The sequence below is a fragment of the Nyctereutes procyonoides genome, unplaced genomic scaffold (assembly GCF_905146905.1).
Source record: "Nyctereutes procyonoides isolate TBG_1078 unplaced genomic scaffold, NYPRO_anot_genome, whole genome shotgun sequence".
Taxonomy (NCBI): domain Eukaryota; kingdom Metazoa; phylum Chordata; class Mammalia; order Carnivora; family Canidae; genus Nyctereutes; species Nyctereutes procyonoides.
This window is the reverse complement of record NW_026575131.1, coordinates 45,126,708-45,240,555: the sequence shown is the minus strand read 5'-3', so window position 1 is coordinate 45,240,555 and position 113,848 is coordinate 45,126,708. Positions and strand designations below refer to the sequence as shown.

Genomic DNA, 113,848 nt, shown 5'->3' with positions numbered 1-113,848 from the left:
TTCCAGAGGAGTTCCAGATAGAATCTTTTACTCTTTCTTTTCTCTTTTTCTTTCCTTTGTGTGTGTGTGTGTCAGATAATCTTTTTCTTTTTTTTTCTAAAGATTTTATTTATTTATTCATGAGAGACACACACACACAGAGGCAGAGACACAGGCAGAGGGAGAAGCAGGCTCCATGCAGGTGAGCCCAATGTGGGACTCCATCCCAGGTCTCCAGGATCACACCCCGGGCTGAAGGTGGCGCTAAACCACTGGGCCACTGGGGCTGCTCTTGTTTATTTATTTTTTTTAAAGATTTATTTATTTATTCATGAGAGGCACAGACAGAGGCAGAGACACAGGCACAGGGAGAAGCAGGCTCCATGCAGGGAGCCCAATGCAAGACTCGATCCCAGGACCCTGGGGTCACACCCTAAGCCAAAGGCAGATGCCCAACTGCTGAGCCACCCAGGCGTCCCAAGATAATCTTTTCTAAAACAATTTTAGGGACACCTGGGTGGCTCAGAGGTTGAGCACTGCCTTGGGTTCAGGTCATGATCCGGGGTCCTGGGATTGAGTCCATCAGGTTTCCCGCAGGGAGCCTCCTTCTCCCTCTGCCTGTGTCTCTGCCTCTCTCTGTGTATCTCTTATGAATAAGTAAAATCTTTTAAAAATTAAAAGTATTTTCTTTAAAGATTTCATTTATTTATTCATGAGAGACAGAGAGAGAGAGAGATAGGGTCAGAGACACAGGCAGAGGGAGAAGCAGGTTCCATGCTGGGAACCCAGTGAGGGATTCATCCTTGGACTCCAGTACCACTCCCTGGGCCCAAGGGAGACGCTCAACCACCAAGCCACCCAGGAGTCCCTAAAATTAAAATTAAAACAATTTTAGCCACAGAAGAGATAGCAGCCTGTTTACAAAGGAAAGCTTTGGTCTGGTGAGAAATACACAAACCATGACTAAAATATATTTATAACCACGAGAGGGAAGCTATATGAAATCTATCTGTGCAAACAGGTGTCCCAGGATTGTACTTTGAACAGGTGAGATAAGCAAAGTAGGAACTTTTTGTATCCTTATTACTATTTCCCTTCCAACGTTGGTTCCCGGGCACTCTCATTTTATCAGCAGACAATGGTTTAATGCATATACAGTGATAAGTAGTGGGAATATAAGAACTTCTGGTAGGGCCGAATTGTTATTTGGTCGAAACCAGAGTTCTCTCTTTTTTATCAAACCAACAATTATTAGATTTCCAGGATAGTTTTTCCTTTACTGGGGCCAATTGTTAGATGTCTTCATTCAGTTTTTTTCCAAGTTATCATTTGGGAGAACATCCCTTTGTTTGTTTTTTTTGTTTTGTTTTGTTTTGTTTTTTGTTTTTTGTTTTTTGTTTTTTTTTTAGAACATCCCTTTGGATTTGGCTACTGGCTTCCTTGAGAGCAGCATTTGTTTTTGGTTTTTTGGTGTTTTTTTTTTTAAGATTTTTTTTAAAGATTTTATTTATTCATGAGAGACAGAGAGGCAGAGACACAGGCAGAGGGAGAAGCAGGTTCTCTGCAGGAGCCTGATGTGGGGCTGGATCCCAGACCCTGGGATCATGCCCTGAGTCAAAGGCAGATGCTCAACCATTGAGCCCCCCAGGGGTCCCAAGAGCAGCATTTGGGGCAAAAATATCACCAGCAAGGTGGTTTATTTGGCCTCCAGGAACTGGAGTCTGGAATACCCAGGAGTCTTAATTGCCAGAGCAACTGGCAAAAGAATAGCATCTAATCAATTTTGAACATAGTGGCCTTAACTCGAAGGGCAGTGGCAAAAATGGCTCTGAAGCCAGGCGGATGTCCCCACGCCACAGGGCCCAGTTGCTATGATACCCCTTGGGTAACAGTAGAAAGTGCGCTGAGGGCAAATCACAGGCCGACCCCCTGCAATGCCCTCCTTCCCAGGGCTGCTCTGTGGCTTTCCTCAGGCACTCCTGGCTGCCCTAAAACTAAGGGAAGGGAAAACAAATGGTTAACTAATATCTTCCTTGGAAAAGCTCCCCACCACCATCTTAAGGTTAATGCTTTACTAGAGGGAAAAACAACCGGAGCTTGACAATAGCCAGGCCTCTCGTATCCAGGGAGTCTACTTTAGCATATGAAAGTCCTTTGAAAACCTCCCTCCTTCCTTACTTCCCCCAGCTCCCAAGTATATAATCTGTCTCCCCTCATAAGCCCCATGCCTCAGGTCTTCCTACCCATCGGTCCTGTCCCTGTGCTTTTTTTAAATTTAATTAAAAAAATTTTTTTGTGTCCGGCTTTAATAAAGTCACCTTTTTTTGCACCAAAGATGTTTTGAGAATTCTTTCTTGGCCCTCGGCTCTGGACCTCGCCAGCCTTCTAAAACTGCATCACCGGGATCCCTGGGTGGCGCAGCGGTTTGGCGCCTGCCTTTGGCCCAGGGCGCGATCCTGGAGACCCGGGATCGAATCCCATATCAGGCTCCCGGTGCATGGAGCCTGCTTCTTCCTCTGCCTCTCTCTCTCTCTCTCTCTGACTATCATAAATAAATAAATTAAAAAAAATTTAAAAAACAAAAAAATAAAACTGCATCATCCGTATTGTTGGATGCCCCCTCCAAGGGCATTCCCTTCCCCCTCACATACAAAGAGGCAAACAATGAAGTAGATAATTAGGATGTCTGTCCTAAGGCAATGTGCTTTTATTAGGCTTTTCTATATATTTTTTTAAAGATTTTATTTATTCATTCATGAGAGAGAGAAGCAGAGACCCAGGCAGAGGGAGGAGCAGGCTCCATGCTGGGAGCCCAACGTTGGGACTCGACCCGGGGACTCTAGGATCACACCCTGAGCGGAAGGCACGCGCTAAACCGCTGAGCCACCCAGGGATTCCCCCTAGGTTTTTCTTTAAAGCCTCAAACACTATGTCACCTTCACCTTTCTAAACAATTGGGTTAGGGCTATGGTATTTTAGTAAAGCACAGAGAGATTGAGCCCTAAGCGAGAAGTCTGGAATCCAGTTTTGACAGTAGCCAGCCAGTCCTTGGAAGTCTTGTAACTGGCACCTAGTTTTAGGTTTTGGGAAAGTCAGGATGCCTTGAAATCTACCTGGATCCAAAGGTAGCCCTCTTTCCCAGAACAGGTGCCCTAAGTCCGGAACTTGAGTTTGGGTAAAGGGCAATTTTTCTCTGGAGATTTTATGTTCCCTTAAGCTGAAAAAAAAAATTTTTTTTGTTTTAAGCTCAAAAATTTTAACAGGCAGATGCAGTCTTCCTGTGAAGAGGTTTGATAAGGGGAGCAGAGAAGCAGATCAGGGGCATATTGTAACAAAGTAGAAACTACAACAGGTCATCCAAAGCAGCTTCCAAGGTTTGTGAAAATTATTGAACATTTCTGGGGCACCTGGGTGGCTCAGTGGTTGACCATCTGCCTTTGGCTCAGGTCGTGATCCCGGGATCCTGAGATCTAGTCCCCAGTCGGGCTCCCCTAAAGGAGCCTGCTTCTCCCTCTGCCTCTATCCGTTTTCAACTCCAGCAAACGAAGGCTCCCAACCCCATTATTTTCTATTATCACCAAGGGCTAGAACATGAGAAAAGACTGTTACCAATTTAAGTGTCCCAGGTGACTCCAGCCCCCCAGCCAGCCTCTCCGATGCCCTTCGAATTCCCAATAATAGCGTTCTTCCCCTCTTAACTGGCTCAGAGAAACCGCTGCCTGGTTTGGGAATGCATGGCTGTCCTTGACACCAGAGCTACACTCTCGGTCCTCAACCCCACTGCTGTCCAGCAGCCCCTGTCTTGGGTGATTAAAGCAGTTCCAGTAGTCGGGGGCTCTAACAGACCCCAATGGGTTCGTGGCTCTGAACCTAATTCCTCTGTCTAGGCCCTTTGAAAGATATGCACCTTATTCCTCTGCCTTTCTTCCCAGTTCCTCTGACCCTATTCATTTTTGGGGCCAAGATTTGTTAGAAAATATCACACTGGAATTTCTTTCTTCCGAAAGGGGGAACTAATTCTAGCAACTGATGGTAGTAATTAAAATACCCAGCCAGGTGAACTAAATGACCCTTTGACTTTTTTTAAAGATTTATTTGCTTTGGTGGGGAGGGAGAGGGAGAGGGAGAGAATCTAGAGCAGATTCCCCACTGAGTGTGGAACCCCACATGGGCCTTGATCTCAAGACCCTGAGATGACGATGACCTGAGCTGAAATCAAGAGTCGGACACTTAACCAACCACCCAGGCACCCGAACCTTTTCACATCTTTTATTTGCTCTGTGTCTGATCGCATGATAGCACCATAGCCAAGTCTGCAGACACTGATCATTTTTGTTCATGTGGGATCAGCTATCATCCTCTTTACAGGCAAAATCTTCAACTGATATCAGTGGAACTCACAAAGCATCTCCCATCAAGATTCAGATAAATCCCTTAAAACTTCTCCTGAGAGTTAATCAATATCCTATAAACAAAGAAGCCCTCGGGGCATCAGGCTTATGAAATAGAGGATTACAAGGTGACTTCATTATCCTGGGCACTTGTCCCTGTAATAATTTGGTTTTCCCTGTGACAAAACTGGGCAGGCTGAGGATGGAGTTTTGTCCTGGACCTCTGACCAATAAATAGCATTGTTATTGATGAGGAGAATTAAAGAAAAATGTTGCCTAAATTAAATCTCCCCACAACCTGCAGTCAGCTGATAAATCCCTGAGACATGCAGAGAGTGACACACCTCCAGGAACTCACGGCTGCCTTAATGTTGATGTGTTATTAGAGACTAAAAGCAACATTTTATTTATCTTTTATTATTATTATTTTTAAAGGATTTTATTTATTTATTCGTGAGAGACACAGAGAAAGAGGCAGAGACATAGGCAGAGGGAGAAGCAGGCTCCCTGTGGGGGGCCTGATGCAGGACTCAATCCCTGGACCCCCGGATCACAACTGAGCCAAAGGTAGGTAGCCGCTCAACCACTGAGCCACGCAGGTGCCCCCTGAAAACTGAGAATTGTTGGATTTTCCTTTAGGTGAGTGATCTAGGATGTGAGTGAGCTGGTTTGGCAAATTAACTAAATCTGGAGTACAGATAGTTTCCTATTCCCTCCTGGTCCTTTTAACTAAAAGGAGAAAGATCCTGGTTCAGCCCATTGATAAAGAGTTAAATGCTATCCAGGTGGATTCAGCATCTATAGGAAGACCAGATTTTTTTTTAAGATTTTATTTATTTATTCCAGAAAGACAGAGAGAGAGAGAGAGAGAGAGAGAGAGAGAGGCAGAAGCAGGCTCTCTGCAGGAGCCTGATGTGGGACTTGATCCCAGACCCTGGGATCACACGCTGAGTCAAAGAGAGACGTCTAACCATTGAGCCACCCAGGTGTCCCAAGACCAGAATTTTCTTTAAAGACAATTTGAGGGACGCTTGGGTGGCTCAATGGTTGAGTATCTCTCTTTGGCTCAGGCCATGATCCAGGAGGCCGCGGGATGGAGCCTGCTTCTCCCTCTGCCTGTGTCTCTGCCTCTCCCTCTGTGTCTCTCATGAATAAATAAATAAAATCTTAAAAAAAGATAAAGACAATTTGAAATTGATTCTAGTGGTCATGAACCAATTCACGAGGCTTTTGTGTGCAAGCCTGAATTTTGTTCCAAAAGCTACCAGAATTGCTCAGTGGAGATTTCCAGCAAGTGTTCTAGCATCTTGCCAAAAGTTAGGAGTCTGTTTCTCTAAACCCCTTTCAGGTTGCTCCCATCTGGCTAGTTTACCCATTGTTTGGCCTCATCCTCCCCAATAAGCATGTGGACTAATTGGTATAAATCTCAGAAGCCAGTTTGGTAAATTTGAAAAACTAGCTAAATTCTTCAGCAGACCTATGGGGGTCCTCAGCCTTAGTCAGGGAACTGTAAGAAATTTGGGGTTTCTTTGGCTCCTCAAAATACCTAACTTTAAAAGGGCAGGTTTTGAGGGGTTCAGGAAAGAAAGAAGCAGGGAGAGGTTTGGAGGAAAATGAGGAGAGAATTATGATCCCAAATAAATAAATAAAATCTTTTAAAAAATAAATAGTATTTTGCAAAAAGGCAATTTTTAGATTCCTTTTTTTTTTTTTTTTAATTTTTAGCTTCCTGATAACCTTTGAAAGCTTCAAAATACCATTAAATTAGGCATCCTGAGGCACCTGGATGGCTCAGTCGGTTAAACAACTGCCTTGGGCTCAGGTTGTGATTTCAGGGTCCTGGGATGGAGCCCCAGGTCTGGTGGGCTCCCTGCTCAGCGGGGAGTCTGCTTCTCCCTCTCCCTTTACCCACCTCCTCTGCCCCTACCCCTCAGCTGGTGCCCTCTCACTTTTTCTCAAATACATAAATAAAAGCTTAAAAACTAAACATAAAAATAAATTAGGCATCCCATTTCAGTTTTGCCGATTTTAGAGCCACTTGAGAAAAGTAAACTTGGGGAGATTTAGCTTCCCCATAATGGCCAGTTCTATTTTTTGTAAAGATTTTATTTATTCATGAGAGATATACAGAGAGGCAGAGACATAGGCAGAGGGAGAAGCAGGCTCCATGCAGGGAGCCCAATGCAGGACTTGATCTGGGATCAGGCCCTGAGCCAAAGGCAGAGGCTCAACTGCTGAGCCACCCAGGCATCCCAAGAAGGGCCAGTTCTAAATGACGTTTGCTTTAGAGGCCATTTAGTTGGAAATGTGCAAGAGGAGGAAGGGCAGTTTGAGAGAGAACGTGAGAGCACACAAGTAGAGGGGAGCAGCAAAGGGAGAGGGGGAAGCAGGCTCCCCGCTGAGCAGGGAGCCGGATGTGGGACTCAATGTCAGGACCCTGGGATCAAGACCCGAGCTAAACCTCCAACTGACTGAGCCCCCCAGGTGCCCCAGAACTGCAGGTTTTTTTAAAGATTTTATTTATTCATGAGAGACCCAGAGAGAGAGGGAGAGACACAGGCAGAGGGAGAAGCAGGCTCCATGTAGGGAGCCCGATGTGGGACTTAATCCTGGGACCCCAGGACCACACCCCAGGCCAAAGGCAGGCGCTAAACCGCTGAGCCACCCAGAGATTCCCAGAACTGCAGTTTTTAAACATAAAACTGGTTAGGGTCCCAGAAACGGGAGTGTGGGGGGGACTCAAGGCATTTTGATAACTAAGAGCCCATTTCTTAGAGGTTTTCCTCTAGAGTGAGAAGAAAAACTCCTAAACAGCACAGTTTCAACGGAAATAGTCCGGTTCCAACAAAGGTCAGGGCAGTTCCAATGGGAGCATCTCAGTTCCCAAAAGAAGAAAGCCCAAAGGAGTCAGTTCCAATAGGAACAGTCTGGTCCCGGAAAGGATCCAGACCAGAGGCCAAATGAGTACTCTGAGAAAGGACAAAGCCTTAAAACCGATCCTAAATAAAAACCTGGAGAGCTCAGAACGCAAAGAGAGTAGAGCTTGAAATCCAGGAGAGACTTATCCTTCCGTGGTGGAGAAGAAAGCACTGTGCTCATCTGGCTCTGTGGGTTCTGGGAACTGCTTTGCTCATCAGCCTCAGAGTTGTGGGGCGTCTTCTCTGGATCCCACTTCTGATCACCAAGCAATGCTCATCTTAAAAATAAAACAGTTATTTTACCAGCAAAATGGGTTTATTCGTGAATAGCAGAGGAACTCCAATTTGGGACACGCAGGCTATAGCAAAACCATCGGCAAGTCCCGTAAACAAAGGAGAGGTGCATTATTTTATGGAGAAGGAGGAAGTTGGAAGAGGTTGTTTTGAACTAAAGTCCACTGGAGAGAAATAGGAGTTTAGGGTGATGACAGTTTATTGGCTGAGTTGCAGGGGTCAATGACTTCTTGTGGGAGGTGCCACGTCCACCTTTTCCCATCTGGGGAAATGTCATTGATAATTCCTTCCTGGGACGCCTGCGTGGCTCAGCAGTTGAGCGTCTGCCTTCGGCCGGCCGGGCTGTGATCCTGGAGTCCCGGGGTTGAGTCCCACATCGGGCTCCCTGCGTGGAGCCTGCTTCTCCCTCTGCCTGTGTCTCTGCCTCTCTCTCTGTGTCTCTCATGAATAAATAAATAACATCTTAAAAAAAAAAAAGATGATTCTTTCCTGTTGGGGATTCTTCTGCTAGAGTCTGTAATTGATACTTTTCCTGTAATTGATGGGGAGTGGTAGGGCTCTCTCTTCCTGACTCGACTTTAGTGAGGTTTTCCTTTATTAATTTGCAGAATACATCACGTTTTGTTCATCCATTCATCGGTTGATGGGCACTCGGGTGATTTCCACCTTTTGGCTATGCTGAACAGTCCTCCTGTGAACGGGCATGTACAAGGATTTGTCTGAACACCTGTTTTCAATTCTCTTGGGTAGACAGCTAGGAGGAGAATTGCTGAGTCCTAAGATAATTCTAGACCAAATTCGAACCCAGGCCCTCTAATGCCATAATCTGCTCTGGAAGATTTCAGAGCCCCTTCTTCTGACCTGGCAGGCCTCAGTTTCCCCCTGTGAGTAGGAGTTGGTATGCCCCAGATCACTTCCTCCACCATTACTTTGAACACAGGATTACAGTAATGTACATTTCCAGGGCAAACGGGGGCACGAAATGTCTGTTGTGGAGGGGACGAGATGGGCCACTCCCTCCAAATCAGACATTTGGTTCCAGCTGCTTGTGCGGCCCCATAGGGCAGGTTCAGGTTAAGCTGAACCTGAGCAGTCGCCCCCTCCAAGTGGAGATCTGGACTCAACAGGCTCCAAAGTTTGTGGCAAGCAAGTGTGTAAGCCTGCGCCACTTTGGCTGAAATGCCCTTGTTGTTTGGTGCACTGACATTTGGTGTAATGGCCCTTCACTCCGCAGTGTAGATCGTGTGCTCGCTCTGTGTAGGCCCTGCTCCCCACACCTCTCCCAACTGGAAGAGTCAGGGCTTAGATCCTCCATTTTACACAGGAAGAAACTGAGGCACACTCAGGACCCTCCCCTTTTCCTCTCAAAGAAGTAAGGGTGGGGCAGGAGGCTAACCAGAACCAGCACCTGGCTCACACCTAGGGACCTGGATCTTCCCCACCCCAGACCTCCCGGCCCCAACACATCTAGACTAGAAATGGATCTGAATCTTCAACTACCTTTTTTTTTTTTTTTTTCAACTACCTTAACCTCAAAAAACCTTCAAACCTGACTTCCAACTTCTAGAACCTTTGCCATCCTGAGGGCTATGGGCTCAGGATAGGTTTCCTCGGTTCTGGAATCTTCGAACCCCTTGCAGAGATCTGAAGAGTCCCCCTGGATTCAACCAGCCTCCTTGTCCCCCTTCCAATCATTTCTCCATCAAACACACTTTAGGTCAGCCCTGCACGGGGCGCCGCGGCCGGGGCTGGGAAGGCGCTGCTTGCACATCTCCAGCCGCCTCTGGCCAGGCCCCAGGTGGGCTGGACACCCCGACAGGCGCCGGAGAGGGGGACGGGGAAGGTTGCGGTGGGGGCCGACCAACCGGGGGAAGGGGCGGGGTCGGGAGGGGAAGAGGGAGGCAGGAGGAGAGGCTGGGAGGAGGCAGGGAGGAGCCCGACCTGGATGGGGGTGGGGGGAGGCTCGGCGTCAGGTGAACGACTTTCCGGAGTTCACAGCCCGGAGGAGCTGAGATAAGAGGTTGGACTCTGGGCGGCCGGACTCTGGGTGAGTGTTGGGGGCCCCTGAGGATCCGGCGGCCGTCTGGGGTGGGGAGGAGGAGGACCGCGGCTCTAGGGGGCCCCAGCGGGACCCCGGGGTCAGGTGTCCACCACGTGGAGATCCCGGGTCTCCGTAACCCCGTTGCCCTCACCCATCGGTAGTCGCCAGCGTTTCCGAAGCCGGCGCGGGGCGGGCGGGGAGGGAAGTCGCTCCGATGGGCACGGCGAGGCGTCCGGGACCCCCGTCCGCACCCCCCGACGCCCACCTCCCAGGATAGCGCGAAATGGGGATGGAGACGCGGAGGGCGCTCTCTGCGCTGCGGCCGCCGCTGCTACTGTTGGGTGGGGATTGTTAGCGCGCTGATTGGGAGGGTCCCCCACGTGGGGTGTGTATTGTTTCTTCAGGGGACCACCGCTGACCTCCAGCCTTGGCAGGCGCTGGGCGCCCTTCCTGCCTGGGGACCTCCGCTCCTGGCTTCCCCTGGGGCTCAGTGCAACCCCTGTCGGCTGACTTGGGGTCTGTGCCCGCCCCCCCGCCCCCCGCAGGGTGCTCCTGTTCAGTTTCCCCTCCCAGACTAGGTCAGTGACCCAGCTTCCACGAGGATGCCTGAGATGTTCAGCCAGTGGAAGCTTTTATGATGGGGCGGGGGGGGGGGGGCTCAAGTGAGTGACATTGGGTCTCTGAGCTTCCGTCCGTTTCCTTTTGTGTCAAGGGTGGCTTGTACGCGAGTGGATTCACACTGTAGGTGCTTAGTGGGTGCCGGGGGGTGGGGGGTACAGCTGTCACTATATTAATAATAATTATTACTTTATCCTTAGCCATGCTTCCAGGTTCCCGACTGACTTTCCCGGTGGGTCAGAGTTTTTGTATGGTCTTTTTTCGGGTGGGGGAACTGAGCTCACCTGCTCCCCCACCCCACCAGAGCCTCCTGTAGTTCCGATCTGGGCCCGGGGAGCTGCCCACATTTGGGGCCACCCTGGACCATAGCTTCCTTCCATTGCTCCGTTGGCTCCTAAGGTCTTGCCCCTCAGGGCTGAGGAGTCTAGAGAAAGGTGTGGACCCTGCTGCGGGCAGCGGGGGCCCCCCACTTGACCTAGGTGAACAGATTATGTTTGTTCATCCCTGTCCAGCCCTGACTGCCATCCTTTGCTTCTCCCTCGCACCTAGGGTGTGGTGATTCCTGCCTGCCAGTACTCTGGATGTGGGGGAGCTTCTAAGAAGGAGCCTTAGAGCGTCAGCTTCAAGGTGCTCGAGGACTTTGGACAAGCTTCTTTGACCCAAGGACCCTGGGGCTGGGCTGAGTCAGGTCAGCCCTAGAGAAGGAAGGAAGGTGTCACTGGGCGACTTCTCTTCCTGCCACTCTCTGAGGTCCCCACCCCCACCCCCGTGAGTCAGGGAGGATACCCATTGTGGTCCCTCCGCCTGACAGGGAGTCTGGCTCTGCTTGAATGCCTCCTCCCCATAATGGGGAGCTCATTACCAACACAGCAAACTAAAGGAAGCCCCAGCAGGTGGTGGCCAAAGGCAGGGATTGGGCTCCCACCTGACCTTCCTTGAATAAGTTCCTTGGATGAGCGCTCTGTGCCTCAGTTTCCCTATCCGTAAAAAAAAAAAAAAAAAAAAAAAAACAGCTAACGAAGCCCTACCCTCCAGCGCAGGTGTGGTGAGTAGAAGAGCAGATGGTGGAAGGGCCACACACCGGGCTGCTGCGTTAACTCTAATCATGATTACGTGGCTCACTCTGTTCCCATCGGTGATATTTATCTTTGCATGAGAGAAATAATGTTAAGGTTGCAGGGCTCCAGCACAAGGCCTGGAGGAGGGCTCTGAGCCGTGTGAAGGTGTGGGGGTCCTTCAGGTGGTCCCCAGAGGAAGGCCCATGGGACCACAGTTGCTCCAGCTAGGAAATGAGTCCAGAGATGCTCTTTTGAGGCTCAGCTACAGCAGGGCCCGCCATCTAGTTAGGGGCCTCCGTCCAGCCCAGGTCCCCTCCTGGACCCATCCCAGGTACCTGGAGCAGTTTTTGAGGTGGGCTCCCCAAGGTCAGCTCCTTCAATGAGGAGCCCCGGGATTCCCAAGGAACCCAGATGTCATGGGTCTAAACGGCATGTGTCACCCTCCCCACCCCCCCATCCCATCATCTTCTACACCCCAGGTGCCCCAGGGCCTATGTTGGCATAAAATCAACTTGCTCACATGGCTTCACTAAAGCAGGGTCTGGCCACAGCGAGCCTAAGGAGTTCTCTTGACTGGGCTTTTTCTCTATTTTTTTTTTCTTCTATTTACAACATAATGCTTCTTGCAGAAAAAGACCAGCCTATCATTACTTACTTACTGGGAGGCCTAGCTGGAACGAACTGGTGAGGGATCACCCTCAGATCCAGCAGGCTGGGGTTCAAATCCTAGCACGTGCTCTCTGCCCTCTCCCCCCATTGGCTGTATGACCTGTGGTGGGGTGCCCTCTCTATTGTGCTCAGCTCATCTACTTGGTAACTGGAAACCAGCCCCCCTATAAAGCGCAGTGAATCATGGGGCTCATCTGCAGGCCAGGAGCTCACATCGTCTCCTGCAAGCACCCCCTGACTCCCATCCTGGAGTCTCTTCCACCCTGGAACTTGCTCTTCTCACGAAGACTGTCTTGTCTGCTGCCTGTCTGTCATCCCGCCCCCCTTAGTACATAAGCTCCTTGGGGACAAGGCCTTTCTTTCAGACTTCTTAACTGCATGCTCAGAGCCTAGATTGGGGCATGGCACACGCTAGGTACTAGGTGCTCAATGCTGGCTCAGAGCAGTCACCGGTGTGCTTGAGACAATCGTCGCTGACGTTGATGTTAATATTGTCACTGTTGGCGCTTCCTTTTTTTTTTTTTTTAAGATTTATTTATTTATTTATGATGGGGTGGGGGCAGAGACACAGGAGGAGGGAGAAACAGGCTCCATGCCAGGAGCCCGATGCGGGACTCGATCCCGGGACTCCAGGACCGCGCCCTGGGCCAAAGGCAGGCGCCAAACCGCTGAGCTACCCAAGGATCCCCCTGTTGGCGCTTCCTAAATGGGTTTGGAGAAAAGGCAGCTGCTTTCTCAGGACTCAGGCCGTTAGGCACACAAATGGGGTTCTCTTGTCACCCCCACCCCTCACCTTGGTTTTTAGAAGTCCCAGAATGTTCCATGCTCCTTTCGAAATCCCAGGTGGGGTCTGTCAGGAGGTACGGAACTGTGATGGCCAGAGTGAAGCTGACGTCCAGCACCTGCTGGAAGTCAATCGGGTTGGCAGCTGACACCATCCAGCTCTGCAGATGAGGATGCTGAGGCCCAGAAGTGGCCAGCCACTTGGCCCAGGTCCACTGCCACCGCTGGTCAGTAGGCAGGTCAGGATGTCTCCCAGGAACTACCACAGCAGCTTCACGGGCACCAGCTCTGTTTTCCCAGCTGCTGGACAAGGGGAGGTTAGCCCTCATTTTCCTGATTCCAAAACTGAGACCCAGTGACCACCAGGCCTATGGGTCACTGGAGCTGGAATTGGGATAGGAAGGGACACCGGTGGGTCTGTGTCTAATGGGCCAGGAGAGTGACTCAGGACTCACCCTCTCAGAGCCTTGCTTCCTCTTCTGGAAAGTGGGAGCGTCATGCAGGGGAATCACCTTGATTTGATGGGAGCTTCCCAGTCCAGGCAGGCCCTCCATGGTGTCACAGTAGCACAGAACAGGTGGGGGTCAGGTCCGGGCCCTGAGGGTGTGAGCAGGGGGTACCTGGCCACCTGGACTGCTCGACACATTCTCACATTCGTGTGTCTCAGCCTCTCTGCCTTCCTGAACTGCTAAGGAATGGTGATGAGAACAGGGTGAGGAGGACAGAAGTGCTTAGGGACTTGCCAGGCCCTGGTTATCAACTGGGAATGTAAGTAGAGGATGCAGGGACAGAATTCTGTTGATAATGGGGGTCCTGAATTAATTCTGTTGAGTACCGGGGCCGCTTCTGTACCTCTAGTGCCTCACTAATATTCAGTGAATGTGGGCCACTGGGGAGGGGGGCACTCAGTCGGTTAAGCATCTGCCTTTGGCTCAAGTCATGATCCTGTTGGGTCCTGGAATGGGGCCCCACATCTGGATCCCTGCTCAGTGGGGAGTCTGCTTCCCCCTCTGCCCTTCCCCCTGCCCTAGCACACACACAGTTCTCTCTCTCTGTGCTCTCTCGAATAAAATCTTAAGAAAAAAATAGTGAATCCTTAATATTTGGTGCAACAAATCCTTAATATTTAGTGTGTTTGCAACAAATAGCTGATATTCAGTGACAGTATATTGGTGTCTTGGGATGGTTTAGTGACTTATGCATATTCATTGTGATAATATTGATTCATGCATCATGAATGTGCCTTGTAACTCTTCATTGTTCCTGTAAAACTATTTCATAAAACTCCTGGTGCCTCCTGCCTGTCTAGCAGGTCATGAACGGTACTTACTGACATTTGGCTTCTTGCTCATGAACTGCATCACGAGTATCTCAGTGCTGTGGATATTTGGCTCTTTAGGGCATTAGTACACCTTGGTCCTGTCTCCGCTCCACACAGGCACTTGCTAACTCGTGACTGTCCTGTATCCTCCAGGGCCTGTGGGGCCCCAGGCAGGTCAGTCGCAGCTGTCATCTGCAGTGGGTTTGGGCTGAAATGAGGCCCGAGGAAATTGCTAATATGTGGATCATCATTAGTATTTTTCCCTTGTTCAACAAACACCAGCAAATGTCACATGGGGACACAGCTGTTGGGAACAAGATACCTGACCCCATCTCTGGGGGTCTCCAGGCTGGCTGGGGAGATAAACGAGACAGAAGAGAGTGCATTTTCCATGTGCAGTGGTGGTGAGAGCTGCAGAGAAAATCCGAGCCAGGGCAGGGTGTTCTAGCTTGGGAGGTTGGGGCCTTTTTATTTTTTATTTTTTAAGGATTTTATTTATTCATGAGAGACAGAGTGAGAGGCAGAGACACAGGCAGAGGGAGAAGCAGGCTCCCTGTGGGGAGCCCAATGTGGGACTCGATCCCGGGACTCCAGGATCACAACCTGAGCCAAAGGCAGATGATCAACCACTGAGCCATCCAGGCGCCCCTGTTACCTTTTAAAAAGGTAAAATTGTGAGGCGCTTGAGGGGCACAGTCCGTTCAGCTGCTGACTCTTGGTTTAGGCTCTGGCTGTGATCTCTGGGTTGTGAGATTGAGCCTGGAGTGGGCTCTGAGCTCAGTGAGGAGTCTGCTTGAGATTCTCTTTCTCCCTCGTCCTCTGCCTCTCCCACTCATGCTCTTGTGCTCTCCTGTTCTCTCTCTCTGTAACACAAATAAATAAATATATATATTTTAAGATTCTCTCTCTCTGCCCCTCCACCCAACATACCTGCACACATGCTTGTGCTCTTTCTTTCACTCAAATAAATAAATCTTTAAAAAAATGAGGGTGCCTGGGTGGCTCAGTGGTTGAGCGTCTGTCTTTGGCTCAGGTCATGATCCCAGGGTCCTGGGGTCAGGTCTTGCATCAGGCTCCCTGCAGGCAGCCTGCTTCTCCCTCTGCCTATGTCTCTGCCTCTCTTTCTCTCTGTCTCTCTTGAATGAATAAATAAAATCTGGGGAAAAAAAAAGAAAAACAACAACACTGGGGTGAGCCTGAAGATCAAAGAGAATCTGGGGGAATAGCAGGAATCCCAAGCCGAGAGGACCGGGCAGGGGGAAGAGCAGGAGTCTGGCAGGTGCTAAGGCCCTGTGGCAGGACTGAAAGCAGCTGAAAAGGGCTGGTGTGGCTGGAGCTGACCAGCTTGGGCAGGGGTCATTGGGGATGGGGCAGCAGAGGCTGAGAGGTCCCACACCTGGCAGCCACAGATTGGGTGGGGAGGCTCTTGGGTCTTGAATACAATGAAACAAGTGACTCCTCTATGTACGTTCAAGGAAGCAGGCTCTGGGTGATGGCAAAATCAGCACCAGTGTATGGAGAGCAAACAGCCAGGAACAGGAATAGCTGGTCTGGCAGTGAGGGTCCCTGAGAGTCAGCCCAGATGTCACTGCTGTGACTCTGTCCACAGCCACTATGTCCCATCTGTAGGGAGAATATGGAGGAGGCCCTGCCACAGGCAAGCAGTGTAAGGATTGCTCATTCATCATACCTGTTGGGCCTTCCTGGCTTCCTTGCCATCGTGTGCCCATAGCTCTCGGCTGAATGCCACACCTGGGTCAGCCACTGCCCCATGACATTCCATGTGAATGGCTCCCGGGCTTCTCAGTCTATTGTTCCTGGTCCTTCCTTCTCCGTCCCCTACAGGCTTTAAACACTGGTGACTCCCTTCACTTTATTTCCTGAACCTACATACTTCCCTGATCCTCGCTGACCAGCTCTTGTCCGGGCCCTCAAATTCTTTGGCCTGGTTGCTGCCCCAGCCTCTACTTCTGCCCTGGCTGTCCTTATTCCCCCAGTGCCCCATTTCCACCCCCCCTTCCTGGGCATGGTCTGGCAACCCACCATCATCTCTCCCCCTGTCCCTCTGCTCCAGCCGCATTGGCCCCTCTCTCTGCCTTCAGCACTTTGCATCTGTGCTCTGGCCCTTTGCACCTTTGTCCTCTGCCTAGAATGCCCTTCCCCCAGGGCTCTGACCAGGTGATTCCTCATCATCCTTCAGGATGTCCCCAGGCTGGTCAGCACCCCCCACCCCCATGAACCTTTCCTTCTCAACAGTGTTTATCATGTTGCTACTACACTAATCACCTCTTCCTGTATTCCTGCCGTCAGTGGGGGCTGATCTGGTCATGCCTGTTCATGGATACACTCGCCAGTCCGCGCCCAGGGTGGCCTAGCGGTGGAATGTTGTCTGACCTGGGCTCTGGTTCTCTGTTCTTTGTCAGATGTTGGAGTGCATGGTTCCTTGTGAAAGATTCTGGAAGGCTCTGAGTTTCTGGGTGGGGAATCCCCCAGTGAAACTCCACATCATGGGAAGGATAAGATACAGACCCCACCCATCGGGGTCCTGGGTTCCAGTCTGCTTTATGCTGAGTCTCAGTATCCCCATCGGTAAGGAGGGCCTCTGTGGGGCACTGAAGGAGCCAGTGCAATGAGCCCAGGTCACTGAGTGGCTGCCACACAGCCAGTGGCACACAACCCCAAGTGATTCCATGGTGGGGGTGCTTGGCGCTCCCATCCCCTAATGAGGAACTAGACTCCGAGGGGAAGTGGCTGATCAAGGTATCAGTGCCAAAGGGACCATTCAGCAGCACATCTGACCTTTCTGCTCCCTGCTCACACACCCTCTGTGGCTTCTCCTGACCTCCAGGACACAGCCCCACTTCTCAGTCTGGGGTTCAAAGTCTTTACAGGCCCTTCCCTAGCCTCAGAAATCACCCCCCCCCCAAAAAAAATTCTACTTTTCAGCAAAGTAAACTACAGATGATTCCTTGATAAGGCCTTGTTTGGTTTCCCCACCACGCCTTTGCATTTGTGAACTCCCCCTTGGTGAGCTCCTCTGCATCCTTCAAAGCCTCAGTCTCAATATCCTGGTCTCAATATTCTGGCCCAGCCCTTATCCCACGAGTGTCTGGATTTATCTCCCCCCCCACCGACTGGGAGCTTCTGGGGAGCCAGGCCCAGGGTCGAGGCTTCTCAGGTTCCCCAGACCCATTTGGTGAATGAATGAATGAGTGAGTGAGTAGTTTTCATATGCGTTTTCTGGGATGAGAGCTGCTGAGACCCTTCTCAGGCCTGAAGGACCTGGAGACAAAGCAGGTTGTTTCTGTGGTGATATGAGGAACCCACTGGGCTACCCTGGGATAACTCTGAGTTCTACTTCCCCATCTATGAAACAGGTATGGTGAGTCCCCCAGAGTTATTCAGAAACCCACAGACTTCACTGAGTGAGCAGCTGTTTGGGCTTCCACAAATCCAGTTGTCCTGTCCAGTGAGACCTGGGGAGGGTGAACAGCAGAATCCTGGGCAGGGGTCAGGGAATCGGACCTGGGCCTGTGAGGAGCTTCTCATCAACCACCTCGCCCACCCATCAAAGGCCCCAGAGTTCCTCACTGCTGCTCAGTTACTTGGAGGAAAATTAATACCAAGAAACTTCCCCTCCTTGGTGGAGCTGAGCCTCTAAGACTCTGTGCCTTCTGGTCATAAAACCCTTAAGGACAGATGGGTGACTACCTGGGGCCTGGGGTGCTACCCACAGAGGCACCCAGACCAGTAAAATCCTCAACACTCAGCCTTGCTGACAGGGAGGCCCAGAAGTTTGCCCGTCCGTCCATCTGTCCGTCCTTCTTTCCTTCCTTTTTATTTTTTTATTTTATTTTTTTAAATTTTATTTATTTATTCATGAGAGACACAGAGAGAGAGAGAGAGGCAGAGACACAGGCAGAGGGAGAAGCAGGCTCCATGCAGGGAGCCCGACATGGGACTCGATCCAGGGTCTCCAGGATCACACCCTGGGCTGAAGGCAGGCGCTAAACTGCTGAGCTACCAGGGCTGCCCCCTTCCTTCCTATTTAAAGATTTTGTTAATTTTTATTTTTGTTAAGATTTTGTTTATTTGGCAGAGAGAGAGAGAGAGAGAGCACGAGCAGGGGGAGTGGCAGAGAGAGAAGCAGGCTCCCCGCTGAGCAGGGAGTCAGAGGACATGGGGCTCCATCCCAGGATCCTGGAATCCTGACCTGAGCAGAAGGCAGATGCTTAGCCAACTGAACCACCCAGGTGCCCCAAGATTTTGTTTATTTATTTGAGAGAAGGAGCAGGAGTGAGGGTGGGGAGGTGAGGGAGAGGGAGAAACAGACTCTGCTGAGTGGGGAGCCTGACACAGGGCTCATCCCAGGACCCGGAGATCACGACCTGAGCTGAAGTCAGACACCCAACCAACCGAGCCACCCAGGCATCCTCCCAGAAGTTCTTTCTTATGTCAGGCCTGTGTGAGATTTTATGAGGTTTGCAACATTATCTGCTTGAAGGTTTAAGGAGCTATGAGTTAGGAAGGGCCTTGGTGGATGGTAGAGGGAAGGAGATCTTGGATGCATTAATAGAGGTCTAGCATAAGGTGGAGGGAAAGTAAACCTTCCTCCCCCACCTTCCGCTTGAGCTCTCAAACCCTAATCAGGAACCTCAGGGGGCTGAGAGGGTAGAGCAGCAGAATCCCTCCATTGAGAGAAACCTAAGACCCAGGGAGAAAAAGTTGGGAATGCAGGTAGCCAACAAAGGCCCAGTGTTCCATATGCAAAGAGTTCTTATAAATAAACAAGAAAGAAAAATGCAAGAAAAAGAACAACCGTTAATGGAACTCATTAAAACCAAATGGGCTACCCCAAGAGGTTCTCTTTTGCCCTGAAACCCTAAGAAAAGCCATTTAGCCATTTCAGTTCTTCTCCTGCCTCCCTTCTCCAAAGCCAAGTTTGGCTGAGTGGTAAATATTCATATTTGTCAAAGTATCTTCCTTCATTTTAAAACCCTTGTTTGGAACTTATAAAACACATTTCCAGTGAACTGATCCTTGGCCACTTAGGTTTAATGTTCTATTTAATAGATGTTTAATAAGTGCATATATAATATAAAAATAACATCTCATAAATACTTAATATGATGAATTTATACAAACCTGTATCAAAGGCTTTAGTCTGATTCTGATTTCCTCTTCTAACCTTTCCTCTTTTGAGCTCCTCATTCCGGATTTCTATGTTGGTTTAGACCAGGATATCTCAGCCTTAACGATGTTGATCTTTGGGGCTGAATTATCCTGAGGTAGGACTATCCTGTGTTCTGCAGGATGTTAATTTATGCAGCGTCCCTGGCCTCCACCCACTTTTTTTTTTTTTAAGATTTTATTTATTGGGATCCCTGGGTGGCGCAGCGGTTTAGTGCCTGCCTTTGGCCCAGGGCGCGATCCTGGAGACCCCGGATCGAATCCCACGTCAGGCTCCCGGTGCATGGAGTCTGCTTCTCCCTCTGCCTATGTCTCTGCCTCTCTCTCTCTCTCTCTGACTATCATAAATAAATAGAAATTTTAAAAAAATTAAAAAAAAAAGATTTTATTTATTTATTCATGAGAGACACACATGGTGGGGGGAGGGAGAGAGAGGGAGAGAGAGAGGCAGAGACACAGGCAGAGGGAGAAGGAGGCTCCAAGGCTCCGATGCCGGACTTGATCCCGGGTCTCCAGGATCACACCCTGAGCTGAAGGCAGGAACTAAACCACTGAGCCACCCAGGGATCCCCTACGCCCACTTATGCCATTAGCAGTACCTTACCTCCACCCTGCCCAAATCACGACAGCTAAAAATGTCCCCAAATATTACCAGGTGTTCCCTGGGAGATAGAGTCACCTGTTTGAAGATCCCTAATTTAGGCTCCAAACTGTAGATGGGGAGATGGGTAATCACTCTCTAAAATTTTAAGAGTCCTGGAGCACTTGGGTGGCTCAGGAGGTTAAGCCTTTGGCTTGGGCTCAGGTCATGATTTTAGGATCAGGACTTTGCACTCAGTGGGGAGTCTGCTTGTCCCTCTCCCTCTGCCCCTCCCCTTGTTCATGCTTTTTCTGTCTCTATAAAAAAAAAAAAAAGAAAGAAAGAAATCTTTTAAATAAATAAAATGAGATAAAAATTTTATGAGTGTTTAACGAGAATGTCTCTTTCCCAGGTGTTGAGTTCTGAGGTGTGCTATTGTTTTCCAGGATCCGTGGGTCTCTAGCCACAGGTGTGGCCCAAGAGAACACTGTGGCATTTCTAGTCTGATTTCCTTTTTTGGTGATATGGGTCTTTCTATTACAGTTTGTGAAGGTTTTTTATTTATTTTTTTCTATCCTTGAAGCTTCGGGGATCAGCACCAGGTTTGCCTGGGAGCACTCCTTTCCCATTGTCTATCCTGGACTTGGGCCTGTCTTTGGCTCAGGAAAATGTCTTTCTAGGATTCAGCTCATTCTTGTATCACATTCACCAGTACACAGTTTCATCCCAAGATTATTTGCCTTTTGAGGTCTCCCAGACCTGACTTCCAGCAGCTGAACCCCCAGGGCAGGCAGCCAAGCTGGGGTGCCACAGCAACTAGATGGGCTCTCTGCCACCGGCATGCAGGGTTTTGAAGCCGCTTAGGCTCCACTGGCCCGTTGCACCTGCCATTCCCTCCCCTGGGACCTTCCCCCCCAGATCTCAGCCATACTGGATCTTCTGTGCCATTCACATCTGACTTAAATGTCATCCAGACCTCAAAATCCAAATCTGCCACCCAACCCCATTTCCTCCTGTGGCTTTCATTGCCTCTTATCATTTCATTGAGGTTTTAATATGTTTGTTCTCCCTCAAGGGTCTGGGTTCCGTAGTGGAGAGATTTAGGTATCCTCTGTCTGCAGAAACCCAACATCCATGCACCAATCATTCAATACACATTTATTCATTCATTCATTCATTCATTCATTCATTCAAGACACACACAGAGAGAGGCAGAGACAAGGCAGAGGGAGAAGCAAACTCCCTGTTGAGGAGGAAGCCCGATGTAGGGCTTGATCCCAGGACCTCAGGATCATGACCTGAGCCAAAGGCAGACACCTAACCAACTGAGCCACCCATCGTCTGGATGGCTGTCCTGAGATGGAATCTCACATCGGGTTCCCTGCTCAGTGGGGAGTCTGCTTCTCCCTCTGCCACCCCCCACTTGTGCTCGCATTCTCTCTCTCTCTTTCTCTAATAAATCAATAAAAATTAAAAAAAAAACAAAAAAACGGGATCCCTGGATGGCGCAGCAGTTTGGCGCCTGCCTTTGGCCCAGGGAGCGATCCTGGAGATCCGGGATCGAGTCCCACGTCGGGCTCCCGGTGTATGGAGCCTGCTTCTCCCTCTGCCTGTGTCTCTGCCTCTCTCTCTGTGTGTGACTATCATAAATAAATAAAAAAATTATAAATAAATAAATAAATAATAAATAAATAAATAAATAAATAAATAAATCCTTTACAAAAAAAAAAAAAGTTATCATGTATTTTAGAAGGTGAAAAGTGGAAGAAAAGTAGAACAGGGTCTGAGACCAGGGCCACCAGTGAGATACTGTATCCCGAGGACTCCCTCCTGAGAAAGGGACGTTGGAGGAAAGGCAAGAAGTGAGGGAGGGAACCAGGTGCATATCCTGGGAAGAGTATTCCAGCCAGGCGGGAATAACCTGAGCAAAAGTCCTGAGGCAGGGTCATGCCCAGAATGTTTGAGGTCAAAACCCCCATAACAACACTCTTACATAGGGTTAATTCTCCTCATTTTTCATGGAGGCTCAGAGAGGTCCAGCTTCTTTTTCAGGGTCACACAGTGGAACCTGTGGGGTAGGATCTGAGCCCTGTGTCTGGGAGACACCTCGCTGGAGAGGCTTGGCCAGGCCGTGTGCAGAGACAGGGGCACATTGGAGAAATGGCCTCCTGGGTGCAGGCGGAAAGCCCTTTGTCCACTTCTAGGTGGAAATGCAAAGCCACTCTTCTTTGCTTCCAGGCAATAGCTGGCTGGGGTCGCTTGGGGCAAGTGGAGCCTTCCAGAATCTACTGACTGTGTCATGTTTTCCAGGTGCCAGTGGAAAGAACAGAGAGACCCCAGAACAGCACAGACAACCCTCGGCAGCCTGAGGTAAGTCCTAAGCTTCACGTATTCACTCAACAAATAGGCATTGAATGCCCACGAGGTGCCAGGTGCTGGCAGCTCCCTCATGCCTGCACAGTCCCGTGAGTTGAGGACTGCTCAGATGCCCCCTTTTACAGCTGAGGAAACTGAGGCCCAGGGAATGGAGGGCACACAGCCAGAAAGTGATGCAATTGGGATTTAGACCCAGGAGTTGGGCTCTAGAGTCTGTACCTCTCCAGGTGAGTCAATAAGTGTTTTAAGAATGGTTAAGTCCTACTTTGGGTCTAATCCAGCACTTTCATGCTGCACTGGAAAATAGCCCTTCAAATTTAGGGCTGAAAAACAGGGCAGATACTACCTCTCCAGACAAAAGGACATTAAGGGAATCCAGGGGAGCCTGGGATCTGGAAGGAAGACCAAGAGCTCTGCCTGGATATGGGGAAGGAAAACTTCTAGGAGTAGGCGACATTAGAGCTGAAGTTTTGAAGGATGGATAAGAGTTTGCCGGAGAAAACTTTAACAAATTTACTTTTATTCATAAATTGTATTCGTTCAAACACTCCCTGCTTTCCCCATGTGTCTGCCTCATGCTGGGCGATGCAGGGACCCTCCAGAAGCCCCCAGTCTCAGAAAAACAAAGCTAAACACAGACACCCCCATGGGATCAAGACTGGGTAGAGGTAGACAGAGCTTGAGGTGCCAAACAGACCCAGCAGTGTTCCTGAGGGGTTAAAGAGAACTTCCCAGAGAATGGATCATTTAAGATGGGTTATAAAGGAAGAGTAAGCGTTTAACAAGGAAGATAGCTCTGTTTGAAACATGCCAGGCCTAAGGGATCTGTGAAGAGCCGGGGCCATGCTCAGGTCACAAGACGATTAAGAATAGTCAAGAAGAAGGGTGCCTCGGTGGCTCAGTCAGTTATGTGTAGGCCTTAGTCTTGGGTCACATCCCAGGGTCCTGGATCAAGCCCTGCATCAGGCTCCCTGCTCAGCAGAGAGTCTGCTTCTCTCTCTTCCCTTCCCCCTGCATGTGGTCTCTCTTTCTCTCTCAAATAAATAAAATCTTTTATTTATTTATTTATTTATTTATTTATTTATTTATTTATTTATTTATTTATTTATTTATTATAGTCACAGAGAGAGAGAGAGAGTGAGAGAGAGAGAGACAGGGAGAGACACAGGCAGAGGGAGAAGCAGGCTCCATGCACCGGGAGCCCGACGTGGGATTCGATCCCGGGTCTCCAAGATCGCGCCCTGGGCCAAAGGCAGGCGCTAAACTGCTGTGCCACCCGGGATCCCTCAAATAGATAAAATCTTAAAATAATTGTCAAGAAGAATGGGTGATGGCTTGTTTCAGAATGCCAGCAGCAGGCACCTGGGTGGCTCAGTCAGTTGAGCATCCAACTCTTGGTTTTGGCTCAGATCATGATATCAGGGTCCTAAGATCGAGCCCCCCGTGGGGCTCCACGCTCAGTGTGGAGTCTGCCCCTCCCCCCACTCTCTCACTCACTCTCTCTGGAATAAATAAATGAAATCTTTAAAAAAGAGAGAGAGAGAATGCCAGCAGCTCTCAGCTTCCTGGAAGGACTGGGTTAGGACCCCAGTAGCTCTCAGGGTTAAAGAGGCAGTTCTTTGGGATCCCTGGGTGGCGCAGTGGTTTAGCACCTGCCTTTGGCCCAGGGCGCGATCTTGGAGACCTGGGATCGAATCCCACGTCGGGCTCCCGGTGCATGGAGCCTGCTTCTCCCTCTGCCTGTGTCTCTGCCTCTCTCTCTCTCTCTCTCTCTCTCTCTCTCTCTCTCTGTGACTATCATAAATAAATAAGTAAGTAAGTAAGAGGCAGTTCTTTGCCTCCCTCAGGGGGGCTCCTGGGCCATCTCTGAGGTAGAGACATGAGGAAGACCAGGTTCAAAGGGGGGATTCTGGGCACCCTGAGTCTGGGAGGCTCACCTTGGCATCTCCATGTCTCAGTCTTCTCTGTAAGTACTTAATCCCCAGCTGGACCTGGGCAACTGTCAGAGCCACCAGGGTTTGAGGTGCCAGAGGAGGAGGTGGGAGGCATGGGGGTATAGGTGAGGGTGCATCTCGATGTCATACCTCCCTGAGCACCTATAGGTCTGCAGCCAGGTGTTGGGGTCCACAGGTAGCTCACGGAAAGTGCTTGGCCCATCCCGTCTCATCAATGCATTCTTGGCAGGAGCCGCCAGGCTGACCAGGATGAGGTGCCACCGGCCCCTGCGGACAGAGGTGGGCTTGGCCATAGCCCTGAGCATTCTCATCCTCTTCCTCTTCTGTCTGCACGTGTCACCACCCACCTTTCAGAGCTCGGAGGAGCTACGGGACAACCCCAAGACTCTGGCCTGGCCCACTCGGCCCTCCCGCCCACTGCTCACCCCCTGCAGGGCCAACACCTCCATGGCTGCCCTGCCAGGCTTCTCTGGGCAGCCACAGCAGGTGCGCGACTTCCTCCTGCATAAACACTGCCGCGACTTCCAGCTGCTGCAAGATGTTCCGCTGAACAAGTGCTCAGAGCCTGTCTTCCTGCTGCTGGTGATCAAGTCCTCACCCAAGAATTACGAGCGCCGGGAGCTGGTGCGGCGCACTTGGGGCAGCGAGCGCCAGGTGAAGGGTGTCCAGCTGCGCCGCCTCTTTCTGGTGGGCACAGCCCCTAACCCCATGGAGGCCCACAAGGTCAACCGGCTGCTGGCGATGGAGGCACAGGCGCATGGGGACATCCTGCAGTGGAACTTCCATGACTCCTTCTTCAACCTCACACTCAAACAGGTGGGCCGGCAGGGGTCACCTGATCAGGGCCACCCATCCTTCCTGCCCACTCACCATCACCTCCTCTGAGGGGCCCCGAGGAACCAGGAGTCCCCACCCACCCTACCCCACTCCCTCTGCTGTCCTCATGGTGATCTGAGGTCTTCTTCCTCTAGGCGAGGCAGGGAGAAAGGGCAGGGTGGCCTGAGGTTACGAGCCTGGCTCTCAGAGCCCATGATCTGGGTTCGAATTCAGACTCTGCCACTTACCTGCCATTTGCCTTTGATAATCATTTACCCCTCTGCGCTCGTTTCTTCATGGTCATCAAGGAACCGGATTTAGTTGGATCCAGCTGCCTCTGAGGGCTGCTGTGAGGATTACGGGAGAGGATGTTTACAGGGCACCTGGAGTGGCACCAGGTGCTCCAGTAACAGTGACAATTGGTGGGGGTGGAGGGGCACTGGACAGGATGCATCTCGTTTATTTGTTCTTATTCTCTCTCCCCATGAGGCCCACATCTGTGCAGTTGATGCTCAGTAAAGACCTTTTAGCTGGACAAAACCCCTCCAGAAGTGGAGGGAATTCTACCTGTGCGCAGATGAGGAATTAGAGGCTCCAAAGACCCACCCAGGAGTTGAAGGGGGCCCAAGGCAGGTTCCTGCTCATAGTAGGCACAGAAAAGTCTGGGCTCAAGACCTTGAGTACCAAGAACAGTACTTTTCTGTGTGTGACCCTGTTCCTGGCATTTTTTCTGGAGATCCTCTATTTCCTCGTCTGTAAATGAGGTTGAAGACTACTCCTGCCTCCTAAGCTTGCATGAGCGATTCGAGACAGGGGAGGCACTGAGCAACGTGCAAGGCATGCAGCAAAAGTTATTATGGAGGAAGCTGAAGCCGAGGTGGGTAGAGGGCCAGGGCCTCTCGACACACCGTGTTCTTCATGCAGAACACAAAAACATGTAATAAATGTCCATTTGACAAACATGAGTCCAGTACCTATGAGAGGATGACCCTCAGTGGGTGCTGGGGAGATGTCACAAGGAGGAGAGACAGTGCCCACCCAAGGGAAGCCTAGAGTCTGGTGGGGAAGGTAGACGTCAATAACAATCACATAAGTAATTATTTAACAGCAGTGCTTGGCCAGGAAGAGTCAGAAGGAATAGCAATAAATGTAAATGCGACAATTTTCAAGCACTTCATGGTGCTTCACAAGGATCATCTCCATGGATCCCCAACACTCCCAGGGGCAGGTCCTATGATGAGGTCTGTCTGGAAAGTTGGTAGCTGAGGCTCAGGGTGGGTCCTCAAACCCATGGCTGGCCTGACCAGTAACACCCTCAATTGGGCTCCCTGGGATGGGGTGGCCAACAGGGACCCAAGGCTGATTGCCCCAACCCTTAAACTTGTGTGTCCCGTCCACCTTGCCTGCAGGTGCTCTTCTTACAGTGGCAGGAGACTCGGTGCACCAATGCCAGCTTCGTGCTCAATGGGGATGATGACGTCTTTGCACACACAGACAACATGATCTCCTACCTGAAGGACCACAATCCTGACCGCCACCTCTTTGTGGGACACCTGATCCGCAATGTGGGCCCCATCCGGGTGACTTGGAGCAAGTACTATGTGCCAAAGATTGTGACAGAGGAGGAGCGCTACCCGCCCTACTGCGGGGGTGGTGGCTTCCTACTGTCCCGTTTCACGGCTGCTGCCCTGCGCCGGGCTGCCCCCAAACTGGACCTCTTCCCTATCGATGATGTCTTCCTGGGCATGTGCCTGAAGAAGGAAGGCCTGGAGCCTGCATCACACAGTGGTATCCGCACAGGTGGCATTAGGTCTCCCTCGGGCCGCATATCCTCCTTTGACCCCTGCCTCTACCGGGAGCTGCTACTCGTGCACCGCTTCTTGCCATTTGAGATGCTACTCATGTGGGATGCCCTGAGCCAGCCCAAACTCATCTGTGGCAAGCAGTCACAGATCTACTGAGGTAGTATCAGGACCCCTAGCCTCTAGGCCCTGATCTCTACCCCTGTAGAAAGGGGCAGCAGCATCTTCCTCCCCAGAATTGGAAATCTTTGTTCTAAGTGGTCAGCATAAGAGAGTGTCCCCAGGGAGGTTTGGATGAGTGAATAGTCTAGCTGACAAACTCCTAGACATCTTTCCAAGCCACCTGGTACTTGAACCCATGTTCCATCATCCTCTCTAGATTCTCAGCTGAAGGGACCTCCTCTTTCCATGGCAGCTAACTGCAGGAGCCCTTCTGGTAGGCTTCCAGTTGTTCCGTTTGAGTCAAGGTCCCTTTTTCCAGCTCCGACTTTGATCTTGGGTTGGATTTTAAAGGGTGGCCAACCCCTCCTTGGTTGTAAACTACAGTGGTTTAGTGGTAGGTGAGTCCCAGCCATGCTTCAAGGTCAGTTGGGAATTCCTAGGTCCATTTGCAACTGAACTGAGCAGTATTTCTCAGCCTAGGAAAGAAGTTTTGTTCTCAACCTCTCCCTGCCAGTCTCCACACACCTCAGATGGTAGAAGGGGCCAGAGAAGCCATGAGTGGGACTGCCCCCTCCCTGCTCATGGTATCAAGTGCTCTAAAGGCAGAAGCATTGGGCACAGAAAGGAGGCAGCTGTCTGACTCAGGCTATGCCAGCTCAGGGTTTCTGGAGTCCCTGATGGGGCCCAGCCCCCACATTTGTGCTCTCCAAGAATTCAGGTAATGGTACTGGGGCCAGAGAGTCTTCACTGGGCCCACAGTCTGCACACATGCTCACCCCAGTGTTCAGAGAAGAGAGAGATTCAGATCCTTGGGTGTCTGTGAGCTCTGAGGACCCAGGACTGGCCGCTGCCCCAGTATGTCTTTCAGACTGGGGAGACCCAAGCAAAATGGTGACACCTTAGTTCTGCTGACTCTGGGCAGAGGTCTGGGGCCTGGGTTTCACAGGCATTCACAGGTAGGAGGAAGTCAGACAGCAGAATGACCACTGGGGAATGGGTACTCAGGGAATAAAATGTTTTGTGAAGACCTGAGATTTTTTTTAAGTGATTTATTTATAAGTTTTAATTCAGATAACTCTACAATCTGTAGAAGTCTCATTTCCAATAGAAAATAATGCACCAATAAAAATGGCAGGGATGAAATGAGGGCTGTGGAGCTTCCATTGGGCGGGTCTGATGCCATCCTGCCCCTGCTCACACATCCTCCATGGTTCTCTATTACCCTCAGATCATATCCCACCAAGACAGTCTCACTACCAGTTCAATGGCACGCTCAGGAGAGGCACAGCGGTGAGACTGCTCCTGGCTCCGTGGGACAGCGGGTTTGCCTTGGCCTCTTGCTTCCAGCCAGGCTCCCTTCTTTCCACCAGACTCCTCTCCCACTAGCACTGCGGCTTTCCTGTCCTCCATCACACCCTCTTTCCCTTCCATAAGCATTAATTGTGTGTACCTCCTGTATGCTGCACACCTTGCCCTATACTCCTGCTCCCAGCCCCATTAGGATGGCAGATACCCACCTAATAGTGAGAAACAAACCTGTGAACAATCAAATAGGAAGTTATCAGAAGTGGTAAGAGCTTCAAGTAGTAAAATGAAGTAACTAGATGCAACAGTGATGGGAAAGAGTATTAACTGAGAGATCAGGGGACTGGGACAGAGGAGGGGACATTGGATCTGGGACCTGAAGAAAGAGGACATGGCCTTGGGAAGAACCGGGAGAAGGATATTCCAGGCAGAAGGCACAGGATGTGCAAAGGCCCTGAGGCGGGACAACCTGGAAGCATTCAAGTTGCAGCAAAGAAGCCCTGGCTGGAGTTTGGTGAGACATGAAGTCACAGGGGCTGGCCACATGGGGACTTATGGGCTGGGGTGAGAGGAGTTATCTTGGGAGTGATGGCACTTTGGGAGCAAGGAAATGACATGATTGATTTTTACGTTTTAAGAAGCCCTGTGGCTGCTGTGTGGACTGTTGGAAAGGGAGGTGGAGGCTGAAGCAGCATCCAGGCAGAGAAGACAGGCCTGGATGAAATGGGGGCTCTCAGGAATTTCTAACCTATATCTGACCTCATCCTGCCCCTGCTCACCCATCCCCTGGGGAGAGAGTCCTGCTCCCCTGCTGCTCCGGGTTGAACAATATACAGCCCCCAGAGCCTTAGAATATGGCCCTATTTGGAAATAGGGTCTTTGCTGGGTCACCTGGGTGGCTCAGTTGGTTAAGCACCTGACTTCATTTTGGCTCAAGTCATGGTCTTGGGGTGGTGAGATCAAGTCCTGTGTCAGACTGCGCTCAGAGGGGAGTCTGCTTGGGATTCTCTGCCTTTTCCTCTGTCCCTCCCCTCCCTCAAATAAATAAATACATCTTTAAAAAAGAGAGAGAGAAAGGAATAGAGTCTTTGCAGATATAATTAAGGTAAGGATCAAGGTGAGATCATCTTGGATTAAGTGGGATGGGCCCCAAATCCAATGACAGTGTTTTTTACAAGAGACAGAAACGAACACACAGAGACGCGGAAAAGAAGGCCACGTGAAGACAGAGACAGAGCTTGGAGTCCTGCATCTAGAAGCCAAGGAAGGTCAGGGATTGTCAGCAGCCACCAAAAGCCAGGAGAGAGACTCAGACCAGGTTCTTCCTCAGAGCCTTTCAGAAGGAAACAACCCTGCCACACTTTGACTTCTGTCTCTGGCTTCTAGAATTGCAAGGAAAGAAATCTCTATTGTTTCAGGACTCCCGATTTCTGGTAATTTGTTATAATGGATTTAGGAAATTAAGACACGTGACTGGCTCACATAGTCAAATGCGGTCGTTCTGCCTCAGGAGTCCTAGCACGCAAGTTCTATCTCAGGGTAAAGGGAGGGGCAAGGAAAATTGTCAGAGCTGGAACAGTAGGTGTCCACTGTGATCCATTCCCATGTCTGTGTGTCTGTCCATCGTATAGTGTGGACTTTAAGCGATGTTAAGCGCCACCCCCCCCAGGTGGGTCTTGACAGATAATCTGGATTGGAATCCTGCACTCAGCCATTCCCTCTCTGACCTTGCAAGCAACTGTCTCCCCTAGCCTCAGTTTCCCCACTTCGTATGGTGATGACTCTGAAATTGCTATCAAGCTTCTGAAAGTATTGATGGGTCCATGGCTGGTGGGGAGGGGGAAAGACAACCTGCACAAAGGCTGAGGTAGGCTTATCCGTCTTTCTTCAGAAAAATGGAAAAAGCTGGGACACCTGGGTGGTTCAGTGGTTGAGCGTCTGCCTTTGGCTCAGGTCATGATCCCGGGGTCCTGGGATCTAGTCCCATATTGGGCTCCCCACAGGGAGTCTGCCTATGTCTCTGCCTCTCTCTGTGTGTCTCTCATGAATAAATATATAAAAAACTTAAAAAAAAAACTGCTTCAGATTCTGCAAGAGCTTCATTTATTCACTACTGAGGAGAAATAGCAAGGAGGGTGGCACAGATGGGAGGGTGACGCCTGAGGCTCCTTGGAGGGGCAGACAATTGGCCATGAGTATCTGGCATCTCTGCAAAACCAAGGATCTTCCAGCCAGGATGGAGGTAAGATTTTTCTTTTTTTTTTTTTTCTTTTTTTTTGCAGTTGGCCCCACAGAGGAAGGCAGCCTGGGGGAGGTGGGGAGCATGGGGAGATAATTCTCACCATCCTCCCAGATAGGGCTTGATGGTGCTGTGTGGCTTCAGGAGGTCACCAGACCAGATCTGTCTGGGTCTCCGGACCCTCTGAAGCCACACCTGGGAGGGTTCAGTGAGGACACAGGGTCAGCAGGTCCTGTCGTGAGCAGCCGCTGAGGCAGCAGTAGTGTGCGGGATTGGTGTCAGCTGCTCGCTGGTGGTGGTGATGGAGAGAGGCCTGGGGCAGGGCCTGTGGAACGAGAACCAGCATGGGGTCCCCATCGGACACCTGCCCATGGAGATGTCGTCCTTCCAGCCACTGCAACAGCTCACCTGGGGACAGAGCAGAATTCAGCATGGACAGGGGACCCTAGGGGAGCCCTCCCCAAGATATGCATAGACCTGCACACTCACGTCCTGCTGAGTGACCCACCAAACACTCATCTTGGGCACAAATAGAAAGTGAGCGCCTATTAAATGCCTACTATATGCTGCACTGAGCACAGATGTGTGCATCCAGTGTGTGCACTCTCAACCCACACCCACGCTCAGGCCCCCAGCTGTGCACATTCCCACAAGCCAGCTATCACACAGACGTACAGACACTTCACAAAGCCAAAGACAGCAGGGGTGACATGCGACATATACATGTGCCCATGTGTGCAGGCAGTGGGCTCACATGGACATGCACATACACAGGCACATACCCTCACAGCCCTTCCCAGTCCCCCCCCCATGTGTGCCCCTGCACATCCGTCTGCATCTGTGTCACAGAGATGGATACATATAGGCCACACATGTGTGACACACGGGCATACACCCCCCCCCTCCCGGTTCATACCCTCTGCACCAGGGCCTGGCTTGGGTGAGAAGAGCGCACACTGGCCTCAACGCACAATTTAAGGGGGCGCCAGGGCACTCAACAATGAAGACCCATTACATTTTAATGCAATGTTTCTAAAAATCAAAAGTAATGCAAAAATTCACGAAGATCAAAGTACTGAAATTGTAAATAAGACGGGATCTGCCCCGTGCACTCGCTCGTCACGCACAGATTCCGGCCTGGCAGGGGACGCATCCTTCGCGAACTTGCGCACACCAGCGTCCGGGCAAGCGGACCGGGGCGAGCGGACCGCGGCGCGTGCGTGCAAACCCACCCGCCTGCCCCGACGCCCACCAGCGCCCCGTGCACCTGCCCCGCCGAGAAACCCCGGGGCTCGGTTCGCGCCCGCCCGCACTCACGGTCGCCGCCAGCCACCCGCCGCCCGTCCTCGGAGGACCAGCGCGGGCCCCCGCACACCCGCACCAGCGCCCGCACGAAGTGGTGGCCACACAGCTTCTCCCGCGCTCCCGGAGCGGGCGCAGAGCCCAGCGCCAGCGCCGCGCCCAGCAGCACCAGTGCCCAGGCGAGCGCGCGGGGGCCCATGGTGGCAGGAGGCCGGCCCCAGCGGGCACCCTTCTTATAGGCGTCCAGCCCGCCCCAGCTGAGGACCTTGGATGGGGACGGAACATTCTGCCCACAGCTCAAGGAGAAGGTCAAGGGTGGGGTGAGTGCAAGTGTAGTGTAACCCCAGCAGTTGGGTTTTCTCTTTCTCTCTCTCTCTCTCTCTTTTTTTATAAGTTATCTCTAAGCCCCACGTGGGGCTCGAACTCACAGCCCACAAACCCGAGATCCTGAGTTGCATGCTCCACCCACTGAGCTAGGCTTTTTTTGTAGTGTCTGATTTAAGCTCTGAGTGCCCAGGCACCCCCTTCAAGGATGGCTGTTTGGAATAAGTCTATTTGCCAGCAACACCACTGGATAGAGCCAGGGCGCCTCCCCGCACTGAAGGCTCTCTTGTTTGAGGGGTTTGGGTGGGTTTTGATAACTGGCCTTTGGGACCACTTGTTTTTTTTTGTTTTTTTTGTTTTTTTTTTCCCTTCTGGCACTTAACATTCCCACTCCTATGTTTTAGGTTTATCAATAAACAAAGAGTCCTGGGAGACCCAGGCTCCCATTGTGAACCCCAGTAAAAGCAGAGGCCCAGCCAGTGAACAGGTGGCTCTCTCTCTGTTCCCCACCTCCTCACTGTGTGGCCCTGGGGTGCTGTACAATTCCCAGGTCTTGTAAAGAATAAGCCTTTACTTTTTTCAGTTTCCTGATGGTTGTTGCTGAAGGGTGTCCTACAGTCAGCACCACAGAGGCCAGTCCAGGCACGCACTGGATATTGACAGGCTGGGATGTAACCACTACAACCTCCCACCCCTGCCAATTCCTATGTTTAAGCCCTACTCCCCATCGTGAGGGGGTCTGTGGATGTGGGGGCTTTGGGAGATCATCAGGTAGTGGAGGTGGGGGGCTCGCACTGGGATTGGTGCTCTAAGAAGGGGTATGAGAGAATGTGCCCGACATCCCGTCCCTCTCCATAAGAGGACCCGGCCAGAAGACCGCCAGCTGCAAGCCAGGAGATATCCTCAGCAGACCCCGACTGTGCTGGCACCCTGACTTCCAGCCTCCAGGGCTATGAGAAGTGAGTGTCAGTGTTGAAGCCACCGGGGCTTTGGTTCAAGCAGCCTGACCGTGCTGAGCCAGTTCCTGATGTGACCGCAGGGAGGAGTCCCCAGCAGCTGTAAAGGGAAGAGAGTTGTGTGCCCTCAGCTCAAAACGTTAAATTCCTGCTCTATGACTTTTTTTTTCTTTTAAGATTTTATTTATTCGTGAGAGACATAGAGAGAGGCAGAGACATAGGCAGAGGAAGAAGCAGGCCCCTGCAGGGAGTCCGATGCAGGACTCGATCCCAGGACCCCAGGATCAAAACCTAAGCTGAGGGGATCCCTGGGTGGCGCAGCGGTTTGGCGCCTGCCTTTGGCTCAGGGCGCGATCCTGGAGACCTGGGATCAAATCCCATTATCGGGCTCCCGGTGCATGGAGCCTGCTTCTCCCTCTGCCTGTGTCTCTGCCTCTTTCTCTCTCTCTCTCTGTGACTATCATAAATAATAAATAAATTAAAAAAAAAAAAAGACCTAAGCTGAAGGCAGATACTCAACCACTGAGCCACCAGGTGCCCCCAGCTCTTGGTGCCCCCATTCTAGGACTTAAATCTACCAATAAAGAGTAAGCTGGGGAAACTGTAGGCCCCCCGCCCTAGTCCCCAATAAAAGCAGAGCCCCAAGCCAGAATTGGTCTCTGTTTCTATGCATGACCTCACTGTGTAGCCCTAGGTCCGCTGTGTGACTCTGAGGTCTTGTGAGTAATAAACCTTTACTTTTTCAGTTTCCTGATGGATGGTGCTAAAGGGGATCTAGCAATCGTAATAAGAACCACAAAGATGGTTTTAACCTCAACACTGTTTATTAATAGCTGAGAGCGCCACAAAACAGTGAAGGTCTCTCTCTGCCTGGGCCAGGGCCCTGGGTGTGCCTCCCCTAGGGGGAGCACTGGCTGAGGAGTCTTTTTAAAAACAACTATTTTAGAGAGGTGAACTAGATAAATAGAATAATTTTGCAGGGTGGTGGTCGGGCATCCAGCCAACTGAGAGCAGGGACAATCAGAAGATTGTTGTCCTTATTCCTGTATAAGTAAGGAAACTGAGGCTGGGGGGGTGGTGCTGGTCACCACACTTGTCCATGGTCACAGCAGGCTGGGGCTGTTGGCTGGCTCTGTCTCTCCCACATCGGTCTCTTTGGGTGGGGCAGGGACTGGAGGGCCCAGAATGAAGTTGGCTGCGTTTGCTCATTATGACCTCAGTTTACTGAGGAGGGAACCAAGCAGAGGGAAGGCAGGATACTCCATCCAAGGCAAGGGAGGGCCGGAGCTGAAAACCCTGTCTTGCTTGAGCCCAGACCAGCCCCCTCCTGCTTTTCACCAAAGCAGGTGGCTTTCTCTGGGCTAAGAGGGTAGGCCAGAGAGACAGAGAGAGAGAGAGAGAGAGAGAGAGAGGACTGCCTCCTCCTCCACTGTGTCTTTCTGTTACTCCTCGTATCTGTCCCGCAGTCCTAAGAGAGACTTGCTTGTTCCCCACTAGTGTTGGACCCCTCCCCACAGCCTCCCAACCCAACCTTGCCCTTGGCCTCCCCCCCAGAGCAGCCTGTTCCTTCCACCCAACCAGAGCCTGTAATCAGTTCCCAGAGCCAAGGCCAGCAGCTGGAGCTGGGGGGAGGGCTCTTGTCCTCCAGGACCACAGCCCATGCCCCACCCTGCTGTCTCTCCTCCCCCAGACAGCCCTGAGGCTTCCATTGTGGCCCCCAGGGGGTCTCCACCCCCCCCCAACACCAGCCCTAACCACATTCCTCCCCAGCTCACAGTGGGGGTGGGGGGCACAAATTCCCCATCACCCAAGTCCAGCAACATACCATTCTTTGCACAGAACTTTATTCATTCAACAAACGTTCTGTGCCCTTTCCAGCCCAGCCCCCAGGGAGCCTCCAGGTCAGAGGAGGTGGATCTAGACAGACACCCCAGCCCTAGGGTTGGAGGGAAGTACAGGGCTGGTGAGGAGTGGTGTAAGCATTACAAGGAAGCCTACAGGGAGGTGATAGCTGGGGTTTTGAATGATAAATAAGAGTTTTCCAAGGGGTGAAAGTGGCAGAAAAGCCTGCAGGCAGGCGAGGAGTGGGGGGGGAGGGGGCTTAACCTGTGCCAGATGCCTTCTCACAAACTCCAGAAGCTGACTGTGTACAGCAAGGCACCAATACCATTTATCTGCCCATTGTACAGGGGATAGAACTGAGACCCCGTAGGGGAGGCAACTTGCCCACCATCCCACAGCAAATAAGATGCAGAACCATGGGTTCTAACACCTGGGTTCTTAACCTCTGTACTCTGAGCCTTCTCACTATCACCTCACTGTTCCCTCTGCCAAGAAGGCCTTTCCTTCCCGCAACTGCTGAAAAGCTCCTGTAAGTCTCCAGTGTCATCAATCATGTGACCCTCTGGTCCAGACAGAAGGGCGAACTGAAGCCCCGGGGCGATCTGGTACAGTTAGGGTAGACCAGGACCCCAGCATTTCCTGGACCCTCACATGATCCCAAAAAGTTTTACAGGCTCCCCCAGAAAGTCAATTTCCAGCCGGGGCAAGCTGCTCTTGTCTGTGGCTTCCTCCAGCAAAAGAGGGATGGGGAGGACAGAAGCCTGAGAGCATATATTTAAAGCTATGCAACGTCTTCACTGAGACAGGAAGCTCAGGGCCAACCCTAAGAGGATAGGAAGATGGGAGGGACTTAAATTTGTTTCCTCAATTCTGGGGCCAATGCATTCATCCTGAAAATCTACATGTTCCTAAGGCCACAGGACTCTTGTTGCCTCACAAGCCAGGGATGGCCCCCCAATTGCAATGTCAGCTGCCCCACGGGGGTGGGGGGGGAGTCTGTAGAGCAGGAAGCCCAGAGAGGAGCAACTTCCTGCCCAAGGTCACATAGCCAGTCCACAGAGACCAGAACCCAGGGGTATGTGCGCAGGAGATATAAAAATGAAGTGAGTGGGTTTCTCCTTCCAGACAAGCAGAGAAGGCTGAGTCTCACACTACGCTACCCCCCGGCCTCCACTCCAGAGTGCATCCAGCTGGGGGCCGAGGGCACTGAATGTTGGTCGGTCGTTCGGGCTGGGGGCCCAGCACAGCTTCATGAGCTCGTGAACCTGAGGGGGCAGGAGGAGACAACAGGATCACATGTGAGCATAACTCCTAGTCACAGCTTTATTTATTTTTATTTTTTAAAGATTTTATTTATTTATTCATGAGACACACACACACACAGAGACAGAAACATAGGCAGAGGGAGAAGCAGCCTCCCTGCAAGGAGCCTGATGTGGGACTCGATCCCAGATCTTGGGATCATGTCCTGAGCTGAAGGCAGATGCTCAACCACTGAGCTTCCCAGACGTCCCCTAGTCACAGCTTTAAAATATAAATTAGACTCCATCCCTTCCTCTGCTCCAAAGCCTGCCATAGCTCCCTACATGTCTTAGAACAAAATCTCATCCCCTCCCTTACCTCCTTCCATCACCTCCTCTCTTGTTCCCTGCAGCCACATCTGCCCCAATCTCATTATTTAAATGCATCAAAATGGGGATGCATGGGTGGCTCAGTGGTTTAGCGCCTGCCTTCGGCCCAGGGCATGGTCCCAGAGTCCCGGGATCGAATCCCAGATCGGGTTTCCTGCATGGAGCCTGCTTCTCCCTCTGCCTGTGTCTCTGCCTCTCTTTCTCTGTCCCTCATGAGTAAATAAGTAAGTAAAAATCTTTAAAAAAAAAATAAACACATCAAACTCATTCCCACCTCAGGGCCTTTGCACATGTTCTGTCCACCACTGAAGAATGCCCTCTCCCACCTTTCCCCAGGGGTGGGCTCCTCTTCCTCCTTCAGGATCACCCCCCCTCAGGGGCCCTCCCTGACCACCACCACACCACCTCATCTGCCCCTGTTCAACTCTTTCCAAACACTGATAACCCACCAGAATGCTCTTGTTAGCCTCTGCTGATTACTAGGAGAACAGGGTAGTATCTGTTCTGTCCCTTGCTGGGTCCCCAGAACCCAGCACAGAGCCTGGCACACAGTCAGCGCTCAATAAACATTTGTGACCTGGGCAGATAAATTTATTTATTTTTAAATATTTTATTTATTTATTTATTTATTTATTTATTTATTTATTTATGAGAAAGGGAGCCTGTGCATTGGGAGCGGAGCATGAGGGAGAAGAGGGAGGGAGAAAGAATCTCAAGCAAACTCCTCACCCAGTGGAGAGCCCAACATGGGCCTTGATCTCACGACCCTGAGATCATGACCAGAACGGAAACCAAGAGTCAGTCACTTAAATGACCGAGCCACCCGGGCGTCCTTGGGCATTTCACTTTATGAATGACCAACCTCATGTCAGACACTTCCACAAAAGTTGTTATGATAAACCATAAGAGTCGTTAACATTTATGGAGTGTTGACAGTGTGCTGGACTCTAAGCTGAGCGTTGGGGAAAGGTGGTAACTTGTCTGATCTTCCCCCACCCCATAAAGCATTGTTATTTCCATTTTGGAGATGGGTAAACTGAGGATCTGAAAGAGTTTGTGAGAACAGCAAAGTAGAAGCCAGAATCCTCTTTGGCTTCATGCCCCAGGGTATGCTTTCAATCTAAAGCCATCAGTGGTGGCTGGGGAGACCCAAGGGGCCAGCTGGCTCACCCAGAAAAAATCCAGAGTGGGAAACTGAGGCAAGCCCTCCAGTGCTCACCTCACCAGGGCAGGCAGGAGGCGCGGGCAGCCTCTGGCCCTCAGCCAGCAGCTCCAGCAGGCGGCAGAGGGCCGGGACATCTCGCTCACATCCCATCATCCTCAGGAACTCCTGGGGTCAGGAGGGAGCACCCTCAGTGGGGGAGAAGCCATCCGTGAAGGAGGGAGAAGAGGCTGCTAGTGATTGGGGAGGGGGAGGGGCAGCCCTAGGGAAGGGCAGGAGAGAACCACCCGTGGTGGGGAGAGAGGCCATCCCTAAGGGGGGAGCAGGGGTCATCTGTGATGGAGGGGGACTGGGCTGCCTTGTGGTGGGAGTCGGCCTTAGTGAAGAGAGGTCCTCCCCACTATGGAGGGCCTATATGATGCTGGGAACAGGTAACACTGAGGAAAGAGGCACTCGGGTACAAACAGGCCAGGGATTGGCCCGGAAGGGGTTGGGGAGAGGAGGGTCCTGGTGATGCAGGGGTGCTGACTCACGGCTGAGGGGCTGCAACTCTTGTTGCCATAGGTGAAAAGCTCGTACAGAACAACCCCGAAGCTCCAGACGTCCGACTGGCGCGAGAAGATGTTGTCAGAGAGGGACTCTGGGGCGTACCTGCAGGGGACAAGGAATTCTTGGGATGCGAGAGGACGGGAAAGGGGACAGCCTTGGGCTGGGGGAGCCGGTCAGTTGTAGGTGGGGGCTGTGAGAAGGTCGGTCCCAGCTCCGGGGTCAGGGTTTCTCTGCCGGTGGGATGGGGTATTCGCCAACCTTAGGAGGGCCTGGGCGGGGTCAGGGCGGGGCCGGGGGGACTAGGGGGCGGGGCCATAATCGGGGGGCGGGGCAGAGTGGGACCAGGCTGTGGGGAAGGACCGTACGCCGGTAGGAAGGCCGGGGCTGGGGCGGGGCTAGGGCCGTGAGAGGGGCGGGGCCGGGTGGCTAGGGGGCGGGGCCATAATCGGGGGGCGGGGCAGAGTGGGACCAGGCTGTGGGGAAGGACCGTACGCCGGTAGGAAGGCCGGGGCTGGGGCGGGGCTAGGGCCGTGAGAGGGGCGGGGCCGGGGGCCTGGGGGCGGGACCAGCTCCGAGGGGCGGGGCAGGGTGGGACCAGGCTGTGGGGAAGGACCGTACGCCGGTAGGTGACGGAAGAGGGGCTAGGGCCGTGGGAGGGGCGGGGCCGGGGCGGCCCCAGGACACTGAAGGCAGAGGAGGGGTCTGGGTAGTGAGAAGTGGGGGCCTGGGCGGGGTCAGGACGGGGCCGCAGCTGTAGGGGCAGGGGCGGGGCCATCACGCTAGGGGGAGGGGTCAGGACTGAGGGAGGGCGGGGCCATGGCGGGCCCACCAGGGTGGGCGCGAAGTAGCCGCCAGGGTAGTGGGGAGGAGTCCACACCAGAAGATGGGGCTCTGGCCGGGCTCGCGGACCACGTAGTAGTCTTTGTCGAGGGGCAGCAGCTTAGCGAGGCCAAAGTCGGCGATCTTGACGTGCGTCTCGCTCTCCACCAGGATGTTGCGGGCTGCCAGGTCGCGGTGCACGCAGCGGCAGGAGCCCAGGTACTCCATGCCCTGCAGTTGAGCAGGAGGTACAGACTCCAGCATAACCCTCAGGGGCCCCAAGCCTGACCTGCAATCCAACCCAAACCCATTCCAGACCCCAAGTCTAACCCTGCCCTGGACCCAGCCTGCCCTCCAGTCTCGACCTTAGCCCTAACTCAACTGCTCCAACCTGACCAAACTTCAACCCTCAGCCTTCCCCGCGACCCCACGCAGATCCCTGCCCAGACTCGGCCACCTCAGCCCCCCCCCCCCCGCCCCGGTGCCGGGGCGAGCCCCGCACCTTGCAGATCTGCGAGGCGTAGAGGAGCAGGCGGCCGGCGTCGAGGCGCGCGCGGTGCCGCTGCAGGAAGTCGCGCAGGCAGCCGCTGGGCAGGTACTCCATCACCAGCCGCAGGCTCTGGCGGCCTAGGGGAAGCGAGGGGAGGCTGGAGGAGGCACCGCAGGACCCAACTCTGTCTACTGCCCCTCCCGATTCTTTCTTTCCGTTCAGAATGCCACCCTGGGGCCCTCCCAGCCTCCCAATGCTTTCTGTAAAATGGGAACAGCTATAGTGACACCTATTGCCAATGGCCGTTGAGTAATTTCTACAATATCCATGGATTCATTTAAACCTGATGGTGACCCCATTTTTCAGATGTGGAAATTGACTCTCAGGTTAAATCGCCAGCCCAAGGTCTCCCAGCTACCAAGGGTGATCCAAATGGTCCCAGTGATCCAAATTTGGATAAATAAGTGAGCCAATAGCCCCTCCTGGTGTTCCCAAACCACTCTAAAGTGTTCCTCCAGGAGGACAAGGGTGTGTGATTTGAAGAGCACCCGTTTGGGAAGTGGCTCACCTGGGCCATAGCTGACTCCACGGTACTTGACAATGAAGTCGCTGTGGAGGGCTTTGAGGATCTGGATCTCCCTCTGGAAGTCCCTCTGCTGGTCTGGCCCGCTGTGCTGCAGCTGCTTCACAGCCACTAGGGCGCCCGTGTTGTCACCCAGTGGGTCATAGCGGCACAGTTCCACACTCCCAAAGTTGCCCTGGGGGACAGGAGGGCTGGTATACATGTGCATGGGTGCTTCCCCGCCCACCCCACCCCAGCCCAGCCCACCTCACCTTGCCCAGCTGTGAGATGTACTTGAGGTGTCTCTCCTCAAAAATGGTAGGGTCCTGGTAGGCATAGAGCTGGGCACTGTTCCACAGCCCATCGCGGGGTGCCAAGGCACCAGGTGTGGGATCTGAGAGAAGCTCATAATCTGTGGCGCACAGATAGTAAGTGACCCTTATTATTGGGCCCTGGGTCCCCCTCCTAAGCTGACTTGCTATGGGACTTCTTCAAACTGCATGCTTACTTTTTCCGAGTATTATGACAGGGCCACTGCAAGCCTAAGGGTATTTTGTGGGGGGCTGGAAAAAGATGCCAGCTGGGCAAAGGCAAACCCCTTCTGTATGCTGTGCAAACTACACATGGTTTTGGAGACAGAAGGCATTTTCCAGACTCCACTGCTGTGAAGTATGACACATGATTGAGCTCAGGCTGACAGGGGAGAAGTCCTGGATTTCTTTCAGGCCTGGCCCATGGAAACCTAGCATGAGACCCTCCACAGCCTCTCTCTTGTCTGCAAAGGATGCAACAGGGACTGAGGACATGGGATGTGGGGAGCCACAATGGGAGAGGTGCCTGTTGACCTGGACACCCCCATTGAATGAAAAGTAAATATCCGTCACATTCAGCCTTGAGCTGAGGGGGTCTGTTTGTTACAGCAGCAGTTGAGGCTCATGCTGATTGCTACAGTCACCAACCACTCCAATCCTGCCAAGCACACAGGGCCGGCTCTGCATGCAAATTTCATTTTCCCCCCTCTGTGCCTAATATAATATGCCAGCCCTGCCTGCCCTGCTGGGCCCAGTGGGCACCTGAAGTGATGAGGCTGTTCAGGTCACGGATGATGGCACGGAAGGAGGGCCTCTGGCCTGGCTCATAGGCCATGCACTGTTGGATCAGGACAGCCAGCTCCATCCACTTCGGAGCAGGCAGCTGCTGCCGTTCCTCATAAAACTGGAGCTTCTGAAGTTGAGAAGAGTGGCTGGTCACTCCCGGTACACCTTCAGGAGCGTCCTCCCCCCCCCCCCAGACCAGCCCATTTTCCCCAAGCTGGACCTCAGGCCATTCAACCCTTATACCAAATGGGCATTCAAGAGGCCAGTGCTGGTGTTCCGACCTTGGCTGGATCCAGGGTGCTGATGGGCATCGGGATCCCACTGAACACTTCCCAGACTGTGGCACCAAAACCCCACTTGTCAGCTTCCAAGCCAAGTGTTCGGGCCTCCTGGAGACACTCAGGGGCCACCCAGGGGATCCTGTCAGTGAGCACTGGGGAGTGGGGCTGGGATCAGGATCTGCTCCTCTGCACCATTAGGACCCTCCATCTCCACCCTTCGGTACGTACTCTCCAGGCTTAGCACAGTGGGGCTGACACCAGGGTCACTCAGCTTGATGAAGGGCAGGTTCCCATCGGTCCCCTCCCGAGCCAGGAGTACCTTCCGGGCTGAGACATTGCCATGGGGGAGGCCTTTGTCTTCCTGGGTGGGCCAGGCATAAAGAATACCAGGGTTTGATGAATGAATAGTCTGGCTGGAAAACTACTACACAGCCTTCAAAGCACACCTGGTGCTGCTCAGACCATACTTCTAGACCACCCTCTAGTCTACCGGCAACCTGTATTGCCTCCTCTTGGTCACCCCTACGCTGACCTGAGTCCCTCCCCTTCTCAAACCCACCCTAAAGGCAATGGGGTAGCCAGAGGTCCTAAGCCTAGTGCTCAAGGCCCTTTGAGATACTTGCTCACTCTTCTATGACATTCTCTCTTCCACACCCCTACCCTGGTCTCCTGTCAGCTGAACTGCCAGATGAAACCCAGGACATGCAACACATCTTCTAAGCAGTAGTCCTTTGCCTAGGCTGTGTCCTCAACCTGACAGACCCTTCTTCTTCTTTTTTTTTTTTTTCTGACAGACCCTTCTTATTTTCTTCTCTAGAAGCTTCTATTCAACCTTTGAGGCCCAGCTCCCATATTTCCTCTTCTGTAAAGCCTTCCCCATGCCTGACCTCATTGCTCACTACTCCCCTGAAATCCACCAATGACCAGCCGTCCCCTTCTCCTGCACCCTACATCTCTGAGCATGTACATATGCTTTTCCCTCAGTCTAAGATGCCTTCCCCTTGCATTCCTGCCAAACTCTTATCCATACCACAGAGCCCACTCACTCTCAATTCCCCCTCCATTCTGTGCAGTGAAGGAGCACTCACCAGGTAGTTGAGGGCATATGCCAGCTGTTTGATCACCTGCAGCTTCCAGCTGGCTGGCACCAGGTGGCCAGACTTGCGCAGGTATGTGTCCAGTGCTCCCAGGTGTACAAATTCCTGCACCATAATACCTGGTGGCAGCGAGGTGGGGGAGGAGGCAGGGCTGGGAGGCAGGACTGCTTTTGTCTTGAACAGGCCCTGCCCCACTCCACCCTCAGGGCAGGGAGGGCCTGGTACTCTCAGTTGTGACTGTTCCCTCATCCTTACCTTACTCACTTCTCCTCCCCCTCCTCACTTCTCATATGGGAACTATTGGCCAGAAATCCCTGGAAGGCCCTAAACTCTCTTCGTATCTCACTTCCAGCCCTTTGCATGTTCTGTCGGGAACATCCCTCCTTCTCCTCTTCTCTAATTCCTACTTATCTTTGCCTTCTCTGCTTAGAACTTGTCTTTGCCTACTCAGGATCATTGCCTAACCTCCAAGCTGGGCTAGTGGCCTCCGACCACCTGCAGTGCCCTGTGCTGCCCGATCACACCTGATCATTTATCACCCTCCCCAGCCTGTCATATTCCACGCTGTGTGTCCAGCTCCTGGCACATCCTGGGCACCGATAAATAGCTGCTGAACTGATCTGGTGGCACTGAACCTTGGAGAGGTAACTTGGCCCTTGCAAAGCTGTAGACAGGCTATACAGTGAGGTGAGATCGGAACCCAGGCTTGTCTGACTTGAGATCATTTTGAGGGACTGGGTATTGGTGGAAGCCTAGAGCTGCTTCCCCAAGAGTGACCAGTGAAGGACACAGGTCCAGGGTGATGGACCCTGGGGGACACAGGGCCCCAGCTAGGGCAGGCTCTGGATCTGTATCGCTAATGCTGCCATAGAGGGTCTCAGTGAGGAAGGGCCAGGGTCCGGGCGAGGGTAGTCTCTCACTGTCTCCAGCCATGCACACGCCATGGAGCAACACGAGATGCTGGTATGACACTTGGCTCATCAAACTCGCTGCTTCCAGAAATGACTGAGGAGAGGAGAAGGGGGAGAAAAGGTCCACGGGTTCCTCCCACTCCAAGATTAAACCAAGCATTCCAAACTTGCTGCTCACAAATCTGCCTCTGGGGACACCTCACCACAAGCGTTTGACCTTGGAGTCCACCACTCATATACACAGGACTCTGAATCATGATTTTCGAATGAAGTCCCCATTGTAACTTCTTTGGGTCTCTTACACAGAAAGGGGAGATTTGAGGTTCAAGGAGGGCTCAAGCCTTCTTAGGATGGCCCAGCCCCTGCTGGTGCTCCAGCATCACTTCCCTCTTCTCCTTGGCTCACTCCTCTCCAGCCCACTGGCCCTCCTTCACTTTTTTAAAAAGTTTTATTTACTTAAGTAATCTCTGCACCCACTGTGGGGCTTGAACTCATAACCCTGAGATCAAGAGTCACATGCTCAGGCACCTGGGTGGCTCAGTGGTTGAGTGTCGCCTTTGGCTTGGGTTGTGATCCCAGGGTCCTGGGATCAAGTCCTGCACCAGGCTCCCCATGGGGAGCCTGCTTCTCCTTCTGCCTATGTCTCTGCTTCTCTCTGTGTTTCTCTCATGAATAAATAAATAAAATCTTAAAAAAAAAAAAAAGAATCACATGCTCTTTCAACTGAGCCAGCCAGACGACCCCTCCTCACTGTTCTTTAAACAGGACCTTTGCGCTGGCTGTTTCTTCTGTTTGGTGTACTCTTTCTGTTTACATCTAAATTCCCTGATTCTTTTGCATGTCATGGTTTGGAAAAACTACAGCTACATTTCTGTTGTTTTAAGACCTGTGTGTTTTTAAACTTCTCTAAATCCACAACACTCTCCCCAGCCAGTCCTGACCCCAAAGTCCTGGTCCCCATCACACTCACCTCCATGCAGTTTTTGTGCTTGGCATCCATCACTTTGAGCAACACCTCTGTCTCCCAGGCCTCCCCATCCACGACCTCATGGCGACAACCCCGATAGATCTTGGTGAAGGACCCATGACCCAGGTTCTCATGCTGGAGGGTGAGGGGGCAACAGGAGAGGCTGGTAAGGGGGTTCCTGGTGGGATCCTGGCCCCTGGCCCTGGCCCCATTTTTCAGATAATGAAACAGAAGCACAAGGAGGCTATGTCACATGCTTGAGGCCATACAGCAGAGATGTAAATAGGATGAGATGTAGATCCAGGGTTTGGATCCCAACTGAGGTCCCTCCTCTATTTCCTGAGGCCACTTACCCACTCCAGGCTGTCAGCAGGGATCTTGTGAAATGTCATCTGACTGAGCTGGCATTGGGATTGGGGCTGAACAGTGGATGATGTGGGTGGGCTGCAACCCCTCCGCACCACAATCAGGTTGGACTTTTCTATGGGGAGTGGACGGAGGGAGAAAAACAGAGGTCAGAGGTGGAAAGTCCCCTAAGTTTTGCCTCACTCCCTGCCTTAATTTGGGGTCTCCCCGAGAAGCCAAAGGTGTACCCTGAGGTGAGTACTCCAGGGTACACAGTTTATTTGAAGGAGGCTCCAGGAAGCCCCAATGGGGGTGAGTCACCAATAAGCAGGCAACCCTGTGGGTAACCTCAGTCCTGCTAGAGATTCTGGAAGACTCTGAAGAACTCACACCTTGGAGTTGTCTCACCCAAAGAGCTCGTCTGAGAATGAAATTCACCCAAGGACAAGTCAAGAGATGTAGAAAGACTAAGTGCCAGTGACATCTCTCTGATCCGGTCAGCTGCAACTGGATCTCATCGTGCCTGAAGAAAGCATCCATTCCACAAGCCAATAAATCACCTTTTCTTCCCTAAACCATCTTGACCTGCAATCTCTGCCACTTGCCACACAAGGCAGGATCCCAGATTGATTGTTCAGCTCAGCGGAAGGGGTGGGCTTACCTTTGGGTCTAGGGGTGCAGCAGAAGGTGAGGTTCAGTGCAGCTCCGTCCATGTGCAGCCCGCCATCCCAGCAAGCTGTCAAGAGTTCTCGAAGGCTGCTGTGGGGACGGCCAAGCCCAGCCAGGGAGAAAGTTCCCGTGGGGTCACACCGGATTAGACAGCCCTTGTAATCAGGACCCAAGGGGGTCTGCAAGGAGGAGTGGTCCTTTAGTGGAAGTGGGTAGTACCTTCCCTTTACCCCATGTTCATCGAGCACCATAAGCTCATTCCAATCTCCAAGCCTTTACATATGCTGTTCCCTCCACTGGGAATACTTTTACCCTTCCCTTCCTCAAGGAGCGAATATTAATTCATCTTGCAGGATTTAGCTCAAATGTCATCTCCTTCAGAAAGCCCTCCCTGGCCACCTGGCTCCTAGTGGTGGACTGACCTGGACACAGACAGTGAGAAGGAAGCTGTCAAAATCTTGGGGACTGCGGCGGAGAACGTAAGAGCCAGGAAGTGAGCCCCCAGTCTTGAGCTTGTGGATGGCAAAATCCAGCCTGTGAAGATAGGTGAGAGGAAGAGACAGAGACAGAGAGATAGAGGCAGAGAAACCCAAGCTAGACTTGGGTTCTAATCCTGATCCCTCTGAAGCCTGGGGACCCTTACCAGCTAACATTCCCTGTCTCCTTCCTATTTTTATTTACTTTTAAAAAAGATTTTATTCATTCATTCATGAGAGACACACAGAGAGAGAAAGAGGCAGAGACACAGGCAGAGGGAAAAGCAGGCTCCATGTCGGGAGCCCGACATGGGACGATCCCAGGACTCCAGGATCACTCCCTGACAGGCGCCAAACCGCTGAGCCACCCAGGGATCCCATTTATTTATTTATTTATTTATTTATTTATTTATTTATTATTAATTTTTATTTATTTATTCATGGCAGAGAGAAAGAGAGGCAGAGGGAGAAGCAGGCTCCACGCAAGGAGCCTGATGTGGGACTTGATCCTGCGACCCCAGGATCATGCCCTGAGCAGAGGACAGACGCTCAACCACTGAGCCACCCAGGCGTCCCTTGCTTATTATTTTTAAAAAAGATTTTATGAGGCGGCCCAGGTGGCTCAGTGGTTTAGTACTGCCTTCAGCCCAGGGCATGATCCTGGAGACCCAGGATCAAGTCCCACGTCGGGCTCCCTGCTTGGAGCCTGCTTCTCCCTCTGCCTGTGTCTCTGCCTCTCTCTCTGTGTCTCTCATGAATAAATAAATACAATCTTAAAAACAAAATCATAAAAGATTTTATTTATTTATTCATGAGAGACACAGAGAGAGGCAGAGACACAGGCAGAGGGAGAAGCAGGCTCCCTTTGGGGAGCCGGATGGGGGACCCCATCCCAGGACCTCGGGATCACAATTTGAGCCGCAGGCTGACGCTCAACCACTGAGCCACCCAGGCGCTCCTCCTTCCTATTTTTAAAATGAGCCAAAAGTCACGGCTTCTACTAGGGGAACAAAGAAGATGCTGCAGGTGGAACCTCGGTGCCATCATATCCCCAAGACTGACCCTGCAGCCCTGAGGAATCAGAGAGGGAAGCGGCTGGCCTGGCAGCCGAAAGGAAAGCCTAGTCTCCTCGAGCGCCAACCATGTACCAGGCGCTGTTCCAGCACTCGACCCTTGTGCAAGGCCCCTGGGAGGGCAGGACACTGAGGCCCCGAGAAGGGGCGTGGGCAAGATTCGAACCCAGTTCTGGCCACCCAGGGCAGGCACGGGGCGGTGGCGGGGGGTGGGGGGGGGCAGACCCTTACGTGATGGGGCCATGGCACTGCTCGGCCACCTCCTCCAGCAGCCGCGGCGGCGCAACCTCCTTGCAGAAGAAGTGCCTGGAGTCGGAGGTCAGCCGGAAGTATCCGTCGACGAGCGCCACGAAGGACAATGCGGCGGGCAGCCCCGGGAACTCGGCCTCCTGTGAGGATCCGCGTCAGCGCCACTGCGGCCCCAAGGCGAGGGTCCCACGTCCCCCCGGTCGGCATAAGGAGGGCGGGGAGAGGAGCCAGCACCCACCAGGATCTGGTTGTCCGTCCTGGTGACGGTGACCAGGCGGTGCTCCCCAGCCGGGCCAGCACGCGGAGCCTGCTTGATGCTGATGTCCACAATTTCTGGAAAGTCGCAGAAGGGCTGGAGGGCCTGGGAATGAGGGGGAGGGCTGAAGCTGGCGGTCCCTTCCCTCCGAGCCCCCAGTCCCTCCTCGAAGCCTGGAACACACCATCCCACGCCATAAACCCGGTCCCTCTCGGCCTCGCCCCTGCCAAACCCCGTCCCCTTCTGTCAATGCAGCCCTTCTCAACCCTTCCCCCCCCCCCCCCCCCGCAGCGCATCCCCAGTTCTCCCACCGCACCCCTGCAAAAGAGAGAGAAAGAGCAGAGACACAGGCAAAGAAAGAAGACTCCATGCAGGGAGCCCGACGCGGGACTCGATCCCGGGACTCGATCCCGGGACTCCAGGATCACGCCCTGGGCAGAAGGCAGGCGCCAAACGCTGAGCCACCCAGGGATCCCCTTTACACACACAGGCCATCTCCATCGGTCGGCAGGTGCCCTCGCTGAGCCCCTCCCTCTCTTAGCTCCACTCCACCTCCAGGCGGGAGCCCCGCCCCCACTCAGCCCTGACTCCTCCCCCGACCTTCAGTTGGCCCCGCCCAAGCCACGTCCACCCCATTCCCTCTAGGCCCCGCCCGTTACCCCTTCCCGCCCCCGCCTCGCTCAGCCCCGCCCAGCGGCCGCCCACACCTCCTGTCCTCCGGAACTCCAGGCGATGCCGTGGTCACCCGCCACTCGGAGCAGCCCGTGCGCATCCTGACCACCAGCAGCCCCGGGGAAGCTCACGAGGAAGGTCTCGACAGCCCTGGCCGGGTCGAGCCTCTCCAGGTCCATGATGTACTTGGCCATGAGCGAGTGCCGGTCAGCCTGGCAGGCGGTCACGCGGCGCAGGGCCCGGCGCACCGTCCTCCGGATGCGCTTCCGCGTCACGAAGCTCAGGCCCTGGATCAGGTCGCGCAGGTCGGGGGGCAGGCAGGCCTTGTAGCTACGAGTGGGGGTAGCGGGTCCTCACTGTGGGGAGGGATCTCCACAGGTATGGACGGGGACACACACACACAAACCCGAATTCTAGTTGGGCTGAAGTGTGGCCTCAGTTGGGGGGCACGGAGACAATGACACACATGGGGGAAGGACCTCGGGGTGGGGGCACGGCCATCGGGGTCTACAAGATAGATGGACACACACACAGGCCTTTAGCTGCGGGAGGGAGGCATGGGCTAGGGTTGGGTTGGTGGGGTCCTGGGTCACATGGACACACTGCAGGCTTGTAGGTGAGGAGCTTCATGGGAGCCCGGGCTCTAGGGATTCCCTGGTGGAGCCACGTTTGCTCACCCCCAGGTAGATGCGGGTAATCACTGGCTGGAATCCCTCACCTGACAGTCTTCAGCAGCTCCTCCGGCTGCTGAGCCTGCTCGCGGGCCATCCGGGCCAGGTCCAGCACCGCCAGGCTGAGACATTCACCTTGCTCCTTGAGACTGAGGCCCACAGGGAGGCGGCCGCTCACCAGGTCATTTCGGTGCTGAGGGCGGGTCACAGCCCTACCGTGAGCTCTGATGTTGCCCTACAGACCCCCCACCCTTGGGCTGATCCCCAGCCCTGGGCTGCCACAGATAGGGTCAGCCAAGGCCACCCAGCTGCGCGCGCTGATGCTGTCCTGTGGATCCCACCCCCTGGCTAAGACCCAGACAGACCCCTACCTGGGCAAAGAGGTGCTCCAGGACTGGCAGGTCAAGGATGGCACTGGCCAAGTCCTTTCGTAGCCCGAAGCGGTGGCACTTCTCTAGCCCAAACCAGTTGGGGAAGTAAAAGCTGTTGGGGAAGGGGAGAACCTGGAGTAGGGGTATGGAGGGGTGGAAGACCGTGCCAAGACTTCACAGAACCCAAGTTGTGCCACTGACTTGCTATGTGACCTTGGGTAAGCAACACACACTCTGACCTCAGTTCTTCACCTGTGATCACATCCTCCCTAGGGCACCCATCGGGAAGTGCAGGGAGATGACAATGTTGTAGGATGGTGGTTGTTTTAAACTCCCCTTGCCCTCAACAAAAGGCATCCCCTCTTGGTAACATTTAGCCCATGTCTGTGGGAGTAGGGGTGATGTGCTTCCTACCGGAGCCTGTAGACCAGGACTTGGGTGCCCGAGTCCTCCACGGAGAAGATGTGGCTCGGGGGGAACCAGCAGGACAGGTCCTCCGTGGCCAGAGCAAAGAGGGAGTGGTACACAGGCAGGATGCCTGAAGGGATGCCCGCATCAGCACCCTTCTAAGTCTCCCCATCTGTCCCTTGCAGGGCTGCCATGGTTATGTAACCCCCATGCAGTCCTACAGGGCTCTTTCTCACCTTTGGTTCTCACACTATGACCCACCCCGGCTCACACACACTCCAGGCCTCCCATTGCCCTTAGTAGAGAATCCATACACAATATGCTTCCTGGGGCTCCCTGCCTCTCTCCCTAGAGTGCTCCTTCCACTGCATACTTTACCTCAAGGAGTGACCAACTATTTCCCCTCATGCGCCTCCAAGTCTTTGCACAGCCTTTCCCTCAGCACCTTCCTCCATTTACAAACTCTTATTCATCCCTCAAAGCCCCAGCTCCAGTGCTGACTCCACTTGACTGCTATTCCAGCTCCCAGTCTGGGCCTCCCACAGCCCTACCCCCCTTCTTTGGCCCAGCCTTCCAGGGACCCACTCACCACTGGCCTTAGCAGCCCAGACACAGAGCTCTTCAGCTGAATGGTCCCCAAAGGAGAAGGATAGGCGCTGTGGGGGTCCAGGGCCCCGAGGGGGCAGCAGCACGTGCAGGGCACCAGCCTCTGAAGACGAGAGGCTGCAGGAACGCTGGGGGATCAGGGGCGTCTCCTCGCTTGGAGGTGCCATAGGTGTAGCCTGTGTGGACACAGAGAGAAGCATCCACTCAGTTCCAGCCAGAGAGACCACAAAGCTTCCAGGGGTGTGGGGGGCAGAGATGCTGCAGGGTGAGGTAGTGTTGAAGCTGGTGAAACAGGGAGGAGAGAGGAACAGAGACATACAGAAAGAGAATGAGATAGAGAAAGAGAGAGACAGTGGAGCTGAGTGTGAAAGGTGGGTGAGGAGCCAAAAGTCCCCAGATAAGGGAGATAAAGGTATGCTGGGGTCTGGTACCCCCCCTTTTTTTTTTTTAGATTTTATCTATTTATTTATGAGAAACAGAGAGAGAGGCAGAGACACAGGCAGAGGGACAAGCAGGCTCCCTGCAGGGAGCCTGATGTGGGACTTGACCCCAGGACCCCAGGATCACAACCTGAGCCAAAGGCAGATGCTCAACTACTGAGCCACCCCGGTGCCCCCCAATTTTTCTTTTTCTTTCTTTCTTTCTTCTTCTTCTTCTTCTTCTTCTTCTTCTTCTTCTTCTTCTTCTTCTTCTTCTTCTCCTTCTCCTCCTCCTCCTCCTCCTCCTCCCTCTTCTTCGTATGGTTAACACACATAATTTGTGCATATTCTTGTCAGTGTCCAGGGCAGACATCTCCAGTCAATTTGCAGCTTCCTCATATACCTTACTTCAAAGCCCCTGGCCCAGGCAGGCATGAGCAATCAACCACAGATGTGCAGATTTGCCGACCAGGAAGCCAGTGGATGCTGGTTTGTGTATATGGGGGTTTAAGGAGATGGGGTGGCCCATCACTTCCTGTGGGTGTAGGAAACTCAAGCTCTTCTGGGGCTGGAGCTAGAAGCTTTTGCAACTGATGTAATGTATGCCCTGCAGCGTGTATCAGATGCAGACTGATGACTCGTTCAAGAGGGACCTCTGTGTCTTATCTACCCACCATCACCAACTCTGTCCCCTTTACCATTCCCACTGTTTAGAACCGTGTAGCAAGCAGCCTTCTCTGCAATGGGCCCAGGAGGAAACTGCCCCTCACTCTTTATTCCCAGACTCCTGGCTAGGCAGAGGAAAGGATGGGCTTTGAACCAGCAGGGAAAGGCATGTAGTAGACGGACAAGACCCACTTACATTGACTTGAATAAAAAAGATCCGACTTCAGCCCAGGATGTGATCCTTGAAACCTGGGATCGAGTCCCACGTCAGGCTCGTTGCATGGAGCCTGCTTCTCCCTCTGCCTGTGTCTCTGCCTCTCTCTGTGTATGTCTCTCATAAATAAATAAATCTTTAAAAAAAAGATACAGAGAAAATATTGGGCAAAAAAAAAAACATGTTCCAGGGGTGCCTGGGTGGTTCACTCAGTTAAGCATCTGCCCTTGACACAGGTCATGATTCCAAGGTCCTGGGATCAAGCCCCGCATTGGGCTCCTGCTTCTCCCTTTCTCTGCCCCTCTGTTCTGCTCATGCTCTCTCTCTCTCTCTCTCTCTCTCTCTCTCTCTCTCTCACACACACACACACACACACACACACTTGCTCATTCTCTCTCAAATAAATAAATAAAAATCTTAAAAAAAAAACCAACAAAACAAAACAGGTTAGCCCGGATGGCTCAGTGGTTTAGCGCTGCCTTCAGCCCGGGGCATGATCCTGGAGTCTTGGGATCCGAACCCACGTTGGGCTCCCTGCATGGAGCCTCTTTCTCCCTCTGCCTCTCTCTCTCTCTCTCTCTCTCTCTCTCTCTCTCTCTGTCTTTCATGAATAAATAAATAAAATCTTAAAAAAAAAAACAGACAAAAACCATTTTCCAGAATAATAGTAGGAAGTGGGGGAGGGGACAGCATTAATGAGGTTTTAGCACACCCAGCCTAAAAGCCTGGAGCTGGGATAGGTGAAGACCCTAGGCTCTGAGTTTCAAATCCTTACCCAACCATATTCAAGCTTTGTGACCCTGGCAGGGCTCCCACTGCTGGGACTCCACTTTATCAGCTGTAAAATGAGCTGACTCCCCACCTGCCTCTGTTTGCTGAGCTGAGCCCAAGGTGTCAACATTTTTAATCCTCACTAACTGGGGCAGCCCAGGTGGCTCAGCGGTTTAATGATGTCTTCAGCCCGGGGTATAATCCTGGAGACCCAGGATCGAGTCCCACGTCAGGCTCCCTGCATGGAGCCTGCTTCTCCCTCTGCCTGTGTCTATGCCTCTCTCTCTGTGTCTCTCATGAATAAATAAATCTTAAAAAAAAATATCCTGGGTAGCCCTGGTGGCGCAGCGGTTTAGCGCCACCTGCAGCCCGGGGTGTGATCCTGGAGACCCGGGATCGAGTCCCACATCGGGCTTCCTGCATGGAGCCTGCTTCTCCCTCTGCCTCTCTCTCGCTCTCCCTGAATGAATAAATAAATAAATCTTAAAAAATATCCTCACTAACTGGCACAATCCTTGGCAACATGCCTAGCAAGCCCTTAACATGTCAGCTAAAATGTCAGCTAAAAGTCCCTTGACACAGTGGTTTGGTGGTTCCTATGAGGGGAGGGAGGGCATGAGGGAAAGAGGAAATTTCCCCTGGGGTCACCCCAATTTACCAGACCAGGAATTGGAACATTCCCAGTCCTAGGAGCTGTGGGGCCCCTGTCCCTCCCCACAGAGGTGATCACCGTCCTATTTCTTTTTTTTTTTTTAATTTTTATTTATTTATGATAGTCACACACAGAGAGAGAGAGGCAGAGACACAGGCAGAGGGAGAAGCAGGCTCCATGCACCGGGAGCCCGACGTGGGATTCGATCCCGGGTCTCCAGGATCACGCCCTGGGCCAAAGGCAGGCGCTAAACTGCTGCGCCACCCAGGGATCCCTCACCGTCCTATTTCTAATAGTCAACTTAACCATGGTCTTTGCACTTTGATGTAAATGGAATCACACTGTGTGTGGTTTTTTGTTTAAAATAAAGATATGTATATTATTTTAAATATTGAAGGTTAAAAAAAGAAAAAGCCAAAGGGGGTGTTTGGGACACAGAAAAAATGTCTGTTTCAACACCCAAAGTCCCATCCCCTACCGTTGGTTGGTCACTCTATGTTCTGGCCTGGGTCCTGGGAAGGTGGAGGCTGGGAACTGTGTCCCCAAGGATCAGGAGCTCCAGGCCCAAAACACAGAATCATTCAGGCCCAGGGAGCTGGGGATTTCAGGTCTCATTTCATGCAGAAAAAGCTGAGGCCCGTAGCGAAGGGCACTTTGTTGGAAGCCACAGGGCCAACCCTCCCAGCTCTTGTCTGTCTGTCTGGCAGCTTTCCTCCGACGCCTTGCCTTTGTCCCCAGCTACCGCCATTCACACACTCCCCCACCCCCACCCCAGAGCCATGTGGCCCCGCCAGCTCTTACCTGGCAGCTGGGACCCCTGGGCCAAGGACAGGAGGGCAGAGCCAGGAGGCGGGAGGCGGCAGGAGGAAAGTCCCAGTCGGCTCCTTCCTGTGTGGGCCCCTTGGCTTCCTGAGCTGCTGTCACTTACCGAAAGTCATGGCCCAAGTGGGGGGATGGGGACGAGGAGGCGAGAGGGCCCAGCCGCGTGGGGGAGGCAGAAAGTTCCAGAAGCCTCCACAGCAGTGGCCCTCTTCAGACAGGGTGCTGGAAAACCTGGCCGTAAGGGGAGGAGTGATAGCACAGAGAAGGGCCCCGGTCAAGAGGGGTTTTCAGTAGGCTTCAGACTCACTCATGGGTGGCCCTGGCAATGTCCCAGCTCCTTGGGCCTCAGTTTACCTATCTGTGGCATGTCTAGGTTAGGCATCTAGCAGAACTAATTCTCCAACCCAGAGAGGGAAACTGGACTGAATCTACCCACGAAGGAGGCAGGAAAGTTGCCCCAGACAAAGGTCAAATTTTTCTTCAGGGTGTTCTCCCATGAGACCCTAGGAGGAATAACAGGCCCCTCTTGTGCACCATGCCCTCTGCCTAGAAACAGTGCACACCAGGCAGACCAGGCCTGCCTTCAGGCTTCAGGCTCACCTCACCTTCTGGTCTGTCAGGAAGACAATCACTAATTATAGATAACAAAGAAAAGCAGGGTGATGGGACAGGCACAGGCTGGGGCTCAGGGGTGGGTGGGTGTGTGGCAATGGGGAGATCTCTGTGCAGAGGTCATGATTAATTGAGCTGGGATCTGAAGCAGGACAAGGAAAGAACTCTCCTAGTGGAGGGCACCACAAGTGCAAAGGCCCTGAGGCAGAGTGACATGAGCAGTTTGAGCAGAGACAAGGTGGAAATGGCAGGAAGAGGTAAGAAGCCGGAGGGGAGGGGCAAGGGTCAGGTCTGACTGACGATTTAACACCCCTGACTTTGTCATGAGTGGAGGAGGCAGGAGGCTTGGGCACCATCCTGGTGAGACCTGACCCAGGGTCCTTAGCCCAGAAAGTAGAGTTTGGGGGATAGATTTTAGAGGGCTCTCTTACCTCTCTAATATCATTACATGTCCTGGCATGAAAATGACTTTGGTACATATGCATTTTGTCGACCTTAGTTCAATCACCTACAGACACTTATCGGGCACCTCCTGTGTGGAGAACTTTGGGAAATACATCAGGAGACAGAGCAGACCCAGTCTCGGCCTGGTGGAGCTGACAGTCTAGTGGGGGAGATGACATTGAACTAATACTGAGGCCTGGCTGCCTCAGTTGGAAGAGCATGTGACTCTGGATCTCCAGGTCGTGAGTTCGAGTCCCATGCTGGGTGTAGAAATCACTTAAAAAAATAAACTTAGGGATCCCTGGGTGGCGCAGCAGTTTAGCGCCTGCCTTTGGCCCAGGGTGTGATCCTGGAGACCCGGGATCGAATCCCACGTCAGGCTCCCGGTGCATGGAGCCTGCTTCTCCCTCTGCCTGTGTCTCTGCCCCTCTCTCTCTCTCTGTGTGTGACTATCATAAATAAATAAAAAAAATAAAATAAAATAAAAAATAAATAAACTTAAAAAAAAAAAAGGCCATCCAGGGTGCCTGGGTGGTTCATGCCCTTAAGTGTCTCTGCCTTTGGCTCAGGTCATGATCCTAGAATTCTGGGATCGAGCCCCACATCAGGCTCCCTTGCTCAGTGGGGACTCAGGTTCTCCCTCTGCTCCTCACCTGGCTAGTGCTCACTCTCTCTTGCTCTCTCTCTCCCAAATAAATAAATAAAATCTTAAAAAACAAACAAACCCAATAATTAATTGTTTTAGTGGCCCTCGGGGCCAGGCTGCTAGAAGAGGTCCCTGAGTCTTCCTGGAGGAAATGACTGATTATACTGAAATCCAAGGACAAGTAAGATTAGCCAAAGAGTGATCTGGAGGTGTGAAGTGTTCATGCAGAGGGAAGAGCCCAGGCTAAGGTTAGGCGACTGGATCAGATCACAGTGTTTCTGAGAAGGGCAGGGTGTCAGGGACTTGCTTAGAAGCATCAGTGGGGCCTTGTGGGTGGAGGGAGGAATATGAGTGTGACCTTGGTGCAATGGGAGATACAGCAGACTAGTGGCAGGAAATGCTGCATGGGGACTTTGCTGTAGTATTTTTCTTTTACTTCCTGGGTGGCTTCAGCAGAGAAGAATGAAAGGTACTCCCATCCCTGGCCCTGAGATGGAGGCTCAGCCCTCAGGAAGGACAATGACTTTCTAGGCTCCTGACAACTCCAGTGTGATAGTGACTGTGGTATTTCGAGAATGAGCAGGAAGGGAACAGGGTTAGGACAAAGGTGACACCCTCAGCTCCAGAGAGGAGTATGTGAAGGCTCCATCAGGAAGTTTCAGGGAGGTAGAGCCCAGAAAATTTGCTCAAGGACAAATTGGAAACTTTAGTGATGTAAATATCCCAAATTTTCTGCTGGCAAGAAGCCCAAAATGCAGTCAAAGAATAAACAAATGAAACTAGAAACAAATGTGAACTCATATCGTGGATCAAATATCTTTATTACACAAGCACCTCCTAGAAAACAGTAAACAACAGTAAAAAAAACAGTAAAAAAAAATCCCATTAACTTAGCAGGATATGAACCCAGAAGTCACAGAAAATGAAATACAAATCATTCTTAAGCCCAGAAAAAGAGGGGCACCTGGGGGGCAAAGTCATTTAAGGGTTGGACTCTTAGTTTCAGCTCAGGTCATGATCTCAGCGTTGTGAGATCAAGCCCTGTGTCGGGCTCCATACTCAGCATGGAGTCTGCTTGGATTCTCTCCCCACCCCCAAATAAATAAAAAAATCTGTTTTTTTAAGATTTTATTTATTCACAGAGACACACACACACAGAGAGAGAGAGAGGCAGAGACACAGGCAGAGGGAGAAGCAGGCTCCATGCAGGGAGCCCGACGTGGGACTCGATCCCAGGTCTCCAGGATCACGACCTGGGCTCAAGGCAGTGCTAAACTGCTGAGCCACCTAGGCTGCCCAAATAAATAAATCCTAAAAAAAAAAAAAAAAAAAAAAAAAAAAAAAAAACCACACAGGGGCACCTCCAGGATCAGGATCCTCCAGGATCAGGCCCTGCTGTTCTCTGTGCTTTATGAAAGATGAACTAGGGGATCCCTGGGTGGCTCAGCGGTTTGGCCCCTGCCTTCAGCCCAGGGCGTGATCCTGGAGTCCCGGGATCCAGTCCCACATCGGGCCCCCTGCATGGGATCTGCTTCTCCCTCTTCCTGTGTCTCTGCCTCTCTCTCTCTCTCTCTCTCTCTCTCTCTCTTTCTCTCTCTCTTTCTGTGTCTCTCATGAATAAATAAATAAAATCTTTTTAAAATCTTAAAAAAACAAAAGATGCTCAGCCTCACTCATAATAGGAGAAACACAATTTATTTTATTTTATTTTTGAGAAACACAAATTTAAAGCATAGTGAAATTATATGACCATTTCAATGGATACTGAAAAGACCTGACAAAATTCTACACCTAAACTTTTAGCAAAGTAGGTGTAAATGAGAATGTCCTCAAACTGGTAAGAACCATCTCCAAAAATGCTATAGGTAATATTTTACTTAATGTGAAAGACTGAATCGTTTCCTCTTGAGATTGGAAAGAAGACAAGGATGTCCATTTTTACCACTTCTATTCAACATTCCTCTGGAGGTCATAGTCATTACAATGAGGCTAGAAAAATAAATAAAAGTATAAAGACTAGAAAGAAGGGAGTAAAACTTCCTCCTTGATGATATGATTATATCTATGATGACGACTAGAACTAATACAGTTATTTAACAAGTTCACGGGATCCCCAGGTGGCTCAGCAGTTTGGAGCCTGCCTTCAGCCCAGGGTGTGATCCTGGAGACCTGGGATCAGATCCCACACTGGGATCCCTGCATGGAGCCTTCTTCTCCCTCTGCCTGTGTCTCTGCCTCTCTCTGTCTCTCATGAATAAATAAATAAATCTTTAAAAAATAAAAAATAAAAATAAATTAAATAAATAAATAAATAAATAAATAAATAAATAAATAAATAATAAAGTTGAAAGGGTGGGGGCCAGGAAGGAATAACAAGGGACTGTTTCCCACCTGTTAGACGGACACAGATAAAAATGTAAGACTTCAGTGTATTATCCCAGGGTTCTGCACCGATTCTCATGAGTGCCATCAGGAGTGGAAATGGCCCAGCCCGATGGAAGGAATCAGGCAAAAGCAGGAGAAAATGCCCTTGGCCCCAGCAAGGCTCCTTCCAGCAAATCAGCCTCGCGGGACTGATACCTGTACAGGGCTACGGGTTCATCATGGGGCTCTCTGTAACAGCAACCAGCTGGAAATGACCTAAAGGTCCAGCCACAGGGGATTTGCAGTATTAACTCTGGCCATTCTCACCACTGAATATTATGCAACTGTGCAAAAGAACAAGGCAGCACAATGCTGACAGTGTGGGAAGACCCTCTGGTTTGCATAGAAAGAGATGAGGATGCGGAGACCCTTTGCTGGGGAAACATAAACAGAATTATAGAACTCGTTCCCGTGGTGGCCACTGGGGAGCTACGGTAGACAAAAGAGGGAGATAGTTGTCAGTCACCTTTTCATGCCTGTTGAGCTTTCTATTTGTTAATAGCATTTAAAGGTAAGTGTTTACTCAAAAAAGGGAACGTATGTAAGCACATGGGACGGGACAGGAAATAGGAATGAGTAGAACTGCTGTTCAGGAGTTGACCGTGAACCAAAGCAATTAAATCGATCATGAGAAGAGCAAACACATGGAGTTCTCACCAGTGCACTATAGCTTTGCACACAGAGCAATTCATTTAATCCCTGCATCAGCCTCAGAGGTGTGGACTGTGATTCCCCCCATACAGGGGGGAAACCGGCTCAGGAGGGCCCACTGACAGGATAGAAGAGCCTCCAGCTTGTTGTGGTTTCCCTACTCACAATGCCCCAGGATCCTCTTCCAGTTAGGCTGAGAAAAGGGAAATGGGACCTGGCCCCTGGCTGGGGGTGGGTGACAATAGTTGCATGGAGCCTAAAGAGACACCCCTGCTTGTTTATTTTTCTCCCCAGTACACATCACACTGCTGTGGTGCCTATTCTTATTTATCTTCTGTTTTTCTTTTTTTTAAGATGTTATTTATTTGTTTGACAGAGAAAGAGCACCCACATGCAAGAGCATAAGCAGGGGGAGCTGCAGGCAGAGAGAGAGGGAGAAGTAGGCTCTCCACCGAGCAGAGAGAGGCAGGTTGGGGCTCCATCCCAGGACCCTGGGATCATGACCTGGGTGGAAGGCAGATGCTAAACTGACTGAGCCCCCCAGGTGCCCCTTATTTATCTTGTTTTTGTCCATTTCTCCCATTAGGATGTCTTGCAAGCCTGGAGTATTAGGATGTCTTGCAAGCCTGGAGTATTTGGTTGTCCTGATCACTGCGGTGACCTCCAGTGTCTGGCACCTAGAGGTACTTGAATGAATGAATGATAGAATTGGGAAGGAGAGCCTTAGGAGAGTCAGGAGCAGGGACAATTAGGGGCAGGAGGCCAGGGCCTGGGGGCCTTGCAGCAACTGGAGTCCAGGGGAATGAGTGGATTGGGGGCAATTGTGGGACAAAGGGACAGGAGCAGAATCTTGAGTCACTGCATGGAGTCCTGGAAAGATGGAGGTGCTGGTAGCCTGGAACCGGGAAGGTGGGAAGCCAGATGGGGGCAGCTCAGGCTGTGACCACCACGGTGGTGATCCAAGCTGGGGTGAGGCTGGGTATGGCCGAGGATCCTGAATTAAGGTCGGGCACCATCCAGGTCCAACGGAAGAACAAAGACTGGGAGGACAGGAACTCGGCTGGGCCTGAATAGTGGTGACAGGCCAAGGGACACCAAGCCCGAACCAGCTGGTCTAGCTGGGCTCCCCCCTTGACCCAGGTTGGGCAGGGGCAGCCAGGAGGGAGTACCTGGGAGGGAGGGGGCAGGTAGGAGGGTGGGAGGCGTGGCAGGGGCCAGGGCAGCGCTCTCCAAGCAGAGCCAAAAAGGAAAAAAAAACTATCTTCTTAACAAACTTTACACAACACACACCCGCCTCTCACCTCCGAGGTTCCTCCTTCTGCTCCAGCTGCTAGGGTCACCCTGACCCGGGCCTTGGAGATACAAGCACCAGGCTCCAAGGCTGGGGCGGAGCTTGGGGCCCTTTCTTCCCTCACCCTGTACCTCCCCGCTCCCCCTCCTCTGGCTCCTCTCTGGCCCTCCCAGCACTCCATTTGCTTCATTTGCGCCGCAGGCCTGCTCTCCTTTTCCAGGACCTCTTTCTACTCTCCCATTTCCTGGCTGCAGCCTGGGGAAACTGAGGCCCAGAGCCAGCCCTGCCATAGCCACACAGCCCCAGGGCTAGGGGCTCTGTCACCCTAGACACCAAATATTTAAATCTCATAACCCCAGGAGCTGGGGACTATTACTAGCCTCATCTGATGGATGGGGAAACTGAGGCCCAGAGAGATAATGCTCTGTGGGATACGAACCTGTGCTGGCCCCACCCACACCAGCTCCAGGCGCTTGGCCTCAGCCCTGCAGGCAAGGCAAGAGCTCTGCTGCCACCCGGTGGACACTCGCAGCAGCGTCTGCCCAGGGAAGGGGCCAGAGCCTGGAGGAGGCTGCCTGGTTCCCTGACTACACTTCGTCCCCCATGCTCCTCTCCCTCCAATTTCCCGATTTTTCAAGACCTCAATATCCACCAAGAAAGCACTGCCTATTTCCTGCTCATGTTTGGCTCAAGACTGAAGTTAGAAAAGACCCTAGAGGGCAGCCCTGGTGGCGCAGCGGTTTAGCGCCGCCCGCAACCTAGGGCGTGATCCTGGAGACCCTGGATCGAGTCCCACGTTAGGCTCCCTGCATGGAGCCTGCTTCTCCCTCTGCCTGTGTCTCTGCCTCTCTCTGAGTCTCTCATGAATAAATGAATAAAATCTTAAGATACATATCCTATGTATATTTATATATTGTGTCATTGAGGCATGCCTGGGTGACTCAGTTGGTTAAGCATCTGCCTGTGGCCAAGTCATGATCCCGGGGTCCTCAGATCCACCCCATTGGGATCCCTGCTCAGCAGAGCCTGCTTCTCCCTCTGCCTGTTTCTCCCCCTACTTGTGCTCTCTCTCTCTCTGACAAATAAATAAATTAAATAAATAAATAAATAAATAAATAAATAAATAAATAAATAAAATCTTTAAAAAAATAATCGTGTCATCAGCTCTCTATAACATTCAGAAACATAGTACATTTGACAATAGTACAAAGCAGGTGAGCGAAGTATAGGAATAAGGAAATGACACCCACTAGTAACGCTTCCACAAAATCAAGTGACGAGAACCAGAAATGCAAACGGAGAAAATTAATGTAACAAACTGTATAAATACATACTTGTCCTCTTCTATTTTCTCAGATTCTTTAACAGCTGTACAACTTTAAGTAACAATTATAACAATGTATTGTTATGTTTGTAACATATATGGATGTAATACGTATAAGAATAATAGCACAATAGCAACAATAATGAGACAAAAGGAGAAAGAGGAAATAAGCTATATAGAAGTGACATTTCCAAATCTCATTAAAATTAAGGTATGTGGGTGGAGCACGGGACTCGACCTTCAGGTTGTGAGTTCAAACTCAGCCTTGGGTGTCGAGGTTACTTAAAAAATAAAATCTTGGGATCCCTGGGTGGCTCAGTGGTTTGGCGCCTGCCTTTGGCCCAGGACGTGATCCTGGAGTCCCGGGATCGGGTCCCACATCGGGCTCCCTGCTTGGAGCCTGCTTCTCCCTCTGCCTGTGTCTCTGCCTCTCTCTGTGTGTCTCTCATGAATAAATAAATAACATCTTTAAAAAATAATAAAAATAAAATAAAATCTTAAAAGAAAAAATATTAAATATACATAGCAAAAGATCATTAAAGGAATTAAAACAGTGCACTAGGAAATAGTCACTTCATGCAATATAAAGCAGTAAGGAAATAAATTCTACCCAGGACCATACCCGGGGAGTGGCACTCTCTGCCACCCAGACCTCCCCGGGTGCCTACAATTCCCGGCATGCCTCATGAGACTCTCCCTTACGGCCAAGGTGGAAAGGGAGGGGCTAATGGAGCTATCTCCTGTGAGTTGTAGTCTTGCTGCGAAGGAAGGAGGGGCTGTGGAAGGTTGGTGGATCTGGAGCCAATGAAAAGGCACATCTTGCTGAGCGTCGGATCGAGAAGCCAATGGGCGTGCGGCTTGTGGGAGGCGGGACTTCCGGCAACGAAGTCTTGGTGAGCGGCTGCGCGAGGACGTCTACTTCCTTTTTGGTGTGGCGGCGAGAGCGGAGAGTACGCTATGAAGGCCTCGGGCACGGTGAGGCGAGCGCGCGGCGGGCTGGGGGGCCGGGGAGTGCAGTGCGGATCGAATCCGGGGCCCCGGCCAGCGGTGTAGGTCGCGTAGGGGGAGCACACTCGACTGGGTCGCGCGCCCTCGCGCGCCATCGCTCTCGGGTTCAAGCCAACATGGCGGCCATTGCAGGCACCGCGTGGGGAGGCTTGTACCGTGGTCCCGGCCCGCTGAGGAATCGCGGGGGCCGGGGAGGCCGGGTCTCCTTTCCAGGGGAAGGGACAGGTTACGCGGCTTGGACGCTCTAGTCACGGGACCTCGAGTTTTCAAGCCTCGGTTTTCCCGTTTGCAAGGTGGAATGGTGGGAGGACGTAGTAGTATTTCTCTTCTACTGGCGGGGCTGTGAAAAGGTAGAAGGAAACTGTAAACTCGAGCTGACGCGGGGAGTGAGAGCCTTATCGCTGTGGCAAGTGCTGGGTAAAATCCTAGGGCGCTGTGGTGCAGAGATGGAAGAGCAAGCCCTCGGGAGAAAACAGGGCGGGCCCTGTACAGCTCCCCAGCCTCAGTTTCCATCTGGGAAAGAGGCCAGCTGCAGAGGTCCGTTCCTGAGCGGGTGGTATTTAGGGCTAGATTTTTCTCATATTGATAAAACGTTGGCAAGTCCGTTACAAAGATGGGTTCTTGGCACTATGTCGGGGTTTGGCCTTGGCGGCTAATTTTTTGTCTTTGCATCCGTGTAAACAGAGTTCCCACTGGGAAATCCAAACCCTTTTTATTGTTGCTGGGAATACAGAGGCAGCTGCAGGTCCCATGGCAGCAGGACTGGGAAGGGAACTGGGTTCTTGTCCTGGTTCTGCCTGGTGTGGGCTGTCAGATCCCAGGCTGGTCACTGTCTTTGGGTTCCAGAGCGAAAGAGGACTTTGGGAAGATGTGAGCTGCAAGGATGTGTGGAGAAAGGAGGTTGCAGATCTAGACTGCAGCTATTTTCACGAATATAAATGGAAAAGGAAGGACAGTGAGATTGACAGCCCTGCCCAGCTTTCCTGAGTCCAGGCAGAGGATACTTAGCCATCTTAGTTCATCTTCCCCACCCTCAGTACCTATTCTGGGAAGTCTGGAAAGGTGGGGCATGATCCAGTCACCCAGATTCCTCATGGATGCCCTGGAATGGGGCAGCCTGTTGTCAGTTTGGGGATGCAGTTCTCACCTGGGCTTGGGGAAGGGAGTAAGGTGAATCTTCACAGTTGTGGCAGGGTCAGGCCCCACCTCACCTCTGTTTCTGTTTTAGCTGCGAGAGTACAAGGTGGTAGGGCGCTGTCTGCCCACCCCTAAATGTCGCACTCCGCCCCTGTATCGGATGCGAATCTTTGCCCCTAATCATGTTGTCGCCAAGTCCCGCTTCTGGTACTTTGTGTCTCAACTAAAGAAGATGAAGAAGTCTTCTGGAGAAATTGTCTACTGTGGACAGGTATGGGATGTTTGAGACTGGGGGGATGGGGGAGCTGGAGTGGATTTATACCTTCTTGTGAGGGGCATTTCTCACCCCACAGAGTTCGCAGATTTCATAACCCCTGGCTTGTTCACATGCCCTAATTAAGCTCTAGGTTGGAATGTAATGGATACCTCGTGTTTTTTTTTCCTAATGAGAGAGCCCAAGGCCCAGGTCAGATTCAAGGACTGGTAAACAGATGCAAGAGAGGCCTGGGACTGGGCTTTCTTTGGGAACAGCAAGGGCACAGGATCAATGAGTTGGACCTGGGTGGGAGCCCACTCACCACCCTGGCCTCCGCTATTGTCTTTGGCATCTAGGTGTTCGAGAAATCTCCCTTGCGGGTGAAGAACTTCGGCATCTGGCTGCGCTATGATTCACGCAGTGGCACCCACAATATGTACCGGGAATACCGGGATCTGACCACCGCAGGCGCCGTCACCCAGTGCTGTGAGCCATGGGGCCTGTGCCCAGTCCCTCCTTAGACTCCTGTTGCAGCCATCTGCAGCCCATTACGCCTGCGCTCCCCTCTTCCCCAGACTGAAGCAGGACAAATGCAAGAGGCTTCTGGGATTGGAAGACGGGGAGTCCTGGGGGTGGTGATGGGGGATGCAGAGGAGGTGTTTGTGTAGGGGGTAAGAGTAGAGAGGATGCTCCAGGTACGTTTTTTTCTGGAACCTGGCAGCAGGCGAACCTGTGGAGTTGATGACTTGTGTAGACATAATTCCCACCCAGAGTCTAGCCCGGGCCCTGTCAGTCAGGATCTGGTGCTAGTGGCCCCAGGCACACATAGAACAAGTTAACCTCCCAGGGCCCAGACCCCAGCACCTCAACCCAAGAACTGCTGTTTCTCATAGCAGCGGTTTAAACAGAGGTGCTAACAGCAAAGTGGATCTCGTCGCCTTTGGGGGGCTGTGGCTGTGCTCCTCAAAGTGAATTTGGAGGTTCTACACCCCTGAAAATGCCAGCACCTGCTGGAGCCAGAGGTTATAACCACCTGGTCCCTATGTTGGGGTACTTCTAGGCCAGCACTCAATGGGAGGTTTCAGGAATGCCCAGACGTTGGGGTACACATTTGCCCTGCCTCCCTCCCTGCAGACCGAGACATGGGTGCCCGACACCGTGCCCGGGCCCACTCTATCCAGATCATGAAGGTGGAGGAGATTGCAGCCAGCAAGTGCCGCCGGCCAGCGGTCAAGCAGTTCCACGTGAGTGCTCTGAGGGCCCTGTTGGGTAAGGTGGGCGGGCAGGGGGATGACACACATTGCCCTGGAACATGGAGCTGGCCCAGCTGCTCCCCTGTCCCCTAGCCTTGGGAGCTGCAGGGAGGGACTGGGTTTGACGTAGAAGCCCAGTGGGGGGTGGCCACACTTCAGTGGCCCTGGAAGACAAGGTTGAGAGGCTTTTACCTCCCTCACCCACCTCTCCTTACCACAGGACTCCAAGATCAAGTTCCCACTGCCCCATCGGGTCTTGCGTCGTCAGCACAAGCCACGCTTCACCACCAAGAGGCCCAACACCTTCTTTTAGATGCAGAGCCTGCGGTGCCCAAGTCTGCTCAAATAAACTCCTCGGGTAAAACCAAAGCGCTCAGACACATTTGTTTTCTTTGTACACCCTGCAGAACTCAAAAGGGCACAGCCAAGCTGTGAGTTCTCTGCCCTGGGAGGGCTTCTCCTCTCTTGAAGTGGGGCCCAGACACCTGGTTTCTCCAGAACGGGAGCCTCCAAGAATGGCAGAGGCCACACACCCCCAAATGCTCTCTCCCCTGCCTACTTGGCTCCCCAGGGCTGTTAGCAGGATCCTAGAGCCAGAGGGCCCGGTTTTCCGCCCTATCAGGTAGCTCTCTGCTGTGATCTTTGTCTTGCAGGCCGCAAGATTTGGTCCCTAAACCTGTCCGTCCTTGTTAGATACAAGCTTTGGCTCCCCATACCACAACCACCATGTCTTTGGTGAGATGTGGGCAGTCAGGTGCCTGGAAAGAATCAGGATTATGGGGTTGGTTCATTCCATGTGCAGATTTTCCTCTCCAGGTTCAGAACCCTGGTCTTTGAGTCCAGGATCCTCAGGCCAGACATGAGGGGGCGCCAGAGAGGACCAACAACTTGCTGTGCTATGGCTGTTGTCCTTCACTAGGTGGGGGCCCCTTGAAGGACACCCTGATCCTGCCCAAGAAGGTCAAGGTCTCACTGTGGGTCTCTGTCTCCGAGAAACCACTTGAGGCTCGAGGGAATTCCAGGCATGAAGCTAATCCCACCCTGGCTGAACCCCCTCAATCAGGACGCTGAGGCACAGCTAGGAGCGCAGATCTTGGGAAGCATCTGTACTCAGTGCATGAACTTGGGCAACCCTGGTCTGCTGAATGAGTCTTCATCAGAAAGTAGGGGGCTCAGCAGATTTATTCACTTGATACTTGGAGAATCAACTGTAGGCACTGGGGGGCAAAGGTCAGTCAGAGATGTGACTTCTCTTCCAGAGAGCCATGGAATAGAAAGAAGCCAGAGCACAAAAAGGCAGTGTGGGGTAGGGGCCAGGGCAGCAATCAGGCCTGCAGTATTGCAGGCAAGGGTACAGCTTCCCTTCCCCCACTGGGGACGGGGGGGGGGGGGGGGGGGGCGTGGCTAGTTGGCAGGAACAGTCCCAGTGGTTTCCAGAAAACTAGGTCACTTCATACCCTACCTGTGTTTGGAGAGGTGCCCAAGGCAGAGCTTGGGCACAGCCAGCAGCCATCGTCACAGGGAAAGATCTGAGGACAGAGTACTAGGCTTCCTGGACTTCACTGGCTGCTTTGCCCACTGCTCCGAAGTGGTTCCTCCCTACCTCCGTGCCTGACCTTGCTGAGCCTTCTCCCTGGGCTGTTCCATATCATCACTGGCTGGGCCTCCTAAAGTTTGTAAGTCACACGCATATAAGAGTGACAATTGGTGGGTTTTCTGTGCCCCACCAGACTGAATCTGAGAGGGCAGGGACCCTATTTATCACTCCCCGGCCCCAGGACAGGTTCAGTAATTTGGGGGCCCAGAGAGGGGCTATGACAGCCAGTGACTATTGCTTTGTACACACCACGAGGAGTAAGGATGGTGGTAAACAACTAGATCTGGCAATGCCGGACCCAAGTTTTGTATTTTGACCTTGCCACAATCTGTTGCACCAGCACCCTGTAGACACTACAGTTTACTCTCCTGATGGCATTTAACCATGTCAGCAACCATGGGTTAGCAAACTTTGACAGCTGGAAAAAAAAACAAAAAACACATCTTAGGATTTGTATTTGCGTTTTCTTTTCAGGAAGTAAGCACTTTGCCTTAAAATAAAAATCATTTGTATGGACTTGGTTCTTTTCTTTTTCTTTTTTTTTATTTATTTACGATAGTCATACAGAGAGAGAGGCACAGACACAGGCAGACACAGGGAGCCCGACGTGGGACTCGATCCCGGGTCTCCAGGATCGCGCCCTGGGCCAAAGGCAGGTGCCAAACCGCTGCGCCACCCAGGGATCCCCGGTTCTTTTCTTCATAGGACTGCTGGTTATCTTTTTTTTTTTTTTTTAATTACTATTTTGTAAAAGCTTTCATAGGTGGGGCAAAAAACAGGAATAACTAAACGGGTTTTACCCCATACATGGTACAAATTTTTTTTATCCAGGGCACTTGATGTTTTTTAAGGTATTTTTTGGGAACCAGACTAGAATTTTTTGCCTTGTTGGTGTCATTAATCTTGTGACTTGAGGCAGAAACCCTAGTTGCCCCCCACATACTCCTTCCTCAATAATAGGGTTTCCATATCTAGATGCCACCCACAAAGAAATACGTTTCCCAGCCTTTTCATCTGGGGTAACCATGTGATACTAGAGTAGCAATGTGTGCTATTTCCAGGGAATACCCATCTGGCTGGAATATAGGCACAAGGTCTGGTGCTCTGGCAGCCAGCCTTCTTTGGTCATCAAGCCCCACCCTAGAGCAACAAGGTAGAACTTTGGGTGCCTGATCCTATGTCCACATGCTGAGAACAAGGGGGAGAAGGAAACCCCAGTCCTGCTTAGGCTGTAATCTGGAGGCCTGAGGTAGGCCCCAATGGTTTTGCTGGGCCAGGTCACTACACACACAGCTTTAGTTTCTTCCTATGTAAAGTTGGTTCCGGGGGTGGGGAGACTTCAGATGAGCTAAAGATGGGGTGTATCACCAAGAAAGTGAAGACCAGGGCCCCATGAAGGCCTACTGTGCACCCCCATCCCCACCTTGGGGCTTCATCAATGCTTCATGGCAATCAGTTGAGAGCGCTCTGCCTCAACCAGCCAAAGGATGGGGTCAGTCCCTTATTGAGAGACCTATGAACGGAAGATGAGTGAGCCCCAGCTTTCACACCTAGACATCCACCCACCCTGCCATCTACTCAGCAAGGTTGCCACAGACCCTCTAACCTGTAACCCTCCTGGGAATCCCCCCCACACACACACACATACCCTGCACAGAGCAGTTGTCTGGACACTGGCTGGATGTGAGGACTCCTGAACTGTGCCCTCATCCTCCAGAGTGTTGTGCTGGATCCAAGCAGAGCAGAAGCTTGGAGACCAGCAATGATGAGCCCTTCATTGTGGGGCCTGTGAGTCAGAACCGGCCTCTGGGACCATTGACACCCCTCTGGTTGCCTGGGGCCCAGGGAGGGGAAGGTTCTGCTGGGGTCACCCAGCCAGCTGAGGATGACAAGGACAGGAATTTGGAACTAGCATGGCCCTAGTGGGCCCCTCCAACCTCAGGTGCTGAGGTACTCCCAGGTCCTGTGCCTGGATTTGGCCAGGTGCCCAGGCTGGCAGGCCAGGAGCCCTGGGGAAAGAGGTCACCAGCTGCCCTTCCCTGTACCCCTCTCCTGGGTCAGGACCATCAGGCAAGGGCAGACACCAAAGCAAGACGAGCAGGGGGTCCCAGAAGACCTGACCCCAATCCTAAACCAAGAGGGACTATCTGAGAATCCTGGAATCGTAGAATCACAGTTGGGATCCTCAGGACTTCAGGATGGTGGGCTCTCAACAGAAAGCTACAGCACCATTGGTAATAATGGTTTGCTTTTACTGAGTGCAAGGGAGAAGTTCAAGGCCAGACACCCAGAAGGTCATGTGGGAGTCAGAGTAGCTCGCAGCGTCTCACCCCTGCCCTTGTCATGGGAACACTAGGGGGTGCCCCGGCAGCAGGTGGGGGTGGGGACAGCAGCCAGCCATGAGACACCCTGACATTCCTGCCTCTCATGGTAAGACTTGCAGGTGCTGCTGGGCCCTCGGGATCTCCCTGCCGCTCCGTCACCACCGGGGTCCTGCCTCTGCCCAACCTGTGGTCAGAACTGGACAGTCAGGGAAGGTGCCGCTGCATCCCCCCACCCTGCTCCCTGTACCCGTCCAACCCCAGAAAGCATGCGCCTATCCACCCCTCAGAGTTCCCAACTCTGGGCCTCCTCTCACACCTTGGAATTCCAGAACACGTTCTGAATCCACCCATTTCTCCCCACCCAACAGACGCTGCCTTGGACATGGCGGGCTTTTCAGAGTCCACACATCTCATTAGGCCCCTCCTCTAAACTCTCCAGTGGCCCTGGCACCCTCAGAATAAAATCTACACCCTTTGCCAAGGCTCAGGGTCCTTGGTAGCCTTCCCTGTCCTCACTCTGCTCACTCCACTTGCTCCACCTCAGGGCCTTTGCATCGGCTGTTCCCCCTGCCTCTCTCCAAGCTTGGCTCATTCTCTGCCTGCAGGTCTGCAATCACCTCCTCAAAGAGTCTCCCTCCCAGAGACCCCACATAAAGGTGTCCCCCAGGCCAGCTCCATCTCTGACCTTGCTTCACTCTTGTCATCCATCAGCTTCTGGAATGCGTGTTCCTCTCCTGGCTCGGTCAGTGTCAAGTGCCTGTGAGCAGTATGAGTCTGCCTAGATCCGGCTGTGTCCCCAGCAGCTGGGTGCACGGTCCAGTACACAATAGGTGCTCAATGAATGGGCCTCGGCCCAAGTGTCCTTCTGTAACCTCCCACCTCTAGAGGAAGAGAAAGGCGGGCAGCAGATGGTAACCACTCCCAGAGCCTCCCTGGGGAGGGAGGACTGGTTTGTAAGCTCCGCAACAATTGGCATATGTTTGCATTCGTTTGTATGGCTTTCAGGAAGGGATCCCCTCCCGGATTTCTCCTTTCTCACCAAGTTTTCCATGAAGGTGAGCGCGCGGGAGGGACTGAAAAATGGTGAGGGGAGGAAAAGGAACTCAGTGTCCTCTCCCCACCCTCCTGGCCCAGGGGGAGGAGTGCATGGCAGCAGGCAACAGAGGCATGTGTGGCAGCCTTGGTATCCCAGTCCCCAGGGGTGGGGGTCAGGCCAGCACCCCAGCATGGGTGGAGAGGGAGAACCCGGGGGACACGAAGGGATCTGTGGCGGATGCTGGACCAACTGGAGTGGCGCCTGTCGGCCAGGGACCACCAGGAGGCGACAGAGGCTTGGACAGGACTCCAAGGCCCCGGGCATTCACCTTGCGGAAGTCTAGGTCCCTCCGGCTTGTGGAGCAGGGAGCCCAGTTTTGGGAGACCAGTTCAGGACTTGAACCCAGAGGTGAGAGCCTCCAGAGACCAAAGTCCCTCTGGTCCACCAGCGAATCGCCCCAAGACAACAGTGTCTGGGTCCCTTGATGGCATGACCCCACGCAAGGGATGTCTCTTCCCCAACCTCGGTCTCCCCATTTGCATGCCAGGGAGAATGCCAGACACCATCTCCCAAGTAGTCATGCCCCCCCCCATTTCTTTAGATTCAAGGCCACTCACAGTTCTTCCCCCATGACTACTTTAGACACTTAACGCTTGACACAGGACAGACGCTCCATGAATATTTGGTGCAGGAAACAACAAATGAATGAAGACACTGACAAATGAGGGGCTTACTCTGTGCCAGGCTCTTATTATGTGGATTCAATTTATTCCTCGAGCCAGGGGCTACTTTATCCCCATTTACAGATGAGGAAACTGAGGCACAATGACAAACACTCTCCCAAGTATGTATGCATTTAGGATCTGAACCCCAATGTCTCTCAGCTTGGCCTGTGTGGGGGGGGTAGGGGTGCGGTTTGGTGAGGCCCTCCCCCTAGCTCTGGAGAAAGGGTCCAGGAGCCGGTTGGGGGCGGGGTCCAAGCAGGACGAGTTCTCCCCCAGTGCCAGGGCAACCCAGAAAGTGCCCCCTGTCTGTGGGAGCCCGCACTAGCTCCGCTTGGCTTAAGGTACAGAAACACCGCGGGGATTTGAACGCTGCAGCCCCTGCTCCTAGCCGCGTCCCCCAGGTGAGCGACAGGCTCCGTGAGCCTCAGGTCCCCACCTGTCCACGGGAGACTTGAACAGCCCGGGGTGAGGGGAAGTGCCACCGAAGTAAGAGGGGTATGTGGGAGCCTCGCCCCACCCCCACCCCCAGCAGCCATCCACGTGCCGGGGCCTGGCCTATCTGGCCCAGTCCCGGGCCGAAAGGGTGCGGGTCCCGCCCGCCCCCAACTCCAGGGGCGGGGTTTCGCGGACCCGGGAGCCCAATAAAGCCGCCGCGGGTCGCCGGGAGCCACCCCTCCAGGCCCCACGGAGGTCGTCGGCGCCGAGCCCAGCTCCCAGGGAGAGGGACCGACGGCTGCTCTGCTAGAGGCCGGCCGGAGCGCGCGGGGGGCGAGGGGGACGGACAGACAGACGGCAGAGGCAGACGCGCAGACGGAGAGCAGGGACAGAGAGGCGCACGACCGCAGCGAGGACCCAGGTTCCCCGCCCGGGAGCCCCGGCCCGAGCCCCTTTGGCCGCCTCCCGCCAGGGGCCGAAGGACACAGGTGTGCGGCCTCGCCGCAGAGGCCGAGCATCTCCCCGCGCTCGCCGCCCTGCCGCCGGCCGCTGCCCGCTTCCCTTACCCGGGCGCGGGGTGGCTGGAAGGGCCGAGGACGCGCCTGGCCCCGCACCTGCGACCTCATGGCCGCCGTCGAGGCAGGGGCGCGGGCCACGTTCGGAGCCTGGGACTACGGGGTCTTCGCGCTCATGCTGCTGGTGTCCACAGGCATCGGGCTGTGGGTCGGGCTGGCGCGGGGCGGGCAGCGCAGCGCCGAGGACTTCTTCACCGGGGGCCGGCGCCTGGCGGCCCTGCCCGTCGGCCTCTCGCTGGCCGCCAGCTTCATGTCGGCGGTACAGGTGCTGGGCGTGCCCGCCGAGGCCTACCGCTACGGCATCAAGTTCCTGTGGATGTGCCTGGGACAGTTGCTCAACTCCCTGCTCACGGCCGTGTTCTTCATGCCCGTCTTCTACCGCCTGGGCCTCACCAGCACCTACCAGGTACCGGGCAGAGGCCCGGAGGCAGGACCTGCCCGGCTGAGAACGCGGGGATGTGGCGGGAGGCCCTGGGGCTTTGAAGTGCCGTGCAGGGGGGCCGCCGGCGGGCTCCCCGGTGCTCCGCGGTGCTTTAGCGGGGAGGCCCCAGGCGGACGGGTGAGGAGGGTTCTGGGAAGTAGCCCCAGGCAATGGGGTGAGAGGCAGGAAGGAGGAAGAGGAGCCACCGTCCCGGTTCTCCTCCGTGGAAGCCCGCGCAAGGCGGAGCCAGGTGTGCACGGAGCGTCGACAGGCACAAACCTGCCCCCCACATGCCCGGGCGTGCGCACACCCGGGCGATCGGCAGCGAGCCGAGGGTTCGAAACCCGACTTCCCCCCACCTACTCCGCTCGGGCTTCCCAAGTGTCAGACTGGGCTAATTAGAGGACCTCCTTCCAGGGCAGTGGGTACTGTGATTAAAATCGTGACCCGTATACAGTAGGCGACCAATAACAATTGGCCACAGGCACTGTGGAGCGCGCTTGTAGGGTTAGAGCGGCGCCGCCCCGGGGGCCAATTAGCCACCGGTGGGGGCGGAGGAACGTGCGCATTGGATGGATCCGTCTTCCTGGGCACACTCCGTGTGCACAGGTGTGTGCAGACTGATCGGAATGTGTTCGCTTGGCGGGGGCCCCCCCCCACGGGCGAGAGCGGAGAGAGAAGCTGGCGTCCGGAGGGAGGGGAGAAGCCGCGAGGGCGGGGGAAGTACCCCAGAGGCCTCGACCTCCTGGGTAGGACCTGTCCAGGTGACCACGAGCCTCGGCCCCTCCTTGCAGTACCTGGAGCTGCGCTTCAGCCGCGCTGTGCGGCTCTGCGGGACCCTGCAGTACCTGGTGGCCACAGTGAGTGGCCTCGGCCCCGCCCCCGCCCGCGGGGTCCCTCTCAGGTCCAGCCTGGGATCCCGGCGGCGGAGGCCCCGCCCACAGCCCGCCCCCATCCTCTCGGCCCCGCCCCGTGGGTCCCGCCCCATCCTGTAAGACCCTTCTCGGGCGCATCCTCCAGCTCTCTGGCCCCCGCCTGCTGACCGCGCCCCCACTCTGCCCTGTCCCCTACTCGCCAGGCACCACGGGCTCCGCCACCACCATCCTCTCCTACCCCCTTCCCCGCCGTCCGCGGGCCTCACCTGGTCCCGGCTCTCCTCGTAGGTGCTGTATACTGGCATCGTGATCTACGCCCCCGCGCTCATCCTGAATCAAGGTTTGACTCGGGGAGATCTAGGGAAGGTGACCGGAGGGGGCAAAGGCTCTGAGACGAAGGGGAGGGGCAGGGCAGCCCCAGGAGAGACTTGGGGAGGGAAGAATCCTGGAGAGAGGAGGGCCCTAGACACTGGGGGCTAAGTTTGCACCCTGCCTGGAAGCCTAATGGGGGGAGTTCCTTGCACAGTGACTGGGTTGGACATCTGGGCATCGCTCCTGTCCACTGGAGCCATCTGTACCTTCTACACGACGGTGGTGAGTGACACCCCTACCCCGCCCCACTGCGGGGGGTGGGGGCTCCGTGCACACTGTGTGGGGGAGACCCTGAAGTCATCATCCACTCCCTACTTTCCCTTCCTGCCCCGCAAGCCTGCATCTCAGCTGGGGCCCTGTTTCCTCATCTTAATGAGGACAAGTCAGTTGAAGGGCTCACTGCTGAGAGTCCAGGGATAGGCTAGCTTCAGGACTGGCTGCAACCAGGTGGCTGCCACAGAGTCCTCTGGGTCCCTCTCCCATGTCTCGGGGGTCCCATCAGCTCAAGAAGTGGGTTCCTATTTCAGGATGGGTTGGCCTCAGTCTTGGGTGCAGGATGAACCAATCACAGAAGTTTGGGGGGCCGGGGAAGATGTTCTGGTTGGCTGTTTCTGGAGCTGGGAGTAGAAGGATCAGCTTTCCAAGAATGGCCTGTGAGGGAGAAGGGGCTTCTCCAAGGGAAAATCCAGGGGCTGCCAGGGGAAGGCAAAGATACCGAGGCTGGAAAAGTAAAAGCAACAGCTAAGTAATCGTAGTAGTAGTAGTAGTAGTAGTAGTAGTCGTCGTCGTAGTAATGATACTGCTGGCAGCCATTACTCACTCAAGGAACTGGTACGTGCTAGGTGCTATTCCAAAGATTTTCCTAATTAATGAACTAATTAAATCCTCACAACAGCTGCATTTTGCAAATGAGGAAACAGGCAGAGAGGAGCATCGGTCCCAGCCACTGCCGAAAGCCAAGCTGGGTTGGCCTCAGACAGATCCCTGTCTGACCCCCTGTCTCCCCATCTGTCATGTCTTGCAGGGCGGTATGAAGGCTGTGGTCTGGACTGACGTGTTCCAGGTCGTGGTGATGCTAACTGGCTTCTGGGTGGTCCTGGCCCGCGGGACCATGCTGGCGGGTGGGCCCAGGCACATGCTTGAGATTGCCCAGAATCATTCCCGGATCAACCTGATGGAGTGAGTGAAAATGTAGTGAGGGTACTGAAAAAGGTGGAGCTGACATCCCTCTGCTCTGGGAGAAGCCAACCAATGCCTCCTGCTCCAGGAAGCCCTCCCTGCTTCCCTTCCCAGACTCCCCACAGACCAAACATCTGCTTCCCCTCTCTAGACTGCCCTAGCCCCCATCCCTCCATCTGTCCCACCATCTGTCCCCCAGCCCAGGCTGGAGACTGAAGGTTCTCTGAGGTCCTAACTGGGCACAGAAAGGTTTTTGAATGCACACATGGACCGCTCAGTCAACAAATAAATTTTCAGTCTGGCCAACTCCTACTCACACTTCAAAACCCACCCCAAAAGTCCCTTTGAGGCCCTTAAGGTTCAGAACGGCCATCTGGAGCCCTTGGGAGGGGGAAGTCCGTGTGGCCTTCCCATATGGCTGTCTTGTCCCACCCAGCTTTGACCTGGACCCGCGGAGCCGCTACACATTCTGGACTTTTGTGGTGGGTGGCACGTTGGTGTGGCTCTCAATGTATGGTGTGAACCAAGCCCAGGTGCAGCGCTATGTGGCCTGTCGCACAGAGAAGCAGGCCAAGCTGTGAGTGTTTAGGAGGGGCAGGGTGGGGGCCTCTGAGATGAGCTGCCCCCTCCCCAGCCTGAAGGCTGCCCCTCCCCCCAGGGCCCTGCTCATCAACCAGCTGGGCCTGTTCTTGATCGTGTTAAGTGCTGCTGGCTGTGGCATCATCATGTTCGCCATCTATATAGACTGTGACCCTCTCCTTGCAGGGCGTATCTCTGCCCCGGACCAGGTGAGTTCGGCCCAGGCTCCTAGGCCACTCCGGCCCTCCCCACCCCGACTCTGAACTTCTGCGTGGATGGACCCCTGGGGCCAAGCTAGACCGGCATTCCTAGAAGAGAGCAGCCTGAGCACAGGTCCAGGGGCAACAAAGAGCTTGGCTCAGAGGAGGTTCTGGAAGGAGTGAGAAAGACAAGGCTGAGAGACAATGGGGAGCCACAGAGGGTGTGTGAGCAGGGGAGGGGCACATTCAGATTTAGAGTCAGAGACTCCCTGAGGGACAGCAGGGAGGAGATGGGACCACGGTTCAGCACGCAGTGATGGTGTTGAGAATTACATGATCGCCAGCTCTCATGCCCCAAGCACCTACCCTGGGCCTCACGCTATTCCCTTCACAAGCGGTTAGTCTCCCATAAAATCCTTCAGCATGTTATGAGGCCAAGGCTGTCATGGCCCCCACTTTACAGATGAGGAAACTGAGGCTGGCGTGGGTGGGAAGCAGCTGCCTGAGGTCCACAGGTGGGTCCAGGGCAGCACCAGGGCCAGGACCCATGCCTTGTTCAGAGTCAGTTCAGAATTGGCAGGAGATGGAAGGCCATCCCGCCTGCTGTCCCCCCGCCCCCCGCCCCCCCAGCTGACTCTGCAACCACAGCCATGGCCTGCACCTGTTGGCCTCACTGTCCTTGTCAGTAAAGCAGGGGTGACACGGGACTCTGTCTCACTGGGATCCCAGGGCCCTGTGCGAGGGTGGGGCGGGCTCGGTGACAGTCCTTCGGTGCATGCAGTCAACCCACAAACGCACACTAAGTGCCTGCTCTGAGTTCCGATCTGCACGGGGCCTGGGGACATGCTGTGTGAGGACGGAATCCCCAGTCCTTGGGGTGCATTGTCCCAGAGATCAATGCCTGGCTCCCCCCAGTACATGCCCTTGCTGGTGCTGGACATCTTCGAGGACCTGCCTGGAGTCCCTGGGCTCTTTCTGGCCTGTGCCTACAGTGGCACCCTCAGGTGAGCGGCCCTACTTGCTCACCCTGTCACGTTTGAGCCCCCTGGGGTCTCCTTGCCCCTACCGGTTGTCCCCCTGTGGGATGGAATGTTCTGGGCATATCCATCATTGACAGTTCCTTCTTGGTCCTCAGCGCCCAGCTCAGGTGGGCTCCAGTGGAAGGCACGCCCTGGGGACAAGGACCCCAGCTGTGGGGTTTTCATCTTATCACCTGGCAGGGCCACAACTGACCCCCCTCTCCTTTCCTTCTTTCCTTCCTTCCTCCTCCAAACAACTGTTTACTGAGCACCTACTGTGTGGCAGGTACTGCTGTTCTAGATCCCAGGACACAGCGGTGACCAAGTGGTCCCCTGATCCTGCCCTCGGGGGCCTCACATTGTAGTGTTTTCAAATACTCCATGACTTCTGGCACACCCCTGCTTCTGCTGCGACTGGGGTGCCATGCAGCAGTGCTCTGCACCCTATTATTGCTGTGTAATGAGAACTTGTGTCATACATGTCCGTGGTCATGTGTGTTCTTGCTCCCTTGGGGGTATCTCGGGTCTAGGGGCGGGGCGGGGGTTGACATCGCCTCCACTCTTAGGGAATTTTGTCACCGCGCTCGTGGGGTGTGGGCAAGTCAGATGGTATGAGCAGCTGGGGCCTGCGCCAGCAGGTGGACCCAGGGGAGGTGTGGCCCGTCCCTCGAGGAGGCCTGTTGACCACCCTCCCCACCCCACTCTCAGCACCGCCTCCACCAGCATCAACGCCATGGCTGCAGTCACCGTGGAGGACCTCATCAAACCTCGGCTGCCGAGCCTCGCGCCCCGGAGACTCGTACTCATCTCCAAGGGGCTCTGTGAGTTGGGGAGACTCGGGTTGAGGGTGGGGGGCGCAAGGACATCTCCCCGCTGACCATGTTGCCTCCATCTGCCATAGCACTCATCTATGGCTCAGCCTGCCTCACGGTGGCAGCTCTGTCCTCGCTGCTGGGGGGAGGCGTCCTCCAGGTGAGCCCCCCCTCCCTGACCTAGCCCCATCTCCGCAAGGAGCTGCATTGTGGGCATGGAACTGAAGCCCGGGGGGGGGCCCTACTTTCCCCACCAGCCTGATACTTTCTGCAGCCACCTGGCTGGTGGCAGTGGGAGGTGGGAGGTTGGGGGCAGTGGCTTGGAGGGGGGACCAGAATTTGTCAGGACAGAGAGAATGTGGCATCTTTGCCTCCCACACAGGGGAGAGAGGCAGGAATGGGGAGTACTGCCCCCCCCTTTAGGGACACGGAGGCCAGGAGAGGTGGGACGCCTCTGCCTCAGCTCACCACCCCCTCTCCCAGGGCTCCTTCACCGTCATGGGAGTCATCAGCGGCCCCCTCCTTGGAGCCTTCATCCTGGGAATGTTTCTCCCGGCCTGCAACACACCGGTGAGCGGGGACCGGTGAGGGGGGAGGCTTGGGGCCGGGAGGGCACAAGGCCTCTCTCTCCTGATCTGGGCTCTCCCCCCAGGGTGTCCTCTCTGGGCTGGCCTCAGGCTTGGTGCTCTCACTGTGGGTGGCCGTGGGCGCCACTCTATACCCGCCTAGCACCCAGTCCTTGGGAGTCCTGCCATCATCGGCTGCTGGCTGTGCTGTGCCCTCAGCGAACACCTCTGACCTCATGGGCCTGCTCCTTGCCAACAACACCTCCAGCAGGAACCCCAGGTGAGCAGACTGGTCTGAGTGTGGGTGTGGCCTCAGATGGTGTGGTGGGGGACCGGGGACTCTTAAACTGGGTCTCAAATGAAAAGGAGGAATGTTCTCAGGAGGAGGTGAAGGAAGGGCATTCCCAATGGAGAGAAGGGAAGGTGCAAAGGCCCTGAGGTTGGGTCCAATTTAGTGCATTCCATGCACTATGGTGAGGATGGGCTGTATTTAGTGAGCTGAGAAAGGATAGGAGATGGGAGTCCAGCCAGAAGAATTTGGTCTGATTCTGTATTATTATTATTACTACTAAGATATAATTTACAAACCATAAAATTAACCATTTAAAAGAAATTTTTAGCGTATTCATAAGGTTATACAACCATCACCATGAACTCAAGGACATTTTCATCACCTCAAAAGGAAGCCTCATCCCCATGAGCAGTCAATCCCCATCTCCCCCTCCCTCCAACCCCTGGCAACCGCTAATCTTCTTTCTGTTGCTATGGATTTGCCTGTCTGAACATTTCTCATAAATGGAGTTTTACAATATATGGCCTGTTTTGTCTGGCTTCTTTCTCTCAGCATGATGTTTTCACGGTTTTTATTTTGTTTTGTTTTTGGTGTTTTCAAGGTTTATCCACATTGTAGCATAGTGGGGCTCGATTCCTTTTTATGACTGAATAATATTCCCTGTATGGATGGACCACATTTTCTTTATCCACATCCTTGATAAGACATGCTATTTTCCATTTTTTTAAATTCTAGCTATCCTAGCGAGTGTGAAATGATATCTCACTGTAGGCTTTTTGTTCTTTTACCTTTTAGTTCATCTTTCTTTTTTTTTATTTATTTATTAATGAGCAATACAGAGAGAGAGGCAGAAACACAGGCAGAGGGAGAAGCAGGTTCCATGCAGGGAGCCTGACGTGGGGCTCGATCCTGGGACTCCAGGATTATGCCCTGGGCTGAAGGCAGGCGCCAAACCACTGAGCCACCCAGGCATCCCCTAGTTCATCCTTCATAAAGAACAGAGAACAGCTGATGTACACTATCATTTAATGGATATTTTTCTTTTTTTAATTAAATATTTTATTTATTTATTCATGAGAGACAGAGAGAGAGAGAGGCAGAGACACAGGCAGAGGGAGAAGCAGGCTCCATGCAGGGGGCCCGATGCGGACTCAATCCGAGGACTCCAGGACCACGCCCTGGGCTGAAGGCTGGGGCTAAACCGCTGAGCCACCAGGGATCCCAATGGATATTTTTCAACTGCAGAAGTTCAGGGGCACCTGGCTGGCTCAGTGGGAGGAGCATGGGATTCTTGATCTTAGGGTCATGAGTTTAAGCCCCACGTTTGGGTGTTAGAGATTACTTAAGATCTTGAGGGGCTCCTGGGTGGCTCAGTTAGTTAAGTGTCTGCCTTCAGCCTAGGTCATGATCTCAGAGTCCTGGGATGAAGCCCCGCATCAGGCTCCCTGCTCAGTGAGGAGTCTGCTTCTCCCTCTCCCCCCAACCTGCTGCTTGTGCTCTCTCTCTCTCTGTCAAATAAAATCTAAAAAAAAAAAAAAAAAAAAAAGATCTTTATGGGGAGCCTAGGTGGCTCAGTCAGCTAAGCATTCAACTCTTCACTTCGGCTCAGGTCATGATCTCAGCATTGTAAGATTGAGCACCACACTGGGCTGAGTGCAGAATGTGGAGTTGGTTGGAGATTTTCCCTCTCCCTCTGCCTCTCCAACCCTTTCTAAATAAATAAATACATTCTTAAAAACGAGAAAATAAAATCTTTAGTAAATAGATACATAAAATAAACTGCAGAAGTTTAGATTATAAATCAAAGCTTTTTTCCTAAAACATATTTTCCTAACATTACGCACTTCACCCTTTTAAAGTTTAAAAACACCCTTTGTGTTTTTTTTTAAATAGTTTTATTTATTTATTTGACAGAGAGAGAGGGGGAGAGAGAGCACAAGCAGGGGGAGTGGGAGAGGGAGAAGGAAAAGCAGAAATAGCCTCTCCGCTGAGCAGGAAGCTCAATGCGGGGCTCGATCCCAGGACCCGGAGATCATGACCTGAGATGAAGGCAGATATTTAACCAACTGAGCCACCCAGGCACCCCTCATTGGTTTTTCATATATTTCCAAAGTTGTGCAATCCATACCACTATCAGGTTCCAAAATATTTCCAACTCCAGAATATTTTAAAGAATTTCTTTTTTAAAGAATTTTTCTTTGATGGGACGCCTGGTGGCTCAGCGGTTGAGCATCTGCCTTCAGCTCAGGGTGCGATCCCAGAGTCCCAGGATTGAGTCCCGCATTGGGCTCCCTGCATGGGCTCAGTCCGGGGATCGAGTCCTGCTTCGGGCTCCCCTGTGTGTTTCTCATAAATAAATAAATGAAATCGTTAAAAAAAATGTTTAGTTGAGTTTAGTTGACACACGATATTCTTGTGTTTCAGGTGTATGATATAGTGATTCCTCATCTCTGTACGTCATGCTGTGCTCACCACAAGTGTAGCTGCTGTCTGTCACGTTGCAGCGCTGTTACAGTCCTGTTGACTGTACTCTCTATACTGTGCCTTTATCCCTGTGCTGTATTCATTCCAAAACTGGAAGCCTGTACTCCCCTCTACCCTCCACCTGTTTCACCCATCTCTCCGTCCCCCAATTACCAATTGTAATTTTGATTTGCATTTTCCTAATAACTAATGATTGACCATATTTTCATGTGTTTATTAGCCAGATTTATCCCTTTTTATTTTTTTATTTTTATTTTTTTAAATATTTTATTTATTCATGAGAAACAGAGAGAGAGGCAGAGACACAGGCAGAGGTAGAAGCAGGCTCCCCGCAGGGAGCCCGATGCAGGACTTGATCCCCGGACTGAGGATCACACCCTGAGCCAAAGGCAGACGCTCAACCACCGAGCCACCCAGGCGTCCCGGATTTATCCCTTTTTTAAAAAATAGATTTTATTTGTTCATTTGATACAGAGAGATAGATACAGAAAGAGGGAGAGAGAGTGCGCACATGAGCAGGGGCAGAGGCAGAAGGAGAAGCAGACTCCTTGCCAAGCAGGGAGCCTGACTTGGGGCTTGATTTCAGGACCCAGAGATTATGAACTGAGCTGAAGACAGATGCTTAACTCTCTGAGCCACCCAGGCACCTCTATCCCTTTTTTTTTGGAGAAATGCTTATTTAGGGCAGCCCGGCTGGCTCAGTGGTTTAGCACTGCCTTCAGCCCAGGGCCTGATCCTGGAGACCCGGAATTGAGTCCCACGTCAGGCTCCCCGCATGGAGCCTACTTCTCCCTCTGCCCGTGTGTGTCTCTGCCTCTCTCTCTCCCTCTGTGTCTCTCATGAATAAATAAATAAAAATCTTTTTAAAAAATGCTTATTTAAACCCTTTGCCCATTTTTTCAATTGGTTCATTTTTTATTTATTATTGAGTTGTAATTTGTATATTCTTTAAATCATTATGTATTCTGGACACTAGATCCTTATCAGATGTATGATTTGCAAATATTTTCTTCCATTCTGTGGGTTGTCTTTTCATTCTCTTGATAGTGTCCTTTGACGCACACAAGTTTTCAGTTTTGATGAAGTCCAATTTATGTTTTCTTGGGTTGCTTGTGTTTTTTGTGTCAGATCTAAGAAACCATTACCAAATCCAAGGTCTAAAGATGCACACCTATATTTTCTTCTAAGAGTTTAATTTGAGTAGATTCTGAAGGAAATAGGGAGCCACGGAGAGTGGTGAGCAGTGGCAGAAGGTCATCTGAGTTACATTTCAGTAATGCTCCCTCTGGCTGTGTGTAGAGAATTCTGTGGGTGGGAGTGGATTAGCCAGAGAGAAAGAGAAGTGGCTACTGCACACATCTGAGTGAGCAATGATGGGAGACTGGGGGATGCCTAGGTGGCTCAGCGGTTCAGCGTCTGCCTCCGGCCCAGGGCATGATCCTGGAGTCCCAGGATCAAGTCCCACATCGGGATCCCTGTATGGAGCCTGCTTCTCCCTCTGCCTGTGTCTCTGCCTGTGTCTCTATCTCTCATAAACAAACAAACAAACAAACAAACAAACAAAATCTTAAAAAAAAAAATAATGGAAGCCTGGGCTAGGTTGTGACAGTGGAGATGGGAGGAAGTGGACAGACTGGGAGAAGCTTTTGGACTCATGCCCACCTCTCCCATCCCTAGCCCTGGAGTGGACCTGGGCCGACCTGCCTTGGCTGACAGCTTCTACGCCATTTCCTATCTTTACTATGGCGCCCTGGGCACGATGAGCACTGTGCTATGTGGAGCCCTCGTCAGCTGCTTGACAGGTAAGCAGGGCGGATGGCCTCCTCAGAGATCACCTCACGAGTCCCCCTGCCTCCAGGACGCACCGGGCAGGAAGAAGAGGAAGGACATTCTGGTCAGCCAAATGGCCACTGCGTGCTGGATGCATCAGCACCCTTTATGCTGTGTCGCTTTCCGGACGACCCCGCACCTCGCGGCGCTTGTCTCGTTTTGCAAAGGCAGAAGAAACTGAGGCACCACCCGCCCCTCCTTCCTCCTGCCTCCTAGTCCCTTACGTGCCTCCAAAACTAAGTCCTCGCTGGAGGATACCGGCTGGAACCGCGGGGCGCTGTCCGTTGTGCTGAAATGTCTTCTCAGCAGGGCCTTGGCGCTTCCCTGTCCCTCCGGGAATTCTGAACGCCACGGAGAAGTGGAGAGAGACCAAGAGAAATCAATAGTGATCACAGTACCTGTTCTTGCTTCCTGTGTCTCAGCCTTTACCTTCACCAGGGCTTTATTGAGTCCTTCCCTGTGCCAGACGCTACTCTAGATGCTGGGGAGATAGTGAACCAACCACCCACTGATGTATTACCTCCCTTCACTGTGTAGATGAGAAAACTGAAGCCCAGAGAAGGGCACAGGCCTGCCAGTGGGTCATTATTGAATCTTGGATTGGAACCCATCAGAGCTCTCCCTTCCCCCTCCCTCTCCAGTTGCCATCACTCCTTTACTAAATACCCTCATTTCCCTCAGGCCCCACCAAGCGCAGTGCCTTGGGTCCTGGGCTGCTGTGGTGGGACCTTGCACGGCAGACAGCATCGGTGGCCCCCAAGGAGGAAGTGGCTACCTTGGATGACAGCTTGGGGAAGGTGAGTCACAGGGCTGGCTCCCAGAGTAGGGGGAAGGGCAGTGAAATGACTTGAGGTGCCCTGGGCATGGCCATAATTCAGGGGAGGGACATGATGGGTCACCATCTTTCTCAACCTCTTCCAGTGAAAAGGCTCAGTTGAGAGCTGACGTGTCTTCAACACTTGTTATTACACCTTTTAACAAAGACTGAGCAGAATTTCATACTATTTGTTTCCTTGGATTACTTCCAGGCTGTGGCAGGTGAAACTGGTTTACCTTTATAGTATTGATACAAAGTCTCTCCTATAAAAGTATTTAATTCAAAAGTGAGTCAACTTAGAGAAAATCTTACATAAGAAACATGACTGGGGGTAGGCCAACTTCAGCCAAAGTCGTGTGGTTGCTATGTGAATGCCCTGAATTTGGAAAATGCTGTCCCTGATCCAGACCTGCCCCTGCTCTGGAATCCCTGTTTCATTTTCTCATTTCTTACAACTTGCTGTGGCCCCAACCCTATGCTAGGCTGGGGTTTTTGTCCACTGTCTAGGAAGAGCTGGTGAAAGCTAAACTGAGAAATGAGTAGGATCTCAGTGGGTAATGAATACAATAAAACAGGGTATTGTGATGAGGGTGGCCTCTTGGAAGAGGTAAGAGAGGGAGCCCCTAAGGAGGAAGAGCCAGCCCTAAGAAACTCGGGGGAAGGGCATTCTTGATGGAGAGCACAGCAAGTGCAAAGGCTGAGGCCAGAAGCTTGAGAGGGGAGATATGGAGAGGGAAGGGATTTGGCTGGAGTGTTTTTAAAGCTCCTTTCAGCTGTTGTGGGAAAATATTGATCTTCTTGAAAGGGAGCAGGGAGAAAGTCAGAGAGCAAAATGGAGGTTCTAGAGGCAGAAGGGACAGGACTGGCTGATGCATTGACCAAGGGGACAGTTGTACAACCCTGCCCAGGTTCTGCCCTTGTAGGCCCTCAGTGATCCCTTCTGGGGGAGGAGCTGACACAGAGCAGAACAGGGTCTCTGAAGGGGTCTTTCTTCTCTTTTCGTTCCAGGGTGCTGAGGAACTGCCCCCTGGAACCAAGAGGCCCCCTGACTTCCTGCCCAATGATGAGGACCATCTGCTCTTCCTGGGGCAGAAGGAGGTGAATGGAGCTGGCTCCTGGACCCCCAGAAGTGCACGTGACCGTGGTCAGGACCTTCGGGAGACAGACCTCTGAGCCAGCAGAGGGGACTGACCACCTGGGATGGAACCTCAAGGTGGGCCCTCCCAGGCCACAGAAGAACAGCCTCGGGCTCTGACCAGCTAGACTGTGTCTTATGCAAATGAGTTTGGGATTGTGTGTCCCTGCCCTATGGAAAGAGGTGAAGCCCTGCCTTTAGGAGATCATTTTATCCAGCACCCTCTAGCCAGCCCCTAGTTTTAGATGCTGCACTCTTGCCTGCTCCCCTAAAATGAAGCCAGATTTCTCTCTATGTACAATAGAAAGATGTTGGAGTCCCCTCTGGAACATGTCTGAACTATAACAATGATTTGGGAGGTCCTCAGGCACAACCCTCTGCACCCCATTTCACAGATGGGGAAACTGAGGCCTAGAAATGGTCCACAACTTGACCAAGGTCACAGAGCATACCAGAGATTCATTGAGAGTTGGATACTAGTTCTTCTACCTTTACCTCCTCCTTGTTTTCCTCCCTCTGGAGGGTCAGACATCACATGGCCCCTGACCCTGGGAGCAAGAAGAGAGGATAAAGTATAATCACAATTTTGATCTTCCTCTTACACCTGGACACTATCTCATCCATTAAGGAGCATGAACCCACTTCACAGAGGAATAAACTAAGGTTCAGTGAGGTAGCCTGAGGTCACAGCAAGTTGGATCTGGGCAGGGACAGACCTGGGAGTCAAATGATGCTGAAGCTCCACTGCCAGCATGTCACTGGTAGACAGGGTCAGATAGGTTGGGCAAACCTACATCCTGGGGACACGCTTGACTTTGGATGGAGATTTAATCCATGCACATCAAATAAACGGACTTTGACGCTTGATGTTCTGTACTCTCTAAAAAATCATTCTGTTAACTCCTATCTCCTCAGTCAGATCTTAGTATGAATCTCGGAGTCTCTTGCCCCCAAGCCTGTGAGTGAATGAACCTGAGTATATAAGGATCAGAGCAAGGTGACAATTGCTGTGGCGGGGTACATTGTGCTGCCCTCCCTGAGATGCATAGCTTCTCTCCCCCTCCCGATCTGCTCCTGAAGCATCCCCTCCTCACTGTCCTTTCTGCCTGGACCCTGCCAGCCTCCATACTGTCCCTGCACCAGTCCCTTGGGGTCTCTGTGACCCTGAGATCTGGCTGCACTCACATCTGCCCACATACCTGCTATGACTCCTGTGGTCCCCAAGGGAGCATCCCCTGCTCAGTTCAAGAGCATCCTCTCTCTCTGTGTCTCTCATGAATAAGTAAACAGAATCTAAGGATAAATATTTCTCTAAAGATAAATCTAAAGATTTTATTTATTTATTTATGTATTTATGTATTTATTTATTTATTCATGAGAGACACAGAGAGAGAGGCAGAGACATAGGCAGAGGGAGAAGTAAGCTCCCCACAGGGAGCCCAACATGGGACTTGATCCCAGGTCCCTGGGATCACAACCTGAGCCAAAGGCCGACGTTCAACCACTGAGGCACATAGACTCCCCTAAATAAAATATTGTTAAAAATCTTTTTAAAAAGTTCCAGTTGTTTCACGTACATGGATCATGCATTTAATTTTGGTCACTCTAGTAGGTGTGTGGTGGTATACAGCCATGGTCTTGATTTATATTTTTCTGATGATTAATCACGAGCATCTTTCATGTCCATCTATGTATTTTTGGTCAAGTGTCTCCTCAAGCCTTTCGCACATTTTTTAAACTGAGTTGTTTATTCTCTTATTATTGTCATAATTCTTTAAAATTTTTTTAAAAATATTTATTTACATTAGAGGGAGAGCACGCACTCATGTGAAGGGGGGGCTGGCGCAGAAGAAGAGGGAGAGGGAAAGAAGCAGACTCCCTGCTGAGTGGTGAGCCTGAGGCAGGCTCCATCCCAGGACTCAGATCATGACATCCTGATCTGAAATCAAGAGTCAGTTGCTTAACTAATTGAGCCCCCCAGGCACCCCTGAGGTCTACTATTCTAGAGACCTCATGTAATTGGAATCCTGCAATCTTTGTCCATTTGTGTCTGGCTTATTTCATTTTGCATAATCTTTCAAGGTTCATCCATGTTGTAGCATGTGTCAAAATGTCCTTCCTTTTCAAAGCTGAATAATATTCCCTTGTATGGATATATCACATTCTCTTCATTCCTCCATCAATCATCATTTGTATTCGTATGGTTTCCACCTTTTGGCTATTGTCAATAACACTGCTGTAAACACTGATATAAAATATCCGTTCAATATTTGTTTTCAATGTAATTCTATGTTTCACTTTTTTAGGAATCCTCATAGCGTTTTCCCAGGCAGCTGCACAGTGTACATTCCCACAGCAACGAACAAAGCTTCCAATTAATTCACATCCTTGCCAACACTTGTTATTTTGTAACAGTGGGTGTGAAATGGTATCTGTTGTGGTTTTAAGTTTCCCTAATGATTAGTGATGTTGAGTATCTTTTCATGTTTTTATTGGCCACTTGTGCATTTCCTTTGAAGAAATGTCTATTTAACCCCTTTGCCATTTTAAAAATTGGGTTGTTTCTTTGGTTGCTATTGTTGAATTATAGGAGTTTTAAAATATATTCTGTAAAAAAATTTAAAAGGGGGGGGTTCCTGACTAGCTCAGTTGGTGAGGGGGCAATTCTTGATATCCAGTTTTGAGTTCCTGCTCAACATTGGGTGCAGAAATGACTAAAAAACAAAATCTTAAAAATTAATTAATCAACTAATTCTGGGGCATCTGGGTAGGTCAGTCCATTAATTGATTTTTGGCTCAGGTCATGGTCTCAGGGCTGTGAGATTAGGCTCCACATTAAGTGTGGAAACTGCTTAAGATTCTCTTGCCCTCTTCCTCTACCCCTCCCCACCTCTCACGTGCTCTCTCTCTCTCTCAAAAAATTAAAAAATAAATAAAAGCAAATTTTAAAATAAATAAATAAAATTCTGGCTATTAATCCCTTATCAGTTAGGTGATTTGCAAATATTTCCCACCATTCTGCTAAATTGTCTTTTCACTTTAGATGGTGTCCTTGGATGCACAACAGTTTTTATTTTTCATAAAGTTCAATATATTTCTCTTTTGGTGTCTGTCCTTTTGGTGTCATCTCTAAAAAATCATTGCTAAATCCAATGTTTAAAAGCCTTTTTTTATTGTTTTATTCCAAGAATTTTATAGTTTTAGCTTTTATATTTAGGTCTTTGATTCACATTGAGTTAATTTTTGTATATAGTGTATGACAAGAGTAAAAGTTCTTTCTTTTGCTGGTGGGTAACCAGTTTTCCCAGCATAAATCTTTGAAAATACCCTCTCCTCCCTCCTGCATTGAATGGTCTTAGCACCCATGTCAAAAATAATTTGACTATAGGGGCACCTAGGTGGCTCAATCAATAAGCATCTGACTCTTGAGCTTGGATCAGATCTCAGTCTCAGGGTTGTGAGTTCAAGCCCCACATTGGGCTCCACACTCATGATAGAACCTACTTAAAAATTAATAATAAGGGCAGCCCAGGTAGCTCAGTGGTTTAGCGCCGCCTTCAGTCCAGGGCCTGATCCTGGAGACCCAGGATCGAGTCCCACATCAGGCTCCCTGCATGGAGCCTGCTTCTCCTTCTTCCTGTGTCTCTGCCTCTCTCTCTCTCTCTCTCTCTCTCTCTCTGTGTGTGTGTGTGTCTGTCTCATGAATAAATAAAATAAAATAAATTAATAATAATAATTTGACCATATATACAAGGGTTTATTTCTGGGTTCTTCATTCTATTCCATTGGTCTACATGTCTATTTGGGTTCTGGATCCAATTCCAACATATAGAAGGTGTTTTCCCCATACCAAGCAATTCTCAGGACATTGAATGGCTCTCCTACAAATGAACTCAATTCTGACACTTACTTATCAAAAATCGTATCAGATTCCACAGGTTAAGGGCTCATTTCAACAAGGCTGTCCCCACCCCCTTCAGATACCAGTTACAAGTCCAGGTTGTCATCCATGCTTCTGACTGATCAGCTATAGATTGGAGGTTTCAACAATACCCTCCAACTCAGGCTATCAATCAGAAGTCCAGGTTATTACCTGTACTTTTTTTTTAATTTTTATTTATTTAGGATAGTCAGAAAGAGAGAGAGAGAGAGAGAGAGAGGTAGAGACATAGGCAGAGGGAGAAGCAGGTTCCATGCACCGGGAGCCCGATGTGGGATTCGATCCCTGGTCTCCAGGATCGCGCCCTGGGCCAAAGGCAGGCGCCAAACCACTGCGCCACCCAGGGATCCCTTTTTTTTTTTTTTCTTAAATGTAGATTCCACACCCAGCATGGAGCCCAACACGGGGCTTGAACTCAGGACTCTGAGATCAAGACCTGAGCTAAGATCAGGAGTTGGATATTTAATCAATAGGACCACACAAGCACCACATTACCTGTACTTCTAACCAACTGGCTACAAATCAGATGTTCCCATGACTCCGCCTTGGGTTCGATTAAATTGCTAGAGAGGTTCACAGCACTCAGAAAACCCATTTACTCACTACACTGTAAGTTTATCATAAAAGAATGTAATTCAGGAAAAGCCATATAGAAGAGATGCATAGGGGAAGGTTTGGAGAATGGGTGTGGAGCTTCCATGCTTTCTCCTAGCACAACACTCTCCTCCAGTCTTCATGTTCACCAGCCTGGAAGCTCATAACATAGTCTTTATGGAGGGTTTTTTGGTTGTTTTTTTTTTTAAGATATTTTATTTATTTGAGAGAGAAAGTGATAGACAGCACGAGCCAAGGGGTGGGGCAGAGGGAAAGGGAGAAGCAGACTCCCCACTGAGCAGGGATCCTACTCAGGGCTCAATCCCAGGACCTCAGGATCGCAACCTGTGCTGAAGGTAGATGCTTAACTGACTGAGCTACCTAAGTGCCCCTTACAGAGGGTTTTTATGGAGGTTTTTATGGAGGCTTCATGACATAGGCATGATTGATGAAATCATTGGCTATTGATGATAGATTCAACCTCCAGCCCCTCTTCCCTTCCCAGAAATCAGGAGATGGGCCTCAAAGTTCCAACCCTTTACTGATTCCCCTGGCAATCAGCTCCATCCTTAAGTTTTTTTCAAAAGTCACCTCAGTAACACAAAACCCATTGTGATGGAAAGGGGCTTGTAATGAACAGCAAGACACCTATTTCACTTCTATGACTCTGAAGCATTTTAATGAACTGAGGACAAGAGACCAAACGTTATAACACAATATTTTCCCATCGCTCTTATCCCCTAGAAATTCCGAGGGTTTTGAGAGCTATGAATCAGGAACTGTGAATGAAGACCAAATATATATGAATATATCTCATAAATCTCAGCATCATGGTGTCTATTATATTATTTTGGCTATTTGGTGTCCCTTGGGGATCCACATGAAATTAATGATGGAGTTTTCTATTTCTTAAAAAAATACCATTGGGGGCAGCCCCGGTGGCGCAGCGGTTTAGCGCCACCTGCAGCCCAGGGCGTGATCCTGGAGACCCGGCATCGAGTCCCATGTCGGGCTCCCTGCATGGAGACTACTTCTCCCTCTGCCTGTGTCTCTGCCTCTCCCTCTGTCTCTGTCTCTATGAATAAATAAATTTTAAAAAATACCATTGGAATTTGATAGGTATTGAATTAACCCTGTAGATAGCTTAGTGTCGATACCTTAACAATTTTGTCTCCCAGTGCATGAACATGGGATGTCTTTCTTTTTTTTATTTTTTATTTTTTTTTCTTTTATTTTTTTTCATGGGGTGTCTTTCTATTTGTCTTTTAAAATCTCTTTCAGGAACATTTTGTAGTTTTTAGTGTATAAGTCATTCACCTTCTTGGCTAAGTGTTTCATAATATTTTATTCTTTTTAATGTTATTATAAATGAAATTGTTTCTCAATGTTTTTTCATATTGTTCATTATTGGTGTATAAAAATGCAACTAAATTTGTATATTGATTGGTATCTTGCAAAGTTCTATCCTGAAACTGCTGACTTGGTTTATTTGTTCTCATAATTTCTTTTATGGAATCCTTAGGGTTTTCTAAGAATATCATGCCATTCGCTAACAGAAATTATTTTATTTCTTCCTTTCCAATTTGGGTGCTTTTTATTTCTTTTTCATGTCTAATTGCTTTGGCTAGAAATTATTTTTTTCTTTGAAGGTTAAGGCTTCTTGTGCCAATGAAAGAAATCTTTGCTTAACCTATAATCATTAAGACATTCTCCTTTATTTAGTTCTAGAAGCTATATTGTTTTAAGAGTTAAATTTTTTGTATGAAACATTTTTCTTCCCAGTCTCAAGTGAATTACCTTGGCACTTTTGTCAAAAATCAGGTGGCCAAAAAATAAAAATAAAAAAAATAAAAAATAAAAAAAAATCAAGGGGCCAGTACATCTGTGGGGTTATTTCTCTACTTTTTATTTCGATTCACTGGTGTATTTCTCGATTCCAGGTTTGGCATTACTGATACTTGAGTCTAAATCATCTTTTGTGGTGGGGACTGTTCTATAGCTGCAATGCTGTAGGACATTTGGCAGCATCCCTGGCCTCAACTTACCCAATGCCAGTAGCACTTCCTTTTAGTCATGACAACCAAAAATGTCTCCAGACATTGCCCAATGTCCCTTGGGGGCAGAACCAGCCCTGAGTGAGAACAGCAGGTCCCTGCCTATACTGGTACTACCTTATCTTGATCACCGTAGCTTTATAGTAAGACCTCCCAGCATCAGCAGAAATCAGGGACTCTGAGCCGTTGAATGATGTTGCCTGACCCTGGCCCAAAACAATGCACTACTGTGTATGGGGAATATACTGGGGTTCAGAAAAGCCAAGGGCTGAAGGTAAAAAAAAAAAAAAAGACAGTCCAAATGTACATCTCAAGAGACTGGAATATAGGACACGGTGCTTTCAGGGGGAAAAAAACCAGACTGGTGATAAAAATATCAGGGTGGGGCGTCAGAGAACTCCCTGTGACAGGAAGAAAAAGCAAGTTGCCTGGTGATACCCGTAATCAGGCCTCATTCTGATTAAAAAAAAAAGTCACGGCCAGAATTTCTCAGTCAGGGCACTGTTGACATATTGGGTTGAGTAAGCCTCTATTGTGAGTGTTATTCTGTGGATTGTAGGGTGTTGGGAAGCATTTCTGGCTTCCACCCACTAGATACCAGTAGCACTCTCCCTCCCCCTAAGTTGTAATGACCAAAAATGTCTTCAGATATCACCAGTGTTCCCAGGAGAGCAGAATCATTCCCAGTTGAACACCACTATTCCATGCTCAAAAAGAGTCAAGATGGCATATGTAGGGTTTCCTTTTTCATAGTATATATTTAATATTAAAATTTATTATTTATTAAAGATTTTATTTATTTGAGAGAGAAAGCATGAGGAGGCAGGGAGGGACAGAGGGAGAAGCAGACTCCCTACTGAGCAGTGAGCCTGATGTGGAGCTCAATCCCAGAGTCAGGGGACTACAACCTAAGCCAAAGGCAGATGCTTAACTAACTGAGCCATCCAGGTGCCCCTATATTTAATTTTTAAAGTCATTCATTTTTATAATCAAAATAGAGGAATATTTTTAAATGGTTGACATTTATTGAGCTTGTATGTACCAAGTAGTTTTGTCATATTAGATGTGTTAGTGTTTATTGAACAGTGACTCAGTAGCAAGCACCCTCTTTTTTAGTAATTATTTCCTTGATTTATTTTTTTAATTAATTGATTTTATTTTTTAAAGCAGTTTTAAGATTACAGAAAGATTGAGCAGAATGTTTAGAAAGTTCCCATAGACCTCTCTCTCCCCTATAGCCCCAGTTTCCCCTATTATTAACATCTTTCATTAGTACGGCATGTTTGTTAAAGTTGATGAGTGAGTATTGGTACATTATTATTAACTGAAATTCACAGTTTACTCTCTGTGTTGTATATGTGTTTTGACAAAGGTGCAATGCCATGTCTCCACCTGATATTGAAATCCTGACCAATGATATCCTACAGAATAATTTTACTGCCCTAAAAATCCCCTGTGTGTTCCACCTCTATTGGTCTTGCATTCAGTCTCTTCATCAGTTTTATCTATTTTGTTTGTTTATTCTTTCTGATTTTCTATCAATGATAGTATCATCCGGTCCCAATTATTTTTCTTATTTTATTACATTGGCCAGCACCTCTGCATCAGCATTTAATAGTAGCCATGACTGCGGGCATTCTAGCCCTGTCCTGGACTATGGTGCCCCTTCTGTTTCACCATCCAGCACAATGCAGATGATTTCTTTCCAAGCATGATCTTTGGTCAGACTAATTTTTTTTCCTACTCCCCATTAATTAAGAACTTTGAAAAATCAGAAGTGGTTGCTGAATGTTATCCAATGCTTTTCCAGCACAGTGAGATGATCGTTTGGTATTTTTCTCCTTTCATCTCTTCATTGAGTAAGTGAGATTTCTGATGCTGAACTTTCCTTGCCTTTTCCGGGAAGCAAAAAAACAACAACCCTAGATGCCCCTGGTATGGTGTCCTTTAAAGTGCAGCTGAACTCAATTTGCTAATATTTTATTTAGCATTTTTGCATGCAGCCAGGCTCCTGACCCCTTCCTGGCATCTGCTTATCCTGCAGCTGAGCTGATTCCCACAGGGGGTGGGGGAGGGTCTGTTCAGAACATCTACATCAGCTTAACCAGGTGACTTCAACTCAGCAGCTCCCCAGCACCCTTCTCAGAACTGCTCCTCCTCCAGGTAACCCTGCCATCCTGGGAAGCCTTCTGCTTCCCGTTCACCTTCTACACCCCATTCCTTAGTACTGTTGATTCATTTTACTCAGTGAGGGGGAGGGGCCAGCTACAAAGCTCCCCCCCCCCCCCCGGCCCCCCCACAACACCCCAGGGCCTCAGGCTTGTCTCAGTCTTCCCTGCTGATCTTGGCATCCGCAGCTGAGGCCAACAGAGGCCTCAAATTCTTGTTGTTCTGGTGCTGTGAGAGAGTTGTCAAAAAGCCAAACTGAGCAAAAGACAGGACCTGGTGGGAAGCAGGTAAGTTTCCACTGGTTTGACCCTACCTGTGTCCTCTCCAGGTCCACAACTTGTGTCAGCTTCAGGCTTAGCTGGCTCCAGGGACATCTGGGGCACAGCAGTACAAGGATAAAGGATCCACCTTATATCCTGTCCTCCTTGGGGCCAGGTCTCAGACTGGAGCAGGAATCTGGGATCCCCCTAAATCAGAAGCTCCTGAGGAGACAGCTCCCCTCACACCAGCCCAACCTGCAGTATAGAATCTCAATGAAATTGCTGAAGCAACTGCAGCAGTTGCTGCCCTTCCCTGGGTCATTCACATCACTTTCTCCAAATTCTGACCTAGCAATAGGTCATGCAAAAAGCCGGTCAAACTCATTGTTGCCCCGGCAACACAGAGCTCCTACATCATGGAAAAAAAAAAAGATCAAGAGGGAAAGATTTCCTTTTCTTTTTTTAAATGCATAATGGGTCATATTAATTTTGCCCTGAAATCTACTTTTTCCTTTCAAGAGTAAGTCATAGAAATGTTTCCTGAGCAGTAATTATAAATCTGATTCATCTTTTGATCTTTTAAAAATATTTTATTTATTTATTTATTTATTTATTTATTTATTTATTTATTTATTCATTAGAGACACACAGAGAGAGAGGCAGAGATATAGGCAGGGGAGAAGCAGGCTCCTCTCAGGGAGCCCCATACAGGACTCACTCCCCAACCCCGGGATCAGGCCCTGAGCCAAAGGCAGATGCTCAACCGCTGAGCCACCCAGGTGTCCCTCATCTTTTGATTTCTTTAAAAATTTTTAATTTTTCTTGTCACTTTTTTTTTAACACACAGTATTAAATTTAAAGAGCCAGATTGTTCTGGAGGGCTTACGAAAATCTGTAGCCCCCTACAGCTCCTATGTTTGATGAAATCAAGAAAAATATCAACACAATCATGGGAGAAACATGAACGGTGTTGGAGGGATCTGGACTCACAGGTGTTAGGGAATGAGGGTGTTTGAACTGGAGCCAGACACCTGGACAAGCCTCCCTCCAACACCTGCTGATCCCAGATCCTCTTTACTCAGACTCTGAATCAGCCCCTTGGTCTTCCCTCCCTGCATTCTGGTCTTTACCCTGCCCCCCATGCCTGAGGGATCTAACACCCAGCCTCCCTCCCCAGCTCACACATCCTGCATAGCTCCCTACTGCCCTCAGAACAAAATGCATCTGGTAGCATGAAGCCAACTGTAATCCCCTACTGCTCCTTTTCCTTTCTCTCCTTATGCCCACCCCCAGTTTGGTGGTGAGGCTCTGGACTTAGAGCCAGGCAGAGCTGAGTTCAAATCCTGACTTTATTGCTTACCAGCTAAGCATGGGCATCTCACTGCCTTGAACTTTCACTTTCCTGTTGCATAAAAATGAGTGTGTGTTCTGAGGAGGTGGATAGTTCTGGGCTCTCTCTCCTTACATGGGCAGTAAAGGCACTGCCCATGACCAAAGGCACTGCCAGGATGACTGCAGGCTCTGAGGGGACCCCAGCCCAGGGCTGCTCATGGAGGTCCATGTTTGATGCAGGGAAAAAGGCACCCAGATAGCTGCTATCAGGGCAAAGTGAAAATGATGTGATGATGTGAAGTGGGGTTTCATGAGCCAGTGGTCAGGGAAGAATTCTTGAAACGTCTTTGGTCCAAAAAGTTGGCTCTATTATAGGACAGGGATGGGACCCATAGGCAGAAAGAGCTGCCCTGGGATTATGAGGAACAATTGATTATATACTTTGGAGTTGGGGGAAATAAGATAAAGGAAGCTTCTAAAAGGATTTTCACATGTTAAAGAAGACTTACAGGATCTTGGAGGCCCCGCTATTTGTCAAACTAAGGTTGTTTTTCCATCTAGCAAGGCATTAACAGTAAGATTGGGAGTTTCTGGAGGGAGGTTACACTCTGCTTGCCTCAAGTATTTGTGGATGGGCCGCAAGTTCTCTCTCTCTCTCTGCAAGTTCTCTCTCTCTCTCTCTCTCTCTGTTTTTGTAAAGGTTTTATGTATTTATGAGAGACAGAGAGAGAGGTAGAGACATAGGCAGAGGGAGAAGCAGGCTCCCAGTGGGGAGCCCAAAGGGGACTCTATCCCAGGACTATGAGATCACACCCTGAGCCAAAGGCAGACAGACGGTCAACTGCTCAACCACAGAGCCACCCAGGCGTCCCTAAAGGAATTTAATTGTATTTTATGTTTCCTTTTACCTTTGGTCTCCATGTCAAAAATACCCCAGGTGTGCAAGGGCTGCAAGGCACCCACAGATTGCGTTTACTGGGAGGAAGGTTCAACCCCAGAAAGCAAATAGCAGATTTGTGTCCTGGTGAACTGTTGAAATCTGGTCCCCACCCCAGCCATCCTGGGGCAAGTGCCATCCACACAAAGGTGCAGGGTGTTTGCTAAATTCAGTCCTTGCTCAAACATTTGTTTTCAAGACAAGATGCCTGCAGAGGCCCCATGCCCTTTAGCTGGGGTCAGAGCCCACAGCTGGGGGGAGGAGGAGGAGAGGCACATGTCGGGGCGGGCTTCTCTCCAGGCCTGAGACTGTGCCAGGAGTCCTGTGGTGGGAGAACACGCACCACCCAGAGTGATGTCGTTTTTGGGGGTGTTTGTGGGGTGAGGGCTGTAGCCAATGGCCAAGAAAAAATACTTGAGATGTCTTTGGTGCAAAAAAGTGGTTTTATTAAAGCACAGGGACGGGACCCATGGGCAGAAAAAGCTGTCCTGGGATTATGAGGAGTAATTGATTATATACTTGGGAGTTGGGGGAAGTAAAGAAAAGGAAAGTTTCCAAAAGATTTTCATAGACTAAAGGAGACTCACAGGATCCTGGACACTTGGCTATGGTCAAGCTCAGGTAGTTTTTCCCTCTAGCAAGGTATTAAGAGTAAGACTGTTAGGGAGTTTCCTGGAGGAATTATACTCAGGCTGCCTCAAGTACTTGGGCTGCAGGTTATAAGGAGATTTAATTTTAAAAAATAAATTTTTTAGAGGCGCCTGGGTGGCTCAGTTGGTTGAGCATCTGCCTTTGGCTCAGGTCATGATCCTGGGGTCCTGGGATCGAGCCCCCTGCATCAGACCCTCTGGTCAGTGGGGAGCCTGATTTTCCCTTTCTGTCTGCCATTCCCTTTGCTTGTGCTCTCTCTTTCAAATAAACAAAATCTTTATTATTTATTTATTTATTTATTTACTCACAAGAGACACAGGCAGAGGGAGAAGAATCAGGCTTTCTACAGGGAGTCCGATGTGGGACTTGATCCTGGGACTTTAGGGTCGCACCCTGAACCAAAGGCAGATGTTCAACCACTGAGCCACTCAGGTGTCCCTAAACAAAATCTTAAAAAAAAATTAAAATAAATAAAATTTTAAAAGATTTATTTGAAAGCATATGCACACACACACACACACAAGACTGAGTAGGGAAGGGGCAGAGGGAGAGGAAGAGAATCTAAAGCTGACCCTCTCCCTGCCCCACTCCTGCTGCACATGGAGCTCGAAGTGGGGCTCAATCTCACGACACTGAGATCATGACCTGAACAGAAACCAAGAGTCAGATACTTAACCCATGAAGCCACTCAAGTGTTCCAGAGATTTAGCTATATCTCCTTTTTGCCTTTGTTCCCTGCATTAATTCCACAACATCATGAATATAGTAAATGTAACTGAATTGTACACTCTAATTGGTTAATTAAAACAAATTTTAAAAAGATTTTGTTTATTTATTCATGAGAGACACACACAGAGAGAGGCAGAGACACAGGCAGAGGGAGAAGCAGGCTCCCTGCAGGGCGCCTGATGTGGTACTCGATCCTGGGACCCCAGGATCACACCCTAGGCCGAAGGCAGGCACCAAACCGCTGAGCCTCTGGGGCTGCCCATAATTAAAGCAATTTTATGATATAATTTATTTATTTGTGAAAGACAGAGAGAGAGAGAGGCAGAGGAAGAAGCAGGCTCCCTGCAGAACAGGGAGCCCAATGCAGGACTTGATCCCAGGACCCTGGGACCCTGAGATCACAACCTGAGCAGAAGGCAGATGCTCAACCAACTAAACCACCCAGATGCCCTCTAATTGGTTAATTTGATGTCATATGAATTTCACCTTAACAAACATTAATAAATAAGTAAAATACTGTACTGAAAAAAATCACAGCTGATGTGGAGAGCAAAGGAAAAAGAAATGTAGATAAAATTAAATCTCCTGGGATCCCTGGGTGGCGCAGCGGTTTGGCGCCTGCCTTTGGCCCAGGGCGCGATCCTGGAGACCCGGGATCGAATCCCACGTCGGGCTCCCGGTGCGTGGAGCCTGCTTCTCCCTCTGCCTGTATCTCTGCCTCTCTCTCTCTCTGTGACTATCATAAATAAAAAAAAAAAAAAAATTAAAACAAAAAAAACAAAAAAAAAATTAAATCTCCTTATAACCTGCAGCCTATTGACAAGTACCTGAGGCAGGCCAAGGATATCTTTCACCAGGAAACTCCCCAGTGGTCTTGCTGTTAATGCCTTGCTAGAAGGCAAAACAACCTAAGGGTGACCACAGCCAGGCCTCCAGGATCCTGTGAGTCTTCTTTAACATGTGACAATCCTTTTGGAAGCTTCCTATTTCTTTACCTCCTTTAACTCCCAAGTATATAATCAGTCACTTCTCACGCTTAAAATGTAGCTCTTTCTGCTCACAGGTCCAGTCCTGCACTATAATAAAAACCACACACACACAAAAAAAAAAAAAACAAAACAAAACAAAACAAAACAAAACAAAAAAAAAAAACAAATAAAAAAATACCTTGCACCAAGAAAGTCTCAAGAATTTCTTTGTTGGCCATTGGCTCCTGAACCCTACTTCAAACCACATCAATAGCCACTATGGAAAACTATATGAAAGTTCCTTAAAAAATTAAATACAGGGGGGATCCCTGGGTGGCTCAGTGGTTGACCACCTGCCTTTGGCCTAGGGCATGATCCTGGAGTCCCAGGGTCAAGTCCCACATTGGGTTCCCTGCATGAGGCCTGCTTCTCCCTCTGCCTGTGTCTCTGGATCTCTCTCTGTGTGTGTGTGTGTGTGTGTGTCTCATGAATAAATAAATAAATAAAATAAAATAAAAATGAAATCCAGAATTACTGTAGGATCCAGCAATACATTTCTGGGTATATCCCCAAAAGAACTGAAAGCAAATATTGAATAGATTTTTGCATACCCATGTTCGTAGCAACATCATTCAGAATAGCCAAAAGGTGGAAGCAACACAGATGTCCACAGATGAATGGGGAAATATATGTGTGTATATGTATGTGCGCATGCACGTGTGTGTGTGTGTGTATCCATTAGCATAGCCACTGGACCCCATTAGGAGCCAGTCATCTAGTTCTAGTTCTGGGCCTCTTTGAACTACAGTCAGGATATTTTTTTTTTAATTTTTATTTATTTACGATAGTCCCACAGAGAGAGAGAGGCAGAGACACAGGCAGAGGGAGAAGCAGGCTCCATGCACTGGGAGTCCGACGTGGGATTCGATCCCGGGTCGCCAGGATCGCACCCTGAGACAAAGGCAGGCACTAAACCGCTGCGCCACCCAGGGATCCCTACAGTCAGGATATTAAGGGCCATTTGGTTTTGGAGAGCCACTTTTCCAGAGGATTGTGGACACCGGGCCAAATGTAACTAGTAATTTTTTTTAAAAGATTTTATTTATTTATTAGAGACAGAGAGAGAGAGAGAGAGAGAGAGAGAGAGAAAGGCAGAGACACAGGCAGAGGGAGAAGCAGGCTCCATGCAAGGAGCCCGATGTGGGACTCAATCCCAGGTATCTAGGATCACACCCTGGGCCAAAGGCAGGTGCCAAACCGCTGCGCCACCCAGGGATCCCTTTGGGCAAAGTTTTTGTCACCTCAGTGGCCTTTCTATTCCAATGAGTAGCCTGGTGTAAATCCTGTATTACCTTCCATTAGTTATTTTGGGGCATAAAGATTTTTCCCTTATTAACAAGCCAGTCCTGTGCATTTTTTTTGAATATCCTTGTTCCTGGGCTATGTGAATTTCTTGGTCTGAAGAGACTGGAGTTATGGACTTTATTGGAGTGAAGACAGATGTAAAACTTAATATTTGTTTATTTGGTGCTGCCTGCTTGGCTGCATGGTATGCCAGATAGTTCCCTTTAGATTCTGAGGTCATGGGATCCCTGGGTGGCGCAGCGGTTTGGCGCCTGCCTTTGGCCCAGGGCGCAATCCTGGAGACCCGGGATCCTATCCCACGTCGGGCTCCCGGTGCATGGAGCCTGCTTCTCCCTCTGCCTGTGTCTCTGCCTCTCTCTCTCTCTCTCTGTGACTATCATAAATAAATTAAAAAAATAGATTCTGAGGTCATATTCTCATATCCTTTTGATGTCCTTTGAGGCGAGTTATAGTTACCTCCTTAGGTAAGTGTACAGCCTCCAGAGAAGTCATAATTTCAGGTCTCTATCTGGGAATTTATGGCTTGATAATAATCCCCTTTCCTTCCAAATTGCTCCATGAGCATATAGGACCAGGAAGGCATATTTAGAGTCAGTATAGATATTAATTTTGAAGCCCTCTGCCAATTGTAAAGCACAAGTGAGCACCCTTTTTTTTTTTTTTAAGATTTTATGTATTTGAGAGAGAGAGAACGAGTGGGGAGAAGGGCAGAGGGGAGGGAGAAGCAGACTCTCTGCTGACTGGGGATTTGGGGCCTAACCCCAAGACTCTGAGATGATGACCTGAGCAGAAGTCAGATGCTTAACTGACTGAGCCACTCAGGCACCCCACAAGTGAGCACTCTTAACTCTCCTTTTTGGGCAGATATACTTTCTGGGAGGGCTTTGGCCTCAACAATCTGAGTGAGACTGACTGTAGCATACCCAGCTTTTCTTGCCCCCTTTTCCATGAAACTACTGCCATCAGTAAATCAACTGCTATCTGCATTTGCAATGCGGGAATTTGTGAAGTCTGATAGGCTAAAATAAACAAGATCAATAATCCCTGAGCAGGGCAGCCTGGGTGGCTCAGCGGTTTAGTGCCTGCCTTTGGCCCAGGGTGTGATCCTGGAGACCCAGGATCGAGTCCCATGTCAGGCTCCCTGCATGGAGCCTGCTTCTCCCTCTGCCTGTGTCTCTGCCTCTCTCTCTCTCTCTCTGTCTCTCATGAATAAGCAAGTAAAATTTTTTTTATTTAAAAAAATAGTTCCTGGGACAAGGGCACCTGGGTGGCTCAGTGATTAAGCATCTGCCTTTGGCTCAGGTTGGGATCTCAGGGTCCTGGGATTGAGTCCTGCATTTGGCTCCCTGCAGCGGACCTGCTTCTCCCTCTGCCTATGTCTTTGCCTCTCTCTCTGTGTGTCTCAAATAAATAAATAAATAAATAAATAAATAAATAAATAAATAAAATTTAAAAATAAATAAATAGAATCTTAAAAAAAAAAGTTCCTGGAACAAATATGACTAAGAAATAAAACTATCAAGAAGCCCTCTTTGAGGTGCAGACTTAACAATACCCTTGTTCCGAAGAATCACTGGTAAGTGGGAAAAAACTTGTCTCAGGAGATAAGGATGCCCGAGCGCATCATCCAATCCAATCATAAGGAAAGTGGGATCACCCATTATCTTCACAAGTCCATAGTTTTTTCTTTTTTTTCAGTGGAGATTCCACTGAACTTTTTTTAGTAGTCTCGCCAGGCCAGAAGCCAAGCCAAATACTTGTCACCAGACATGCCTGTAGTACCTCTGGATTTGGGTGGTCCCCAAAGTATCCTGAGGTCCCTGCACCTGCCAGGAAGTGACATTCTTTACTTATCAGGTGAGGCTGCTGGGAACTTTGTATGCAAGTATCAGGCCAGCAGTTACAAGGGGCTTTATGGCTCTATAAAGATTTCTTTTTTTTTTTTTATTTTTTTTTTATTTTTAAATTTTTTTTTTTATTTATTTATGATAGTCACACAGAGAGAGAGAGAGAGAGAGAGAGAGAGGCAGAGACACAGGCAGAGGAGAAGCAGGCTCCATGCACCGGGAGCCCGACGTGGGATTCGATCCCGGGTCTCCAGGATCGCGCCCTGGGCCAAAGGCAGGCGCCAAACCGCTGCGCCACCCAGGGATCCCTCTATAAAGATTTCTTGAAGTCAACATTATTAGTTCCTTAAAGCTGTCTGGTCATACCTGAGCCTATGCATCCTCTCAAATATGACTTCCAGTCAAAGCCTTGGTAGAGTAACCAGTGTTTCCAATGGTGTCCTGTTACAAGGGGAACAGATTCTTACTGAATTTATGCAAATGACTATGATAGCCATGGAAGAAAGACCACTCGCCGAGACTTTCAGAGGGTTCAAGTACAGAGAAAACGGAAATGCTTCAGTTTGTTCACAAATGAATACTCTATCACATTTTTATAAGTCATAGATATCTTTTTTTAAAGATTTGATTTATTTATTCATGAGATTGAGAGAGAGAGAGAGGCAGAGACCACAGGCAGAGGGAGAAGCAGGCTCCATGCAGGGAGCCTGATGTGGGGCTCAATCCTGGAACTCCAGGATCACACCCTGGGCCCAAGACAGGCAATCAACCGCTGAGCCACCCAGGCATCCCAAGTCATAGATATCTTAAGAGAAAGTTTCCTTAATCTGGAAGAGTAAACATTAGAGAACCAGCAATGCTTCAATCATGAGTCACAAACACTGTAATCATCTTCCTCAGTTCATTTAGTTTCTTTTTTTTTTTTTTTTTGGAAGATTTTATTTATGTACTCATTAGAGACACATGCAGAGAAGGGGCAGAGACACAGGCAGAGGGAGAAGCAGGCTTGCTGGAGGGAGCCCAATGTAGAACTTGATCCCCAGACTCCAGGATCACCCCCTGGGCCAAAGGCAGATGCTTAACTGCTGAACCACACAGGCATCCCAGTTCATTTAGTTTCATGTTACTAATTCTTGTTCAGTTTGAATGCAGCTTTCTGGTCCTGAATTTTTTTTTTAAAGATTTTTAAGATTTTATTTATTTATTCACTGAGAGACGCAGATAGAGGCAGAGACAGAGACAGAGGGAGAAACAGGCTCCTCACAGGGAGCCCAATGTGGGACTCAATTCCCAGACTGGATCACGCCCTGAGCTGAAGGCAGACGCTCAACCGCTGAGTCACCCAGGGGTCCCATAGTCCTGGAAATTCTTATCCATTTTATTTCTATGATTTTTTTTTAAAAGATTTTATTTATTTATTCATGAGAGACACACACAGAGAGAGGCAGAGACACAGGCAGAGGGAGAAGCAGGCTCCATGCAGGGAGCCTGATGTGGGACTCGATCCCGGGACTCCAGGACCACGCCCTGGGCCTAAGGCAGGTGCTAAACCACTGAGCCCCCCCGGGGGATCCCCCTATTTCTATGATCTTAAATGATTCGTCCTTTTCAATGAATCTTTATGAAGACAAACCACGTTTTCAAGAGAATATGAATGATTATAAGTGACAAAAACTCAAAAATGGACATTGTAAACAACCTAATATGAGTTCATTGTGATGCAATTGACAAGGAAATTCAGTTATTTCTGTGACACAGAACACTTCAATAATTAGAATATACACTGATGGCCTTTTTTTTTTATTTTTTTTTAAATTTATTTACGATAGTCATACAGAGAGAGAGAGGGGCAGAGACACAGGCAGAGGGAGAAGCAGGCTCCATGCACCGGGAGCCCGACGTGGGATTCGATCCGGGGTCTCCAGGATTGCGCCCTGGGCCAAAGGCAGGCACCAAACCGCTGCACCACCCAGGGATCCCCACTGATGGCCTTATACCAGAATTTAACATACCAAATAAAGAAGCCTAATTCATCAGAGACTTTGTTTACAATTTAAATCTTAGGGAAGTTTGTTAAAGCTGAAGCAAGTTTTAAAGCACATGTCTAATAAATAGGATTATGGATTATCAAAGACTTAATAAAGACAAAACATAGAAATTGGTTTTTCTGGGTTGCCTGGGTGGCTCAGCAATTGAGCGTCTGCCTTTGGTTCACGGCGTGATCATGGATCTGAGGATTGAGTCTCTCATGGGCTCCCTGAGAAGAGCCTGCTTCTCCTTCTGTCTGTCTCTGCCTCTATGTGTCTTTCATGAATAAATAAATAAATAAAATATTAAAAAAAAAGAAATTGGTTTTTCTGAGCAAAGAGACAACTTTGTTTACATTTTCTTATCAAGAGCAGACCAATAATTTAAAAAAAAAACACTTGTCTTTTTAACAGAGAGAAAGCAGAATTTGAATCTTTTTAATAAAACATATCTGAGGGCAGCCCCGGTGGCGCAGCGGTTTAGTGCTGCCTGCAGCCTGGGGTGTGATCCTGGAGACCAGGGATCGAGTCCCACATCGGGCTTCCTGCATGGAGCCTGCTTCTCCCTCTGCCTGTGTCTCTGCCTCTCTCTTCGCTCTCTCTGAATGAATAAATAAATAAATCTTTAAAAAAAAAAAACATATCTGAGGGACTGGGTGGCTCAGCTGTTAAGCGACTGCCTTCGGCTCAGGGCGTGTTCCTGGGGTCCTGGGATCGAGTCCCACATTCGGCTCCCTGCAGGCAGCCTGCTTCTTCCTCTGTCTATGTCTCTGCCTGTCTCACTCTCTCTGTGTCTCATGAATAAATAAATAATATCGTTAAAAAAACATATCTGCTTTTTAGGGGTGCCTGGGTGGCTCAGTGGTTGAGCACCTGCCTTTGGCTCAGATCGTGATCCCGGGATTCTGGGATCAAGTCCCGAATCAGGCTCCCCACAGGGAGCCTACCTCTCCCTCTGGCTATATCTCTGCCTCTCTCTCTCTGTGTGTCTCTCATGAATAAATAAATCTTTTAAAAAAAAATATGTTCCATCTGGGTCCACTTAAAAGTCACTTTGTTCTTCATTGTCAATTTTTTAAAATAATTTTTTAAAGATTTTATTTATTTATTCATGAGAGACACAGAGAGAGAGAGAGAGGCAGAGACACAGGCAGAGGGAGAAGCAGGCTCCGTGCAGGGAGCCCCATGTGGGACTCGACCTGGGGTCTCCAGGATCACGCCCTGGGCTGAAGGCGGCGCTAAACCACTGAGCCACCTGGGTTGCCCCCCATTGTCGATTTTTACCTAGGGCACCAGTGGAGAAATCTGAAGTGGGTGGTGTAAACCCAAGAGGGTGCTCTTCACTCCTTGACAACAAGGGTAGGAGAAGGAGCCAGTAGTGCTGGAGGCACCCAGATGGTATAGGAGCCAGGTATGCAGGCTGCACCCAAGGTGATGCAGAAACAGGTTGAGGGGGAGGGGGAAGCAGAAGAGGTGAAGTGCTGCCAGAAGGCAGAGAAAAAGATTTCCTGGTCCTAAACCCCATCATCTCAATCAGATGAGCAGATACCATGTTTTTTTTCCACCAGAGTGGAAATAAGCAGTCCATATGGGGCCAGAGAAGATAGGAAACGTCCCTGAAACAAAAGTTTTGGCAGCTACTCAGGAATATTTCTTAAAGTCCCTGTCCTCAAAGTAGACAAACCAGAGACAGCTGGCTCTAATTATTGTACCCATTAACCTGGTAAATGAATGAGGGAGAAGCCCCCACATCTATTAGGAGGAGGAACAGTGAGAGAAGGTCAGTGTCTCCTTCATTAGGGATGGTCTGTGTTTCCTCTAGCAACCTGGATTCTATCAGGAGAAGGCCTATTTATTTAAATATTTTATTTATTTATTTGATAGAGATCAAGAGAGCACAAGCAGGGGGAGCAGCAGTGGGAGAGGGAGAAGCAGGTTCCCCACTGAGCAAGAAGCCTGACATGGGGCTAGATCCCAGGACCCTGGGATCACAACCCGAGTGGAAGGCAGACACTCAACTGGCTGAGCAACCCAGGGGCCCCAGGAGGAGGCCTATTTAGATAATTGTCATCCAATATATCAGACGGAGCTTACTGACCAAACATGTTCTGCAAGAGGCCCTTAGGTCCGGGTCCTGATTTAGAGCCATGAAGGCCTGGACCTAGGGTGCCTCAATCCATTTGCCCTGTCTCCAGCAAAAGAGAGATCTAACTGATAGACCATACTGAGACCATGCAGTGTTGCAGGAGATCAGTTCTTTCTTAAATTTTGTCTGAATGGTTTCCAGTGGTTCAAAGGCATCCCAAGGGAGAGCCCTTGGGAACTGAAAAAGAAGCAGGTCCATTTCCAAGAAAATCCCCCAGACTCCCAGGTGGTGTCCCATGCAGGATATGTCAGAGGTTCCAGGTGTCAAAAGTGACTGGAGGCATCCCTCGAACAAAATCACTATGACCACTGTCCTGCTGTAAAAGTCTCTGTAGGAGAGATGCTAGCATTCCCCCCTTTCCCATTACATTCTAGGGTACAGACGGGTGCCTGGTGAATGAACCAAAATGCCATGCCATGCCATGCCATGCCATGAAGCCTTGTGCTATGCTGTGCTATGAAAGCTGTGCCATTTTTTTTTATTTATTTATGATAGGCACACAGTGAGAGAGAGAGAGGCAGAGACACAGGCAGAGGGAGAAGCAGGCTCCATACACCGGGAGCCCGACGTGGGATTCGATCCCGGGTCTCCAGGATCGCGCCCTGGGCCAAAGGCAGGCGCCAAACCGCTGCGCCACCCAGGGATCCCTGTGCCATTTTTAATCCATAGAAAACAGTAGAAAAGTTTTCCAAGGGGAAATGACCCAATTTTATATAGTTTAAGTGGTTATTAGAAGACATTGATGGAAAACAGTCAAGATAGGGACGCCTGGGTGGCTCAGCGGTTGAGTGTCTGCCTTTTGCTCAGGGCGTGATCCTGGAGTCCCGGGATCAAGTTCTACATCGGGCTCCCTGTGGGGAGCCTGCTTCTTTCTCCCTCTGCCTATGTCTCTGCCTTTCTCTGTGTATCTCCCACATATAATAAAATATAATAATAAATAAATAAATAAATAAATAAATAAATAAATAAATAAATAAATAAAATCTTAAAAAAAAAGCAAACACAGTGAAGATAGAAATCTATCATGGTTTAAGCAACATTCCAATAAATGTAGTCTTTGCAGCCAACTTCAGACTCCTTGCTGAGCAAAGAGGCCAATGTGGGAGACTCAGACAAGACTCTGAGATCATGACCTGAGCAGAAGGCAGGTGCTTAACCAGCTGAGCCACCCAGGTGCCCCTAAATAAAATATTTTTTTCAAAAAGGGCCAAAATATATAAAACAAATATTAACAGGCCTAAAGGGAGAAACTGACAGTGATATAATAATAGTAGGGGGCTTTAACTCCCCACTTACATCATTGGGTAGGTCATCCCAACAGAAAACCAAAGGAAACAGTGGCCTTAAATGACATATTAGACCAGATGAACTTAACATACATTTATAGAACATTTCAAATCACATGTTACGTCACAAAGCAAGTCTCCATAAATTCAAGAAGATTGCAATCATATCAAACATCTCTTCCAACCATCATGGTATTAAACCAGAAATTAATTACAAGAAGAAAACTGAAAAAATCACAAAAATATGGAGATTCAACAGGAATGCTGCTGATACCCAATAGGTCATCAAATAAATCCAAGGAGAAAAAAATTACCCAGAGACAAATGAAAATAGAAACATAACATACCAAAATCTACGGACACAGCAAAAGGGGTTTTAAGAGGGAAGTTCATAGCAATACAGACTCTCTTCAAAAAGCAAACCAAAAAAAAAAAAAAAAAATCACAAATAAACAATCTAACTTAACACCCAAAGGACCTAGAAAAAGAAGAACAAACAAAACCTAACATTAGTAGGAGGAAGGAAATCATAAAGATCAGGATGGAAATAAATGTCTAGAGACTAAAAACAATAGAAAAGATCAATGAAACAAAGAGCTGGTTCCTTTAGAAGATAAACAAAAGTTACCAACTGGCAACCACGAAAAAGGAGTTAGTGTTTCATGGGGACAGAGTTTCAGTTTGACATGAGGAGAAACTTCTATGGACGGAGGCTGGTGATGGCCACACAATAATGTGAATTTGCTTAATGCCACTGAACTATGCTCTTAAACATGGTTAAAATGGATGTGATTTATATTAAGAGAATAAAGGATACAGAGTCTTCAAGAGTCAGATTCCTAGAATTTGAGGCTCTTAGGGGCAGTAACCTTGGAACGTGTCCCTCTGAGCTACTCCGGGCTCTGACGAAGGCCAGCAGCCTTGTCCATGGCAGCCATGTCTCAGGGGCCCAGCCAGACCCTAGCAGAAGTTCTGGTTGGACAATGCTGGGTATGTCGGTTATGGGCTTGCTGCAACAAGGGAGACATACACCACATGCAGACAAGAAGGGGCTTGTTTTTACTGGGTTCAAAGAAGAATAGTTTTACTCTGGATTGACCACAAACAGGAGGTGGGAGGAATGACTCTTTGGGCATCTTGATTTTTATCTAGGAGATAGGAGGAACAGGGTGAGGATACAGCTATAGCTGTGACAAGTGACAGTTGCTCCTGGTAGCCGGGAAGGGGGATTTTTGGCCATTTTTGTGGTTTGTATGGTGTTCTTGCTTTTCTCTGTGCTCAGACATGGTTATGGAAAGGTCTTTTTGGGTGTCTGGGTGGCTCAGTCAGTTAAGCAGATGCCTTCAGCTCAGGTCATGATCCCAGGGTGCAGGATGGAGCCCCATGTTGGGCTCCCTGTTCAGGGACGTGTCTGCTTCTTCCTCTCCCTCTGCCCCTCCCTTGGCTTGTGCTCTCTCCTCTCTCGCTCACTCTCTCCCAAATAAATAAATAACATCTTTTATTTTTTTAAGATGTTATTTATTTATTCATGAGAGACACAGAAAGAGGCAGAGACATAGGCAGAGGGAGAAGCAGGCTCCCTGCAAGGAACCCCATGTGGGACTCAATCCCAGATCCCAGGATCACAGCCTGAGGCAAAGGCAGATACTCAAAGTCAGATACCGCTGACCTACTCAGGTGTTCCAATAAATAAAATCTTTAAAAAAAAAAAAAAAGTTCTTTTTTTTCCCATTTTTTATTTTGAAAGGTTAAAGACCCACAAGAAGTTGCAAAAATAGTACAGAGAGGTCCCCTATACCAATCATACAGCTACCCAGAAAACTAACATCTTAGGTAATTTTAGTACATTTTTAAAACTGGGAAATGTTGACAAAATAAATTATGTGTATTTATGCACACAGAATACAGACATATGTACATTATATATTTTTATATCGTGTTTGCATGTTAAGTAAAAACATGGCAAAAAAAAAAAAAAAGGCACAGGGAATCCCTGGGTGGCTCAGCGGTTTAGTGCCGCCTTCAGCCCAGGACATGATCCACAAGACCCGGGATCGAGCACCACGTTGGGCTCCGGCATGGAGCCTGCTTCTCCCTCTGCCTGTGTCTCTGTCTCTCTCTCTCGGTGTCTCTCATGAATAAATAAATAAAATCTTTTAAAATTTTTTTTAAAAAGGCACATCACAATTATGTTTAATGGCCAGTATTCTCTCTCTCTCTCTCTCTCTCTCTTTAGATTTTATTTATTTATTTGACAGAGAGCACTCACAGTTGGGGCGGGGAGCTGGAGAGGGAGAGGGAAAGGGAGAAGCAGACTCCCCACGGAGCAGGGAACCTGACTGGGGCCTTGATCCCAGGATCCTGAGATCACGACCTGAGCCAAAGGCAGACACTTAACTGACTGAGCCACCCAGGAGCTCCTTGTATCTCTTTCTTACTTAGAAATGGAATTCTTGGGATCCCTGGGTGGCGCAGCAGTTTGGTGCCTGCCTTTGGCCCAGGGCCCAATCCTGGAGACCCGGGATCGAATCCCACATCAGGCTCCTGGTGCATGGAGCCTGCTTCTCCCTCTGCCTGTGTCTCTGCCTCTCCTCTCTGTGTGTGACTATCATAAATAAATAAAAAATTAAAAAAATTAAAAAAAAAAGAAATGGAATTCTTTTTCCATTTGCTGCCACATCAAATGACCACATACTTAGTAGCTGAAATTTCTTATCTCAGACTTTCTGTGGGTCCAGAGTCCAGGGGCAGCATAGCTCAACAGGAGTTTGTGCTCACGGTCTCACAATACCAAAGTCAAGGTGAAATTCAGCGACATTTAATACATTCACCATGTTGTACAACCATCACCTCTGTCTAGTTCTGGAACATCTCCATCACCCCAAAAGGAGACCCCATCCCCATGAGCAGACACCTCTTCCTCCCCCTCCCCCAGCCCCTGACAACCACCAATCTGCATTCCATGGATTTGCCTGTCCTACACATTTCATATACATGGGATCCTACAATGTGTGGCCTTTTGTGTCAGGCTTCTCTCACTCAGCACAACGTGCTCCGTGTTCTTCTACACCACAGCACGTGTCAGAGCTTCATTCCTTTTTATGGCTGAAGAATATTCCACTGTGTGGATGAACCACATTTTGGTCATTCGTTTGTCTGTTGATGGGCATCTGGGTTGTTTCCATTTTTCTCCCTAAGATTTTCTTTATTTATTAGAGAGAGAGAGTGCATGAGCAGAGAGGAGGGAGAAGCAGACTACTAGCTGAGCAGGGAGCCCGATGTGGGACTCAATCCCAGGACCCTGGGATCATGACCTGAGCTGAAGGCAGATGCTCAACTGACAGAGCCACCCAGGTGCCCTGTTTTCCATCTTTTGATGAGTGTCTGCAGTGCTGTTATAAACACATATGTACAGGTTTTTGTGTCTTCTGGCCATTTTGTCCCATTTGCGCTCTGAGAACACCCACAGAAAGACAATGATATTTCCATTAAATCAGCTTTTAAGTTTCCCAGGTGAGGAGAAAACAGAGAGACAGAAAAAAGGAATGAGGGGAATCATCTTCAGACATGACATTTCCACTGTCAACGGATCCTTAGGATCCTTAGGGGAGAAGTTTCGGTGGAGGAAAATCCATTTGGCACATGCATGCAAGCACAAAATAGGGTCATTATACTCAGTTTAAAAGATTAATTTGGGTCCTTGACAACCTTATGGAGCCCTAGAATGCAGAGCCAGCACTTATTACAGATGCCCCGAGGTCTGAAACAAACAAAGGGGCGTCTCTTATGTTTGGCCAAATGCTCTATTTAGACAGATGCAACAAATGATCTCTTTGTGACAGTTTTTTCCTTCCTGTTTCTAGATCTCTGTCCAATGAAAGTCTCCACAGCGGCCACGGCAATTCTATACTGCATTCCAAGTTGTCCCTGATGGGGACAGTACCAGCAGCCATGTCTGAGTTAACCTGATGGAAATATGAAAGACACGGTGCCTGGTCCAGAAGAGGACTAGCTTTTTTTTTTTTAATATTTTATTTATTTATTCATGAGAGACAGAGAGAGGCAGAGACATAGGCAGAGGGAGAAGCAGGCTCCCTGCGGGGAACCCAATGTGGGACTCGATCCATGGACCCCGGATCATACCCTGAGCCAACAAAGGTAGGTGGTCAACCACTGAGCCGCTAAGACGTCCGTCCCAAAGGGACAGCTTTTGATGAAAGGACAGCGCCTGTGCAACCTTGGATCTCCAGGACTTTGCTAAAGGCCAGCAGATACCTATCAGAGGGTGGACGCGCCCCCAGCTCCAGGCAGTTGGAGCTTAAAAAAGCAGTTCTCAGAAACACAAAGATAGGATTGATTGGAGGAGATGACCTTTTGGGGTATTCTCTTTTCCCTTTAATATTTCAGAACGGTGAACAGTTCGTCCAAAGGATGCTGCTCTGAAGAGAACTTCCAAACACCTCAGCCAGCCGAGCTGAGTCCAGGGTGATTTACTGGATCTAGGCCTCTCCTCTTCCAGCAGATCTTTATTCTCATGGACTCACAACCCTCAAGGCACTTGTATTGAGGTGATGATGGTTCCCAAATATGTGCAGGTCCTGACCTCCAGAACCTGCAACTGTGACCTTATTTGGAAAAAGGCCTCTGTAGGTATAATTAAGGTACGGATCTCAAGATGACAGCATCCTGGATTTTTTTTTTTTCCATTGAGGCATTTTATTTGCACGTATGAATTACATCCCTAGAAAAAGAATCCGGGATTTTCCCTCCTGTGTGTTTTCGTCTTGCTTCTTCGTGGTCCTTGATGCCAGCTGAGGTTGTCAGGACAATGAAACCTAACTGGCAGAATGGGAGCAGGTTATTCTGCCATTTTTCTAGATCTTTCAGTTGTATGTCAAATCTGGGGCTAATCACTCCACACTTGTTTAACCTACCTGTAAGGTTCACAACAATTTTCCCAGCTCTGTGGTCATCAATGATTTCAAATTCGCCAATGTAACCACGCTTCATCATCACAGTGAGAAATCGGATGATGACTTTGGAGCATGGCCTAATAAGAACCTGGCTCTTGCCTCTCTTTTCAGCATTGTTAATGCTCTTGAGAGGATCTGCCAGGACGTTCATGCACACCATTGTGGTGCTCCAAGAGATGGGGGAAAGAGGACAGGAAGGGCGAATGCATGGAGTTATGGGAAGCCACATCCTGGATTTAGAGTGGACCCTAAATCCAATGCCAAGTGTCTTTTTTTTTTATTTTTATTTTTTAATTTATTTATGATAGTCACACAGAGAGAGAGGGGCAGAGACACAGGCAGAGGGAGAAGCAGGCTCCATGCACCGGGAGCCCGACGTGGGACTCGATCCCAGGTCTCCAGGATCGCGCCCTGGGCCAAAAGGCAGGCGCCAAACCGCTGCACCACCCAGGGATCCCGCCAAGTGTCTTTAAAAGAGATTCAAGAGAAGGGACACCTGGGTAGCTCAGCAGTTGAGCGTCTGCCTTTGGCTCAGGGCATGATCCCGGAGTTCCGGGATCCAGTCCCATATCAGGCTCCCTGCATGGAGCCTGCTTCTCCCTCTGCCTCTGTCTCTGCTTCCCTTTCTCTCTCTCTCTTTCAGATAAATAAAATCTTTTAAAAATAGAAAAGAGAGACAGAGAGAGAGAGATGCAAGAGAAGGCCATGTGAAGAAGGAGGCAGAGATTGCAGTGATGTGGCCAATAAGCTGAGAGATGCCTGGGGCTACCAGATGGTGTAAAGGCAAGGAAAGATGCTTCCTGCAAGCTCTTGGAAGGTCCCAGATGGGGGCAGGAGGGTCTACTTGGTGGACCTCCATTCCTATTGACTCCCTTCAGCCAAAACCCACCAGAAACACAGCTGTAGTCAGACAAAGTTGGGTGTATTGTCTTGTTGCAATGGGGCTCCACAGAGCATCCCAGAAAGAAGGTGTGAAGAAGGGTTTGTAATAAAACTGAAGTTTATGTTAGGTGACTTGGGGGTGCTCAAGGAAGTGGACTTTGCTCTGGATGGGTAGCAAATAGCAAGTGAGGACAATTCTCTACTTATTTTAATCCTTTTTACCTAGGAGTCGGGGGAACCAAGTGAGGCCAATACTGTGATTAGTGAGAAGGAGCTGTCACTCACGTTAGCCAGGGGACAGATGGAGAGGGCCTTTTTGTGATTTGGATAATGCCCTTGTTTTTGTCTGTGGTCAGATAAATAAGAGGGGTATTGTTTTTGTCTTGTTCCATGCTGGCCAGACTGGCCATTTCTGATAATGATATTCTGTGAAAGTATGTTCAACAGGAGAACACAGTGGTTTAGCTGTGGACACTGGGCCAATTCCCAGCTGCCAAAGTCAGGGTCTGGTTTCTTGTTTCTCGCTTCACACTCATCACCCAGCCTTTGCATATGCTATTCCCTCTGTCCATTCGCTCCATTTCTTCACCCAACTCTGCTTAAATGATACCTCCTCTGAGAAGGCCTCTTTGATCACCCAGTCTCCTGGCTTCCATAACCCACTCTCAACCCACTCAACATGGGGACTATCTTCTGACTACAGTTAGGATCATAATTTTTATTTTTATTTTTTAAGACTTTACTTATTCATGAGAGAGAGAGAGAAAGAGAGAGAGAGGCAAAGACACAGGCAGAGGGAGAAGCAGGCTCCATGCAGGGAGCCTGACATGGGACTCAATCCTGGGTCCCCAGGATCAGGCCCTGGGCTGAAGGCGGTGCTAAACCACTGAGCCACCCAGGCTGCCCCGGATCATAATTTTTAAAAAGATTTTATTTATTTGGATGCCTGGGTGGCATGTATGTGTGACTTGTTTGTGTGTGACTTCCTGACTATGAGCTCCAGGAGACCTGGGGCCATATCTGTCTAATTTGTCATTGTATTTCCAGCACTGGCTCAAAGTAGACACTCAATACTTAATTGAAAATATGAATATCCAAAAGCTATAGAATGTCACAATGATAGAAGACAAGAATCCTCAGGTCTAAAAAAAAAAAAAAGAAAAGAAAAAAGAATCCTCAGGTCTAGGAGCCGCACCTCATAGCAAGCGTGTCTGGTTGGTGGCAAAAGTCACCTTGCAGAAGATTGAGCTTGTTCTGGAACGATTCACTTGACCTATACCTCAGAGTTATGTCAATATGAAGTAAGAGGCTTCCTGCCCCAAGAAGGTGTGACAAGCCAGTCTTTTTTAAATTTTTTTAAACCTGGCTCTTTACCAGTGGCAGGTTCACGAGGTGTTGGCTTTGCCACCTCCACACATCCCACACCCTGATAATGAACAATACAGCTGACCCTTGAACAACATGGGTTTTTAATCTGTGGGTCTACTTACCCAAGGATTTTTTTTTCCTTTCAATAAATATAGTACAGTACTTGGGGCATCT

General features: G+C 50.5%; 6 protein-coding genes and 1 non-coding gene across 8 annotated transcripts; 4 read left to right on the top strand and 3 right to left on the bottom strand.

Moving 5' to 3' along the window:
- Positions 1-9,560: 9,560 nt before the first annotated feature.
- B3GNT3 (UDP-GlcNAc:betaGal beta-1,3-N-acetylglucosaminyltransferase 3) lies at positions 9,561-27,187 on the top strand. Its single transcript, XM_055344664.1, has 4 exons — positions 9,561-9,629; positions 22,153-22,212; positions 24,403-24,989; positions 26,399-27,187. Exons 3-4 carry the CDS (start codon positions 24,423-24,425, stop codon positions 26,948-26,950), a joined length of 1,119 nt encoding a protein of 372 aa, XP_055200639.1. The 5' UTR covers positions 9,561-9,629; positions 22,153-22,212; positions 24,403-24,422; the 3' UTR covers positions 26,951-27,187.
- A 3,515-nt stretch (positions 27,188-30,702) lies between these two features.
- INSL3 (insulin like 3) lies at positions 30,703-31,998 on the bottom strand. Its single transcript, XM_055342924.1, has 2 exons — positions 31,815-31,998; positions 30,703-30,905 (listed from the first exon to the last, which is right to left on the bottom strand). Exons 1-2 carry the CDS (start codon positions 31,996-31,998, stop codon positions 30,703-30,705), a joined length of 387 nt encoding a protein of 128 aa, XP_055198899.1.
- A 2,954-nt stretch (positions 31,999-34,952) lies between these two features.
- Positions 34,953-53,874, bottom strand: JAK3 (Janus kinase 3). 2 transcript variants are annotated; one of them, XM_055342702.1, is made up of 24 exons: positions 53,807-53,874; positions 50,267-50,459; positions 49,684-49,807; positions 49,270-49,381; positions 48,946-49,091; positions 48,263-48,557; positions 47,538-47,660; positions 47,282-47,439; positions 45,924-46,035; positions 45,494-45,680; positions 44,841-44,968; positions 44,491-44,622; positions 43,530-43,614; positions 42,601-42,728; positions 41,741-41,873; positions 41,513-41,664; positions 41,208-41,358; positions 40,407-40,546; positions 40,141-40,330; positions 39,585-39,709; positions 39,141-39,313; positions 38,248-38,365; positions 37,772-37,882; positions 34,953-36,186 (listed from the first exon to the last, which is right to left on the bottom strand). In XM_055342702.1, exons 2-24 carry the CDS (start codon positions 50,448-50,450, stop codon positions 36,073-36,075), a joined length of 3,321 nt encoding a protein of 1,106 aa, XP_055198677.1. In that variant the 5' UTR covers positions 50,451-50,459; positions 53,807-53,874; the 3' UTR covers positions 34,953-36,072. The 2 variants fall into 2 exon arrangements, with proteins under 2 accessions (XP_055198677.1, XP_055198678.1); XM_055342703.1 differs by lacking the exons at positions 49,684-49,807; positions 50,267-50,459; positions 53,807-53,874 and having other exon boundaries at positions 48,263-48,514; positions 49,270-49,375.
- Positions 53,875-62,115: 8,241 nt separating this feature from the next.
- Positions 62,116-65,242, top strand: RPL18A (ribosomal protein L18a). The gene is made up of 5 exons (XM_055344765.1): positions 62,116-62,194; positions 63,456-63,635; positions 63,977-64,106; positions 64,755-64,864; positions 65,094-65,242. Exons 1-5 carry the CDS (start codon positions 62,177-62,179, stop codon positions 65,184-65,186), a joined length of 531 nt encoding a protein of 176 aa, XP_055200740.1. The 5' UTR covers positions 62,116-62,176; the 3' UTR covers positions 65,187-65,242.
- LOC129522662 (small nucleolar RNA SNORA68) lies at positions 64,478-64,611 on the top strand. The gene has a single exon (XR_008666954.1). It is a non-coding gene; the product is annotated as a small nucleolar RNA SNORA68 (small nucleolar RNA).
- Positions 65,243-71,256: 6,014 nt separating the features above from the next.
- Positions 71,257-84,972, top strand: SLC5A5 (solute carrier family 5 member 5). Its single transcript, XM_055344764.1, has 15 exons — positions 71,257-71,971; positions 72,781-72,846; positions 73,150-73,201; positions 73,388-73,455; positions 74,258-74,412; positions 74,849-74,989; positions 75,071-75,200; positions 76,107-76,195; positions 76,919-77,031; positions 77,112-77,182; positions 77,506-77,592; positions 77,675-77,868; positions 82,042-82,166; positions 82,876-82,991; positions 84,020-84,972. Exons 1-15 carry the CDS (start codon positions 71,615-71,617, stop codon positions 84,182-84,184), a joined length of 1,929 nt encoding a protein of 642 aa, XP_055200739.1. The 5' UTR covers positions 71,257-71,614; the 3' UTR covers positions 84,185-84,972.
- A 26,195-nt stretch (positions 84,973-111,167) lies between these two features.
- LOC129522147 (40S ribosomal protein S15a-like) lies at positions 111,168-111,584 on the bottom strand. The gene has a single exon (XM_055344297.1). The coding sequence runs from the start codon at positions 111,582-111,584 to the stop codon at positions 111,168-111,170; it is 417 nt and encodes a 138-aa protein (XP_055200272.1).
- Positions 111,585-113,848: the final 2,264 nt, after the last annotated feature.

Excerpts from the sequence above, each read along its gene's own strand:
- B3GNT3 (XM_055344664.1), top strand. The coding sequence starts at position 24,423 with ATGAGGTGCCACCGGCCCCTGCGGACAGAGGTGGGCTTGGCCATAGCC. Across the intron at positions 24,990-26,398 it reads TCAACCTCACACTCAAACAG|GTGCTCTTCTTACAGTGGCA; the intron begins GTGGGCCGGCAG and ends CCTTGCCTGCAG.
- INSL3 (XM_055342924.1), bottom strand. The coding sequence starts at position 31,998 with ATGGGCCCCCGCGCGCTCGCCTGGGCACTGGTGCTGCTGGGCGCGGCG. Across the intron at positions 30,906-31,814 it reads GCGGGTGGCTGGCGGCGACC|GTGAGCTGTTGCAGTGGCTG; the intron begins GTGAGTGCGGGC and ends CTCTGTCCCCAG.
- JAK3 (XM_055342702.1), bottom strand. The coding sequence starts at position 50,450 with ATGGCACCTCCAAGCGAGGAGACGCCCCTGATCCCCCAGCGTTCCTGC. Across the intron at positions 49,808-50,266 it reads CTGGGCTGCTAAGGCCAGTG|GCATCCTGCCTGTGTACCAC; the intron begins GTGAGTGGGTCC and ends GCATCCCTTCAG. Across the intron at positions 41,874-42,600 it reads CATATGCCCTCAACTACCTG|GAAGACAAAGGCCTCCCCCA; the intron begins GTGAGTGCTCCT and ends TGGCCCACCCAG.
- RPL18A (XM_055344765.1), top strand. Across the intron at positions 63,636-63,976 it reads AAATTGTCTACTGTGGACAG|GTGTTCGAGAAATCTCCCTT; the intron begins GTATGGGATGTT and ends TTTGGCATCTAG. Across the intron at positions 64,107-64,754 it reads AGGCGCCGTCACCCAGTGCT|ACCGAGACATGGGTGCCCGA; the intron begins GTGAGCCATGGG and ends CCCTCCCTGCAG.
- SLC5A5 (XM_055344764.1), top strand. The coding sequence starts at position 71,615 with ATGGCCGCCGTCGAGGCAGGGGCGCGGGCCACGTTCGGAGCCTGGGAC. Across the intron at positions 73,202-73,387 it reads CGCGCTCATCCTGAATCAAG|TGACTGGGTTGGACATCTGG; the intron begins GTTTGACTCGGG and ends TTCCTTGCACAG. Across the intron at positions 77,593-77,674 it reads TCCCGGCCTGCAACACACCG|GGTGTCCTCTCTGGGCTGGC; the intron begins GTGAGCGGGGAC and ends CTCTCCCCCCAG.
- LOC129522147 (XM_055344297.1), bottom strand. The coding sequence starts at position 111,584 with ATGGTGTGCATGAACGTCCTGGCAGATCCTCTCAAGAGCATTAACAAT.